The sequence below is a fragment of the Eretmochelys imbricata genome, chromosome 9, assembly GCF_965152235.1.
Source record: "Eretmochelys imbricata isolate rEreImb1 chromosome 9, rEreImb1.hap1, whole genome shotgun sequence".
Taxonomy (NCBI): Eukaryota; Metazoa; Chordata; order Testudines; family Cheloniidae; genus Eretmochelys; species Eretmochelys imbricata.
Window position 1 is genome coordinate 81,871,937 of NC_135580.1, and position 115,122 is coordinate 81,987,058.

The window sequence follows — 115,122 nt, forward strand, 5'->3', positions numbered from 1 at the left end:
GGCTTGAAGACCTACTTTAATACTGACACCTTTGTGTGTAATTATTTAATAAAGGATAGAAATGGGAGGTACTTTTAAAAATTAAATAAATGTAATGCCAAGCACATCCCCAGCAGGTTTTAATCAGCTGTATGAACATGTGGTTGCATGCTGTGACAAAGTGGGAATTCTCTGAAATATTTTTATTATTCCTAGGCATGCCTCAATTTCTCGCCATACTTTGCATTGCTACGCAGTGGGTGCAAAAGGGTGAAAAACCTGCTCTTGACACAGAGCAAGAAACATGATAGGTGTTGTGTCTGGGGTGCACTGAATGGGTTGTTAAAAGACCAGCAGAAGCCGACCTATATCAATGGAGGGTCTGCAAAGTCAATAGAAGCCCCAGTGGAAGCTACTGACACTTAACCCATGAATATCTCCAGCAGGTGGAATCTGTGAACTGAGCAAGGGACTGCAGGAGTTGGACATGGGATGGAAAGGTTTCAGTTGGCCAGGATAAGCGTTAGCTTTTCAAAGAGACTCAGCAGCTCTCACCTGGGACTGACAGAGAGATGGAGAGACAGAGCAAGAAATGGATTCCATGGTAGTTTGGCTAGGTGAAGCACTGGCTTGGCTGGAACGGACTATATCGCAACCTGTATGTCTCTATGCTAACCTAAGGACTTCCCGCTGCTGTGTCCCAGCTGAACAATAAATCCTACTCTGTATTGAAAGGCTGCCAGGTGTCACTGCAAATACTTGCTGAGGTGCATTGGTCCCTGAAGAGTGCAAAAGTCTCTGACCAAGAGTCTCCCACAGTTGGGCTTGCTGGGCAGAGCTCATGGAGTAGGAATGCTCATGAAATAGGAATGCTGGAGCCCAGAGGCCCAGTCTCAGAGGTGGTGAGACCCTGTGTATCCATGACACATGCATATGGCCATGGGAACACAGCACATTGTTTGTGCTTAACAAATAACAAGTTAATAATGTTAATAACTCAGGACTATAGGATCCCCAAAGCCCAAGCCCTTAAGACCAATACATAACTCCTTTAGCTCTGCTTAAGCATCAGGCTCTTAACCTTGCAAGGGGCCAGCCACTAGAGGGATACATGAACACATGCACTCAGCTCATTTATTACACAAGTTCACAAAACTTTTCCATTTTAAAAGACGCTGGCAAGTTAAAAATTATATTTTAAAAAACAACAGACAACTAAATCAACATCCTGTGTTACATTTTGCCCTCTGTTCTATTTCTTTACTTTCTGTTCTTCACTCATCTTGGACAGTGAAAATAGATGCAGAACTGCCACTTTTGTTTACAGTCAGTTTTGCTTTATGGCTCTCATCCATAGTCCAAGGCTGAAATGTTTTGGCTGCAAACACAGCAGGGGAATGCTTGAATCCAAACATAAATCTGTTTTCACTGATTTTTATTTGTTTGTATTCATTTCCTGGAAAATGTTTCTGGTAATATTATGTATCCTAAAACTTTTGCTTAACAAAACATGAGTGTTTGCCTGTGTCTTATGGTGTCTCACAAAGATACGGAAAATAATGTTATATCCTAAGGATACCCAGAACTATCTGTATTGATCGTGAATGCAAGTACCTCTTCACTTGGAAACTTAGTACCACATGGCTACTTTTCACTTAGGGTGGGGCTAGTTAGGCCCTGATCCTGCAAAGGGATATCCAATCCCATTGAAGCCAATGGGACTCTGTAAACGTCCATGTTTGGGGATCCCTTTAAAATACTGGGACTGTAGGCCCCAATCTTGCAAATGGCTCCATGAGAGTGGACCATGTGGTACTGGGATCTGCACCTTTAAGTGGTTTAGCTTCTCAGATAGGAAGTGCGTGGGATCAGTGCTTCAGAACCCCATCTTCAGTGATACAGAGGCAACTGGAACTGCATTATGGAATCCAGATGATCTCTTTCAGGCTCCTTGGGCCCAGAGTGATTGCTGGACACTACATGGTACCAGGAATAAACAGAAATTAAAGAAAATAACTGGAGTGGAAGAATGGAACTGCTAATGGCTACATCAGAGCTGAAACTCTGGAAATAGGGCAGACAACTGGAAGACAGTTAAATAGGGCTTCACTCTATATCTGCAAGCAATGGGTGCCCATGAAAAGGAAGCCAATCAGAAGGCAGCCTTATTTCTGACACAGCAGGTTCTGAGGCACTTGATGTGTTTAACTCAGTTAACTCAGGAACAAGAGGCTAACCACGAAAACTTGTGCAGTACTGCACTCCAAGCAAAAATGAAACCTATTCAGAGCTATGTTTTTGACAAAAAGGTACAAAAAGAAATTACGTGGTGCCAGAAACAGTGATATTGACACTGAAAGAAAAGTCACAGGTAGTGAAAGATAAATGGATAAAACTCAGGGCTTATAGTGGTGAGTTGATTCCCACTAAAGGAATATGTGAATTTGATGGAGGGGTAAATAACGAACTGGAACAGATACAATCTGTAATAGTATAAATGAAAAGAACATCCAGTATTAGGTTAAAAGCATGCCAAGTCCTTGCTCTCATCAAGAGAGTGCACTCACCGGTAGGGTAGGGGACCAAAGCAATTGAGGAAGAGTTTGAGGACATCTTCAAGGGGATACAGAACAGAGCTGAAAGAGCCCAACCGCCTCACCCTTCACGCTTGTGAGAAAGTTCCTTTCATCTTAATCCATTTATTCATGTCTGAATATTAGTGTCACTGTAGCTGAATTTTTGGAAGCCTTCATGATCCATCGCTAACTCTGAGCATTCAGCAGTGATCTGCAGCACACCATCCATTCATCTCCTTGCTGGTCATCTCCTACTACGAAGACTCTCCATTCCTTCCATAATAACTTTATCAAGGTTATTTCCATCTCTATGGCTAATGTCATTAAAGTACATAAGTTTGCAGCTGCTGATTTCCGACATTAGAGTCTGCTTCTCTCCAATAATATTTCTAATATAGACATTCATCTTTTTTTTCTGTCCAGAAAATATGCAAGAGTCTTTGCCAGCACCGTATTTCAAAAGCTTCAGTTTTCTTCTTGTCAGCAGCAATAATGTCCCACAATTCACATCCATAAATTGCTATGGAAAAAATTCGGTTTTTCACCAGGTGCACTTTCATGCATTTTGAGATGTTTCAGTTTTCCACACTTTCCTAAGGGAGGCCCCAGCTGAGCCAGCCATCCCTAAAAAAGAGGATGAAAAAGAGATGCCAGGTCATCTCATTACGCTGGGAATCATCGAACTGATAGAGTGGGTATACTTGTTGGGTCATGGTAAAAAAAAAATGGCCCCAAAAGAATTAACTAATTATGTAAAAATGGAACATTTCCACTCCCTACAAGGGGAGAAATTTAGGAGGAGATGGCTTCTGCCAAGTATTTTTCTATACTGGCTGTTTAAGCAGGGTTCTGGCTGGCACCCTTAGAAAAACAGCGGCCACGTCCATGCACAGCACTCACGTCAGCACTCCCTGTTTCCACAGACTTCCATTTCGGTTGCTTCACCAGAAAACACAACAAATTTCTGATAGTAGAGAGGATACTAAAGTCTACACAGCTGCTGTCTTGTTCTGGAGGAAAAAAAATACGAAGTGCCTTACCAGAAGGTCCAGGCAGCTCTGGAAAGAGCAATTGCTGCTGGGTTAAAGCTAAACAAACAAAAATGTAAATTCCACTCCACAAAAAAACATACATGGGCGAGAACCTAACACGGCACGGTATAAAGATGGAGAGCGGTAAGGCTGAGCCACCACCAACACGCCTGCCCCAACAGACAAGGAAGGGGTACAAAGATTCCTTGGCATGGTGAACTGTGTAGGGAAATTTGTGCCTAATCTAGCTGCTCAAACCAGCAACCTGAGAGCACTACGATGCAAAGACGTCCAATGAACATGGACTACAAATTTTAATAAAGGATTCGAGAAACTGAAGGACTTAATTAAAGAAGTCCCAGTCCTGAGGTACTATAATGGGAAGTGCAAAACTCAGTTGTCCACAGATGCCACCAAGGAGGTATTAGCACGGCCCTCTTACAAACAGCATGGTCAAAACAGGAGACCAATGGGTGATGAATGAGACCTGTTCGCTGAAACTGACCATCAGTTACTTATTGCCATTGTCAAAAGAACACAGAGGTTATTTTTTCAGCTATAAATGTATGTTTTCCAAATCAAATTAATATCTGGGAGAGATCGGGGCTGCAGATATACTCTCTAGAGCATTTGACAAAAGTGCAAGGGTGCAAAGTCCAGAGCTAGAATTTGTATGTGTCAATCTGATTAAAAAACCTGTCCAGTCTCAAACAAAATGTGGTCTGTGATTGCCAAAGCAACAGCTCAGCTTAAGACCCTGCATCAAGTGATTAAGGCTCTTATCATAGGGCAGCCCTATCACCAATTAAGGGGGGGAACTCTCAGGCCTACCTGGGATTTTGTTGACACCATCTTTGTTTAAAGATGGCGATCCCTACGGTGTTACAGAAAAGTACAATAAAAAGGATACATGGATGTCATTTAGGGATTGACAAATCTAGGAAAAAGGCTAGAAACATTTTATATTGCCCTCAAATAAACAGTGACACTGAGAAACCTGTCAAGGCTTCTTGCATATGCCAAAAATAAGGCCAAGTCAACCAAAAGAGCTCATTGTGGTAGCTCAGGAAAAACTGGCCCTCTGGGGAAAAGCAGATGTAGATTTGTTTACACTGATTGGAAAAAACTATGTACTTATTCTAGATTATTATTTTCACTTCTCTGAGATAGCTTTACTCAAAGACACTATAGCTAAATAGGTGATTGTGCATGTCAAGTCTATTTTTGTTAGACATGGTATACCTGACATAGTAACATCTGACAATGGGCTGCAATTCAGCGAGCATGAGTTTAAATAAGGGGTCCTCAAACTGGGGGGGTCAGGACCCCTCAGGGGGTTGCGAGGTTATTACATGGGGGGTTGTGAGCTGTCAGGCTCCACCCCAAACCCCGCTTTGCATCCAGCATTTATAATGGTGTTAAATATATAAAAAAGTGTTTTTAATTTATAAGGGGGGATCGCACTCAGAGGCTTGCTATGTGAAAGGGGTCACCGTACAAAGGTTTGAGAACCACTGGCTTAAGTAGTTTGCAATGAGGTTTGGGTTTAGACATGTAAGTGCTAGCACACTGTCCCGCATCTATTGGTTTGGTGGAAAGTGATGTTAAAATAATAAAGCAACTACTGAAAATGACTGCAGAGTTAGAATGTGAGCTGTACGTAGCATTGTGAAATGAAACATGGTTTGTCACCTGCAGACTTTTAACAGAAAACTGAGAATGGGAATACCTGTAATGATAGATGCAGTGTAGTTGTAGCCATATTGGTTCAGGATATTACAGAGACAAGGTGGGTGAGGTAATATCTTTTATTGGACCAACTTCTGTTGGTGAAAGAGAAGCATTCAAGTTCCAGAGAAGAGCTCTGTGTAAGCTTGTCTCTCTCACCAGCAGAAGCTGGTCCAATAACAGATATTATCTCACCCACCTGCTATCTGTAATGACAGACACTGATAAAACCAAACAAAAAAAGCAGCATGTTTTGAGATCCTGGGCGCTGCCACCACTTCATCAACAAGACAATATCCATGATGTTACATGAGGTTGCCCTGAAGTCTTATGATTGTCACCCCAGACAGCCATATGCTGAGGGGGAATGGGTAACACCTTCCCCTGCTTCCGGAAGGGAGGGAGAGAGGGGCCCTGAGTTTTCTGTTTTTGCCTGAAGGGCTCAGTTAGGCAACAATCAGGTCAGGACAACAAAGCTCCAGGACATAAAACAGCCTGAACAAATGGACTGGAATTTCAAAGGAGACCCACATGTCGAAGCAACAGTGCAAAGCACTTCAGAGATCAACTGAACTTCGTTAGTAAACTTAGTTAGTAGGTTACATATAAGTATTTGAAATTGTGTGTTACACAAAGGTTAAGTGTTACTATTATCAAGTTTTGGCTGGGAAAGGAAACTGTAATGTATTGGGGACTGTATCTTTAAGAGGTTTAGCTTCTCAGACAGGAAGTCCAGGGGAGGAGCACTGCAGAGGGCCATGTCTGTGATGAAAGGCAGCTGGAACTGTGTCTGTCACTGTATAAGGAAAAGGCTCTCACCCAAGCACTTTGGGCCCAGAGTGCTGAACACTAGAGACCCGCACACGTGCTCCGAGTCCAATGAAGTCAAGGGGCTCTGCGCTGGTTCACGGAGCACATAATCACTTGCAGGAGTGGGGGGCTTAGGTTGGTAAGCTCACTGGCTCAGCGGCCTGTCAGTTTTAGGGATTTCTATGTCTACATTTGCCGTACTATCTAGGCATGAGAACGAAGATAGGGTCTGATCCGTGAATCCTTATGCTGAAAAGTAACTTTCCTGATGTGAGTAGTGCTAATGGACATCATGTGTGTAGCTGTTTGCTGTATGAGGCCTACAGCATCTATGGTTGCCTCTATAGGCCATGAACACCCATGTGGCACCGTATGGAAAGTGGCAAAATAATAACAATCACTTGCTGTAAGTCCAGCAGCCAGTAACTTGTGCCTCAAACCCATCTGCTGGGCTGGCCCCTAACACAACTCACTTGCCCCTCGGTGCTGCAGCCTCTCCACCGCCCCCATGCACGGGGGGTAGGAACTGGGGCTCTCAGGGAGGATTCAGTTGCAGGTAGTGGCGAAGGCACAGTGCCCTGCCCTGGCAAGGCATAGGCCTCCTGTGGTGAGGTGAGGGTTTACCCAGCTGGCAGGGGCGGTGACTTATATGGGCCCGTGGTGCCCGTGCTCCAGGAATACTCAGGCCTCGACTCCACCAATGTTTGGGGCCGGGTCTCTCCCCCAGCCCCGCCTGCTGCCCCCACACAATTTAAAAGGGACCGGGGGCCCCCAGCCACCACCAGCAGCGCAGTGGGGCTAAGGTGGCTTCCAGCCCGCCCTCGCTCTGCGCCACTCCCTGAAGCAGCCGGCATGTCCCTGCAGCCCCGGGGCAGGGGTGTCTCCGCATGCTGCCTCCACCTTCAGCACCGACTCCCCAGCTCCCATTGGCCAGGAACTGTGGCCAATGGGAGCAGCGGGGCAGTGCCTGCGGTCAGCGGCACACGGAGACCCCCCCAGGCCCCGCCACCTAGGAGCTGCTGCCCGAGGAGTGTGCGGGTCGCTTTTGGGAGCCGCCCGAGGTAAGCGCCACGCCCCTCACCCTCCCTCACACCCCAACCCCTTGCCTCAGCCCAGAGCCTGCACCCAAACTCCCTCCCAGAGCCTGACCCCTCACCCCTCCCCCACCCAAACTCCCTCCCAGACCCTTAGGCAGGGGTGGGACTTGGACCCCTTTGGGGCACCACCAAACATTATACAAACCTGCCGCCCCTACCAGCTGGCTGCCCCGGGGGAGGGGAGCCTTGGCAGCCCCTGCGGTGGCTCGGGCCCTACGCCGTGCAGCTCTGCGCTCCACCAACAATGCCCTGATGGACTCCAAAGGGGGAGCCGCTGCCAATGAACTGCCCTAGGCAGGGCGCACGGTCGGAGGCGTTTGAGGGCCGGGGCAGCCGAATTACACCCGTGGGAAGGAAGGCGGGGGGGGGGTTGTTTTTAAAGCCCGTCTCTTCCCCCGCCCCCAGCAGCAGCGAAGGGGGTGGGCTAGGCGGACAGGCACAGCGCTGCTCTCTGCAGCCCGGGGGAGGGGGAGCTGGAGCTGGCCCCTCTGCTCTCTACGTGGGGATTCACCGGGCGCGCTGGGGAGCGGGAGCGAGCGGATCCCGGGGCTCCGCGCGCCTGGCTCGGACGCCGCCCGCCGATTCCTGCGTTGTTTACCGTGCGAGGGGAGGCAGGAAATCAGGGGCGGGGGAAGCTGGGCTAGGAGACCCCCGCCACGTGAATATCAAGGTCCAGGCACAGACTCGGATCCGCCCGGCGGGGCTGGGCGGCGGGGCGGGGGGGGCTGGCCTCGGTTGCCGGCTGAGCCCGACCCCTCTCTCCGCGCTGCGGGGGCGGGGAGCGCTGCCTCCGCGGGGGCGGAGGGTTTGTGTCCCGCGGCTTCCCCCGCCCCTCTCCAGGCCGGGCCCGGGCCCCCTCACGCGCTGACCGGCCCCGTCTCCCCGGCCTGCGGCAGCCGCCGCCGCTGAAGGGCGCTGCGCGGCGGCGCCCGGGAGATGGAGGAGGATACAGCGGGGGGCGGAGAGGCGGGGAGGAGGCAGCCGCCGGCGGCGGCGGGCGGAGGAGGAGCGGGCGAGCCGAGGGATGACAGGGGGAGCGGAGCGGGAGGAGGAGAGGGCATGTGGGACCAGCTGCTGGACGGGCTCCGCAGCCGGGATCCGACAGGCAGCGGCGGCGGCAGCAGCCCCTGCCCCAGCCCGGCCGAGATGGCGCTGCACAAGCAGGAGCAGGCGGTGTCCGAGGCGAAGGGGCCCAAGGCGGCGGAGGAGGATGGCGAGGCAGCCGGGGCCAGGGGGCTGCAGGGGGCCGGGCCGGGCTTCCAGCCTCCCGAAGGCGGCTTCGGCTGGATCGTGGTCTTCGCCGCCACCTGGTGCAACGGGTCCATCTTCGGCATCCAGAACTCCTTCGGGATCCTCTACGTGATGCTGCAGGGCGACCTGGGCGGCGGCGAGAAGGACCCCACGCTGGAGTTCAAAACAGGTGAGAGGGCGGCGGGGCCCCCCTCCCCGAGACCGGCCTCTCCCCGGCCCCGCGGGGCTGCGGGCGGCGTCCGGGGTGGCAGAGCCGGGGAGGGCGAGGTGGCAGACTGAGGGATAAGTGGCTTGCACAAAAATCACCCCGTAACCAGATCTAAGATCTTCCCGGGCCTGGCACCAGCAAAGGGAACTGTATGTAACTTCGTCTGGTGTCCGTGAGCCACACAGACCCCGGCGGGGGCAGGGGTGCCCCAGAAACGCCACTGTAAAAGTGTCTTGTTTAAATAGGAAACATCAGACTGTCTGCTGTAGGAGCAAGTTCCAGTCCAGGCTGTCACTCCTGCAGTGCTCCTGCCAGCATCGGTGCATTGGGAACTCCCCTTTCTGCTGCTTGGCTTTGGTTGGTTTATATCAGAACCTGCATGCTGTTTAAATCTAGGTGTCTCCTTGCAGCAGCTGTAACTTGGGGGAGAGGGAGGCAGCTTGGGTTATAATCTATATATTAAATGTCTTCCATTCCTGCAAAGATATGCCCAGGGAAAGAATCAGGAAAACCAAATCAAATAGGAAAGCTCCATTGCTGTCCACAGTGAAACAAACATTTCCAGAAAGAGGAAATCCTTGGAAATATTTTACTATGGGGCATAGGCAACGTATTAAGGTTGCATAAGTATTTTCATTCTGACCCTTTGTTTTTTCACTAGTTTAGAACTTCCACCTTTGGACTGAATTACCAGGCTTGTTCTGTGCCCAAAGGTGAATCTTTTTGGAAAGTTTCAGTTCTCCTCTCCCACCCACAAAAGCAAAACAAACAAACAAAAATCCCAAAAACAGTTTAGTTGTTTTTTGGGGGGGTTTTTGCGGGGTAGCAGAAATGTATATCATCTGCATTTATATTAAAAAATATTCTGACACTGTGCAGTCAAATAGTTCCGTGTTTCCTCAGGAACACAGGAATTGTTACTAGCTTTCTTCTTTCTTAAAAAGAAAAACCAAAACTAAAAACCCTGCCTAGGAAGTTTTATTAAAAAAAACCCTGTTGAGACTATAGGATTGCGCTGAAGCACAAAAAGATCAAAATGATAAAGTTAAGGTTGCACATGTAACATGCCTTGTGCATATCCACTATGTGACTGTAATTAAAGATGATTTCTCAAATATAACAGTATTTTACAATCTTATATGTAGAACAATGTGCATGCCACTGTTCTGCACATTAAAGCAATGGTCTACACAGACCATTAAAGCAATTTATATGAAGAGTGTACCATTAACTGTTCTTACACAACATACTACAGAATAAAAGGGAAACTTAGCTGACACATATAGGCCATCTGATTTTTTTTCCCCGCCAGCTAAACAAGCTTTTTAACTACCTCCTTTGAATTGCACCCCAGGAAGGCTGCTGACAAACTCCTTAGTCCTGTAAAAATGCCTGCTAGTAACTTTAGTCACCTAATTTCAATAGGGATATTGACCTAAGAAAAGTTAGTAGCAGGATGAAGTGTTTTCAGGATTGTGTTGTCTAAAGATAGAAAAGAGCCTGTACCTTAATTATTTATTTGTTTGTATTATGGTAGCAGCTACAGGCCCCAGCTGAGATTGTGGTTGTATTGTGCTAGGGACAGTCCCTGTCCCAAAGCTTATACTCAAATAGACAATACATACAAAGCGTGGGAGAGGAAACAGAGACTTAGAGAAGTGAAATGACTTGCGTGAAGTCTCCCAGCAGGTCAATAGCATAGCTGGGAATAGAAGCCAGATCTCCTGACTCTCAGTCCAGTGGCCTATCCTCTAGAACCAGTGTTTCTCAACCTTTTTGATACCAGGGACCCGCTGGTTGCCTTCCTAAACTGTGTCAAGGAGATCTGAGGGACAGGCACTTGTCCATGGACTGGTCGTTGAGAAACACTTCTCTAGACCACATTGCACTGATGTGCTAGATGATTGACAATGAATGTACAGGAATTAAAGAAACTACAAGATGCTACACCTCTTAGATTCTAGAATTAACAGCATGATATTGTTGAGAAATAATATCATCATGTAATTAAAGATCGTAACATAGTACATATCCACATGGCGGCAGAGTTAAAGATGTATGGACAATCTTCGCATTGTCACTTCTAAGCTATTAACAGAACAATGTTAACATGGGTTGTCTTCTAAATTGTAAGTGGTGGAATACACAAATGCATCTCCGTGTTTGTATTCTTCAGGAAATCAACACTTGGTTATCTCTTTCCTTCTTGTGATCCTACCAACAAAACCCGAGGCACAGTTTTAAAAAAGATCTAGCTAAAAATATTGAAAACTGAAGTTTTGGGGTCAAAGTGATTAAAAACTCTGCCATGGGCATGCAGGAGTAGGCCCCTGTTTCTTCTAACGTGTGTGTGTGTGAGTCAATCCAGTGCTTTGTAATTAAATTGCCTATATGACAAATGTGAATTTTGGTCTGTGTGCTTAGCGAAGAGACCGTTTATAATGCATATGCTTTGACCTGCTAGCCTAATGTTGCCTTTATATGTTTGTATGTCAGTTCTCACTTGCTTTCCGATCACTGGACGGGTACGTGGTTCGCTACGTACTAAACGTGTACAAAATTCTAACGTTCAGGGAGAAGGGAATGACTGCCCATGTGCAGTGGAGGATTATTTATTTATTTATTTAATCCTCTGTTTAAGTAAGTCTTGGTATTTTGGCATTTAAACGTATAGGCTCAGAGAGTCCATACACCTGCAATTCCAGCAGCCTGCTGAGGTCCCTCTGTGCTAAGACCTGAAGCTGGGACTCCATGGGTCATGGGGAGGCGCATCTGGATAGGAGTGGAGATGGACAGCTGCTACTCTTCTTGACATGTTCTACTCCATGCTTGGATTGCTTCGATGAATTCCACCTGCTATCTAATGCTGCTAGAAGCAGCACTGAGTCTGGCCCATAGCTTCACTCCCCATCCCTTCTGACAAGGGAGCTGTATGGGACTACCTGCATGCCACCCCTTCTCCCCAATTCTTGGTTTCACAGACCACCTCTGCCCCTCCCCACTTTCAATTACATACTATCCCTGTGGAAACATAATCAGGAAAGAATTTGTAGCTGCTTTCAGATTGCTAAGTGTTATGGCCTTCCTGAAAAGAATCACACTGTCTATTTATGCTCTGCATTTCATCTCCCTTCTCAGTTGGCATGGTGCTCTGAGCTGTAAACTGAGCCAAAAGTGTGCGACTTGACAGCTTTCCATAGACCACCAGCAAGTACTCCACAGACCACAGTGTGAGAACCCCCAATAGATTAAGTATAGGACTAAGAGTAACTCCTGCTCTCTAATCCAGCTCTGACACTGAGTCACTTTGTGGCCATGAGCAAGTCACTTAACCTCTCTTCCTCAGTTTCTCCATCTGTAAAAATGGGGGTTAATACATGCCTATCTTGTAGGTTTTTATGAGAATGATGTAATATTTGGAGAGAGCTTTTAAGGTGTAAAGGCAGAGTAGGATTCCAGCCAAGTTATACTCCTGAAAAATAGGGCTTATATTTATATTAAAAAGGTGCTAACTCAAACTAAGCAATAGCAGCACAGACACATGGCTGTAATTATCGAGGTTTATTTCTTGTTTGCATTGCATTCTCTTGTTTCTGATCTCATAAAATGTAGAATCCTTGGAGCTCAAATGTAGGGTCAGGCTGTAAAAACAACCTTCTTTCAACAACACACTGAATGCATAGCTCCTTTGTTTAAAGAAATATACTGTTGAGCATATCTAAACAAGCAATCCAGTGATGATCAGCATGCACCGCTGTGGATATCCAGCACACCCCTTGGCTATGTGTAGCAAGAGATGACTTTATAGTGAGACACATTTGGAGGTTTCGTTTTGTGGAGGGGGAGGAGTATTGTAGAGAAAAATTGAAGCTAGAGTAAAATCTTTACCTAAGGGAAGAGCAAAAATCAGTCACTTCTAGCAGCTGTGGCCTATAAGGACGCATGGAGCAATAGCGTACCTTTGGGATACTTGAAAAATGATAATGGTGATTAGATAATCTAGTAAAAAGAGCCCTGGTCCTTATTGGGTTTGTTAGACTCCCTAGCATGCATCATGGGAGCGACTGACTCCCATTGTGGCCTTGGGTGAGTCTCCTCTCATTGCCTCAGTTTCTTGTCCTGTAAAAAGGGAACAGTATTCCCATGTCTCATATGGGTATTTGTGAGAAGGATTAGTGAGTGGGTGAAATGGGGATTCCTTTCCCATGGAAATGGATGTTGGGGCAGTGTCTTAATGCACTAGCTTTTCCCCTCTGGGGAAGCAAACCTAACCAGAATAGCAGTTCTTCTAAAGGGTCAGTGTGCACTGGGTCTTCAGGACCCCTGACTGATCCATTTTAGATTGGAGGCCCTTAAACAAGAAGGGAGGTGCTGAGTTTTATTTAAATCTGTGACCCACTTTAAAATGTGACCGCTAAGGAAAATTAGGCTAGAAACCCAGGCCAGTTCTGGATTCTGCTGGTCAGACAGGGATGCCCCACCAGCATGGGCACAGTTGAGGCAGCCAAGAGTTCCCAGCTGGTGTCGCCCAAGCACAAGCAGTGTACCTGATACATGGGGCAGCAGGGTGCATTGGGCAGGAGAGGCACCTGTTTCCGTTGGGTTTAGTGAACACAGAATGTCAGTCATGCGCATTGCTTGTGGTTAACTTCAGTTCAAACATCCACTGAGGATCTGCTGTGAAATGGCAGGGAACCTGCCTGTCTGCCATTCGGAAAGTGTGTCTTGTTTCTATAAATCCACAGTAGGTGTTGCAGTTTCAGGGATTTAACAAGAGCTGGCAAGGCAGCTAGAAGGACTGCATTGATTTTTCCTCTTCCCTTTTTATTTATTACAATCATCTAGATATAGATTAACTTTATTTGCTTTACGTTTTATGTTTCATTTGCCTTGACATAGGAACTGCAAGCACTTTGATAAATGGACTGTAAAGTTTGTCTGGTTTCTCCATAGCTCTCCCATAAGTGCCTCTGTAGCCTATTCCTCACGGCAGTAGTTCCTCAGTGTGTTGTGCAGCAGTCCTTTGACTGCCTTTTTGCACAAGAGATGGGACTATTTTGCTGCTTTGTCCAGCAGTGAAAGAATATCCACTGTTACAGCTCTGTGCAGAGTCAGGCTTCTGATTCCAGGTTTCCTGGTCCTATAGAGACCAAATGGTGTCTCAGAGTAAAAATGGGATTAAATACTTAATCGTAGTGGTTCTTGCTCAGAATTAAATTGATCCCTACATTTGTGGCTGGCTTCGCCTAGGATACACTAGCAGGAAACTTTGGGGGGCTTTTCTGGTACATCACTGAGTAGGGATTGCCTCTTAAAATCAAGAGTGAACATTCTACACTGTATAATTTCTGTGATCATGTTGGAGGAATGTCCATCCTGTCTTCATCTTTTATGTTTAAGGCAGAATAGGAAACGAACCAGCCATGAACAACCCTGCTTTGATAACAAGATGGACAAGGTGTCCCAAAGGGCTTTTTTTGTCTGGAAGGCTATAGGGCTTGTCATTTAGATTTTTGTTGTTATTTTTAATCTGAATTCCCCATTGAGATCTATGGGAATTTCTGCTTAAAAATTGATGCTGTGTTATGTCCTCTAATTCCTAGGATAGGTAAACTAGTTTGTTTAATCTGTCCTGCTTTATCAAAACTGGTGTGTGGAAGGGACAAACAGCAGGTTCATGTTACTGATAAAAATGGATCAGGGCTTCATCAGAACAGAGAAACCAAGCTAAGATCCTAGTTCAGAGAAAAGTTTTAGTGAGAGGAGAAAACGTAGTTCTAACAGCCAAACTGTTTCTCTACTGAGAATAAAAGAACAAGGAGCAGAAAGTAGGAACTGACTCATTTAATACATACAGAAAAGCTTTGCATACCTCATTGTGGGGCCCTGCTGGCTCTGTGGGCTAGAAAGGGAAAACCCTAATGATACAGTGAATTCTGGGAGGTCATTTTTGAAAATGCACCCAAGTAAATTTTAGCAATATTTCATTGCACTGATGACTTCAAACCCTCTTTCAGATCCCTCACTGTACAGGGCTGTGTAAACTGCAGGGACGGTGTCAGAGTCAAAAATCTGTCATTATAGCACTCTTTATTTGTTGTGTAAATCTAAATTTAAAAAGAGGCTTCTATCCAAGACTCCAGGATTTAAATTCAGGATCTGTTTGGGGGTGGATTTTGTGGTAATGTTTTGTGGACTCTTCAGCCAAATAGGAAAAGCTAAAGACTATTTTCATGGAGTGTGTGTGTGTGTGTATTTCTCCATGAAAATGTTCTTTAGTTTTTCCTATTTGTATTTCATTCTCTCTCACTCACTCTCTCTCTCTCAATGTCTTCCTCTCTTTGCCTATAGCTTAGTCACCCATTAGGCTAGTAAACCTATGACTTACATTGAGTGACAAAGAAAATAGATCCATTTAGGGTATTTGCTAACATTGTAAGCAGGACATCATTGTTTCACTCCTACTTAATTCTTACATGAAAAAGTGATTTAAATTTCAAACATTTGAAGTGTCCCTGTGACAGATGATGAAAAGTAAACAGACTTTTAGAAAATTTGTTAACACAAGGAATTAAATATGATTTTAATATCTAGGACTTCTTATTTTTGTTGTTGATCATATATTTCAAATACATTATAGAACTTGGGCTTCAGGTTTTACATGTTGTTTCTTGAAAAGGTCTCATCTGTCCTCTCCTGAAGGTGGCACCGTAGCTGTTGATGTGGAACAGTTTTTCAGATAGGCTCATTTCAGATGGACTTGACATCTTATATTAATTGCTCTAAGGCGATTGTATAACTATTAGACTTCTGTCTGCTTTTCACCCAAGGGCCTCAGAGCACTGTACAGACTTGAACTGATTACATTTCCACATCCTACGCTATAAGGAAGTAGCATTAGTCCCATTTTACAGATGTGTAAACAGAGGGAAAGTCGCTACCCTTAAGTCCACACACTGAGTCAGTGGATAGAACCCAAGTATCCTGATTCCCAGGATCTTCTTCTAACCATCAGATTACATAGCATCTCCTAATGATTCTCCCTAGTAATCATATTGCCTTTCACAATTTTCCATATGTTTTTTGTCTTCTCCATCTTACTGATCTTTCCCAACCTCTTCATTTCACTCCCCCTGAATTTTTTTTAAACAACCTTCTCTTCTTCGCTCTCCCATCTTTATCCCCCATTCTTTAATTTCAGTTTTCCTGAGATCTGTCAGTGGTTCTGGATCAGGTTGTTAGTTCCCCTGCCGCAAAAACAGCAAAAATAATTAAGTAAACTAGATTTTTAAAGTTCAGTTTTTAGAATCAGAGTTTATTAGGAATGCATGAAGAGTTCTCATTAAAAATTATTTTTAACTACAGCTGTGAGTTCTTAGTTCTTTTGAGGGGCATGGTTTAGCCTTTGGCTGTGCCTTGCATTGATGCTCATCCTCTTGGTGTGTACATGGAATGAGTAGGCACAAGTCTTTTGAATTTGATCAGCATAATGGAGGATATTGCCCTGTAGTTCACAGGATCTTCAAATGAAGTGTAACCAGTCTCAGGTGTAACCTCATTGCAGCGATTGGAGTAAAGTGAAAAGCTTTAAAACTTCCCTCTTTATTTCACAATAGCTAAAAATGCAAATATAAAACTAAAAGAACAAGAAACAGGATTAATACAAGACTTTAATGATAACAAGCAACCTTGTATGTAATAATTTAATGCACTGCAGCATGAGAGAGTGGAGGAGAAGGTTGCATCTAGACAATTCTCAATTACTAGATTAACCATTCTAATAAAGAGCTGTTTACTCTCAAGTTACCTTCCTCAGATATAAAAAAAAAATCTTCAGTGCTGCTGAGAAACAGGCAAAGTGTTATTTAGAAATGCATACTGCAATGCTGCCAACTCTTCCGATCTTATTGTGAGGCTCAGAATATTTGGTGTTCTTCTTAAAGCCCCAGCCCTTGGAGTCAAGTGATTATGTGAAAATCTTATCTGTCATTTAAAAAAATAGTTCTTAGCCATCCTGGTTGTGGAGAAAAGCTTGAGAATGTGATCTGAGTGCACCCTAAAATCTTGAAATCATAAGGGGGACAAAAAGGACCTTGGTATTTATTTATTTTAAATCTCATGGGTTTTTTTATGTCTGACTCACAATTGTCAAACACTTGGCAGTGTTGGTGTTACTGGTTGGCAATACCAGTGTTCGTTCCAATCAACAAAATATAAGCACCTCCTGCTTTTTAGTAAATCTTGCATCCCCCATACCCTTCCCTTTTTATATAAACCAACTTAAAGCCTGATGAAATTATTAGACTCCAAAACCGGTGATGGCCCACCACTGGGAGCACCCTGCCTCTGGCTGTAATACTCTTCATTCCAGAGGTGAGACTGGAATATGGATAGGAACAGAGAACCCTATGCACAAAAGACCCTGTTTTGTTTTTTTTTTTTTTTTGGTCTTCCTCTGCAGCATGGAGCACAGATCACTTGCAGGTTTAAACTAGTGTAAATGGTGGATTCTCTGTAACATGAAGTCTTTAAATCATGATTTAAGGACTTCAGTAACTCAGCTGGAGGGTAGGTTTCTATTACAGGAGTGGGTGGGTGAGGTTCTGTGGCTGCCATGTGCAGAAGGTCAGACTAGGTCATCATGATGGTCCTATCTGGCCTTAAAGTCTACGAGTCTAAATGACCTTACTCTCAAAGAGCCAAGTGAAGTTAGTTAACTGTGTGGCGGTGTAGTGAGCTGGCTTTTTTTATGATGTTGCTTTCTGAGGGCAGAGAGAAGATAAGGAACCCGAACTCGGAGTATTCTCCTTTTAGATTCGGTGGTAGAAACCGGTGGGCCTGATTCTGGTCTCATTTATACCGGTTTGAATCCAGAGTAACTGTAGTGAAGTAAATGGGATTCACTCGGTGTAACTGAGAACACCGCCTGTCTCTTTTTTTCTTTTGGAGTTGGCTTCCTGAGAGTGATTGATGTAATTTTGTCTGCCTGCAGCCCATGGGTTTGTTCCATTGCTTTGTTCTGGATGCATCTTCCTGTTCAGTGACCAGGAGGATTTTGTAAGTCAACGCTTTCTCCATGTAACAACGGTGACCGTGCAAGACCAGAGTACTGGGCCTTGTTAACCTGATGGTGCATGGATGCAAACCGACTAGAGAGCCCTGTGCAGAAGGCTGTGATCATTGGAAAATGAGAGTTGCAAATCCCAGAAACTCCAGCCCTAAGACGACCTTAGAGCTACATAAAGGGAAAAAGAGAGCGTTTGAATTCTAAGTCAGCCAATCTTCAAGAAATAACACTTGGCACAGAATTGTTACTTGATTCTCTTGTGTGCGGGTGGTATAAATTACTAAAGGGTGTGTGGTTTGCCTGATTAATCTCTTGCTCAATACAAGCTCTGAACTGTATATCTAGTTTAAAAAGCCCAGGGATGTTGGAAGAATTCAAAATATCTGCTAAAAAATGTTGTCTGTCTTCAAGCTTTACCGACCCAGATAGCCCTGGCCTACCCATAAAATCCTGTAACTTTGTGTTCTAGTTCTGAGAAAGTTAGTTTCTTAGTATCCCAAACAGGATAGCACCAGCTGTTCTCTGTAACCATGGATATTGATAGAATCTGAAATTTTGATATTGGAAAATTGATTTATGTAGGGAATAAATAATTCTCTAAAGCCCTGACATGAATTCCTAAAGGGGCAGGATAACACCAAGCAAATTAGGCCTTGTGATGTTAAAGCTGCAGTGTTCCTTCCTTGGAGAAAAGGTGCAGGATAAGACAAAATGTTGTTGTTATAGCATCAAATGATCTAAGAAGGTTGAGTTAGTGCCCTAACGTAGCCTTGCCAACTGGTTTGGGGCTGAAGTGCGGATGTCCCTCTCTACCTGTAAGAGAAGGCAAAACCTATTTATCCCTATTGCAGGCCCCTGAGAGGAAAAAGGGTGGAGCTAATTCCAATCAAGTGAAGATGTTCACATTACCACAAGGGTGTTGTCATGTTCATGGTGATTCATAATTGTTCGTTTGTTAGGGGGCAGCATTTCTAATGGCGACTGGCAGATTGTATTTTTGTTTGTTCCTCTTGCTTTTGATTAATACATGATTTGTAACTGCACCTGTGCTAGCAATCACTTTGTGTGTTATACAATGTCCGCTTTGGGAGACTATTGCCATGCTGAGGGCAGGAGAACAATATGAGCCAGTTTGTACACAAGTTAGGGGGCTGCTACTTCAGACCCTTACTTACATGGATAGACCTGCTGAAATAACTGAGACTTCTTGAGAAGCTAAAGGTTTTCAGGATCAGATCCTTGGGCACTAGGCCTCATAACATGCCTGTAGGGGATCGGGAAATATCCATCTTTTACATACTGGGAAACTGAGGCTCAAACCAAAGTGACTTGCCCAAGGTCAAACAGTGGGAGAACCAGGAGTAAACCATAGGAATTGCAACTCCCACTCTTGTGCTCGGTGTGAGACCACGCTTCCTGCAGATGAGTAGTTAAATGTTCCGTATCCAAGCACTTACAGCTTAGGTCTTTTAGCACTGAGGCCCATCTGTTGTCATCAGTTGGAAGTGGGAGCCTGCAGCTGGGGGAAGAGAGAAAAGTGCGTTGCTAATCAGAGGTTACAAGCATTGCTACTCTATCCTGAAAGCGTGTTTCAGGTTAAAGGCCTAGTAGGGAAATGATGAACGTGGTTTACCAGTGAAAATGTCCAGTACTACAGTGTGTTTAAATATCTGCTCAGCTAATCCTACAATGGAATAATAAATTACTGTAGTGTCCTTTAAGCAAGGCCTGTGCCCTATGCTCTTTATTAGTCCTAAATGTTGTGCCAAGAATCCTAAATCTGTGTGCTTGGTTCTGGGGTGGTGGGGGAGACTTGTAATTGGAGGCTTATACCTAGCAGAGCTCTGATGTTTACTAGGCAGGTGCCTTCTCCAATAGGTGTTGGGCATACGAGAAGTGGGGTGGACTGTGAGTGGCTAGAGTGGGGGTGAATATGTGGGCAGTGGACCACGTTCTAGTGTGTCATTTCCATCTTGGAAAAATTATCTGGTTTAATTTTAATGGCTTTTGACAGCCAAGCCAGTTTAGATGATCATGTTCTGCATCTCTCTCACACAGACCAGTTCAGGCCATCCCCAGGGTCTCTTCCTCCCTGTCTGTTAAAGACAATGCAGGTCACCCAGAGCTGCTTGCATATTCTTCAGTCCCTCAAACCTGCCTCCCTCCTCTACTGCCTTCTGTCCTGTTGTGCTCTGCAAGGAGCAGGAAACTCTTCAGCACAGAAGCATTGACTGCAGAATGGAGCCATCCTGTGGCACAATCCTGGAATTATGCAGCACCCGAACAAAGAGGAAACTTGCTTAGAATTTGGTTGCATAATCAAGTAGGGTGTAGGGCCTTGCCTCTGAGTGATGCTCATCCCAGCAGGTGTTTTCTTACCTATCCCCAATTTTTCATGTAGTTATCAATGACTTGATTAACCCAGGGCAGCAGTACTGTCCAAAGGTGTGCCAGGAGCTCCTAGTGTTCACCAAGTGCATATTCTGCTGGGGCTGCCTTTTATGGTACACGTTACCCCATGTGTCCTCCAACTTTGGCTATGATTTTGTTGTGAACAGGCTGGCAGGCTTGCACTAGAAACTGACATTTTCATGGCAACTTAATAAGATCCCCTTATCCATTGTGTGTGTGTTTTTAAAAAAAAAAAAAAAAAAAAAAAAAATCAAAACACCAAAACCCCACCCTAAGAAACTCAGTGTAGATGAGCATCAGCACTGAGTTTTTTTTCTTTTCCATGGGGGTGCTCCACCCCTGGTCTGTTCCGAAGCCCCGCCCTCTCCCCGCCTCTTCCTGTCCCTGCCCCAGGGCCCTGCCCTTGCTCCACCTCTTCCTGCTCCCCTCCCTGAGGCCCCCGCCTGCTTGCTCCTCTCCGCCCGCCCCAAAGCCCTTCCCCCAGCTGCCAATCAGCTGTCTGGCAGTGCCTCCAATCAGCTGATCGGGGTGCTGCCAAACAGCTGTGGCGGGTGGGTGCTGAGCACCCACTATTTTATTTTATTTTTTTTCCCTGTGGTTGCTCCAGCCCGAAGTGCCCACAGAGTCGGTGGCTATGTGGATGAGGGCAAGCTCTAGCTCAGTGGACTTTTAACCGCTTCCTGGCCTTATGGGGATGTGATGGGCTGTAGGCAGAGGGAAATCATTGCTTGTGACGTGAATGGCAGTAAACAAACTATGATGTTACAGAGCTAATGGGGAGCTAATCCCAATGGGTGATTCTTGCTGCTAGCTGGTGTATCCTGGAGAATTTTGAATGTAGCATTGCGCCAGTACCCTTTTTATCAGCAGACTCTAAATTTAGTCACCTGGGAACTTTTTTTTTTTTAATCCTAGTGACTGTCTTATATATTGTTGCTCGGTAAAGATCCAAATGTCAATGGCTAGAATGACAAGGTGAGGTGCTGTCTTTTACTGGACCAACAGTGCACTTTTTTCATAGGATCCATGTGTGTTTTATAACATAGTACGTATGTTATAATAAAATCTATATCGTTTATACAGAACAAATCTGATGCTTAGGAACCTCAAAGTTGGAAAACTCATCTTAATTAATTGCAGATACCGTTGCTTCCTTCAATCTAAGTGAGTTATCGCTTATTTTGTTGTTTGTTTTTTCTTTTGTGAATGCCTGATTTCATTACTCTTGTATTGTGGTAGCACCTCGGGGCTGCAGCTCCATTGTGCTGGGTGCTGTACAAAACATACCAAAAAAGAGTCTCTGACCCAAGGAGTTTGCAGTTATAGTTATGTCCCTTGGAAACCTTCGTGAACTTGAAGTTATCTACCTGTGTTCATAAATGTATAGCTGCATTTTGGGTGTGTATGTGGATATACTATATATGCAGACACATGCTATTATTTTATGGAAGGGTTCAGCACCCAAAGTTCCAGTTGAAGTACATGGAATCTCTAGGTGCTCAGTACTTCTGAAAATTAAGCTATGCATGCGCCATATAGAGTGTGTGTGTGTAAATGTTGTGCACATTTTCCCTCATCCCAGGTTTTTCTTAGAGCAATCTCAGACAAACTACAGTGTGTACAGTCAATAGAAGTAGTTTGTTAGTAGACTTGAGGGGTGACTTGCTTTGCTGGGGGTTCATTTCTGTTCATCCACCCTGAGTCGGTTGGGGATGTTGCAAACCCCACATTAAGTATGTTCTGAATTGCTGTAACACGCTTTCAACTGTAAGCGTTTCAAATATCAGACAGTTACCTGGTATAACAGGTCTTGCCAGGTGCTGTAAACAAGCAGCTCGTTAAAGAGATAGCAGCACTATTTTCCAGCGATGTAGCAGGGAGTCTTCCTGCATGAAACCTGTGTAGATATGAACAGAGCAGTGGATCTCATTTCACTTATTTATTCTTCCTTCTTGTAAGGTCCCCTGCAGCAGAGGTGCTGTCCTGGGATTGGTAAGAATCCCTTCCCTTTTTACAATCCTCCCCCTCAAGGCCCAGTCTCCAGCAGCCCCTTTCAGAACCTGTCTGTGCCTTTCCCATTTTATTTGCTGTTCAAATGTGTATAGGATGCTGCAATCCCTGCCCCGATCAGCTTACTCATCTTTCAGTAGTGGTCATCCAACTCATGTCACTCAGCAGTGATCTCCCCATCCTGACAGGCTGGTGGTAGACCATGTTGGTGGTAGACAGGCTGGTGGTAGACCACAGTGTGCTCAGCATGGGAGAAAGAGCCAGGTCCATGAATCAAACTTGTGTGTGCTGCTTATGTGGCAGTGCACAGCACTGGTACCTCTAGGCCAAGCTATTTCATTGCATTTAAATGAACTGGTGTACTGGATCAAAGCCCTTTCCTTGGGGAAAGGGGAAGGAAGGAGCATTTTGCTGAGAAGCCGGTTCCAGGTGGTAATTTATTAAACATGACACAGTGTTGCAAAAAGCTGCCTGCACTGCAGGGCACGGGGAAAGGAGGAATGTGGCATATAACCCCTATAGCTGTTAGCTAGGCTTATGCAACTGAGTGAGCACCTGGATTGTGTTTGCATTCAGCTGCCTCGCTCCCTTATGGTAAAGTTCTATGGAATTTTAACATGACTGAAACAAACAGGTTTCTATAGAAATCCCTGTAAAATCCCATGCAATGAAATCTGGAGTGAGAGCCTTACTGTGGAAGGGATTTTTGTCTCTTACAGTCACCCAGTGGAAGCCAAGAACAAGGAACTTGTTCGCCACTGGATTCAACTGGACTGTTCCATAAAGCGGTGAAGGATCAGATTTGGTGCACTCAAGTCTACAAGGGCAACCTCTGCCATATGTCCCCTACAAGCCATCATGCCATGGAATTCCCTCCTATTTTAGGTGGGTCCCGTGGCTTGTTGTAGATCCTGAGAGGGAAGGAGGCTCACCAGGCTCTGGATGTGGGGAATGCTTCCACCTAGGTTGCCTGAGGGTTATGAATGTCTTAACCCAAGGCTCAGTTCGAGCGGGTGTGAGACTGCTGGGTGTGAGGTGGGGGTGGCTGCTGGGCCAGCCTAAAGTGCTTGTCAGAGGGTCAGGTACCTCGCTCTTGGGGCTGGGAGCTTTCAGATGGTGGAGCAAGGAAGAACATGTGTTGCTATTGAGCAGCCTCCCTTCCTACCCTGCCAAAGTTCAATGCTTCCAAGCGTAGTTGGCCGAAAGGAGGGTCACTGCAGCAGGCAATGGTTCTTGGGGAAACAAAGGAGGGGAAACCTTCTAGGAAAGGAATTATACATCTTCCGCCGAATAACAGCTATCACGTAGCCATGTTACCAGCACATTCTGTCAGTAACTCAAGTCGGTATCCTAAGAGTAACAGGGAACTATTACTTTTTTTAACCTTTAAGAAACTGACATCCCGACTCTGAGCACCTTGCTCTGGGCCCGCAAGGCCCTGCTTCCAGGAATGCTTGGCCAGTCCATTCTTTAGTGTCAGGTAGTTTGGTGTTCAAATAGTATGTACTGGGTGTTCTCCACATGGCATAGCTTGCTGGTGCTTATTTGACATTTCCTGCATCTGGGACAGTGCCTCAAACTGAGAAAAAGAAACAATAACACCCACACAGTACCTGCAATGAAATTAACTTTTCCAAATGCCTGTATAATACCCAGCCCAATGCCTATATAGTTGTGTGCTATATAAATCATACTCTGGTGATATATGCAATGGAAACAGAACCCTCTTTTGGGGAAGCCATTTCCCCTTGTCCCAGCTCCCCATAAAATTGGTTGCACAGGCAACCTTAACCCTGGCATTTCCTTACTATTGAGTGCTTGACTTTGCAACATAAGTAATGCTCTTTTAACATAGTTTTTTTTTTTTTTGGTGTGTAATTATTTATATTACAGTAACACCTACGGTCTGACCTGAAATTGAACTGTAATGTGCTAAACCTGCAAATTACACAAAAGACATTCCATGCTCCCCAAAGTTACAATCTAAATAGACAAGACAGACTGAGAAAGTAATAGTATCCCTTTTATAGATGGAGAATTGTGGAACAGAGAGATTGAATGATTTGGCCAAGGTCAAGGAAAAAGCCTATAGCAGAGCTAGGAACCGGGCTTAGATCTTCTGATTCCCAGTCCAGAGCCTTAACTGCAAGATACTAATAAAGCACAGCATTAGTTAACTAAAATTTTTATTTGCTATTGTTGATAGCTACACACCAATTGTTTCTTATAAGGGACACCTAGTCTAACAAGCCTGTGTTTTGTTTTGTTTTTTCAGTCTGTTACACCCCCAAGACCTCGTCCTATCTCTTGGGTTGTTGAGCTGAGTGAATGGAGCAATAGATTGGTTGTGTAGAGGAGAATTCTCTTATGCACCCCCCAGTATAACATCATTTGTGAATTATAAAGTGACCGTGAGTTGTTGCATAAGGAGCAATACAAACTCTTACTATTTGTTTGGCTCCAGATGAAGAGGGAACATCAGCAGTCACAATGTTTCTGATCACTGACCAACTAGTAATCCATGTATTTTAGTAAAAGCACGTTTATTTCTTAAGCTTTATGTAAACAATGGAAGCTGTGAGCAATAGGGGGTGGGGAGAAACTGGTCTAGGGACTAAGCTTACTTTAAAGCGAAACACGCCAAGCTGCTGAGCCTGGGGAGAGCTTAATTAAAATTGAAGGAGAAAAACTTCCAAAAAAATAGTAGGTACTTAAATGGGACATTTTTGTTCTGGGTTCAGAATGTTTCTTGTTTCTGTTGGTATCGGCTTTAATAAAACCAAATAATCTCCAAGAAAAGCACATTGGAACTCTTAAAGAGGCACTTTCCAGATGAAAATTTGTAACACTATTATTATTGAAACCGAATTTTAACACTCTAATTTATATTCATCCTTTCACGCTGTTTCTTTGCTTGGACCTTGACCTTGCAATAAGTGGCACACAGCTAAGAGCCCTGTACCAATCCGCGTAGATTTCAGTGGGTCTCCACATGGGGGTAGGGTTCACCTGCATACCTCTCATTGCAGGATTGGGGCCTTGGACAGGTAAGTAACACCAAACTTGAAGAATTTCACTTCCTGGTTCTCTTACACTAGCCCAACATTCTTGGATTTGGGTTTCCTTCAATGTTGGAAAATGTTCAATGGTCTTTTGTTCTGCAAGTGATTTTTAGTGATTATTTAAATATAACTAATGAAAGCATTTCTATTAGGTAGTGTAAATTTAACACGCACCAAAAAAACCTTTCATTTTGATCTGGACTATAGTGGTAGTAACTGTTTAATGTGTTCGCTACCTTTGAAATATCCAAGGAAAGAATTTGGGAGGCTTTTAAAAAAACAAAAGGCGGAGAAGGGATCCCATAAAATCCTTACACCCCGAAATACTTTGTTTCCAGCCTACCTTTGAGTGGAAATCAGCTACAAAATCATTTTTATGTTGAAATTCAATTTGAAGATGCTCTTAAACTAATTGGATGCCATCGAAAAATAACACTGTCCATGTACAAGTAAAGAAAAGAGCCTTATTTCTCCTCCTTATAGTTGGAGCTGTGGTTTCTCTGGAGCACACTTCCTATAGCCTGCATAGAAGGCTGTCATGATGGCAGCCCTTTATAGGCCTGTTTGCCTCTTCTGTGTGTTAAGGTGCGTACTTTAGCTACGGATCACTTAATTTCTGGGCTCCAGTGGGTCTTAATGTTTTAACTAGTCATCATTGATTTGTCTTAATTAGTGTGTGTAAATTGCCAGGCTACTTACCACAATGCCCTGGTACCATCTGTGCAGATGGGGAGTTGCAGGGGTTTTTTGGAGCTACAGAAGGGGGTCCCCAGTGTCTCAGGTAGGATTATCAAATCTAGCTAGATTTTTATATCCCAGCTAATTCTGTGATCTTTGAAATGGGACTTCAGGGTTAAGGTTTGCAGTGCCTTGTTTGGGAAAATTGCCAGGAAGCGTTGTTGGGGGTGAGATGAGGGTTGCAATTGGATTCAGTGTACTTGTCTCAGGGGCTCATTAACTATGCTCATTACAGCATGTGAATGGGGGAAATGACTATGCTCTACCAGAGCCAGCTCCTCTTAATGTAATTTATGTGAGAGCTCAGTTAATCCAGGCAGTCACTTGGAATGTACAATGGAATGAATATCTTATTTTAAAAAAATATACTTTGTGTATATATAGGTTTTCCTTAGGAGATTCTTCTCCTTTAAGAGGTATGGATGGCCCAGATTTCCATTGCAGCAAGGAGATATAATTTATCTTGGTGGGAGGGAGATTGTACAGTTACTGGATTATGGGTAAAGTTGGGTATTAGAAGATCGCCTGGTCAGAGCCATCCCACCACCCATAGGGAAGGTTGCTGTGAACTCCACCATCCCTGGAACCAACAACCAACTGCAACCGGACATCGTCATCACCAATGAGGACCGGAAGAAGATCGTCATTGTGGACGTCACAGTGCTCTTTGAAAACAGGATCCCCGACTTTCCATGACTCCCGATCTCGAAAGCTGGAGAAATATGCCCCTCTGGCCGACACCCTGAGAGCTAGGGGCTACGAGGTTCAAACTCACGTGCTGATCGTCAGAGCCCTGGGCAGCTGAGACCCCAGTAACGAGCAAGTGCTGAGAGAATGTGGAGTCAGTCAACGCTACGCTCGACAACCAATCCTAAATTCTCAATTACTGAGGGACGATCTGCACTCATTGCTATATTTTGCTTTCCGCCACAAACTCTCTGTATAACTTTTTTCATGAGTAATGTACCTGAATACTTGGATGCTAAATATCTAAAGTATTTAAAGTATCTAAATATCTAAAGTATTTAAAGTATCTAAATATCTAAAGTAAATAAGAGTATTCTTAAATTCATTCACCTAAATTTAGGTTACTGCTGATTATGCACTATATGTATCTTATGAGTTTAAAAACAAACTTGTTATTTGTGGATAATCTTGTACACTATACCCAGATGTACAAACACTCTTTTCTCAGCCTGTATATTATATAATTTTAACATTGGTTTTAATACAAATTTTAAATTTGTTTGTATCAACAGTTGTGCTCAGAGGTTCAATTTGGGACCCTGTTATGCTGGGCAGCGCAAGGACGTGCTCAGAGTCAGTCCCTCTCCTGGAGAGCTTACAATCCAAGGCTTTGATTCAGGAAAACATCCCTCTGCAGCAGAGTGCTTAAGTCTCACTGAAGTCAGTGCAACTTAAACACATACTTAACTTTAAGCATGTGCATAAGTGCTTTCCCGAATCAGAACCTAAATATAGGCAATACGTGACAGATGGGTGTAGACAAGAGAGAGAAGACCAAGGTGACAGTCATAGAAATGCAAGTCTGCATACGTTGTACACAAAGGTAATTTGGAGCCCTGATAGTACTTATATTTAAAAATAGAATAAGCCAACGAGATAAATGACTTGCTAGTGAGCCCACTTGCCTGCTACATCTTGTACTGGATACACACCCCACTCAGAGTATAGTTTATGGGAGTTTGCAGTGATTCTAGGACCTTTCCTATCCCACAGTGCCAGTTTTGATTTTGGTGAGAAGACTTAATTGCATATTAGTTCCCACCTTAATGTAGTTCTGGCTCATTCAATCACCCCAGTAAAATGACTTTTTTAATTGACTTTTAGATGGCTGGTGATTTTTTTCTTTTAAAGTCTCCTGGCACTGAACAGGTTTCTACGTTCTACTCTGTTCCTGATTTACTTTCTGAAGTTAATTTTTCCATTCCTCAGGGAGATGTTTATAGGATTTTGGAGGGTGTTTTTTTTTTTTAATAGTTCTGCAGTTCTCGTGCACAGCGCGCTTGCAGGTTCAGGCTGTGAACAGAGGCAAGTTACAGCAGGATCTATTGTAGCCAGGGCAGAGCTATGCTGTCTGTCATTGTCTGCAGTAGAGATGTAAAATATTAAGTGGTTAAATGATAAGTATTAGTCTTACTGTTAATACATTGCAGTTAACGTTTAAAACAGATTGGTAAAATAGTTCCATGACATTGTAATACCTAATGTGCCTGTTAAAAACACCACAGCAATACCAGAAATATGTAGCAATTGTGCTGTGAGAATTGGGTTTTAAGTGTCCTTATTTTATGTGGGCCTTATTTTCTTGCCTGTGTATTTTTTCTACATTTCATAGTGTATGTGAAACTACGTTCCGCATTGTTAGAACCATTTCTATGGAACTGATGTCACACTTTGATAGCGTTAACCTACTTGATGTTGTTTGAAGGTTTATTGTGATTTTTGGTAACTACTTTTCCAGAGCAGTAAGCGCACCCATAGTTTGAAGATGAAGCGATTGAAAAGAAGTAATGCTTGGAATCATTTCACAAAGATAACAGAAGACACCGTTAAATGTAACCTGTGTAATACAGAGCTGAGGTATGCAAACAGTTCTGGAGCAATGCTGAACCATTTGAAGCTGAAACATCCCTGTTTCATGTGAAAAAGAATGCAAAAATCAAACAACACTGACTGTTTTTGTTTCTGGCAGTTCAAAAAAATGCAACACACAATGTGCCAAAAAACTAGCGGAGTTGTTGTATACCATGATCACTACAGATATGTTGCCTGTAAGTGTGGTTGAAGGTACAGGTTTTTGTGCATTGATGAGTTTTGTAGACCCTGAATAGGTGTGCCTGTGAGACAGACTGTAACCCCATGACAAGAGAAGTGCTATGAAGACTGAAATCTCTCTGGGAAAAATTGGAAAACACCGTTAAAGTAGCTTTCACCACTAACTGCTGGACAGTATTAACTACAGAAAACTACATGACTGTCACTTGCCATTCTATTGAAAATCGGGAGCTTAGATCCGCAGTTCTACAAACTGATATACAGTGGAAAACCTTGCTGAAAAATTAAACACTACAGTAGAAAGATGGGGTGTGGCAGGCAGTGTCTTGGTGTGAGTACACAATAATGCAAGCAACATTGTGCTCGCAAACACACCGAGGTATGTTACATGGGAATCTGTCAATTGTTTTGCCCATACTTTGCAGCTAGCCATAAATGATGGGTTTTCTTCAAGTAGTGTGGATCGTGCTGTTGCAGCTGCAAGTAGGCTAGTTGCACACTTCCACCCCAGCACCGTGGCTGCAAAAGCACTTGAAAGAAAACAAACACAGCTTCAGGTTAAGTGACACCGTCTGATCCAGTTTTGTAAAACTTGCTTGAATTCGGTATATGATATGTTCGAAAGACTCAATGAGCAAAGGTGGCCTATAACAGCTGTGCTTTCAGATAGCTCTGTAACAAAACAATCTGCTGCCCGAATGTTTCAGCTGCAAGATGAGCACTGGCAATCATACCTCACCAATCTATTAGAATTCTTTGAGGGGTCAACAAATGTGTGGACATGAATGATCCCATGCATATAATGTTCTTGGATTTTCAGAAAGCCTTTGACAAGGTCCCTCACCAAAGGATCTTAAGCAAAGTAGGTAGTCATGCGATAAGAGGGAAAGCTTGGAGTGTAAACATAACTTCGGAGAATGAACAGACAACTAGAGGTTGTAAAAATTCATCATATAGCTAAGTAGTCTGAGCATGGACTAAGCTTGAATATATTACATAGGAGATACTTAATGTCCACCAAAGACTTCTCCAATGCATTATTCTAGGTGTAAATCTGAAAGTGGTTCCTTGCTTGGTATAGTGTGTTCTTAATTGAAGCTGACCTTCTCTTGGTCTGAGGTTAGTAGAACTCTGCAAAAAGTCCCCAGTGTCCAAATCCCTTTTGTAATTTGTGTTCCACAGCCTTCACGTGTGTGAGAACTTTGCTGTTGGCAAGTAATGGGCCAAGTCTATTGGTGGGAATGTTTTATATTGTGAATCTATGTACAATGAATCCAAGTAGTAGTAGTTTTCCACATCAATGGCAGAAGACTGTTTAGTTTCCCACTTCTCTCTTGGCAATCAGAACTAATACCCGAATACCTGTTTGGAAAAGATCCCTCCAAGAAAACAAAACATAAGACTTTGTGTTCATTTGAGAATCTTATATAGGTCTCCCACATTTGATTGGCCTGAGATCCTCCAGTCCCATGGTGTAAATGAGGCAGAAGGGAGTCAGCATAAACTGAAGTGTATTGATTTTTATTTTGACAACGGCTCAGTGAAAGTTAAGGAAGCACGCATGATGCAGAAAGAAGGTTCAGAGCTGCCAGTGCCACTAAAGGAGGATCAGAGCTAACCAGCCCAGCCTTGAAAGTGGATGAAGCGAACCCAGCCGGGATATGGGCTGAGTCACAGTGTTTCCAAGGCAGTCTCCTGTGGAACGCTGACCGGATTTTAAAGCTGCTCGCCTGTACTGGAAACCATAAGAAACAGCTATGACAGTTCCACTACTTACGCGTGCCTAGGGGTGAATTCCCCCTTGCGTCACAGCTGCTGCCCAAGGTGAATGTGGGTGGATTATTTAATTGCGAGATGATTTCACTTGTGCCATGATATATGGAAACAAAGCTGCATCATTAATTTCTTTCTGTCTACTTGTCCTTGTGGTAAATTCCAAAAATTCAGTGAAAAGGAATTTTTTGGGGTGGCGGGAAGAATGGAATGGGGCAGTCCCCTCCTTTCATTTTAAAAACAAAATCCCACAACCAACAACAAAAAAAACTTACTTACTAGACAAATATAGTGGCCAAGTTCTGCCTTCATTTGCTCCCCTTCTGATCACTCGGGTTGCACAGGATGTAATTCAGGCAAAATTTCCCCCTATATTAGTAACTTTCTATAGAGAGGGGTGAATAAGTTGTGTTCCCCCCCCCCCCAATAAAACAAATCTGCACTAAAGGGCAATCAGGATGTTTGTATTAACTGTCTAGCGAGCACCCTTCATGCTGCTTCTGCTGCCTCAAACTGCATAAGATAATTACATCGTTATCATTTAATCCTTGAGTAGAATAAAAAAATAAAGTAATTGGGATAGAACATTGCCAGGGGATAAATCCATCCAGCCTTTTAAAAATAAACTTGGCTGGGCCTTCACTTTTCCGAGTCTGTTATCCCATGGCAGTGTTCTTCCCATTGCATTCAGGCTCAGGCATGCAATGAGTGCTCGCTCTCTCTTAAGGCCTCTCTGTCCTTATCATTGCAGCCGAGTAGCTCACAGAAAAACGAGACACGTGCAACCTGCTCTTGGACCGGATAGATTTTTCAGAAGCACCATCAACAAAACAGGAAACTTCTCCTTGCGGTCAAACAAAGTTGATCAGAAACCTGCTGAAATGAGAGGAGCTAGGAGTCAAAGGGACTGCTGACCCCTTTCTTTATTGCTTTTTAATTTGTTTACTTGGTTCTCCATTGTCTATAATACCATCTGAGTAGCTTGAAAATACAGTTTCCTTCCCCTCCAGTTTTTCCTGTTCCACTTGGCATGCATTGTTGGGTTTCTCCCTCTCCCGTTTGTGTGTGCGCATGTGAAGTTAGTGCTGGTACAAAGACAACCCTGGAGAATTTGTCCACAGTACGAGGTTTCCCAATCCTCACATTACCCTGAGAGCGCACCTCCTTCCTGACCTGCGGAGTCTCCAGTGCCCATTCAACCCTGGTCCCTGGGACAGTTCAAATAAAACAGCACAAACTGAAAGGTATTTTACCTGCCAGCACAAAGTTTAGGATTCTGGGTGTCTCCTGCCATGGTTGATCCCACTACTATCTTACTGCCGAGCAGGGGGCTGCTGCGTTCCTCGGACTGCTTCAGCTGATATAGATTCTGTGGAGGCTGTAGGGGGGAAAGACAAAACTCAGAACTCTGGTCATGGCAGATAGGTAAAGGAAAAGTTATTCTTGAACTAGGTCTTGTTTAAGACCTGACCCGAAACCCTGAGTCTGAACATTCCTTAGCTCGAGGAGACCTCACACTGAATTGACACATACACACATTATTCAATTCAAATTTAAAATCTATTATTTTAAAATAGCATCCTTATTTCCTTGAAAGTTGAGAATTTTTTTTCCCTGAGTATTCTGGCTGTGTGGCTGGTAGAGAAGCCTGTGGCATGGCCAGTGTGGTTGTTTGCGAACGCAGCCCTCTGTGTTTAAGGTTCAAGGTATCATTTTAAAGAATAACAAAATTGGCCGGCAGCAGAGACCACACTGAAGCAGCATGACTGCCATGGTGAGAAAGTGCTGGAGGGGAGAAAAAACACCCGCTTATGCAAGGATGCATTTTTGTGAGTTTAACAAGAGGTGAACAGTCTGCTATCTCTCTCTTCCCAGCTTTTCATGTAAAAGAGTTGTGGTCAACTTTGTGGAGTGAAATGGAGGTGAAACCACCCACAAATGTCTGTCAATATACTTCTGCTTACTGGTAAATGACTACGAGTCATCCACTTCCCTGCTCTCAAAGCATGCACAGGGCACTCCACTGAGCCTAGGTCAGTGGTCTCCAACCTTTTTTACACCCAAGATCACGTTTTCAATCTAAGGGCAACCCAGGATCTGTCCTGCCCTGCTCACTCCATCTCTTCTTCTCCCCCCCCTCCACACTTCTCTCTGTCACTCACTGTCCCGCACCCTCACTCACTTTTGCCAGCTGGGGCTGAGGGTTGGCATTCAGGGTGTGTGTGTGCAGGCTCTGGGCTGGGGCCCAGGGGTTTGCAGTGTGGGAGGGGGCTCTGGGCTGAGCCCAGGGTTGGGGTGTAAGAGGGGGTGAGGGGTGCAAGCTCTAGGAGGGAGTTGTTTGGGTGCAGGAGGGGGCTCCAGGCTGGGGCAGAGTGTTGGGGTGCAGGAGGGGGTACAGGGTGCTGGCTCTGGGAGGGGGATCAGGGCTGGGGCAGAGTTTTGGGGTGCAGGAAGGGGTTCAGGGTGCAGAAGGCAATATGGGGTACTGTCTGGGAGGGGGCTGTGGGTTGGGGTGCAGGAGAGGGGTTGGGGTGCTGGCTCTGAGTGGGGGCTCAGGGTGGGCTTCAGGTACAGGAGGGGGTTTGGAGTGCAAGAGGGGGTATGGGGTGCCGGCTCCAGGAGGGGCTCAGGGATGAGGGTTGAAGTGCGGCCTCTTGTCAGGAAGCACTTACCTCCGGTGGCTCCCCGTCGACTGCAGGTGCAGTGAGACTAAGGCAAGCTCCCTGTCTACCCTGGCCCCACACTACTCCTAGAAGGGGCCAACAAACCCCTGTGGCCCCTTGGGAGTGGGCATATGGCTCCACGCGCTGCCCGTCTCTGCAAGCACTGCCCCCTCAGCTCTCCCGTTCAATGGGAGCTGCGGGGACACTGCTTGCAGGCAGGAGTAGCTCACAGAAGACCCCTGCCTCCTCCCTCTCCCTCCGCGCCCCCCCCGGGGCCGTTGAGCTGTGCTGGCTGCTCCCGGGAGCAGTGTGAGCCAAGGTAGGCAGGGAGATCACAATCAGCTGGGAGATCCTCTAGGATGGATGACCACTGGCCTGGATGATGTTAATATCGAATGGCTACTGAAGTTGTAAAGGAAGCGAATAGGGGCAGTGGGGGAATAGATGAGCAGAGGTGCTGCCAGTCAGGAGTGTGGTGCATTTGACATTGGTGGTTGGGGGATTGGAACAACAGGGGTGCCTGTTGGGACAGCATTGAGATTCATCTGCAAAGCCCGGGTGGGGAGCTGAGGACCGGAAGAGCAGATCAGGACTGTGGTGCACTGGCTGAGCTGTACTTAGGGAAACTTACGCAGCACCTGTCTGTGCTGTGTCTGGCTCAAGCTAATCGCTGGTACTGTTAGCCCCTTGCACCCTTAAGACTTAATTCACTCCTAAATTAAATTTAAACCTATGGACGTTTTGGTTGTTGTCTCTGTCTAATCATTAGCATCAGACCCAATCAGCTTTCTTCGTACAAGCAGATTAGGTACATACCATGCTATGGCACACAGGAATTTCAGCTATAACCAGGGTTTGTGAGCTGTGTGCGTTCTCCACGTGGATGTGTTGCTAAACCCTCCATAGGGGGTGTGCAGACAGCTGGCAATCGCAAGAGTCTGTGCAGAGACGTTTCCCGAGCTGCATATAAACCTCTTTGCCTAAGCAAATACTCCCTCAGACAAAGGGCTCCATTCTCCCCTACCTGTGCACATGGCTGTTACCAGGAACCCACGTGTGTATGCAGGAGGAGAGGTCTCTCCTAAGCCCTCCTGCGAACAGTCACCTGTGTGCTTGCTTTCCACCAGAAACCTTTGCGCAGTCAGCAGGGGATCTGCGAATACCAGCCTATGCCTTGGAGCAGTAAATGTCCCTCACAAATGAAATATCTCCTGTCAAGTACCTGCAGTGCAATAGGAATTGAGACTAAGAGAAGATCCAGGTGGCAAAATATCAGCTGCTCGTGTCTTTTTTTTTTTTTTTTAAACCAATGCATGTTCATTCTCTCACATACACACAGACTCTGCATTTGTGTATAGCTCTTCCCCACCCACCAGGCGCTAGAAAACACCAGAGTCAGAGGCACTCAACTAGCATACAGTGCATTCCTTCATTCTCTGGCTGTTGGTAGGTGTCTGCATATTCCTCTTGCCACAGTTCAGCAACTTGCAGTGAAAGAGGATGCCCTGTTAACATTTTACCACAACTCCAGTTTCTGGTTTATTCACAGAAAGGTAGCCTGATCTACTGGGCTGTGTGCTGGTCTGGAAGCCAGGATCTCCAAGTTCTTAGCACTGACCTTGATTCCTCTGTGGCCTGGTGTCTCCTAGGTGTCCACCTCCCAATCCATTCCCTGTGAGAACAGAAAGCAGTCAGCAGATTTGGAAGCAGGAGAATAGTGGATGGCAGTCTTGCCATACAGATCACTCAGGGTTGGGCATCTGACATCTTGCACTTTGAAGCATCCCAGGGACTGCCAGCCAGCCTAGAACGTTAGAGGTATGAGCCAGTGTCTGGAAAGATCAGCATGCGGGTGCCTGTTCACATATGGTGGTGTTCCGTTACCAAGCTGGCTGAACATTGATATTGTTAATAATCCCATTTAATGGCTCGGGGACCTAATGCACCCATCTGGTCAATCATCCGCTTCTGGGGCTCCTGCTTCCCGCTCAGAAAGAAGAAAATAATCTGTTTTGCAATTTGTTTTTCCAGGCTATGTAGCCAGCTGGTGTTTGTTTCCGAAAGATGGGTTGAGGTAGAAAGAACATTGGCCTTAAATTTCAGGGTACAATTCATCTTGCACAATTCTGACCCTCGCTACTTTAGTAACTGTCTCCATCCCCAGATCCCCTTGTGACCATCAGAATCCGCTGATTTGTATACTTACTGGCATTCTCCAGATTTGAACATCTGAGGGTTGCTGGCAGGATGTCTTCATTGGAGGGCCCTCGGCTCTAAAGCTCACTTCCCTGCCTGGTCTGATGGCAAAGCCAGAATCTTTTGACCTCAAGGCATCTTCTATTTACTCAGGCCTTTGTCTGGAGGCTTGATTTTTGAGGGTTAAGTCATTTGTTTTGACATTGGACCATTAATGTTCCATTGATAAAGATTCCCAAGCCCCAGGGCTAAGTGTGATTCTTGCATTATAAACACATTGTTCATTAAAGAGAGTCCAAAGCCTTTGACATTGTAAGGGCATTCTCCGTGAAAGCCCTTTAATATTCCAGATCCAGCTCTTTTTTTTGTTTCTAGCTATTGTTATACCCTTTCCAAAAACAATCTTTGCAGAAGCCATAAGTTTGTTTAGGGTTTATTTAATTAAAATAAATCAAACCAATATTGCTTTATTCTGTGGCACACGATTGGTATTTGTTCTAGAAATGAAATTAAATGGTCACTTCGATCTTATGGATTGTGAAGAAGATGGTGAGTCTCAATTTTTTTAAGGGCTATTAAACTCTGCCCTGCTTCGGACCAGCAATCTGTCCAAAACTTGATTCCAATTCAAACAGCCCTACATTTGGGAGAGCCGAGATCCTGATCTCAGCTTTGTTGCTAGGCCCAGTATGTAAAGTTAAAAACAAGACAAGCTCTTGGATCTGAACATCCATAAATTTTGATTTAAGTCCAGAACTGAATTTTATGGCTTTGGTTTATCTCTGCTTTGGATTACATTGCTCTATCTGCTTCTCTCCTCCACTTTAACAGCTGATTCTTATTTATTATTTTGTATTGCAATAGCACCTAAATTCCCCAGTCCCATAGTGCTTTGCATTGTACAAACACACAACAAAAAATTATTCCTGCCCCAAGGAGCTTATTGTCTAAGTATAAGAAGATGGACAACAGGTGGTTACAATAAATAGATGGGAGGGCACACAAGGTAACCCTGTGACAGATTTAAAATGCTCTGGCTCTTGCATATGTGATTATCTATTGGAAATAGCCATGTCCCAGTAAATTGAGTGTTTCCAGGTGTTTGTTTAAAACAAACTCCATTTCATTAAGTTCCTGATTTCCCCGTGCAGTGATTAATGAAGATTGAAATGGGTGGGGGAAGCTCATAATACACCAGTCAAGGAGAAGGGAAGCACTCGTTTGTTTGGGGTTTTTTTTTCATAAGTTTTAAGGTCAGAAGGGGCCACTATGATCACCTAGTCTGACCTCCTGTGTAACAGACGCCTTGGAATTTCACCCAATAATTCCTGCATCAAGCCCTTAACTTGCGGTTGAGCTTGAGTGTATTTCTAAACATCCATTCTAAAGGATTCAGTTAATGGAGAATCTGCCATCTCCCTGGATATGTTGTTGCAAGGGTTAATACACAGACGGTTAAAAAGGTGTCTGTCTTTATTTCTAGTCCAAAATTTGTCTAGTTTCAGCTTCCAGCCATGCCAGCTGTTTACCAAGGAGGGGAAGATCTCCTGTGCTCTAGGCAGAGGACAGGAGCTGTTCTCTTTACTTGCCCATATGTCTCCCTTGTTTTCTCCCTCCTTTGGCTTTTCATAGCTTGGTGTCTCTGCAGTCTTTACACAGCCCAGGTTTTCATATTTTCATCCCTCTCTATTGCCAAGAGATGCACCAGAGATGCAATTCCACTGCCTCAAATGACTTCTGCATCATAAATAGTTGGTGCACAGGTGTTGGTGCTCTCAGATTTCATACTTCTGCAAAGAACCATTTAAAATAAAATATGGTTGAAAGCTGCCTACTACTTCTAGTTGTCAGCTTTGTTTCAAAGTACTCTACCTTATTGAGGTTGCAGGGACAAACCATCCCAATGTTTAGAAAGAATAGTAAATATGGCAGGCGACCAACTTGGCTTCACAGTGAAATCCTTGCTGATCTTAAACACAAAAAAGAAGCTTACAAGAAGTGGAAGATTGGACAAATGACCAGGGAAGAGTATAAAAATATTGCTCGGGCATGCAGGAGTGAAATCAGAAAGGCCAAATCACACCTGGAGTTGCAGCTAGCAAGAGATGTTAAGAGTAACAAGAAGGGTTTCTTCAGGTATGTTAGCAACAAAAAGAAAGTCAAGGAAGTGTGGGCCCCTTACTGAATGAGAGAGGCCAACCTAGTGACAGAGGATGTGGAAAAAGCTAATGTACGCAATGCTTTTTTTTGCCTCTGTCTTCACAAACAAGATCAGCTCCCAGACTACTGTGCTGGGCAGCACAGCATGGGGAGGAGGTGACCAGCCCTCTGTGGAGAAAGAAGTGGTTCGGGGCTATTTAGAAAAGCTGGACATGCACAAGTCCATGGGGCCGGATGCGCTGCATCCGAGAGTTGACGCTAAAGGAGTTGACGGATGTTATTGCAGAGCCATTGGCCATTATCTTTGAAAACTCATGGCAATTGGGGGAAGTCCCGGGCGGCTGGAAAAAGGTTAATGTAGTGCCCATCTTTAAAAAAGGGAAGAAGGAGGATCCTGGGAACTACAGGCCAGTCAGCCTCACCTCAGTCCCTGGAAAAATCATGGAGCACGTCCTCAACGAATCAATTCTGAAGCACGTAGAGGAGAGGAAAGTGATCAGGAACAGTCAGCATGGATTCACCAAGGGCAAGTCATGCCTGACTAATCTAGTTGCCTTCTATGACGAGATAACTGGCTCTGTGGATGAGGGGAAAGCAGTGGACGTGTTGTTCCTTAACTTTAGCAAAGTTTTTGACACGTTTTCCCACAGTATTCTTGCCAGCAAGTTAAAGAAGTATGGGCTGGATGAATGGACTATAAGGTGGATAGAAAGTTGGCTAGATTGTCGGGCTCAACGGGTAGTGATCAATGGCTCCATGTCTAGTTGGCAGCCGGTATCAAGTGGAGTGCCCCAAGGGTCGGTCCTCGGGCTGGTTTTGTTCAATATTTTCATAAATGATCTGGAGGATGGTGTGGATTGCACCCTCGGCAAGTTTGCAGATGACACTAAACTGGGAGGAGAGGTAGATACGCTGGAGGGTAGGGATAGGATACAGAGGGACCTAGACAAATTAGAGGATTGGGCCAAAAGAAATCTGATGAGGTTCAACAAGGACAAGTGCAGAGTCCTGGACTTAGGACAGAAGAATCCCATGCACCGCTACAGACTAGGGACCGAATGGCTAGGCAGCAGTTGTGCAGAAAAGGACCTAGGGGTTACAGTGGACAAGAAGCTGGATATGAGTCAACAGTGTAGCGTTGTTGCCAAGAAGGCCAATGGCATTTTGGAATGTATAAATAGGGGCATAGCCAGCAGATCGAGGGACGTGATCATTCCCTTCTATTCAACATTGGTGAGGCCTCATCTGGAGTACTGTGTCCAGTTTTGGGCCCCACACTACAAGAAGGATGTGGAAAAATTGGAAAATGTCCAGCGGAGGGCAACAAAAATGATTAGGGGACTGGAACACATGACTTATGAGGAGAGGCTGAGGGAACTGGGATTGTTTAGTCTGTGGAAGAGAAGAATGAGGGGGGATTCGATAGCTGCTTTCAGCTACCTGAAAGGGGGTTCCAAAGAGGATGGATCTAGACTGTTCTCAGTGGTAGCAGATGACAGAACAAGGAGTAATGGTCTCAAATTGCAGTGGGGGAGGTTTAGGTTGGATATTAGGAAAAACTTTTTCACTAGGAGAGTGGTGAAACACTGGAATGCGTTACCTAGGGAGGTGGTGGAATCTCCTTCCTTAAAAGTTTTTAAGGTCAGGCTTGACAAAGCCCTTGCTGGGATGATTTAGCTGGGGATTGGCCCTGCTTTGAGCAGGGGGTTGGACTAGATGACCTCCTGAGGTCCCTTCTAACCCTGATATTCTATGATACCTCATTTGGTTTTTTTAGGACTAACTACAATGAAAATGTCCCTTTAGCTTGAGAAGTTGAAAGCTGCTGAGGTAGAATTTTCAAGGCAGTGCCCGAGGAGGGAGTTCTGTTTGGAATCTCTCTTCTATTTGGATCCAGGTCCTGGTTCCCGAGAGCCTTTTCAGGTTCCAGTGCTGCTGATATGTACATCTTGGATCTTTTTCTTTCTTTCAGAAGGCATGAAATCCTGTCCCCATTGAAGTCAGTGGCAAAATTCCCATCAACTTCACTGGAGCCAGGATTTACCCAATGACTCTTCCTCCCCCTGCTGGGGATGCTAGCTGTAACAGAAATGGAGGAGTTCTTGGGGCTGAAAACTCACTGCATTCCAAAATTCCAGTTTACTCTTTGCCATTTATGCTGTCTCATTTCTTGCATTTCTCTCAACTTGGAGTCAAATAGACTAACCAAATTCACTTTCAGGTTCTCATGTACTGGCATAGTGAAATTTTGGAGAAGTTTTGTCTTAAAGAACACACATTAAGGAAATACTTGTACTGAACTCAGATTTGGTAAATTTAGGTTTTGTAAAAAGAAATTTTGGGGGCCAGATTTGATCTACCACTGACCATTAGCCAAAAAAAATGGTTTTGTGTTTGTAAAATCAATCTGGACAGCTGTAGAAGGAAGATGAAGAAGCTCTAAGTGTAGACCAGTCAACCCAGGGTTTGCAGCTGTTGAATGGATTAGGCTTTACCCCAATTACAAGAAGGGGTAAACCTCAATTAGTCCAGTCAGGATCAGTGCTGGTGTAGCTATACTGAGGACCGATAGAGCTATTCCTCAATGTAGACACAGTCTAATTCCAAATTGCACTCAAAGCACAGCCTCTCTCTCTGACTCCCTTGGGTAGCTCAGCAGTTAAATATGGAAATACAGTACTTAGAGTGCTGTTCACTATATGTATTCCACTGTGGGTACAGATGTGCTCCAGGCACTCCTGGTTGGAGAATTCTTGATAGCAGTGTCCATTGGTCCACACATGCGCCCTTGCTCCCTGATGACAGTAGCCAAGGAGATAAAGGGTAGAACGAATGAACTGCCTCTCCAGTTCCTTCTTACTGCCACTTGGCCTGGGTCAGAACCGCCAGTGTCTGGAGCTTTGTCTTCCTTTATTCTTTGATCTATACATCTATTTTGTGAATTATTTTAGAATTGTATCTGTTAGTTTTTAGCTAAGTTTGATAGCGAGGTACCCTGTCACGGGTACTGGACTGTGCACAGGAATCCGGGCTTCAAAATCTGTGCCTTTTGTCCAAGCTCCTTCTCAGTCAGTGACGACCATCAACATTGCCTGTACTGCCTTGGAAGCTCACATCTCGGCAAGCTGCAGTGTCTGCTGCTCTTTCCCCAGTCAGACCCATGAGGGGTGGGAGCTTCACCTGAAGAAGCACTTAATGGAGAAGGCCATGAGACCACAGTCAGACCCAGGCTGAGGGACGCCTCCCCGCCACCCCCCCCCATATATTGGCCTGACTCAGCAAGGAGTGCACCTCCTGCCACGAGGTCTGACTTACAAGTGAAGGAATCTACTCCCACAGATCCCCCGTCGGGGCCTTGTCAGGAGGGCAGGGAGCATTCTCATAAACATGAGAGCAAACCCTCCTCTAAAGCCACTTCAAAGAAGTCTGATACAACCCTGCCTGAGTTGAGCAAGTCTTCCTACTCAGCCTATGAGTACCTAGGATGTTCTAAGTGTCAGGATCATGACAAGAAAGCCCACATCAGTACAAGACTGCACTCCAGCAGCAAAGGTGCCTCTGGTACCAACTAAGCCTAAACTCCGGGAACTGATGTCATTGATAAAAGGCAACCATCAAGAGCCACAATTGCCAACGGTACCAGCTCTACATTGTCCAGCTGTGGCACAAACTGTAACTACTCTGGCTCTGTCAGATTGCGTGGGCAGGACTTCTTGAACTCCAAGGAGAGCAGAGTTTTATGTCCCACCTGACAAGATTTTGTTTTCCCAGATCTCCAGCATCATCAGGTCCTTCCCTCATGAGGGGGGGTCCTGATTCCATCAGGTGATGCAGCTTATGGGAGGATTCTTTTTCCCATTCCATTGTCCAGCCATGGTTTCCCTCCAGCAGAACCATTGGTACAGCTGATGAATCCAGAATTGGCGTTTTCTTTCTTGAGAGACTCTGAACCATCCAGTGAACCAATGTCCAGGCAGGCATGCCTAGGAGGAGGGGACTACCTTGGGAACTACAGAGCAACTTTCTGGCAAGCTGCAGACACTAGTTTTCTCAATCTCCTACTCTCCCATGCAGGCCCTGTAGAAGTCAATCTGATTCTTCTCTCCATGCACTGCCATAGGACATTCCTCAGGAGGGTTGTGACCTTTGTGTTGGATTGACAGCATTGTCAACCCTGGGGTTGCTCCATTAGCTCAAGTGTGAGAGGCGTGCATTTTTGGAACTAGAAGGCCAGAATTCTGGACCTCTCCCCCTGTGTCTGCGTAATTCCATGTATCTGCTGACTTGGATTGATTACAGGACAACATCTAGGGTCAAGCAAGGGTTTGATTGCTCTGTCTGTGGCCAGTGCTGAGTCTATGGCCCATGTGCTGAGACTGCCAACAAACTGGCTGCTTTGTAGCAATTGTGAAGGCATTTTTCTTTCATAATGTGGCCACCTACCCATCCCCTTAGGAACTGGACTGAGGCTTAGGCTATACTGAGGTTTTTAGCCACAACTGCAGCTTCACCCATGCACCCCAAGTGTAGACGAATTGCACCAGTGCAAGTTGCCACTTATGCCAGTGCAGCATATCTATGCTTGGGGTTTGCACGAGTGCAGCTCTATCAATGTATAAAAATCCCAGCATAGGGGAATCCCTGAGAGACACCCGCCCCTGCCAGCCCATTCACTACGTGCATAGACCAGCAGCCAGCCATGTAAAATGTTAGAAAGTTCCCCAACCTCTCTTTCTGGCTAACCTCGTGTACACAAATGCAATTTCTCCCGCCTAATTCTGTGCAGTGCAGTTGGGGCTGTCGTGACCAGGCTCTGGAGTGAGTGTTACAAGGTAACCGTTTCCTTTCTCTGGCTTTGTGGAGTATGTGCGCATCGCTGCTGCAGCTGCACAAACTGGCCATCTGGAGCCCCGTGCAAACGGAGCTGCATCTCTTGATTTTGGTGACTCAATATTGTTCCCTGCTCTCCTGCCCCCCCCCCCGCCCCTTGTTGGACCCTCATGTGTCTCTGTTGCTCGCCCCCGCTTCCTCTGCGGTGAGGGGGGCAGCCGATTTGCTCTCTTCTGGATGGGTTTTGGTTTCCTAACCGTCTCTTTCCTCGATATTGTAGTTCCCTCATTTCCATCGCACATTGCTCAGCTCCCAAGAATGTAGTTGGTAAATAACTCTGCTAGTGTGTGTGTGCGTGTCTTCTCTTGATTTTACACAGTGCTGCCCAAAATACAGTCAGCAGTGTCGCCCATACAAACCCTTTTAAATGAAAAGTGCTCCATAAAAATGTGGAAAGGGGTGACTTTTATGAGAAGTATTTATTAGATTTTTCCAGGCCTGTGGGAGGGAGGTTGAGGGGGCTGGTGGAGAAGGAGAACCTCTCTGAAAAGATGTTAAAGTCAGGAAAATAGGACAGAAAATAATGAAATGTTGTAAGCATTTTCAGTGTTTCCTTTAAACTTTTTAAAAATCCATCACTTATTGCATTGCTGCCAACTGAAATGACATCATCAGGGTAGCTCTGAAAATCTCAGAATGAGGTTTATCCTCTGAGTTAACATTTTAACAATTAGGGTCCCAGTTCTGCAAAGCACTTAAAGAATTCAGCTTTGCTGAGTTGGAGATTAAGTGGATTTGGTGGGTTTCTTGCCTTCCTCTAAAGTAACCAGCACTGGACACATTTCTTGGATTAGGTGGAACTTTTATCAGCTCCAGTAGGGCAGGGAGGTTGGATGGTATATTGGGTGGACTGATGATCTCCTCTGGTATGACTGGAGAAGGGAGGTGGGGCAAAATGGGTCATTGATCTATTGTGGTGCAATACATTGTGGGGTGGGCATTGGGGAGCAAGAGAGACTCTCACTTCACAGCAGAATCCACTGTGATCCTGCTGGGCATTGTTTTTATCATGACTGAAGCATGTTTATGGTCTCTGCTTCCTAAATGCAACTCTTTTGTGTCTGCAATGGAAAGAGGGAGCTGGAATGGCCATAGACTCTCTGGCTGTAATTGTGTTTAATGGGCTTGTAAGATCCAGCCCATGAGGAACTCTCTCAGCATCCATCAAGGAAATGAAAGAAAAGCCAAAATCAGAACTATTTATCCCACTTCCTTCTCTTCCCCTGCCGTCCCTCCCACCCCGCCTGAACACTGGGGACTGATAAAATGGGACCCAGATCTGAGCATGTGTTGGGTTTTGAATCCCAAGTCTGTGCACTTAGGATTGTATTTTACAATTGTTCTGTGATAGACGTGCTCTCAGAAACCTTGCATCCAGCCCTGTTTTTCTGTTCTGAATGCCCTGGGCACCCTTGTGAACACTGAATTCAAAGGAAGGAAAGGCTGTGTAGCTTGTTGGTAGTTCCTCTGTGGCTGGGCTTATTTCACGGTTGATCATTTTTTCTTTTGAAATAAGCTCCATTTTGAGGCAAGATAATTCCAGGGCAATTTGGTACAGAAGAAAGGAGCTAGCCTGTCTGACAGCCCTGGAGATGAAATCCTCTCTCCAGCTGCAGAACTGAGACAGCTCAAGCAGGGGTACTGGCAGAGTAATCTACATCCACGCACCTGTGCTGCTCCAGCGCCATGATACTTTAGCCATTTGCTTTCAGGCTTCCCTGTTAACTGATTCCTTCATGTTTTGGTGTCCGTCTTCGTTCCCAGAGGCACTTCAGTCTTGTGGCCTGTGTTTATCTCAGTCACATTCTGCATGTGAGGCTGCAGGAACGTTATAAATGAAGGGTTTGGGCCACATCTGTCTGAAGGTCACTGACTCTCCCCCATCCCACCTGTTCTAGTCCTTCTAGCCCTTTTGCAGCACAGCACTTCCAATAGTTTTGCTTAGGACTTGGCCCATCTCCTGCTGTCATTCCTATTTTCCTGCAGCAGTGAGAGATGCAGCTGAAAGCTGATTTCTGAGCCCTGGGCTTCTGTCCATGGGTTAGCTGCTATGCAGGGGGCTACCTTTATTACAGTGATCTAAGGGGTCTGCTGCATTAAGAATACTTGGCTTTGGGTCTGCCTTAAAAACTGGGACCTCAGTTAGGATCATGTGTGGCTGATAGACCACATTTTACCTACCTCTTTATCTTTCTTGGAGTCAGAGACAGGGAAATCTTGTGCAAGCCCACTATAGTATAGACCCTAGGGAACTCTGTGATTGGTCCCTGGCCCTTGCATTGCTCTCCTGAGCTACCTAGCATTTAAAAAAAAAACCCGACAACCAGGAGTTTGGATAAATACTCTGTGCTGCAGTGAGAATCAAAGTAAGCACCAGGCCTTGGAATGCACCCGTGTGGGGTATTCCTGGTACATGTGTGTTGAGGAGTGTCAGAGGAAAGGTACGTAAGAGCACCCGTAAGAGTGATCTTAGAAATACGAGTAATTAATAATGGCGCCGTCAATTGAGCACTTTGGAAAATTTGGTGATGGCCCTGCTGATGGTGTGATCCCAATGCACAAAAGGCTGGGGAGTTAGAACTGGAGACGGTGTGTGCAGGGTCAGTGGAGTGGAAGCTTGTTCTCTGAATTTTTCTCCTGCTCCATGAGCAGTGCTAGGCAACAAACCCGCTGACCCACTTTGGAAGGAGGATATTTCTGAGCTCTTGTGCTGTCGCTGCTGTTTAGATTTCTGCTCCGCCTGGGAGCGCACTGCTCATGGAGGTGTAAACATCCTGCAGATGGGCTTCGGAGTATCATTGTTTGGTACGATTTGCTGGTGCCTCTTCTATTTTGATTTTGTTGTTTAAAATGATCAGCTTGCTACTTCCGACTGGGGTTCTGGCGGTAACTTGGAGTGAGGGCTCCATTGTAAAAGTCATGGATTTCAAGGCCCAGGACTAGCAAGGCTGAGTCAGTTGGCTGAGCATCTCTGGGCCCTAAAATGTTCTCTGCTTCCTCTCCTATATCTGTAGCCTGTTCAGTGTGTGCGCCATGGGGATCAAAGGGTTGGTGTGCTCTGGAGTCAATGGAAAGACTCCCACTGACTTCCGTGGGCTTTGGATCAGGCCCATTGTACATGGCAGCCCTTTTCACAGAGACAGCCAGCTTCCTCTCCTCAGATTCACTGCTGGTCCTTCCTCTGGCACATCACTGCTCTTCTGTGCAAGCCTAGCCTGCAGCTATACCGTCTCAGCTAGGCCAGACAGCAGAGCCACTAAAACCAGGCCCAGAGGTTGATTGTTCCTTGGGCCTAGCTCCCCTCTCATCCCCTTGTCTCTCCCAAAGCAGCACCGTTATGAAACACATTCATGTGTTGCACACACCAGACAGTGACTGTAGAAATCACATGCATATGGTGAGCCAGGGTTAGATGGTGGTCTTGAACACTGGTAAATGCAGCCTTGTTCCGAGGATGATGTTCAGCAAAATTGAATCAATGACTCCACGTTGCTTATGCTAATTCAGAGTTCTGCTGACACTATGCGAGCTTCTGAACTACCAAAGGAGAAGCTGGAATTCCAGAGTTGATTGAGTCCTTCCTGGGAGTCCCGTAAGACTGTGTCTCTAGTCTTTCTTTTTATTCACAAGTATGTCTGAACTTGAGCATAGATAGCAAGAGCAATAGGAAATGCAACAGCAATAATTCCATGTTCAGAACTCCAGCTAATCAGCCAGGCCATGACTTCAGCTTCAGCCAGCAGTAGTGTCTCCCTCTGTCCTCTTCCCCAGTTCTATATCTATTGCCGGTCTTAACCCCACCCAAAATGCACACTAAAAAGTTATTTTGTGTTTGGCCAGTCATCCTAGGTACGTTCTACCGAAGGAAGGGGCTAGGTCTAACACAAGGAAACTATTTGAAAGACACTTCGGCTTCTTAGCAACCAAAATGCTCTGCTGCATGGATTGTTGCCATAGTTGTTCCTTGCTTCTTCCAGAAGGATGAGGGAGTTGGCACGCATGTGCACACACAAGCCAATGGTTGAATAAACCCCCTTAATCTCTGGAGATGAGCCTCATCTATGTGGAGACCTCCTGCCTCTGCACTGACTTCAAATGACCCTGCTGGTTTTGCAGGAGCTATGCTGCCAGGAACTCCCCCTACCACAGCTACTCATTCACCACTCACTCCCCAGAGGTTTTTCTGTGTCCCAGAAAAGAAAGTGGAAAAAGTCATTGTAGACTCCATTGTAATTTAGACTAGCTTCCTCTGCATCCAGGTTGAGGGATGGGAGACAAATGTAGTTGAGCTTGACTGGGCCACCTGCCCTGGCCTCACCTCATCTGTGGAGATGGAACCATGCAGAGAGGTTTCTATGGCTTTGCTGGGGAAAAGTGGAAGCATTCAGCTGAAGTGGCATTGCCTCTCTCCTTCCCTTGCAGCCTAGATGCAGGGACACAGGTTCCCTTCCACATGAGGAAGTTGAGGGGAGCCTGCAAACCAAAGAGCATATCTGGTATTTTTATTTCAATTAGTTGTTAGCTTTTATTTTTTACCTCTGGTACAACAATGCAATATGTTTATTGGGCCCTCCAGTTACCCAGACAGAATGTCTGGTCTTTATTGGCCTAAAGAAAACTTTCTTCTTGGTGTTTTACTCCTTGCAATTTGGGAAGAAGAAGAAGAAAAAAAAAAGCTGTTTTGTACAGTGGGAGGCAAATAAGTTTCTTCCAGGGAAGCACATTAACATTTGACACAAAACAAAACACTTCAGAGTGTAATGACTTTCAATCTGCCCTTAACTCACCTCACTGGGTTTAGATATTGCATGGGTCTGGGAAAGTAACTTTGTGTGAGCCCTACATTTACTCCGGAGGCTGCAATCCTTGGGCATTGTAGGGGTTGGCCAAGAACCTTGATTTTGATATATTTGATTTTATTGGAAAGGCATGGAGAACTTTCTTCTGATCCAGTACCATGTCCATTTTATTCCTCTCATGCATTGTCACTATAATCTCCCAGAACAACTCTAGAGATCATTATGTAGAAAGAATATGCTATAAACTACATACTGTGGAAATGTTCTGTTACACTGATGATACATACAGGGCCCAGCTAAATCAATGGCTTTATAGATGGCTGTCAGTGGAAATAATCAGCCATTTTCAATTGTTCTATGGATGACCAGCATCCAAGGTCCATCTGCAGCAACTTAGATGTCTGATGACAGAGTGTGCCAAAAAGCCTTCAGTGATGCTTTAACCACCAGCCAAAATGCAGGATCCACTGCTGAAAAATTAAACTTTAGATTTCATCAGGCTAGAAAAACAGAATCCTCTCAAATGAAATTTCTCATCTTGTATCAGGTTTTAAAATGAAAGGTGGGTGGTTTCTAACACATAGAGGAATAAGGTCAATTACTTCAGAATTCAGCTTCCCCATTCTAATTCATTTATAGTTCTTCTGTCATGAACACATGGCATCAAAGGGGCATAACCTGTTTTCTTGTTTCAGGAAATATCTTCTTTAGTTTCAGTATATTCTTTAGTTACTGGGCTTTGCTTAACAGAATGGGTCACTTTCCCAGGAACCACGTTCTAAGACAGTGGTTCTCAAACTGTGGGTCAGGACCCCAAAGTGGGTCGCAACCCCATTTTAATGGGGTCACCAGGGCTGGCTTAGACTTGGTGGGGCCCAGGGCCAAAGCCAAAGCCTGAGGGTTTCAGCCCTGCATGTTGGTACTCATGTTATGGCCCCCTGGCTGGGGGTTTCAGCTTTGTACACTGTCCCCCTACCGGGTCAGTGGGGCTCAGGTGGGCTCAGACCTTCAGTCCGCTATCCTGGGGTTGTGTAGTAATTTTTATTGTCAGAAGGGGGTCATGGTGCAATGAAGTTTGAGAACCTGTTTTAAGATCTGCATCTTAACTAATGGAACAACAGGAGATTAAAAATCAAAGGATTATTTTGATATCCCTGTGTTTTCCCTTCTGGATACAAACTTTATGAATAATACCTAGGTCTTGTAAAATGATTTTCATTAGTAAATCTCAATGTGCTTTACAAAGGAATATCATTATCTCTAATTTATAGATGCATGGAGGTGAAGTGATTTATCCAAGGTTACCCAGCAGGCCAATGAACAGAGCCAAGAATAAAAACCAGGTCTCTTTAAATATTTGATTATATATTGCTCCATACATACAGCAGCAATCAGATTTGTTTGGTGTATGCTCCACTTCTTAATGCCAACAGATGTCAGACTTTGAGTGGACTTGTGCAGCTTGAATTCCCAGAGTTTGGTCACCATTATGTGTTGACTGCAGCAACTTGGAGCATTTTAAAAACCTTTCCCCCCTATCTGCCCCTCTTTCTAAAATGGTTTTGGTTGCCTATGATCAGAGTTCAGTTGTATCATTGTAGCAGAGCTGAGGTAGAATACCACTTCCTGTTCCAGGGAATCAACACAAGCCCATCAGCCCCCCAGGCTTCCCTCCAGTTGCAACCAGATTCATCTCCAAGGGTTTGTCTACACTGCATTTGGAAGGTGTAATTTCCAGTACACCCATGCTAGCTCTGATCAAGCTACTGTGCTAAAAATAGAAGTGTTGTCATAGCAGTGCAAGCAGTGGGAGGGGATAGCTGTTCTAAAGATAATCCCTTCCCAAATGTTAGGTATGTGCTTGGGTGGCTAGCTCCTCCCCCTTCTATTTTTAGTGCCCTAGCTCAATCAGATTTAGCAGATGTCTACTCAAACTGGAAATTACACCTTCTAGCTCCAGTGTAGACTCACCTTGTTTGAATCTCTTCCTTTTCAAGCCTAAGGCTCCATGAACCTAGTTCTTGCACGAAGACAGAGCAGCCTCCTCTCCAAGTGAACTCAAAAGCCTTTGCCCAGGCCTAGGGAGCATTCCTCAGCCAGCCGCAATGCATGCGCTGCTGGTGTTGCAGACAGAGCCAAGAGCCTGCACTCAACGTATTGATGCGTGCAAGTTAATGGACGGCTGTCTTGTTTGTGAAGCTGTCTTGTTTGCTCAGAGGCAAAGGAACTTTAAAGATAACTGGCAAAGTTTGAGAAAGGTCTCCTTTGAAAGCAGGCTAAGGCAGCTGCTATTGCTATGTTTCAGAGTAACAGCCGTGTTAGTCTGTATTCGCAAAAAGAAAAGGATGCATCCGATGAAGTGAGCTGTAGCTCACGAAAGCTTATGCTCAAATAAATTGGTTAGTCTCTAAGGTGCCACAAGTACTCCTTTTCTTTTTGCTATTGCTATGTAGATTTTTCCTTTCATTATATTTTCTATGTAATGGATTGTATCTTGAGAATTGGGGGCTCATTAGTCTTAAGCAAATAATTTCCATCAAAATCTTTTAATTAAGTTATGTTGGGGGGAGGAGTTGTATCTGCTTCAGAGTTTATTAGGAGGGGAGGGAAGGAAACCGAGACCACTGTGTGTCTAACCCCTTAGCGCTGGACCTTTGACTGCCAGAACCTGGGACTTAGACGACAGGATGGATCACTTGTTAAATGCCCTGTTCTGTTCATTCCCTCTGAAGCGTCTGCCACTGGCAACTGTCAGCAGCCAGGATACTGAGCTAGATGGACTATTGGTCTGACCCTATATGGCCATTCTTCTATTCTGTACCTAATTCTGCCATTCAATCCCTCAGTACCTCAGTTTCCCATCTGTAAAATGAGGGTGGTAATAACAATTTCCTAATTGACAAGACTGTTGCAAGGCTTAATTTAATGTTTGTAACACACTTTTTAAGATCTTCAGGCAAAAGGTGCTAGAAGTGTTAAGTATGTCAAAGGTAATTTAACTCCTGTCTTTAAAAAAAAAAAAAAAAAGAGCGAAAGTGAGGGGATGGAGAAAGACAGAAACAAAACAGAAATGCCTAAAGTGCCCAGCAGTGACTGCTGTGGAGATCATTATTTATAAATATGTCCTGTTGCTTCATTTTTGTTTTTCAATCAAAGGGAACGGTCGTTAGAAGGAGAATCCTCAAGCTGTTGTGTACCTTAGCTTTGCTTTCAGTAGGTTTTTCCAACTTCGGCCGCTGTTGGGCTGTCCCTGCTTTACCATAATGTCTGCCTCCACCTCGCCGCCTTTTACATCTTCAGCAGATACTACTTCAGTCTAACTGCCAGAAATACCCCTCCCCCACCTGTCCACCCCAGTAGTCTTACTGCTGGGGCTCCCAGTCCTGTCTTGCTGTTCAGTTTAATGGAGAGTTTCCTGTTGGTTCTTATCTGGCACAAGCAGTCGGTCTCCTATTGCTTCTTAGTGCTCAGGGTTATTACCCTGGATTCCTCTAATGATCCTTTCCAGCGCTCTGTCGTAGTGCACCCAGCATCTCCAGCATTTGGTGGTATGTCACAGAACTATGGGTACTTAATGTTCTATCGAACGAAGGAAGCACTAAGGTCCTGCTCAGAACAATACGTGGCCCTAATCTCCTGGGAGCCGGTGACCCAGAGCTCCAAAACAGGAAATGATATTTTCGATTCAAATGTGACCATTCGGAGGGGCGGATGTTTGGATGGAGAACGGATGTTGTTTTGGGGGCAGCCCCCGCTGACGAGGGCAAAGCATGTCAGTTCAGCTGAGACAGAATTCATAAATCCTTAAAGGTATTTTCTGTAGACCCAGATGGTTTCAGGGGAGCTACTATCAGAGTTACAGAGAGAAATAATCTTGGAACAATTTTCCATAGGTCACACCATGGCCATAGTGACAGCAGTGGTGGAATTTAGATCCACTGGATCCAGAAGGAGAGGTTATTTGAGCCAAAGGAGGATTTTTTTTTTAGCTGTTAACAGCATAGGGTGTATGTCATACAGTGACAGTCCTAGTTCCCTGTAGTAGATGGCCATGGTGCATATACACACTAACATTTATATAGCTTTTAATCCAAGGATCCCAGAGCACCTTGCAAAGGGGAAGTAATTCTGTGGCCATTTTGAAGAAAGGATGTTGAGAAACAGAAGTTAAGTGACTTAGCCAAGGGCAGTCAGTGGTATTGATGGTAGTAATCTAGCTGCCCTATAACAGTCCCAAGCTGTAACCACTAGACTCACTGCCTTATAACAGAGAAATAAGCACTAAATGTTGTTTTTCTGTATGTGGCAGCATACACGCTCTTATTGGGGATCAAGACTGTTGAGCTGGGTGCTATACATGCATGATAAAAGTAAAGACATTTTCTGCCCCAAGGATTTTACGGTCTTTGCACAAGATAATAAGTGGATACAACAAACAAATGGGCAGGAGCTGGTGAGAACAAGGGAACAGTGAAAGGATGATGATGAGTATAATAAATACAATAATTTGCAACAGAGATGCTTCTGTCCTCTTCCTCCCATCTCAGAAACAAAAGCTTCTCTGTCGCTGGAAGAATACAGATGTTTTCAACTGGATCTAAAGAGTCTCCCAGCTCCTCCTCCTCCCCAAGCGAGTGATGCTCTGGCACATTTGCTCAGCTGAGCAATCTGGGCTCCAGCCTGGCAGATACTGGGTTGTTAGCTAGGTGAATATTAATAGTTCAGCAACAGGAGCTAATCTGCTGGTCCTCTAGGAAAGAGAGAAAATTAGGTTTGGAGAGGATTAGTGAAGCTCACATTTACTATTTGAGGCTTGAAGTACAAGTAACTTTAAAACATGTTCCCTTCTTGCAGAGCTACAGGACACCAGGAGGGTAAAGTGTTTTCTGGCAGTGCAGAAGAACGTTGTTTGCCAGCTAGACTGCTAATGTTGTCCCCCATCTGTCTTCTGCAGTACTGATGTCCCCTTCCCACTGCTTGATGCTATGCCCTTTGCAACCAGGTACAGACTCTTGCTTAGTGATCTGCTTACTCTGCATGGAAAAAGTTAGATTTTGGTTTCTTTGCCCACTCAGTCATACACCAGTGTACCTGTTCAGCTTCAGAGAACTGCTGGAAACTGCTATGAATCTGCTGGACTCTTTAGCTTCCCAGACCGTTCTCGAAGTGCAAAACTGATTGGTCAAAATTATGCTGATGAAGTGCTTGTCATGGGGTGTGTATCTAAGCAGGCAGATCAACTCCCGAACAAAATCTGTTTGACATCATTAAGGAAAAAAATGCATAAGGGCTTTTCTTGTTTCAGGGCCAGTGAAGCTGCACTGTTGTCAAACCGAATTTAGATTGACAGTCTCCGCATCTCCTTCTACAGAATCCACACAGTACAGACAATTCCAGCTTCCCCATGCAGCTCCATCAGTTTGGCTGCACCATGTCCTAGAAAGAGCTGCCTCTGAACAACCCTTCTCACCCCACGCTCTCCAAGTTTGTCAGTGGAATATTGATACATCCTCCTGGCAGTTCCAGGAAATGCTGAATGCCAGTAAAGGGGTTGATTACCACAGAAATTCAGAGACATTCACATTGTGTAAGAAAGAAGCAGTCATGGGAGGGTACAGGGAAGGGCTTGTTTCAATGGTGGCAGGAAGGAGTGATATTTTGTTTTAATTGTGCTTTCCATTGAAATCACGTCTCTAATCTCTTCCTACTGTCCTGTGGACACTTGCTGTTTTCTTAGGCTCTGACTTAACTGTCTTAAGAGAGCCTCTTGAGATGGAGGAGAGGCATTTCTCTCTGTGCAGTCCAACTGTCCAGAGCTGCAGCTCTTCTGTATGCAAGTTTGGATTGGCACAGGATCTCTTTTGGTGTTTCCATTAATGGTTTCTCTCCTCTTCCTATACCTGATCCTTCCACGTGCTCCTCCCCTTGGAGAGGAATCGCAACTTGTTGGTGATGAAATGTCAAGTCAGGTCATGCAATATTTGGCCAATATGCTTAATAGACCTAAGAGACCTGTTCTTCTTTTACTCTCTACCCAACAATAATACAATTTGGAGATGGAAGGTGGTTTATTTTTAAGCCATCTCAACATCATACATTAATTCCTTGGTTTTCTCATTTTGGGAAGGGTCAAGTTGCTATTAGGAGCTAGCTACTAGAGCAGATCTAACTCATGAGCACAAAAACGACCCCATTTTATCGGCATCCTAATGTACACATTACCGGGGCTGGGTCCACAGGTGGCTGCTCTGTTAGACGAGCTGGAAGGCAGCTTCTCCCGAAGCTAGTGAGGCACCTCCTACCTGCACGTCATTCATCAGAGGCTTTTTGAAGTGCTTTTTTCAACAGTGCATGTATTGGAGATTAGCACAAAATAAACATATCCCTCTATTTCTTTTTCTTGCCTTCAGTGCTGCTGAGAAGAGTGCTCTAGTGAGAGGAAAATAGAAAAGTTGAGAATCACATTGTTTTGGATTGCATGCTATAATAATTTTTTGAAAAGCCAGACCAGGTAGATTATTACAGAAGTGTGACATTTTTTACCCTGGTCACACAGCATTTGTCTCCTTAGCCAAATACTTCAGTAGCACATTACTGTAGTCTTCGTATTAGCTTATTCGTTCTGTTTTGGGTAACTTTTTTTTTTTTTTAAATATTTCTTAAAATATTAGTTATTTGAAAGAGAGAGAAATAGTCCGTGGAATGATTTGGAATAAACCTGAGTTACATTAAGAGAGGAAAATTCTGCAATTTTTTTGTTGTTGTCCTGACCTCTCTTGAGATGAGCCAGTGCACTCTTTGTTCTACCACCATCAAAATGGTTGGTCTGCTTGATGCATCATTGCACATGTTTGGTGACGGGTTGGCTGATGTTAGGAGAGTGGATGCACTTGGATGCAGTTGGGGTTGCCGTGGATGCCAAGTTTCCAAAGAGCTTTTGTTCAAGACTAGGGTGGACGATCAGCATGCATGAGGCTATTTTAACTTGAAAAGGCTAGTTTGTAATTACCAGTTACCAAGACACATCCTGCATGGTCCTATTCCTCTGAAATAGGCAACTCTTGAAACAAGGAGTGTTTGTGCATCAATCCGGAGTCTGCCCTGCAGAGTTTGATAATCCTGTTTTCTCTTTGTGATTGTCCATTCTCAGTGGCCTCAAGCTAGAGCTGGTCAGGAATTTTTTGACTAAATATTTTTAACAGAAAATGTTGATTTTGTTGAAACCCAAACTTTCCCCAATAATGATTAGTTTGACAGGAAGGTTTCTCGGGACCAGGATGGAATTCCTCATCCAAATAAGAGATCCAGTCCAGAATAGCCAATAGCCCCTCTTCACCTGGATTTGGGAGATCCAGGTTCAAGCCCTTGTTTCTGAATCAGGCTGAAAAGAGACTTGAACCAGGGTCTCCCACATGCCAAGTGAACACCCTAAACACTGAGCTATTGGCTATTCTGGAGTGACTGTTTTTATGCAAAAAACTTCCAGAGGCCTAGTTCTCATTCTGATGCAGACTGAAAGCTAATATCTCATTTTCTGACCAATCCTATTCAAGGCATTTATGGTCCAGGTCACTTTAATTCCACCAGTGCATTCTGGTTTCACACCCATCCACTCGGTACTGACCTCTAACTAAAACTCCTGTCCCATTGCATTATGGATCTCGTGGAAAATTTTTCAATGGATTATTAGGGGGGATCTCTGCTTTAGCTACTCCAGAGCCCTGATTAGAAACTAGGAGAAGATCTTCTCAGGGCATTGCTGCATTCATGACTCTGGAAACACAATAAAAATATATGGGTCTGGTCTGGGCCAGCAAGCTGCCAGGTTGACAATCAACTGGGTGAACTACATGTTCCTAGTCTACACTTAAACATTTCACTGGCATAGCTGTGTCGGTTAGGAGAGGTGATTTGTTTTTAATTGAAAGAGCTATGTTGATAAACACCTTGTTGTAGAAGTAATGATCTGTAATTAACTGTGCTTATTCCAGTATAGCACTTGTCAGTCAGGGGAACCAGAATAATCTATACCAGCATAAGCACTTTTATACCTATGTGACTCTGCTTTCCTAAGGGGATTTGCTGGTGTAGCAATACCAGCAAAACCTTCCTAGATTAGATAAGGCCATGATCTGAAGGAAGGCTTTCACCTTCCAAGGGTCCCATTATATGTCTCTGTGAAAGGGAGGATTGGCCAGTATCTGAGCCTTGGAAGAATTGTCTTCAGAAGACTCTGACCTAGATGTGATTCCTTTCTTCTGTTCTGTCTGATTTTTCTCCCCTCCCTGTGGGAGAAGGGTTTTTCTCTCCCTCTCCCACCTCAAAATTTATTGTTGGCATATGACAGGCATAATTTATGAGTGTGAGGAGAGTTTAATGAAAACCAAGGGCTCGCTCTTCAGTGCCCTAGACCAGAAGAGCCACCTTTCCCTATCCTGTTCAGCATGCATTCCACTGTGCGATAGAGAGGCAGGTTGTTTGGGTTTTGTGTCCCTCTTAGATTAATTTGAGTTGACGAGAACTACAATAGCTGTGGTGCAAAAGAATGTGGGACCTAGATGAAGGGTCTGTTCTCTCTCTTAATAGCAATAGTTTGGCAGGGAGTGAACTCTCCTGTCTCTTCCAATTTGGAAAAGTGTATCAGTTTGCACTCTGGCCTCTATCTGGCCTAGTTAGCACCACCAGCTAAGGCCAAGTGTCTGTTGTGCTGCTGGATTCTGTGATGGGGACAGTTGTCTGTTAAGAACTACGCAGAGGCTGTTGGTTCATTTCACATTGGCCACCAGACATCTGTAGTGTCACTACTGACCTGCACTGGATTTGAACCATTGACCTAGAAGTAACAAGGCTCCATTTTTCTCATTGGCCTGAGAAACACATCTTTGATTTTCCCTGACGTGCTTCTGGAAGGAAGCCATGACTTTGCTTTTCTGGCAGACTGTCACAAAGGAAAAGAGATTATTATGCATCCAGAGAAATGCGAAGTGGCTGATTGAGGTGAGCCCTCATTCAGTAAATGGAAGGGGGAAAGTAAGTTCTGCTGTTTTCCGGGTTTACATCTACTGTGTGTAAATGCAGGTCCTAGAATGGGAGGAAAGGCACAATGTAAAAATCAATAGGAAGGATTATTCCCTGTGCTTTACATCTGAAGGTATCAAAGTGCTTCACAACGGGAGTAGCTATAATTTTGTCCCATTTTACAGATGGGAAAACTGAGCCATTAGGAGGTTAAAGGTCTTATCCAAGTTCACACTGTGAATCAGTGGCTGAGCTGAGATTATGGCCTGGTCCTAGGCTTTAACTACTACACCAGACTGTCTTCTTGCAGGGTTTGTCATGTGTTCTAGGTGGGGTCAGCCAGAAACCACCAAGGCTGGGAGATTCAGTTCCAAAACCAATAAAGATATCAAGCTGCTTTTTAAAGATTAATTCCGCCTCCACCTCGCTCTTTCTATCTCTCTGTCTCTTGTCCCACTATCCCTGTCCTGCCCTTCCTACCATCTTCCCTTTGTTTTTGCAAATATGTAGCTCTGCCCCACTGCAATAGCTTTTGGGGCCCAATGGTACTTTCTTAGTAAGTGGGTTATGGAAGGGGGGAATTAAGCATTATTATTATTATTTATTATTATTATTTATTTTATTAGCATATTTCATCTGAGGATTTCAAAATGTCTTGCAAACCTTAACTAAGCTTTGCAGTGTCATTTCATTGAAATGCAGCCACCTTTGGGGAGGAACGCTAACCGCTTAAACAGTGCACAGCAACACTACACCACACTTCAGGACAACAACTGAAGAGGGATAGGATAGTACATCCAGCTTGAAATTGCTAAACAATGTAGGTAAACAGGAATATGTGGGCAATCAGTTCTACACAATTGCACTTTGGACATGGCTGTTTACTTTTGTTTAAAGAAACAACAAAATATCAGATGCTGGAGAACAGTTAAAAGATGTGGCCAGGACTGAAGACAGATCGGGTGTTGCCCTGTTGTTTCTACGCACCATCATTCCTGTTTTTCCGGGTCACCTCTCCTCCCTGTATTGAAGAGGCAATCTAAGGGGTCTTGCTATTTCGTTGCTCAATAACACCTACTTTTTTAAGAGCTAAATGGTGCTAAGGAAGGAGCTGTAAAATAGTGGAACTTGTTCCAGAATTCCCCAGTTGTTCAGTGCTTCCTGCTTGTCTGTCTCACAGCTGTCCTTGCTCACATGCAGTCAGAACTCGATCTTTTCAAGCCAGCCAATGGCTTTGCTATTCAGTTTCCACGGCTAGTGCTCGATCTATATAGGCTAGCCTGGGCTGGGACTGCTGAGAGACAGCGGATTCAGTTGCTGCAGAGAGGGTACTCATGTAGCTCAACACTGCCCCCTCTTGCCTCTTCGTTAGCAGTGGGGGGCGGGGGGGAGGTCGTTCTCCAAGGCTGGTGGTGAGCCTAGAATGTAACACTGGGATTAACTAGAGTTTAATGCATTAACCCATGGAGTTGCCCGGGAACAATTATTTGCAGCAAAGAAGGGCAATCCTGCCATCCATTTGGCATGCAAACAAAAAGCAACCATAGGAGCATCTCCGAGCTCAAATTGGGAGATGGAGGACTCCCATGGAGAGGAGGGTGAATGGCAATACTCAGACATAAGTGCCAAGCTAAACCATGTCCAGCTGAACAAAGTTTATACAGAGCTTTTAGATTACAGTTAACCTGTTATCCCCGGGCTTAGTCAAAGGGCGATGAAGTCTGTGCAGGTCATCACTTTTTAAAGGCTGTACCTTTACATAAGCAATCTGCCATCACCAGGGGTTATTGCTGCCTTAGACAGTTCTGTAAGGATAGGGTCAGACAGCAGAGTTAATTATTACTGAGGCATGGTTGGCTCTAAGTCCTGTCTGACTTTGTCAGTGGGGCAGCTACTCCAAAGGGCACATGCTGCTGTTGAGCAAGCACACTGGCCCCTGAGGGGGACAGGTACAATCCTAAAGCTTCAAAGGGGACGTCTGCACAGCAGAAAGACCCCACGGCAGCGAGTCTCCGAGTGTGGGTCAGCTGACTTGGGCCTGCGGTATGGGGCTAAAAATAACAGTGTAGCTGTTCGGGCTTGGGCTGAACCCTGGCCTCTGAGGCCCTACCCCCTCGCCACATTTCAGACCCTGGGCTCCAGCAGGAGCCTGAATGTCTACACTGCTCTTTTTAGCCCCATAGCACAAGCCCCTTCAGACTGAATCAGCTGACCCAGGCTCTGAGACTCACTGTTGCGGGCCTTTTTTTGCTGTCCACGTATCCTAAAATTCTAGCTGAACTCCAGGACCCTGCCTGCTCTCAAGGCACATTCCGTTGAATTCCTGTAAAATACCATTCCCTTCCTGCAGGACAGGTTGGCATCAGCCACAAGGCTCCATGCCTACAGGTACCATGGTTGGATATGCTAGATTTGGCAGTCCTGCTGTGTGATGAGTCAGTGTCTGACTCTCACCCTGCCAGTATGCACAGCTGCCACCGTAGGATTCTAGAATGAGTTTGTCAGGTGGGGTCAAACCTTTTTAAGCAGGTGGGTTTTGCAGTCACAACACACATGGGTTGTATCTGTCTAGGAGCATGTGCTGCTCTTTAGCTTCTTCTTTAAACTCTTCTCATCTAGTTCTCCTGGTGTTGGATGCCAGCTCCATTCCACAGAGAGACCTTCAGAGAGGCTATGTTACTAGGATCCTGGTGAATCTGGGTACTTTGATCGCAGTTGCTACAAAAATCATTCTTCCACAGTGGAAGCAGTCCTTCTAATTCATTGTTCATCGTTGGCTCCATTCCATCCTTGGGGCATTCCTACTGGAAATGTGTGTTTCCAAAAGGAAGAGGTTGGAAACATTTTGGGGAAAACATGAAACCCTGCTGATGACTTTGAGAACTGGAGTTGGTGAGAACACTGATGATTTGTGAAATAGGGCAGTTATGTTTTACTGTGCTGTAGAAATGTGCTTAGCACCACTCAGGACACAAATGAAATCAGGTCCTGTCCTACCCCCAAAATGTTACAGTATACAAGGCAGAGCCAGAGTAGATGACAGACCTAGGGGCTCCGATAACTGACAGCAATAAATATTTTTTCAGTTTTCAACACCATCCTATAACGGTGGAGAATTTTTCATGTTCACAGAAACTTGGGCCCATAAAATTGCAATGGAGAATTTAGCGGCTGCTCTCGGAAAATCTGGCTTCAGAAGTTCCTCCCTTTTCATCTGCCTCATTCTCTTGCTTGATTCATTCTGCAGTGTTTCAGTTCAATTCAGTGCTCCTGATATTGTCAGTCCATCACTGTGCAAGTGAATGATGATGATGCCAAAGTGCAGAGAGAGGAAGTAACTGAGTGAGTGAATCTCCTTGGGGGAGCAGTCTGCTTAGACTGGAGATGTCTACTGACTGGGTGATCAGATATAATGGAAAAAGGAAATAGTGGTAAAGAGCATGTGATTAAAGCACAGGACCAGGAACCTGGACTGTCGAGTTCTGTTCCTGGTTCTGCCACTGACATGAGAGAAACTCCGCTGCCCAAACTTGTGTGTCTCTGGTCCCCATCTGCTTCACACAGGTACAGAAAGGCTGGTAAAGCTCTTTGGGATCTCAGGTTAGCAGGAGCATCAGAAATTCCCCATATTATAATACATAGTATATAACTCTTCACTCAGTGTCTTGCAAAAGACAATATTCCTGTCACTGTTCTTGACTTGGGCAGTGGTTCTTGTACTTTATTGTCTCTGGGGGTATATTTTGAAAAGGGATTTTGGGAACAGTGGGAAATAACATGTGAACAAGGAGGCTTTGCTCTGTAGAGGAATCATGTTGCTCTTCACTGATTTTGGTCAATTTCAGGGGGATTCAGTCTCCGCATGTCTTCAGGGTTTTTTTGAGTCTACTAAAGCTCAGAGAGAATCCCATCACCCAAAGCTACCAAACCTAGCTTGGTGCAAGATTACAGTACCTCAGGTTTCCCCACCAAGCCATAATTCAGCTCAGGCTTGAGCCTGAATAGTATTTTGAACTAATTTGGGATGATTTATAGTTTTGGGTGAAAACCATATGAACTGTGGTTTGGGCTGAATTTCTCTTTGGGGCTTTGGTCAAACCTAAAACTCAGAGAAAAATTCAGTGTGTGTGAACCTCATGTGAAAAGACCTCTGCACCAGCCTCTGGCCAAATGAAACAGCTGAGTTGTCTACATCTCTAGTTAAAGAGACCACAGCCTTGCTAATATTGGGGCTTATTTCTCACATACACTGATATCCCTTACTTAGTGGTTAACGTAGGCTGAAACAGGAGGGGGAGCTTGTACTAGAGCCAAGGAAAGAGGGAGTTGAGAGGGAACATTGCTTGTCCAAGCCAAGAAAAGGGAGGGAGCGCCCCCTTATTTTAATCTCTTTGGTAGCTGGGCTTCACCTCAAATTCCAGATCTGGGCTGTTCAAATGCCTGGAAGTGCAGGGATTTTCACATCTGTAGGGTTGATTTTGGGTTAACTCTAATTATTTCCTGAATCCTTGGGGTGGCAGAGATCAAGGGAGGAGGCAATTTGATTTCTAGAAATATAACTGAAACTAATATAGGCTTCTCGGTTCCAAATCCATAGGCTTTTGCAGCAGTTAAATATAGACAAACAATCCTGTACTTGGAGGATATGTGATGCACACTTGATATTTCAGTTTCTGGGAAGCAGTTTAATAATTCTTATTTGTCATAGGACCATGTAGTGGTGGTGATGGCTAAAGTCTTTAGTGCGGTAACACCCCTTCTATGGCTTTCACATTCTTCCTTAATCTGCTGTAATTCCTCCAAGAATGGGAGGTTGAAAATAGTTCTTTAGTCCTTCTTGGTCTCATGCTGACTTTCAGCAGGGTGGGTTTGTTTGTTTGTTTGTTTTGCTAAGGAACAAACTAACAAGCTACAAACTAACATGGATGTTTGTAGATTTGAGTCAAAGATGCAAGAAAAAATCCAGTTGAATCCATGATTAGTAAACTGGCCGTAATATTAATTGTCTGTACTACAGTAGTGCTTAGAGGCACTATAAATGGCTTCCAGGAGTTTCTGAAAACTGGTCACCCCAATTTTGATCCATATTTTCTCATTGAGACCTCTGGTTTTAAGGTAGGGGAGTCATGATTTCAGGGCACCTGAACTTTGCTGTTGTTGAAACTATGTTGAAACAGTTTCCTTCCTGTACTTATGAGGCCTCATCAGTGTGTGACAGTGACATGCTGAGATGCCCCAGCATATTGTGGGCTGGTATCTTTTTTATGGGACATGAGTGGATTAGATCTAATGAATAAAAGAGATGTTGATGAATTACTTAGACCCAAAATGTGGGGTGTTTATAAGCTCTGTGTGCATGCCTGTCTGCTGAACTCCAAACACGACTGTATTGTACATGGGAATCAAAAAGTGAAGCTGACCAGATCATTTTCACTGGCCAAGTGGAGTGCTGTGTAAAAAGTAATCAGCCAGCAGCAAGAACACAGAGTAAATGTTCATTCCAATGTCTCAGTTTTAAATGGCAGATATTACCAATGACACATGCAAGGGCATTTCTGTTTGTTAAATAGGATTATTTATCTTGTCAGTTTCCCTTGGAGACAGAGACTGTGCCTTCCTCTTTGTCCAGTGACACACACTAAGCAGTGAATCAATGGCTGCCTTTAAGCAGCCACCTGTGGCACGTTGTCAGAACCAGATGGACTGTGTGTTGCCTCTTGCGGGTTTGCCATCCCCTTCTCATGTCCGAGAGTATCAGTATGCCTCTCTTCGAGGAAGACCATGCAATGGGACCTTCTCTGCTTACTATGCTTGGGGAAGCCAGGTCTCTAGCTTCAGTTGAGAGCTAAGCAAATTAACATCCCCTTTGGGCATTAAATAACTATGGGAACTTCCCCCAGGGTGGGACTTTGGGCTTCCCTTACCAATATGAATGCTCCCCCTAAAGAGCCTGGATCAGCTCCCACTGCAGCAGACTTTGCATTGAGCCCTAAGTGCTCTTCATGTTTTGCTTCCTGGGAAGGCAGATGATGTGCTGAAGAACATCACAGCACAGACTTCATCATGTGCACTGTGCGATTGCAATAACCTTGCTATTTTTTTAAAGGGGAACAAGATGAAATAACTATTAAAGTCTAATGCTGATGATGAAAGCATAATCCCAACTATGCATATAAAATGATGGCATCTAAATTAGCTGTTACCACTCAAGAAAGAGATTTTGGAGTCACTGGATAGTTCTCTGAAATCATCCACTCAATGTGCAGCAGCAGTCAAAAAAGTGAACGGAATGCAGGGAATAATTAAGAAAGGGATAGATAATAGGACAGAAAATATCATGTTGCCTGTATATAAATCCATGGTACACCCACATCTTGAATACTGTGTGCAGATGTGGTCGCCCCATCTCAAAAAAAGATATATTGGAATTGGCAAAGTTCAGAAAAGGGCAACAAAAATTATTAGGGGTATGGAATGGCTTCCGTATGAGGAGAGATTAATAAGACTGGGACTTTTCAGCTTGCAAAAGAGACGGCTAAGGGGAGATGTGATTTGAGGTCTATAAAATCATGACTGGTGTAGAGAAAGTAAATAAGGAAGTGTTGTTTACTACTTCTCATAACACAAGAACTAGGGACCACCAAATGAAATTAATAGGCAGCAGGTTTAAAACAAACAAAAGGAAGTATTTCTTCACACAACGCACAGTCAACCTGTGGAACTCCTTGCCAGAAGATGTTGTGAAAGTCAAGACCATAACAGGGTTCAAAAAAGAACTAGATAAATTCATGGAGGATAGGTCCATCAATGGCTATTAGCCAGGTTGGGCAGAAATGATGTCCCTAGCCTCTGTTTGCCAGAAGCTGGGAACGGGAGACAAAGGATGGATCACTTGGTGATTACCTGTTCTGTTCATTCCCTCTGGGGCACCTGGCACTGGCCACTGTCGGAAGACAGAATACTGGGCTAGATGGACCTTTGGTCTGACCCAGTAGGGCCATTCTCATGTTCTTATGTTTAGTTTGACAGTTGTTAGCTAAACAAAGGCATTTTATGGTTGGTGAATTTTGATGCCTCATTCTCCAGTCCAGAAGTTCCAAGTTATATGAGATCCCAGGCCCACTTTGTGCCCTGATCTCTATAACGATATAATTAATAAGTTGTTGGAGTTCCATCTTTCTTCCTTAGAGTTCTCTGTGTTTAAACACCAGCATAAGAGCTGGCTAATATCTCCAGAGGAAAAGTACATGGCTTAGGTAAGTGCAGGAACGAACTAGTGGTTAGACTTCATCATGTGCACTGTGCAATTGCTGGGAGATACAGTTTTTAATGGTATTCAAGCAGAGCTGTGGGGGAGGGTCATGGGAGAGCCAGGCAAAAACATCAGTTTTGAAAGCTAAGCAAGTTTGGCTGGAATGTGATTAGAAATGCAATGGGTTCTTTTGAAGATCCACTTTTCAGCCATATGTGTAGCTGCTGAGCTGGCGTTGATGAAGGCTGCTCTTTCCTCCCAGAACACTGGGATGGGACAGGAATACGCAAGTAGGAGAGGAGGGATGGGCTTATGGTTGGGGTTCTAGGCTGGGACTTCGGAGACTGAAGTTCAGTTCCAAGCTCTGCTACAGACTTTGGCTATGTCTACCCTACTGCGGTAAGTCAACCCACGCTACGCAACTCCAGATACATAAATAACATAGCTGGAGTCGACGTACCTTAGGTTGAATTACCACGGGGGGTCGACGGGAGAAAATCTCCCATCGACTTACCTTACTCTTCTCGTCGGGGGTAGAGTACAGGGGTCGACTGGAGAGCAATCTGCCGTCGATTTGGCAGGTCTTTACTAGACCCGCTAAGTCAACCGCCGGTAGATCGATCTCAGAGCGTGGATCCCTGCCATAGTGTAGACTTGCCCGCACTGTGTAACTTGGGGCAGGTCACTTGGTTTCTCTGTGCCTCAGATAATAGCACTGCCCTACCTCACATGAGGATGAACGCATTAAAGACTGTGCTTAGATACTCTAGTAATGGGGCCACTTTAGATAGGTGAGACCCTCTGTTGAGGGGATACATTCAGACTCTAGTTATAATGGGGCCACTTGTTGTGTCTCACTGTGTTTGCTGATCCAGGAATAAAATAGTCTCTGTGTCTGCCGCCTTCTTGACTTCCATGGAGAAGTAATTTTAAAAGGGCCCAAGTATGGGAGGCCTATTTATCCACCTTTAACCCTTAAAAGTGCACAGGGAATATTTGGTAGGAAGCGGGGGAAATGCATGAGAAATTAGAGTTGCAAATGGTATACAGCTGTTCCACCACCCGTGCCCAGTAAATACAGAAGCCCTTCACTATGCAACAAGGGAGAGGATGATCCACTGTTGTACAAAGAAGGGGATTTTAACAGCTGCAGAAGTATCACAACGCTCACTGCTGAAATGCAGAGGTCAACTGAATAAAAATGTGTGATGGGCACACAAGTGTTGAGCTCAGTAGATGACCATCATTACTAGCTGGGAGGTGATGATACAATGCAGTCTCCTATGATAGCATAGGATGACCAGATGGGCATTGCACCCAGGAAATCATGTAGCCATCCTCATTGTTTGCCAGATATATGTGTAGTTGCAGTGCTGATCACTGGTTCGGTGGTCATGTGCACATGGCCAGTATAACATCATCTTGAGTTTTTGTAGCTTGCACATTTTTTCCCCTGACCATATTGTCCAAGTTGTTTCTTTATTGCACTTGCAATTTGTGCCATAGGTAAGGCTTTCAGGTGTAGAATACCAGCAGTCCTTCATTTCCTCCCTTTTCCTACTGGTTCTTCAGATTTGATTGTATCCATCTGTTCCAGCAAGGCCGCGAGCTACCATACAGTGGTAGCATTAAGTACCAGCAAGGATTCTGGTAATTCTCCAGCAGAGTCTCAGTGTGTGTGTCTGTCTGTCTGTCTCTCTCTCCTCCCCTCCCCTCGCCCCCACCCACTATGAGGAGAGAAACAGATGTGGTTAGTCACACTGAGTTAAAAAATGGATGCACTCCTGAACTTGGAAGAAGTTTGAATGCAGACCCAAGCTTTGCACATCAGGTCCAAATAGAAAACACACAAGAACAGCAATACTGGGTCAGTGGTCCATCTAGCCCAGTATCCTGTCTTTCGACAGTGGCTAGTGCCAGATGCTTCAGAGGGAATGAGCAGAACAGGCAGTTATCAAATGATTGGTTCCCTGCCGTCCAGTCCCAGCTTCTGGCAGTTGGAGATTGAGGGACACTCAGAGCATAGGGTTGCATCTCTGACCATCTTGGCTAATAGCCATTGATGGACCTATCCACCATGAACTTATCTGTTTCTTTTCAAACCCAGTTATGCTTTTGGTCTTCACAACATCCCCTGGCAATGAGTTCCGCAGGTTGACTGTCCATTGTGTGATGAAGTACTTCCTTATATTTGTTTTAACCCTGCTGGCTATTAATTTCAGTGAGTGCCCCCGAGTTCATGTGTTATGTGAAGGGCTGAATAATACTTCCGTATTCACTTTCTCGACAGGATTCAGGATTTTATAGACCTCTATCACATCCCCCTATAGTTGTCTCTTTTCTTAGATGAACGTTCCCAGTCTTTTTAATCTCGCCTCGTACCGAAGCTATTCCATGTCCTTAATCATTTTTGTTGCCCTTCTTGGTATTTTTTCCAGTTTAATATATCACTGTTAAGATGGGGCAATCAGAACTGCATGCAATATTCAAGATGTGGGCGTAACAGGGAGTTACATAGTGGCATTATGATATTCTTTGTCTTGTTATCTCATACATGCTGGGCCTTGTTACCATGGGGTGCAAAGAGATCAGTCTAAGCTTTCAGGATCCTTTCGGACCCAGGCTTTGTACGTCAGGTCCATCTCTGCATTGAGAATGTCCTGAAAGGAAAAGCCCACTCTAGTCAAGACACGGTGCTGCTGTTTCAAACTGCAGCTTCTGATTAGGGCTATGTTTGGAGCCCTGTTAAATGGTTTTAGTGATTTCTAGTGCTAGAACCAGATTGACAGCTCTAGAGATGGAAGCCACATAACATGTACTGCATAGGCAGCAGGGGCAGGAGGGAGGCCTCTAGGACTGAGAGTTCACTCTTCATTGCCCGATTTGGTCCTTCACCCACCTACTGAGACTGCCAACCCATATGGCCAGTTAGTGCCAAAGGGTGGGGTTGGATTTGACGATGTCTGCTAGAAACTGGACTGAGTTCCTCCAATTCAGTGGTTCACAACCCACAGGCTGCTTGCGGCCCAATCAGCACACAGCTGCAGCACATGTGACATCCTCAGGGCAATTCAAGTAGTATGTATATCATGTGGATGCAGCCCGCATAACACACACAGTGCTGCATATGTGGCCCACAATGGTAAATGGGTTGAGAACCGCGGCTCTATTTCATTTCATAGAGGCCACCAAGCAGCCAGCAGAGTGCTGCTACTTTGGGTTATGACTTCTTGGGGCTGGCTACAGGTGAAAAGGTCTGTCCAGATCTCATTACCAGTGCCTTGAACTGCCAGCTTTCCTTCATAAATTAAAGTACAGATAACCTCATATATTGAAACCTGTGTCTACAAGAGTTTCTTTTCCCTGATATTTGTTGCTGTTGCTGTCACCAGTTTGATTACATCAGGAGCAGCAATGATGAGAGCACCAGTGTAGGCATAATTCCAAGTGATTGTTGGCCTTCAGCACCGTGTCCTCCTCTTACTCTGCAGAGAGCAGGTCTACATGACACAGCACCTAAAACATTGACAGCTGCCAGCATCTTCTGAACGCTAGCCTTCCCACCCTGTCTACCCATGGTGGTTCTGCACTGATGGAGGTAAAAGTGGGAAATTTTAGGACAAGCTTTTCAAGCTTGGGACAAGCTTTCAAGCTTTCAAGCTGAAGTCACCTACCAATTCTTGAGCAGTCTCCCATGCTATGGTCAGAAAAGGAGGTCTCTTCCCTTTGTTTTTCTGGAGATTCATTTATAATGAATAAAAAGACTAGATTTAGTGTACCCCATGGTTAGTATTAATGATGTTTTTCTGAAAGCTTTGTGAACAATGAGCTCAATACCAGAGGGAATTTGGATCGTTGTCTGTAAATGACTGCAATATTTTTCCTTTGTTTCCTGTCCTGGAAAAATCATTTAAGACTAATTTTCTGTTGTGCAACTTACTAGTCTTGCCTGTGCCTGTTGCAGTTCCATTCCTGGAAGCAAGAGCTGTTACATTATTGAAAGCCTGATTCAATTAAGTCAGAAAATGGGGGGACGTGCACCTTTTTAAAAAGTGGTTTTCCCTTTTGGAATAGATAGTTAGAAAGAAATGGAGAAGAAACTACGTGCCCTCCCTATCATGTGATTTAGAAATCCCCTGCAGATTTAACCTGCGGAGCAAGCTTTGCCTTTTGCTGTAGCAGATTTCTCTTGACCGTTAGCTCCCTGTCTCCTGGAGAAGAATGGATTTTGTGATTCCTGTTAGCAAACGTTTCAAACACAAACATTCAGATCCTGTTGGAAACCACCTTCTTGATCATCAGTCCCAGGAATGGTTGGACCCTGGAGACTGAGCTCACCTCTCACGTTGAGGGGTGTTTACCTCAGGTCAGGATTGAGTCATGTAGGCATGTGGGGTGGGGGGGGGAAGCTTTCATGTGCACTGCTTGTCCTGTACCTTGCCTGCTGCCGTGCACCCCATTCAATTGCTCACTGCAGATTTTCTGCGTTCCCCTGGGCTCTGATGATGATGCTCTGTTGTTTGCACCCTGCACTGGGTCCATTTCCCACTCCATTCCTATTAGCGTCGACATGGGGAGGAGCTTTTTGGAAGCTGTTGATGCCCTGTTGGCTGCTGCATTGCCATTCTGTGGTTTGACATGCAAGAGGGCCACTGGTGGGACTGTTTCCATTGCAGTGTTCTGTATTATGCTGCCCTCTTTCCGGATTGTTGGAGGATATCCCCACGTGTTCCTTCTCCAGCTCCATATTCGGGAGAGATCTCATCTGGGCGCGCTGTGATTTACCCACCAAACACCCTGAGCATCAATCTAAGACCATCCCACCTGCTGTGGAGAAAGTTTTGTGCTGTGATTTGCCCTCATGGGCAGCCCCAACCAGCTATCCACATTCTCTTGCTGCTGTTCGCTTTCCCCCTGTAGGTGATTTTTGCCAATCATTAACCTGGACAAAGCAGCAGGCATCTTTAGCAAGGTAACTTTTCAAAGAATTCAGACTTTGGTACTCTTTTTTAATGAAAGTCACCCCCCACATGGCTGCTGGTTTATTATCCTCCAGTGGAAACTATTGTGGCTGTTGAGTAAGAACGTACAGCCGCAATTTGCTTTGCATGTAATTTGATACCAGAGGCATCGACACATAGCCAGCAATTAGAACATGACAATATGTTGGTTGCTGACTCTACCAGCTGCAGTGTTGCCAAGCCCACATGTTAAAAATGTGAGTTGGTCCCCAAAAGATCATTTGATTGGCTTAATTTTTTTGTGTGAGAATTTTTGTATTGGTTGCAAAGGCATCTTTTTGTCTGGGGAAGAGGCAGATTTTGACCGAAAATCTTCATCAGGAAAACACATGCTAGGCCTCGTTCTCAATCAGTGTTGGGGATCAGACTAGAAACCATCAGGATACTTTGTTTAATGAACTTGCATCCACGTGCAACGAACACTCCGTTTCAGCTCTTTTGTATCTATTCCATTGCATCTGAAAGGCCAAGGGACACAAATGAAAACGTCTTAATATATTGAAATTACCTTTGTATTCTCATAAAGCGTGTCCCGTGTCACACAGGGGGCTTTGCAAGGACACGACAGCTTACAAGGTTCTGCCTGTCAGTAGAGCATTGTTCTCTCCACTGCCTTCATGCGCACACTTTGGTAATATTAGTCTTGTTTTCAGAATCGCACAGGGTGTCTGTTGGACTTGGAAGATTCTGAATGCCTACCAGTCAAGCCTTTCTTCTCTCCAAAGGCTGACTCCAAAATAAACCCATTTACCATTTATTCCAGTAAATGTTTGAGCCTGAAAGGCCTTGAGACTGATCCAGTCTTAACCCAATTCCTGTCCAGATTTTGCACAATACTTAAATAAATTCCAATCTAGCTTTAAATTGGGTTTTGTCCAATTTTTGTACAACATACTTTATGCTCCACTGGAACATGCTATGTTGATAAGATTCCATTAGGGTCCTGAGGATTGTGTTTATTTTACATATATTACCTGATGGATTTTGGGGGTGGAGTAGGAACTAGAGGCCTAATCCAAAACTCACTGAAGTCAAAAGCAAGACTCCTATTGACTTGGGGGGGGGGGGGGGCGGCGGGGGTCTGGATCACGTTCTAAATTCACTAAGATTCTTGAGAGCTGCCAAGTGAAATCCTGGCCCATGCAGCGGACTAATAGATCCCAGTCTAGTGCCCACTGAAGTGCAGGATGAATTTCCTGTTAATGGTGCTACATGGGTCCCACAGAGATCAGCATTTCTAGGCTATGATGACCCAGAGGACCAGAACAGCTAAGACTCCGTGAGAAGCTTAATTCCATTGTGGAGAGTTTAAGATGGATTTCCAACAGTCAGTTCTGCTTTAGCTCGTACAGTAATGATAATGGACAGATACAAACACAGCACAAGAGCTGGTTTAGTGACATTCTGACAGTTGTGTTACTAAACAATGTGCTGGACACTTTTTTTTTTAACTAATTTTTTTCATCATCTTTGACCTTTCACTGTGACTATCCTCTGACCTCTTGCTGAAATTAATAAGGCAAAACCGCCTCAGTTGTTGGACCCAATAGCCATCTTCAATTCAGTTGTTGCCTATCACAATGAAGGGCTCAGCTCTACTTCTCCGCTCCTGTGCATACCAGTCCTGTGACTCTAAAATATAAGACCGGTTTCAGAGTAGCAGCCGTGTTAGTCTGTATTCGCAAAAAGAAAAGGAGTACTTGTGGCACCTTAGAGACTAACCAATTTATTTGAGCATAAGCTGAGTGAGCTGTAGCTCACGAAAGCTTATGCTCAAATAAATTTGTTAGTCTCTAAGGTGCCACAGGTACTCCTTTTCTTTTTGTAAAATACAAGAGTTAACTATTCATCCACTTGTCCCTATCCTCATTTGGTGTTAAACACAAACCAGCATTAAATAGGCCTCAGGATTGGGAGCCAGCAACTTCTCGTGTTCTACTCCCAGCGGTGTCTTTATGATCTTGGACAAGGCACTTAACCAGTCTCTCCCTCACATTCCATGTCTGTGGAACTGAGATAGCAACAACACTTCCCTGCTTCACAGGGACGTCGTAAGCATTACCTAGTTAATATTTGTAAAGCACTTCGAAAACAAAAAGCACCCTGGACGTGTTAATTATTATTATTACCTATTTTATCTCACTGTTATGTCAGAACACTATTTTTTTCCACTGCATATGGTAAGCAGTTTCTCTAAGGTGGAGTAATAGAGTAGGGGAATTTTTTGTTACAAATCTAGTATAAATTTTAGTTAATGCCTCCCTTCACAAGTTACAATTTTTAGAAGTTCAAAGCTGAAGCTGCTGATTCTCCTGGTTGAGGTTTGTTTTGAGCTGGCCATGTGAGTCTGAATTTTGAGCAGGATTTTTATACCAGTTACGCATGTATAAATCTGGAGTAATTGAGATCAGAATCTGGCCTATTTAAATGTAATACCTGGTTTTCTGCTTGCATTTCCATGTTTCTCAGATTAATTTCCCATAATAACCACATCTCTCAGCAAACTTCAAACATGATGGGGCTGTCAAATGTTTTACTGGCTTGGCTTAAATAGAGGGAACATTTCCTGAAATATATTCTCCAATTTAATGAGTCTTTTTCATTCTGGCTCTTCCCCTCTGGCCCTCCCACCCTTTTCGTGGTTGTTTTGGATAGCTCTTTGGAATGATGCCGTCTAATCCTATTAGAAGTACATTCGTTACACTGTGCACCTTGTTTATAGCCAAGAGTATTGGCTATAGAGGGAGATCTCTCCTTCACTCTCTCTCTCTCTCTCTCTCTCTCTCTTTAATTTTGTTTTGTTCCAGTGCCAGATGGGAGTATTTTCAGGCTGAAGTGAGTCCTAGAGAATTCCTGCTGTGCCTCAGTTATTCTTCCCTTAAAGGATTTTTCCTCTATCTCAATTTATTGTCAGAACACTTTTTTGAATAAAATGGTTGTTAAAAACTTATCATTTGAAAAGGCCAGCTGTTCTCAGGTCCCGAGAGTGCCTCTTTGTGTCGAGCTTTTTAGGAAAGAGGAAGAGGATTGTTTGGGGGGGGGAGTCTGGGAGGGGCGGCGCTATCTTTAACTTTCTTTTTGTAGGGACCTGGTTATTTTCGGAAGCTTTCTCAGCTATAGAAGGACCAGTTGTATTGTACTTCTTTGGGTTCAGTTGTATGCCGGGATGAAAAGATTTGCAGAGCCCTCACTGCAGGTGCAAGCAAATCCTTACCTGCTGAATACTTGCTGAAGTTTGGCTTGGAGTGTAACTGGGACCACTTGTGTAGGGGAAGTTTCTTGTTTAGTGTCACAGTCTTAAAAGTTGCACTGTGGAGTCTGGTGCCCAGAAGTACATGACTCTGGAAGCTGCAATAAAGAAGCTTATTTCCACCAGTGCAAACCACGGTGATTTATAAGAGAGATCTTTCAGTAGTTTTAAGACCTATATTGCTGCATGCTATCATGATAATGGACACTACCCTGCATTCAGATATGGATATATGGAAGGTACTCAAAACTGTGCACTTACTGAGTTTCTGTGGTACTCAGGAAAGATCATTCTACGGCTGTTGATCAAATACTACAGTTCAGCATTGTGGAAATTCTTTATTTTCTCTTAAGAACACTTAAGAAATTCCATTTAAAAATATTAACAATACAAAGTTAAGCACTCAGAAGTCCGAAAATGGCAGTGTTGTGCGCACAACCTTAAGTTTGCCCCTTTGTGCAGCTACTAGATCTCCTTAGCTGGTGTCAACTGGTGTCAGTACATTGAAGGAAATTGAGCTACACCAATTTATACCAGCTGAAGATCTGGCCTGTTGTCTCTAATTACATAATTGCACATTGTATTGTCTCTCTTCTTTGGCAGGACCCCTGCCTCATTCATTATACAGGTTGGCCAATGAATGAGGTAGGGGTCGGTGCAGAGACTACTGGAAAGGAGACCACACGGTCAGCAATTAAAACTGTAATTTCTTATGTCTGTTTTGAACAGCTGTTTAGCTCATTGCACACCATCTGACCTGAACGTCGAACCAGGCAGAGGTGCTGCAGAAAGAGTGGCATGTGATTATGTAAATAAAGACTGTCATAATTCACAGCCATAAGGTGTCCTAAATTAAAACTAATTTGCTCTTTTGAGTGCTTTATTTCACAGCCTTGTTGTTGTTTTATGGAATAAGGCATATAATATCAACCTGATTTCTGACTAATTTTGTATCCCATAATACTTCTTTTGATAGGTAATTCTATAAATAAGAGCAGCCATCTGCGTTTACACTACCTAGAATAAAATACCAACGGTTTTCAATCCTTATGCATAAGCTAGTCATCAGCTGAGGTCCAAAAGAAACTCCCCTCTCCTGACCAAGGAGTGCAAATATTATACAGTTATGTGCATTATGGAGGGGACTTGCATCTCCCGCTACATCATCCTGCATTTTCCAGTGGCCACTGATCTGTGCCAGAGTGGCAGTTTCTATATTCTCTTCCTTCTATCCTCAGAAAGAACTCTGTGCTCCAGACAGGAGACCTCCTCATACAAGGGTTAATGTATTCTGCAGTGCATCTCTTGTTTGGTTCTCCTCACCATTTATGGATGGAGGTTTTTTTAATAGGTAGCCTTTCTATATCTTCTCTTTTAAAGAAAGGATGGGTTTAAAGAGACCTTTAAAGACATCAAACCTGACAGGCCCAAAATCTTTTTTCAGCAGCAAAACCTTTTTTTAAAAAAAAATTGTAATTTCCTCCAGATTTGTGTAAAGAAAGATGGAAAATAAAAGGCCTTCCAACAGGGCATGTGAGGCAGTGTTAAATCCTAGGTCATCATGGTCCTGGTCCAAAGTGTACTGAAGTCACTGGAAAAATGCCCATTGATGCCAGTGGGCTTTGGATCATACCCCTGACTAAAGTCTTTCCTATGTAATCAGGGGCGTTGGATTTGTTTTGTGATAATGGTCTTGTTCACACATCTTATATGGCTTTGTGCAGGTACTGTACATCGCCTTGTCTAAAACAAGGTGCATTCCTTGGAAGAAAACACTGGCAAAAGATTTGTCAGTGAGCACAGCCCCAGACCATATGTATGTGTGGTCTGTTTATTACTCTTGGACCAAGCCAACATCTCTTGGTGGGGCTCAGACCTTTTTCTCTTAAGTTTTGCCATTTTTCTGTTTTTTTGTATCTGGTTGATGTGTCATTTGAGTATCATTAATTATTTACTAGCTTATGTTGTTTAGAAAATTGATGTTTGCTGTAATTAATATCTCTCAGTTGTTCTATGTAGGGTACATATTGTTGCTGGAGTAGGAAAGAACATTGCAATTAAAAGCCATCTGCAGTGACTTCAGAAAACCCTTATGTCCAGGAGGGAAGTTTAGAAATCTCTGGCCCTTTAGGAAAATGAGTATTGATGGATAGTAACTGTAGCTAAAATATAGGGCTGAAAGCCCTCTGCCTTCAAGAAGGTTCCTAGGAGTTGAGGGTGCTTAGTACCTCAGGATACCAAGCCTGTAAGTGTCAGAGACTAGGAAGATCTGATGTTCTCTCCTGGGTCTACGTGGTTTTTCTTACCAGTCCAGAATATTTTACGGACAGAAGTCATAGCAGTGGAGACATCAGTATAGTGACTACAAGACAGGCTAGATAAATGGAGAGGAATCTGGGTTGCCTTACTAGAATACATAAACCCAGCAGAGGTGGATACAGCGTAAACCTAGGCACACCTCCCTCACACAAACACCTACTTGTTCTATCCACACAACAGGTACAATGAGGTCAATGACAGTGCAAAGCTCTGTACATGCCAGGCTAGCATGCCTCAGCTATGGCCAAAAGAGACCATGTCTCTTGAGAGAGCAGTGCAAGGATTGGCTGGCTGTGCAATGGAGATAGGCCACTCTACTGAGACTATCAACAAAATCCCCCTCCCCCCCTCCACTGCCATCTGCATTGGTCTCTCTTTCATTGGCATATTGTTTCCAAAGCAGTTGCTGATCTTCACCTCCCTTTGTTTCTCTTCCTAGCGCTGGTTGGAGCTCTGGCCATGGGGATGATTTTCTTCTGCTCGCCTATTGTGAGTATCTTCACCGACCGGATTGGCTGCAGGACGACAGCAGCCTCGGGGGCAGCCATCGCTTTTATTGGACTCCTTTCCAGCTCTTTTACGAAGTAAGGCTGAAACTTGCTTTAGGTGGCATGTAACTTTCTGGCAAGCTTTTGTTGTTGACAAATCCGGTGCTAGTTTATTGCTGCCTTTTGGCAAGGATCAGGTGTAGTGGAAGAGGGTGCTCTCCCTGCGCTTGCCACAGCCTGCCTGCACACAGGGAGTTACTGTCCAAATTTAATCCCCCTTCCTGAAGTTTTTCTTTCTTTGTCTTAATGAGACACAAACCTTAGCCTGAATGTCTTTGGAACTTGGCTGTGCCCAGGATTTCTCCCTGCAGGTCTGCTCCTACGTCTCTCCTCTATCACAGGTTCTCAGCCTTTTATGCTCCTGAATTGGAATGTGAGACCTTCTGGTCTGACTTGCAGAATGTCAGCAGAACAGCTTTGCACCTCCACGCGTGGTGCTAGAACCTGAGGTACTGTCACAATCAGTTTAAAGGGGGACACTGTCAGATTCAAAATCGTATTTCAAAAAAATTGACCTTGGATACTAAAAGTGAATTAATGTTTAAAATCAAACCTGACCCCAAGTATGGCTGAAAGTGACTGGCTTCCACTGGAGCATAAAAAAATGGAGATGTCCAGAGACTGAAGCCTGTCTTTTTATCACCAGTCACAATGGACTCACAAACTGAATTTGCCTGGGGTTTTGGCTATATGCAGTAGAAGGAAAATCAGGAATGTAAATGTGTTCTGAAGCAGAACATATTAGTCCATTGGAATGTCTTTGTGTCTGCAACATGCTGCTTTAAAAAACACAGTATTATTCATTTTTTCAGTGCTTGTAAACTTCTGTGGATTTCTGTTAGGGCTTGATTTCATTAACATAAAAATGTTAACAAGCTTTGATGGTACATTATACTGCTTCAGCATCACAGATTTTCAGTTTGTTTGTGTGTGAGAGGGTGATTGATTATATATTAACAATTTTTGCATGGGTTTGTTTTCAGTTTTAATTAAAACACTCCCTGTAACTGTTTAAAACCATACTGATGTGAAAGGAGGTGACTTGTCTGCAGCATTCCACTTCACCACTCCCTTAGTGGGAACCCTTGACAGGAGGGGGCAATGAAGATAGTTGAGGCTCAGAGCAGCTGCTTTTGTGCCCAACTCTTCAATCTCCTTTCTGTTTTGGCATGGGAAAGGACCCCAGTGGTCTCCCCAAGGAGACCCTTGAAACAGACATTTTAATAAGAGGGGAGAGATCTCAATGGGAAATTATGTCACGCAATCTAAGTACATCAGGGGGCCATGTGCAGTTCAGGCATTGAATGTACAAGTGGAGGCATACACTGCTGGCTTCCTAAACAGCACCAGACAGTGGAGTCCAGGCAGCACATGTTGCCAGAAGTTCAGTGGCTGTTTGGTCCTAGATCAGTGCATGGAGTAATTTTGGCCTGAATTTTATCCATTTGTTGATATTCCCCAAATCCTGCCCATAACTTGGTTTTCTACTAGCATGCTCCTGTTATGTGCATGTACGTTTTACTGTGTGGAATCGGAACTGCTTCATAGTGTGTCATAGAGCCTGTTAATCACTGAATAATAGAGGCCTTGTCTACACTGGCAAGTTTCTGTGCAGTAAAGCAGCTTTCTGCGGTGTAACTCTGGAGGTGTACACACTGCCAAGCCACTTAGTGTGCAGAAACTGCACGGTTTCAGTGCTATAAAAAAACCAACACCTCAACAAGAGGCACACAGCTTTCTGCGCTGGGGCTACAGCACCGTGGAGCCAGTATAGACACCTTCGTCAATTATAGCGCTGCAACTGGCCTCTGGGAAGGGTCCCACAATGCCTGTTCTTGCCTCTCTGGTCATCGGTTTGAATTCTACTGCTCTGCCCCCAGGTGACCAATCGTGAGCCCCACCCCTTAAATTCTTTGGGAATTTTGAAAGTCCCCTTCCTGTTTGCTCGGTGATGGGTGCAGTGGTCTCAGCGCATCTTTCCAGGTGGCCAGGCCTGCTCCACGCACCAGGCGATCCCCCGCTTGGAGCAGTGCTGAGCTGCTAGACCTCATCGGCATTTGGGGAGAGGAGGCTGTCCAGTCCCAGCTGCACTCCAGCCGTAGGAATGATACCACCTACGGACAGATTTCATGATGCATGACAGAAAGGGGCCATGACCGGGACACACTGCAGTGCAGCGTCAAAGTGAAGGAGCTGCGGAACACCCACCACAAGGCACGGGAGGCAAACCACCCATCCGGTGCTGCGCCCATAAGCTGCCAGCTCTACCAAGAGCTGGACACAATACTCGGTGGCGACCCCATCTCCACTGTGAAGGCCCCTGTGGATACTTCAGTGGCTCACGTGCCAGTCAAGAGTGGACCAACCCAGGAGGAGGAAATCTTGGACGAGGATGTGGAGGGGGACCCAGAGGCAGATAACGACTTGGAGGTCAGAGAGGCATGCAGCCAGGAGCTCTTCCCTACCCTGGAGGAGGCTAGCCAGTCACAGCAGTTGGAGCTTGGCAAAGCGCAAACAAAAGAGGAGGCCCCTGGTAAGTGGCTTTGATTTTAGGAATTGCTGAAGCTTTGATTTTGGGAATTGTTGGGGGCAGGAGGGTTGCAGAAAGCAGGCTTGTGTCTGTATGATGCGTGTACCACCACATGCCTAGTCTCAGCGGCAGAACAGGGTGTTGATTGACTCCCTCACTTCATGGCAATCTGCCTTGGAGATCTCCACGAAACTCTCATGGAAATACTGGGCAATCCGCTGCTGCACGTTCTTTGGCAGAGCTGCCTTGTTTCTTACCCCATCAAGGGTATCTTTCCCACACTACTTTGCCGTCACTGGGGGGGACCATTGTTGCATGCAGGCGAGCCACATAAGGGCCAGGTCGGAAGTCGCAGTCTTGGAGAAGACCTTCCCTTGATTCCCTGCTCACCCTCCACAGCGAGAGATCTTCCATAACGAACACAGCCTGTGGAAAATGTGGGAACAGGAATGATTATAAGCCCCCCCCGTAAAGTGCTGGCTCTCCCCAAGAGCCATGTGCCCAGTGTACAGTACGGTCCTAGAGTACTGGTTTCCCCTGTGACAGGTATGTGAATAGCGGCTGTGTTTTAAATCACTGAATCAGTGGTCTGTGTTGCAAACAATACTGCTTCTGTAAAACGTTGCATTTTGGCTTCAGAGATATGACCTAGGGAGCCCAGCTCCCTCTTTGTTATCGCCGGCTGAATGGCTGCACAGAGTTAGAAAGCGGCCACGAAAAACATGATGACTCTGCAGCTTAAAAACAAGAATTGAAGGAGTGGCGGGACAGCGAGAAGAGGGACCGAAAGGAGAACACGGCGCGCCAGAACAAAGCCACAGAGCGGCTCTTAAACATTATGGATTGCCAAACGGACACACTCCAGGTGCTACTAGCACTGCAAACCGAGCAGTTCTGCATCAGCCCTCCCCTGCAGCCGCTGTTGCAAAACTCTTTCCCATGCGCCCCCCAGACACCGCCAACACACTTATCAACCTCCTGGCTCCAGTCTGTACCCCCTGCATTCCACTCCTGCCCCGTCGCAGTCCAGCCCTGGGGACTCCCAGCACCCACTGCACTCAGCACCCGTCCCTCTGCAGTTTAGCCTTGCTGAAGAACAGTACCCATTTCACTGTACTCCAGAGGACAAGATTGCGTATGATACCTGGACATACACAAATCTTTAACCATCCTGGGACCCCACCTCCTCCTAGGACCTTCTCTTCCCCCACAGTGCTGATGTGTTTTTTCTGTTTGTGTCTCTCCTGTGGTGGTTGTTTTTTAATAAAATAATGGTTTTGGTTTGAAAGCAATCTTTATTCCATTAATTGAAAGCAAACAGAACCCTGCAAAGCAACAGGCAATTTTCTTAAACCTTCACAGTGCCTTGTCTGCACCAATCACAGTCACCTCCTAGCATTACAAGCACCTCACTCCCGAGCATAGCAACAGTTAGTGGTTTTCAGCTTCAAATTGCTGCCTCAAGGAATCCCTAATCAGTATGGCCCCATGTTGCGACCCTCTAATAGCCCTGGTCTCTGGCTGTTCAAATTCAGCCTCCAGGCACTAAACCTTAGCAGTCCAGCCCTACGTGAAGCTTTCACCCTTTCCTTCACAAATATTATGGAGCGTACAGCACATATAAGCTATATAGGCTATAAGCATAGGAATATTGTCATTGGCCAAGTCCAGCCTCCCATATAGGCAGCGCCAGCAGGCCTCTAAATGGCCAGAAGCACAGTCAACAGTCATTCTGCACCTGCTCAGTCTGTTGTTGAACCGCTCTTTGCTGCTGTCAAGGTGCCCGGTGTACGGCTTCATAAGCCATGGCTTTAAGGGGTAGGCAGGGTCTCCCAGGATCACAATGGGCATTTTGACTTCCCCTACAGTGATCTTCTGGTCCAGGAAGAAAGTTCCTGCTTCCAGCTTCCTGAACAGGCCAGTGTTCCGAAAGATGAGTGCCTCATGCACCTTTCTGGACCAGCCTTCGTTAATGTCCGTGAAACGCCTACAGTGATCCACAAGCTCCTGGAGAACCATTGAGAAATACCCCTTCCGATTAATTTACTCAGTGGCTAGGTGGTCTGGTGCCAGAATTGGAATGTGCATGCCATCTATCGCCCCTCCACAGTTAGGGAAGCCCAACTGTGCAAAGCCATCCACAATGTCACACACCTTTCCCAGAGTCACAGTCTTTCGGAGCAGCATGCGATTTAATGGCCCTGTATGCTTCCGTCAACACGAGTCCAATGGTCCACTTTCCCACTCTGAACTGGTTAGCAACCGATGCTAACCAGCTTCCACAGTGCAATCGCCATGTGCTTCTCCAGTGACAGAGCAGCTCTCGTTCTCGTGTCCTTGCACTGCAGGGCTGGGGGAAGCTCATCACACAGTCCCATAAATGTGGCTTTCCTCATCCAAAAGTTCTGCAGCCACGACTTGTCATCCCAGACGTACATGACAGTGTGATCCCACCACTAAGTATGTTTCCCAAGCCCAAAAACGGCATGCCACTGTAGTCAGCACCTCCATGAATGCCACAAGCAATCTCGTGTTGCACCGACTACATGTAGCAATATCAATGTCAAACTCCTCTTGCCTTTGTAGTTTAAGAAATAACTCCACTACCACTCATGACATGACATGCAGCATATTGGTCAGCAGTGCAGGATCTATTCCTGCAGACCAAAGACGACGAGCACGCAGTACACAAACCATTGAAAGATGGCGCCAAATGCGGATGGAAGGGGATTACTGGGATGCGAAGCAATGCATCACAGGGCATTGGGACAGGACCCAGGATGTCCTGCGACCCCCTCTGCCTTCCCACAACTCTTAGCGGCAGAAGAGGAAGAGATGCTCTGTGGGATAGCTGCCCAGAGTGCACCGCTCTGAATGTAAGTGCTGCAAATGTGAACACGCTATTGCGCAGGCAGCTGACAGTGTGAACACACAACAGCGGTTTCCCTTCAGCGCTCTCTGAGCAGCAATGTAACTCCGCCAGTGTAGACCTACCCAGAAATTCTCTCTGGGAGCATAAGCACCTTTGCTACCCAAAACTACCTTGTGACACTAAGGCTAGAACTTGGATCTGCCTGCTCTAGAAGGATGAGCTGCTGCCTCTTGATATGGAAAACACCGAAAGACCAGTCTACTGGAAACATTGTGTGTGTGTGTGTGTGTGTGTATTTTATTTATTTATATTCTGGTGTGCGTATGTGTACGTACGTGTACACACACACACACATTACAAGAGCCTGATAAATCCTATGGGGAATGCTGTATATAAATTCATGGCAGTGGAATAAATAGAACTGAAGTGCAGTTGTGGATAGCTTCAGAGAGATACAGCATTTTACCCCATCATCTCTTTTCCTCCCAAGTACTTCTACAAAAGTTTCAGACTTTTTTCCCTTCGCCGATAAAATGTTCGTACAAAGCAAAGCAACTCTTCAGAGTAGGCTGTTTTTAGTTTGGGGTTTTTAAAAGAAAAACAAAGAGGTTCTTTCCGTTAGGAGCACTTCAAAGGTGAAATGCATATTTCCTGCTTTCTCACTGGTGGTTTAAATTCCTTCAGATATCTTGTAAGGATAAAATTAAAGCCTTCTATAGCTGTGTCGCAGGGAGGGGGCCCTTTTTGTTGGACTGCCTTAGGCAATGTCGAACAGAAGTCAGGGGAAGAGTGGTGCAGTTTAGCAGTTTCCATGTGCTCCATCAGGATTGTAAAGTCCAGTTCTGAAATTTGGAACTACCAGCTTCCACTCTCCCCTAACAAGGGATTTTTTAATATAGCCACACCGCACAGTTTCAGGTGACACATGTTGTAGATTATACGCACATACTGCAGTTACTACACTGAAACAGACCAATGGTCAGTCTGCTGTAGAATCACAGAAACTGGAAACAGTGAAGAGCTGCTAGACCATCTGCCTTTCAATGCAGAATTGTTCCCTATAGTGCTTCATTCAGGCTGGTTTTAAATGCCCCAAATAATGGGGGTGGCAGGGGGCTTCCATCACTATGGCAATGTCTTTGACTGTGGGCAGTGTCCTATGTTAGTTCAGAGGAAGGTGTTTAAAAACTCTGTAATGCATAAAACTGTGCAATACTAGGGTGGTTTTCACTTTGTTTTGGTACTCAAAGCAGAGAGGAGAATCAGGATTGAGCTGATTTCATAAATCAGACCCAAACCTCCCCTTTTTGCAGATCTTAGTTTTCTGCATGGAAAGAGACCCACTCCTCTTCCCCTTAGCAGCCCTAGGGAATGAATGTACCAGTCACTTGCTATCACACCTCCTTGCTGAGCAAGCCGAAACGTTACTGGGATGAGTTTTAATTCTGTGATCTGTTTCTCAGGCTGTACAAGAGGGAAGGAGGGAGGACAGTCCTCACAATCAGATGGTAAAGAGGGACAGGCAGAGGGATAGGATCAAAAAGGAATTGACTCAAACCTTGGTTCATCCCTCAAGCCAGAACTTATTAACATTTAGGGAACATCGTGTTCCCTTCCCCCCCACCCCCCATTTCCATGGGCCTCTGCATTTCCTGGTTCCCTCTAATGAAAAATCAGTGCTGGGATAAGAGTTTCAACATTAGGGATGGGCCTGAACTAGCATGCCAATTCTGAACACCTATGAACATGGGTGGTGGTTCAGCATCTGGATCCAAATTTTTCTTGTGCCCCTACCTGGGCTAATCTAAAATGCCAGATCCAAACATCCCTGAATTTTAAAGTGTTTGAAATCCTAGTCCCTAATTTTGCAGTTTGAGTCTATTTCTGTCTGGGGCCACATACTTGGGAGTTCTACATGAAAACTGTTAAATAAACCGTGATTTCAAAGAAAAGCTTTGGGAGGTTGCTTTAATTGTCAGGGTTTTCTTCCCTGTTCCATCCCAGTAGCTGGCATACATCGTGGCAGTAATAGTAGTGGAGACTTTCAATTATGTCTTTCAACCAGCATTGTTACACTATTAATTAGCGGGAGGCTGCTGCGGCTCTAATGGGCTCTCAAGATGAGATAAACATCGGCTGTGTTTAATCTTCTTTTTATTCAATCTTAGCTGGATTTTGTTAAGCAAAGGCAGGAAACAATAGAATCAGAAACATTTAATATTTCAGTGGGCTTTCCCCTTCCATAGATCAGGCCTCACCCAGAGCCCTTCTCTCCCTAATTTCTGCCCTTCTGTGGGCTGTTCGGTTTGGAGGTGTTCTGGAAGGGACAGATTTCCCTAGAGAGAGAGAGACACCCTTTTTCTACCCAGCTTGTACCCCTTCTCTTCCCCTTAGGCCTCTACATTTCAGTGATCTCCTCTGAACAGAGGATGGGTTATCAACATTGCTCCTATCTCAGCCAGCAGGATCTCTGCTGCTGGGCCAGGTGACCAGCTCTTTCCTCACAGCTGAGCAGCCTATGCAATACCACTGCATTGCTGTGAGCCCAGGGAATGAGAGATCAACCTTTGAATCAGACCGGGGTGGGTTAGCGTGGGAGCACTTTATTCCCACCAGGGTCACCAATCTCTCCCTTCTCATCCTCTCCCTCCGCTGCCCGGTATGTGCATGGTGAAATAATCATGCGATGTCTGCAGCAAAGTCTTTCATGTCAAATGGTTTCTCCACTAGTGTGTTTTAGAAATGGAATTTTTGCCCTGTGCTGTTACTGTTTCCTTTCATCATAAATATTGATAATCCAGTGAGGGATTAAATCATGGTTGACGGTTTTTATTTTAGAGGATGGCTTTTTGGTGGGTTTTTTGTTGTTGTTTGTTTTTTTTACTGTTGCTATGGTAACTCCAGAGCATTTTCTTTAGTGCTTCCCATTTTTTTGTCAAGAAATCTTCTTCTCTCTTGCTTTCTGTGGCTGCTGCTCTTCCTTCTAAAATGTTTTCTTGTTGAGCAGTTAGGCAGGTTTCTGATAAAGGGTGAATGCAAGTGTCACATGTTGTCATTGAGCGGATTCTCCTTGTAATGTCATTTTGCCTTGAGTGCCTTCCATCCCAAAGGACCCCAGAAGCACAGACTGTCTGTACCTGCCAAGAACTACCTGCAGAGCCAGACACTTCTCTGTAGGAATAGAAACACAGTCTTTGGTACCAAAATCCCAGGCCTCTACCACATGGGCTAAAGGAGAGCTCTTTCAGTTGGGAGTTGTAAGTCTGGGGCAGCCACTAGAGAGAGAGAAATTATTGTAAATACTAAGCTGGTGAAATATACCCCACTTCTAAAATGCAACCCGTCTGAGGAGGACAGCAGCCAGCTCACAGCAAGGAGTTGGAAAGAAAAGTCCTGGACAAGGATCCAGAGGCAAGCCCCTGTTCCGACAAATCATTCTAGAGGATATTTTAACACCTTTGCAGAGCAGACAGGATCTGTGGTTTTAACATCTCCACTCCTTCCAAACATGAAACTTGCTCCAGAGCTAGAAACCATTTTATCTCAGCTAAGACTGCCAGCAGTGGATAATTTTGGATTATGAGAGTGGTAGGGAAACCAGATGTCCTTCTAATGTCTGTATTCCACTTTAAATGGCTCAATCCCAGACTGCAGCGGCATTTGTGTGTTTTGTCAGAGCTTTGTCCCTGAAGCAGTTGTGTGAAGGGTAAGGGAATGGCTATGAAATTATTACTCATCAGTGCACCCTACTTCTGAGGTTTCTCTGATGTGGTTTGGCTTTGGAGGAGCTTGAAATTTGGCTTTCGTGAACGGTGGTTTGTCTTTGAGTAAGTTAGTGTAGCAATCACGGTCTGCTGCACAAGATGAGGAGACAGACTTGTAATAGAATTAATGATATACTTGTAAATATTCTCTGACTTCCTGTTGCTCTGTTTCTTCTGAGCTGGAATCTCCTCACCTGCTTTATTACTAGCAATTGGAGTTTTTAAAAATTTAATAAACTTTTATCCCAAGGGATCCCCAAGGACTTGACACATGGTCTGTAGGGCAATCATTTCACTCCCTACTAACATGCAGCCACCTCTGGAGTGGGTTACAGCAGCTGCGTAATAGCTCACAATAAAACTTCAGGGCAGAATTGAAGAAAACAATATCCAGTTGAAATTACCAGAGGATTTTAGAGTGTAGAACTGGAATTTGGGCAGCAATGCTCATGTTCTGTTCTTGAAGCAAGTGCTAGAGGCTCTTTAACCATTAGAGGTCAGGGCCTCCTTTTTTTAAATTGGAGCTGGTTGAAAATTTTCAGCTGGAACTGGGTCTTTTTATGGAAAACCGAATCTTTGTCTCAATGAAATTTTTTGCAAAAAGTTTCTTCTTTCCATGGAAAATTATTTGTTTTTTTAAAAAAACAGATGTCTGGAAATTACAATATTCCAATTCAGATATGCTGCCACGGTGCCTCATGGGAGTTGCACCAAATATCAGAGGGTTGTATCATGTTGATTCTGAAGAAGTGAGTTTTTTACCCACAAAAGCTTATGCCCAAATAAATCTGTTAGTCCTTAAGATGCCACCAGACTCCTCATTGTTTTTATGGGACTTGTAGTTCAGTTGGTACATGGGACCATTCTCCTCCAAAGCCAGACTTCATCTCCCTGAGATGTAATGGGCCATCTGTAAAATGGGGATAAACCTTGCTTTGTCTGTCTAGATTATGAACTCTTCAGGGCAGCAACTGTCTGTTCCTATGTATCTGTACAGTGCCCAGGACAAAATAGGACCTGATCTTGACTAGAGACTCTAGGCTCTACTGGAAGATAAATAATACACAGTAATATCTGTTACTCTTTGCAATTTTAACCAAGGTGTTTTTTGGTTTTTTTTTGCCAATAGGTCCCTTGAAGTCCGCTATTTCACCTATGGAATCCTCTTTGGATGCGGCAGTTCCTTTGCTTTCCAGCCCTCCCTGGTCATCCTCGGCCACTACTTCAAACGCCGTCTAGGCTTGGCAAACGGCGTCGTGGCTGGAGGGAGCTGCCTCTTCTCAATATTCCTTCCCTTCTTTTTGAAAACAATCGGGAGCACCATCGGGCTAGCTCACACTTTCCAAGTCCTCAGCGCCTTTATGTTCATCCAGATTCTCTTGTCTCTGACTTTCCGGCCCATCTTGCCACCATCTTGTGACTCTTGCCATGATAGACAAGATAAACTGGCCAGCCGGAACATGAAACAGCAGTGCGGGTCTCAGATGCGGAAGTATTTCAACATGAGGGTTTTCCGGAGACAGACGTACCGAATTTGGGCTTTTGGGATTGCGACAGCTGTCCTGGGATACTTTGTACCTTACGTGCATCTGGTGAGAACATTCTAGGGGTGATAGAGGTGACCGCATGTGTGGGAGGGGAGAATTATTTGTATCTCTATCTTTTTCTAGCAGGTCTCCTCCTCAAGTGTAGGCCCTTGCCCCACCCCACATCTTGGCTGTGCTCTGAGTGCTGTTGATGGGCTCCAGTAGGAGCCTCATCTCCAGTACTCAGCAGGAGGGAGCATCACCACAATGTGTGGGAGATGCAAGGGGATGAGGGGAGAGACTAAGAATATTGCTCCTTCCTAGAGATTCTAAGGTGGTGGGTGCCATGCTGAAGGACCATTCCATAGCTCAGACAGGTGGCTTGATAGCCCCCTGAGCTATGAACAATCACACCCAAGCATGTTTCCAGCTAAAAAGTCCCATTGATTAAAGTGCTGTAATTGCATGTAGTGCTTCACAAAGCCTCTGACGGTACATGGCCCTTGCTCCAAAGAGCTTCCACTCCACCACAGGGAAGTCCAATAGAGGCTCAAAATGGAGGGAGCTATGGGGAGGCATTATGGGTGAGAAGGTCAGGACAGGGAGGCTTCAGGTAAGAAATGGGTTTTGCGGAGGAGTGGGAGGACGCTTGGCACATGTGAAGTGGGATGATTTTTGAAAAACATGAGAGGGATGGGCCACGCTGACAACTGAGGAGCAAAGAGAGCAGGGAAGTGAGAGGTGAAGGAGGACACAGGATGAGAGGAAAACAGGAATGGATGGAGCTGCGGATAGTCTTGATGATAAGAGGGTGGAGTGCGATGCAGAAGCTTCTCTTTGAACAGAAATAGTGAGAGGCAGGAGCTAGCTTTGGAGTGTTTCACAAATAGAGCATTCTGATTGGCTGAGCCTCCCCATGGACTTCATCTGTGTAGTAAGTCGTGGCAGGTAGGACAATTACCGCATGCCATTGAAGTGGACTTTGGAGGCGTGAGGCTGAGGGACTTTAAGCCCTTGAGTGCTGAGGTTAGAGCACTTGCTGCAGTTTATGAGAATAGGTTACCAAACTGACCCATTTGGCTCAAGCAGAGAACCACCTAGGAAATGTAAGAGCCACCACGTAATACATAACTTAGGGCCGTGCTGTTACCTTTGTGGAATTGAAGCCATAAGAAGCCGTGAGGGAAATAGGTCTGTGCAGTTACTGGACATCACTGATAAGGTGGGCGATGCTGGTAGCCTGTTACGTAAGGGCTGCCATTATGTTTGGTGCCCTACAGTGGATCTAGCATTATGCAGCCATTCTCTCATACCAATTAATCCCTTGAGGGGAATTCTATACATGGTTATAATTAGTACACAGAAATAGACCTTCCTCTTAGAGATTCCTGTTTTAATGTTTGACAGTCCCAGCAAGTCCATTTTTGGTGTGTGCAATTAATAGGTTTGTTGAGGATTAATGTCCTTATTTTCCTCCCTGCCCCCTAGATAAAGTATGTGGAGGAGGAGTTTAAGGAAAACAAAAAAGAATGGATTCTCTTGGTTTGCCTTGGAGCCACGTCAGGGCTTGGGCGCTTGGTTTCTGGCCGGATTGGTGACTGTATTCCTGGACTGAAAAAGATTTTCTTGCAGGTATGCTATGCCTAATCCTCATAAAAGTGCATGCTAAGAATGATCGTTTTACTACCATGGGATGATTTGTCCATACAAATATCAGTACTCTGCACTTAGCACCTTTCATCCGGGGATCTCAGAGTGATTTACAAACAATTAACCCTCCCAACCCCTCGAGAGGTAGAGAAATATTATTAAATCCATTTTACAGAAGGGTCAGTTGAGGCATAGAGAAGTTAAGTGATTTACCCAGGATCTTGCAGCACCTCTTTGACAGAGCTAGGACTAGAACTCAGGGAGTCCTGACTCCTAGCATCTTTCCCTGACCACTAGACACACTGCCTTCCTCTCTGGATTTTGTGAGCAGACCGTTGAAATCAAGTGGCTGATCCATCAGATAGCCCTTCTCAAGGCTTCTTAGAAGGTCCTTCTCAAGGTTTTGGGTGTAGTGGCTCTCCAAGGAAAAACAGAGGATCCCAGGGCACCATTGGGTTGACAGTAGGGGGTAACACTGGTGTCCTGCTCTGTATTCCTTATCATAATTAAAAAAAAAAACAAAAACAAAAAAAAAACCTGGTTCTGATCGCAAAGGGCTTGTCTACGCCATGTGGCAATGTGCACTACGGGGGTGTGATTTCTAAAGCACACTAACGTGTTGAGCACTAATTGGTCTGTGTAGCCCCTGCTGGTGCTCACTCAAGGTCCTTCCTGCTCTTTAAAGTGGTACTGTCAGCAGGGTCTCCATAGATCCAATTAGTGCACAACACATTCATGCGCTTTAGAAATCACACCCCATAGAGTGCATTACCACACCGTGTAGGCAAGCCCCGTGACTGACTGTGAGCTGTTGCTACGTTTGCCTTCACGGTACCTGTTCCTTTGGGATAACTAGAGTACGAGAGGTCTTCTACAGAACTATATTCTCGTCTCTCTTTCAGTGTCAAATTCAGTCCTGCTATAAGAGGAGCAACTTCCCTTGCTTCAAAGGAATTACCAGCAGGACAGTGGGGTGGGAGGAGGTATTGTTTCATATTCTCTGTGTATATATAAAGTCTGCTGCAGTTTCCACGGTATGCATCTGATGAAGTGAGCTGTAGCTCACGAAAGCTCATGCTCAAATAAATTGGTTAGTCTCTAAGGTGCCACAAGTACTCCTTTTCTTTTCACTTATACTAGGACAGAATTGAGCCCTTCTAAGCAGCATGGGCTAGAGTCACAAAAGGAGTTAGGTGCCTAAATCCCAGAAACAGGCCCAAATGGGAATCACAAAACCCCCGTTCAGGTGCTGCTGAACCCTGTAGGCACCTAAACTCGCTTGGCATCTCAAATTTTGCAGTAAAAGTGCCCTGAGCGCTTATATTTCTGCCTCTATATATGCGTGTTGCAGCCCTAAGTCCCAGAGCAATGCAAGACTGGGGGGAAATAGGCATTCCTCCACCTACTTCACCTGCAGAGCCCACCTACCAGATCGGGCCCATATAGGCAAGTTTGCACAAAACAGCTGGAAAGATGGGGGAAGAGGAGAGGGACCTCCCTCTTAACTTCTGTTCCCAGTGGTTAAAGTACTCACCTGGGACATGGGAAATCCTGGTTCAAGTCACCCCTCTGTGTAAACGGAGGAAGGACTTCGAACAGGGATCTTCCATCTCTCAGGTGAGTACCCTAACACCCCCCCACCCCCCGGGTGCAGTTTCTTGCAAAAACAGAGTAGGCCAAAAAAAAAAAAATGGTTTGCAGCTGAGAATCCCAAGTAGAGGGAGGTGCCTCCCTGTAGCCTGAATTTCGGAACTAACTCCCTGAGGGGGGCGGGGTTTAAGACCCATCCTTTGCCTTGGCACCTGTCATTGGCTCGCTTAGGCAGAGAGCCACCTAGCTGACTGGCTTTTGAGAATCCCATTCTAGGAGCCTAACTCAGGCTTTGTGAATCCGAGTGATTTTCTAGGCACCTGAAAGTTAGGCAGGTCGATGCTGAGCGTAAAACCGCATACACTCCTTTGTGAATCTAGCCTCACGTGTAAAGTCAGGTAGATCTGCAATGTGGGGCTAAAACACTTACGGTCTTTATTGCCCTTGTATAGGTGTGTTGCCTCATTTCTATTAGGGTTGTAGCTTCTGGAGAAAGAAAATCTGAGTAGCATTCCTGCCTTTTCTTTCTATAGTTTAGGCAGGAAAGGAAATACTAGTGTTATCTTTCAAACTAGATAGCTTTACCAAGACTAGAGGCTTGCATGCAGTTCCAAGAACCAGGAGGTCTAAATATTTATTCTTGCAGCTCTGGCAAAGATCCTACAGGCTGTAAAAAGGTAACCAAATACAATGGGCAGTAATTGCACCCTTTTAAAATCACCTTAATGAGGGCCTTTGTATTGCGTGATGTTAAACACTTAATAGGTTTGCTAATATGCTGGGCTTTTCTTCCCCTGCAAGTTTTTCCTCTTCGTTATTTCTACAAACTCTTCATTCTCTGTAGTTAAGTGTTCTCTTTAGGGTTCTGGGCCATGTTACCTCAAGCATGTGTCATAGGGGAGGCAAAGTCAGAGCTTGATAAGCAGAGTTTGCATTGCTGCTGTTTAGAATGGCTGGGCTAACCCTTACAGCATGGAGCACTTTTTACTTAGGGCCAGACTCCTACTGGCATTTTCAAAAGAGCCTAAGTGAGTCAGGCAACTTACATAGATTTCAATGAAGTTAGGTGCTGAATCTGCTCAGGTGCTTTTGCAAATGCTGTGAGGTGCCTTCCTGCATTTTTAAGTGCCTAAATGCCTTTGGAAATCTGGCCCTGTTGGATAAGTAGTGAGTGTTCCAAGGCAGAGGGCAGGTGGGATGCCCGGAAGCAACGTGTCAAGGTTAGGAGAGTGCCAAGCAATTAAGCAGTTCAGTTGGAAGCAAATATCGGGGGCAGTGAAGAAGGTGTGGCCATTCTGGAGAGTATGTGGGGTCTGGAAAAGAGACTGGTTGCTTAATGGATGTCGTACTTGGCAAGGTCAGTCCAGACACTTGTAGCCAGAAGGCTAGGGAGCTGGCAGTGGGTTCCTAAATTATTTGCATAACTTCTCCAGAAAGCTCTCTTCTCTTAAAATGAAATGCTCTCGAGTCACCAGAAGAAAACTACAGACTGGGACTATGGGGAATAATAATCTGTCTCTAATGCCCCTGCTGCTCTTGGATTTGTATTAGGAAGTCATGATTTTGTCTTCTGTCACAGTTATCTTAGTGATGTCTATACTTTGCCTCTTCAGGTTGCCTCTTTCATGCTTCTGGGCCTCATGTGCATGATGATCCCTCAGTGCCAAGCATTTGAGGGGGTCATTGTCGTCTGCCTCTTTCTGGGACTTTGTGATGGATTCTTTATAACCATCATGGCCCCCATAGCCTTTGAACTGGTTGGACCCATGCAAGCTTCTCAAGCCATTGGCTATCTCCTGGGACTTATGGCCATTCCAATGACAGCTGGCCCACCAATAGCAGGTCAGTAACCATCAGAACATAGGGCCCCAATATTTAGTTAGAATTCTGTCTTGATTTTTTTGCATTAAATTATTGGAGGGATGATGTGTTGTTAGAGGAGTAGGATTGTGACCTTCACCTGTTCTCATATTATGTGATGCAGTTTCTTACGTTTATTTGATCCTGTATCCGCTTTGACGTTGGCTGAAATACGTCTACAGTTAGCCCTTTTTTTTGTTATTTAATTGCCAGCAGTTTTCCCTTCTGGCAGCTGAGTAATAGAAAAAATGAGCAGAGGATGATTCATTTTCAAGGCAATTTAATCAACAGATTTTTTTAGCACAATTAATACCAAAATTGCCCAGAGTTAGTGAACATTCCAGTAACCTGGCAGAGATCTGGACTTAAAGTTATGTAGGTGCCACTTATGCTCTGCTCTCATATGAAATTTAGGATTGGAGTTTTGCCTGATCGGCAAAGGATAAGGCCCTAAATTGAGTCAAATCTAAAGACTATATGCTTAGGCCCTGATCCTAGAAAGACCGGATACATATTTAAGCATGGGAGTTGTCTCAAAGTTTTTTAAATTGAATGTGTGTGTAAACCCTCTGCAGGACAGGCCCTTGAACAAGAAGAGCATCTGCAGTTGCACTAGCTAAGCTAAAAAATTAATTAAGGTTGTCAATCCATAGATAACTGGGCATAAACTGATAACCAGCTGTTTTCAGCAAGAAACTCTGGCTGTTGCAGAATTATAAGCTTTATAGCACTATTCATCAGAAGTGGGTTATCAAACACAGGATAAGGTGTCTTTCATTTATACAATTCCTATGTAGGAAAATTCCCAGCAGACCCTTCCTAGTGAGTTTACAACAGCCCTAGAATTATGATGGCAGTAAACGCATCAATCTCAGAAGCCTGGCCATCTCTGAACTCACTGAACTAATAGAAGTGCAGAGTCATGATTGGGTTTGGAGGGATTCATTTATAATTGGTACATGTCAGTAGCTGTTCATTTCTTCCCCAACCAAAAAATTAACTAAAATATGCATCAGCAAACCAAATATTACAAAGGAAGGAAATTAAGAATGAACCAATTGCACTTATAGATTGTCCTTACCCTCTTTACTTGTCATATTTGTTTGGCAATCAAGTATTTAAGAAATTTATCTGAAATGTCTGATTATTAAATACCTTGATTTTATTTTTGTGGTGAATCTGAGATTCTACTTTCAGCTCTGATTTAAATAACAATTAGCATTTGAGATTCTGATTCTTAAATTTCTTAAATTTCTAAGTGTGAAAATGCCATTCTGATACAATTTTTTAAATACCAGAAGATTCCTCTCTGTGGAACTAAACTTCAATATTATTCCATGCTTTAAATATCAAATCCCTCCAAGTCTAATTTATGATGGAGTTGGAGAGAGACTAAGTTGTCTCCTCTTTTGATTTAGGAAGCTTAGATTAGCCATCAGACGGAAGCAACAACCATTTTCCTTCTGTTTTTCAGGATACCTCCATGATTATTTTGGGAATTACTACTTAGCCTTTTACTTAGCTGGAGTTCCCCCAATTATTGGGGGCTTGGTCCTGTCTGTTGTTCCTCTGATCCATCAAAGAATGCTCAAGAAGCAGCAGATGGATTCTGGCAAAGACAAGATGTTGGTTTCAGAGACTGTCATGAATGGTGAGCTTCTTCCAGGCTGTCCTGCCACTGAGGCACACGGATAAAGCCTTTCCTCATGCAGCCATCCACACCCAGACACACACATACACGCGTTATCACCACCAGCATCTTCTCGTTTGACTGAGCACAGGCCCCTTCCTAAAAGGAGCAGGACATTCCCAGATTGCAGATGAGCGGCACCAAATACATAAAGAAAAGAGTTCTCCTCGTTCAAGCATTAGCTAGCGGAGTCATTTTTCAGGATGTTTTGATTTGAAAGTTGTGTCTTTCACCAGCACTTTTCTAAAGAGAATTCTCACTAGAGCTCTAACTCCATTTCCCCTCCACGCCCCCAATTTTCTGTTTGTCACAGCAATGGTTTACAGTTAATTAAACGCCTTTAAAACAGGCTGTACATGGAGCTTGTTAACCCTTTTGATTTTAGTTTCAGATCTATCCCATCACACAGCAGCGTCAGTGCTGCTTAGATGATGACTTGGAGTGGGATTCCATTCCATGCCACCTCAGTTTAATCCGCAGTTAATAAATTCTGACTGTTTTTTGATCCCATGTGAAGGCAAAAGAATTCCAGTGGGGGTAATCTTTGTATCTTTTATGAGAGTGCTCTGTCTCTCCCTGTCCTTCAAAGAATCTATCTTTGAAGCTGTCAGCATGCTTTTATGGACCATCAGTGAACCTCGGTAGTATGGTCTGTCAGCAGACTCAAATTCCTGCCATTCGCCCCTTGATGTCCCATATTAATGTACACCAAGAAGGGAACAGCCGCTTACTATCTAATCTTATCCTAATTGGCTGTAGATAGTGAAGGTAAGTTAACACATTGGCTACTTCAGATGTGAGTTTCACTGGTCTCAACACTCCTGTCTTTCCATCTGTTCTTGGAGTATGCTGCATTACAGTGGAAGAATGCTTATGACCACTTGCTGTGACTCACGGTGTGTTACTGGTCCCCACCAAAGATTTAGGGCTTTGGGTCACTGCACGAAAAAGAGAGGGTGCTGACAAAACAGAAGGGAAGAAAAGGAAGTAAAAAAAGCATGATTGGCTTTGTGCAGCTACTATGGATGGCTAGTTCCATCCATTCGAATTTACTGCTCTGAAAGCCAGGAATCTGTACCATTTCCCAGTGGCTCAGTCATTCGTCTCCGTTTTCTTGACCAGTAACTAAATTAGTAGGCTTCCAAGCCATCCATTGCAAGGGGAATTAACAGTGGCTAACTTAGGATGCTGTAATCATTAAAATACTAAATTTGCAAGGCAACGAAATTACTAGCATTGAATCCTCCAAGAGGAACAGTTATTTGGAGCTGAGTCCTCATGTTGACACAAGTCAGCATTGGCCTGAGCCATTCCAGTTGGTTAACTCCTCATTTAGTATTATTTTTGTAACTACGTTGCAGTGTGTGGGTTAGTTTTCACTCAGAATTCTGAATCCCCTAACGTACCTGTAGGGCTGTCAAAACGTGTGCTGTGTGAGCAGAGGGGTAATGCACAGCCGTGCAGATGAACTCACATGTGTCTGTTCTGTGTTACTCAACAATAATCAACATGTCAGTGTTACAGGAGCTGTGGGAAAAGACCAAACATTTTTTAAAAACAAAAATTGGTCTGCTGCAGTATTCAACTCTGTGCCCATGCAGGAGCCCTGCAGTGGGCCAGAGTGAGAGGTCGGTTTGGGAGGGGTGGGGATTGTGCAGAGGCCGATAGATGAGCTGGCTGGGTGTCCTTCTAAGTGATTTGCATTGTGAGAGAGGAGCGTTTTCTCTTAGTGCCACTGATGCAATATGTGGCTTTTAATCTCTGACTGTGCATTTGTGTGCTGTGAACGGCTCTGTGCTTGATGTAGGAAGAGTAGTGTCAGCTATCCAGCGGGATCGTTGCAAATCAAAATCGCCCGTAAGGCCTTGGTGCTCTCTGCCCTCCTATGAGCTAGCAGAGAGAAAGCCAGTTCTGTAGAACTTGCTAACTCTGGGGTTGCACTGCATCTAGTTCATAGAATCAAAGACTTCAGTACATCTTGATTGTGGAGAGAACGCGCAATAAAAATAAATTCAGCAGAAGCAAATTCACAGCATGGAATGAAGGCAAAACTCAGCACTGCACAGAAGCTAGTTATCACCAGGGCAGGGGTGGCAAATACAATATAGGGCTGAAGAGAAAGGGAGCTTCCCTAACTCCACGGTTATGAAACCAGTAAGCTGCTTGTTAACCAAGAGAAATGAGGTTCCCTGCGGATCTACCTCCAGTGGGAGCCCTGAATATCTGATGGGAAATCTGAGTCACAGATGGTTTTTCTAGGTTTCTATATTGTAGATAAGTCAGTGGGGGGGTGGGGATATTGTTGGCCAAAAATGGAGAAATTGTGTTCTACGTGTGAAGTGATCATACATCTACAAACATTTTTTTACAAGCCATGAACTTTAAAAAAAAAAATTGCTACCATTAAAAATGTTAGAGCAAAAATTAACAGATGGACGTACTATGGTAGCCTTTCTTTGTTCTCATTATGAGTGAAGAAGTCTGTAAGCTTAAAGACAAAACACTGAGCCATAGACTTATCCCCAGTCCATGCCTACAAGTCCTGTTGACGTTTGCATTGGTGGGAGTTTGGCATATGGATTGAGGGCTCAATATGCCCCTTTTGCTTTTACCAGCATTGCCTGTATAAGCTAAGGTCTTGTCTTCTGATCTTTTGTAAATTTCAGGCCCTGTAATATCTGGAGAACTAAATGGTATTTTCTAGCACTTATAACTTAACCCAAACAAGATGTGTCTTTTTTTCCCCTGTCCTCAAAGGATATGCATGCTTTTCTGTGACCTTATTTACTGTTATTCAATTGACGCAGTCTAACATATGAAGCAAATTTGCTAAACCGGTTTCTTATTTTGTGGCATCTATGCCAGGAAGCGGGCGACCCAGCAAGATTGGGCACATATCAGAGCCTGGGGAGATTGCGTCACCTGGATAGATGCTTGTTGAACAGGCTTGTACTTCTTATCAGTGCCTTGATATGGGCCAGACTGTGATGCCTTTGTTCTACTAATAGTCCATCGACTTAAGTGGGATTTCACACTGGGGATTTCTTTATTACATTGAAGTCAAAGGGACCATTGGCAGAGTAAGAGCATCACAGTCTGACCATAAATCTCTGTATTTAGGAGAAGAGGCGAAGATGACTTTGCATTTCAAATCCCTTCATGTCCTGCGGGGGGGGGGGTATGCCCTGTGGGGGGGTGTTATGGGTGTGTGCGCGCGCGTGATGTCTGCGTTAGCTGAGGGTTTTTTAGCTTATTCTCAATTTTGAGGCTTTGCTATGGAGAGGTAGAAGGGGGGTTAATGTAAAAAAGAGGGTATAAGTGACTTGTAATAGTACAAGCAGTGCTGTCTCAACACCAGCTCTGAAACAGTAAACAGATGCATGTCAGGGTTCCTATCAAACAACAGGGCACTCTGTGTTGTCTACAGATTAATTCTAAATAGTAATACTTTTCTAACTCCTAGGAGACCAATTACAGATAAGTCCAGAATTGTCTCAGAGTTGCATGCCCCAATACTCTCCTTACCTGTGAAGATCTCCCATTGAGCAATAATCTACTTTCTGAAAACTCTCAAAGCACGTGGATTCTTATGTGCTAGAATGTAACAGCACCATGAAATTATGATCCACTTCTTTAAGAAGATTTTAGCTTTCTGTATCATCATTTTAGCTTTCTGTATCAAAGCTAGCATTCTCTGCAGGGTAGATGGGGAGTGCCATAGTAAAGATAAACAAACTTAGTTTATCTAGATTTGGGAGGAAAGGGTGGGGGCTAGCAAACAGTAGTCTAACCTCAACTGCTTTTCTGATTGTAGGCGTACCCTTAATCAACAATTAAGGGACCACATTCTTCTACAAGAGAGATGTTTATTTGAAGAATTAGGGCAAAATTCTCCTCTCTCATGATCCATACATTGAAGTTAGACTCTGATATTTGGTGCTCTGAACAAAAACAGATGAGGATAAGGAAGGCCAAACATTGGAGCAGTCTTAAGCCAGATAGATGCAGGAAGAGAATTTTGCCTTTAACTGTAAAATAAGCTCCTCGCTTATAGTTCAGTAAATTGCTTATGTAAGTAATAAGGAATGTCAGGAAGCCTCTATAAATTATTGCACACTATTGGTATGCAGTAGAGATGAGGCTGAACGTCTGAGTGTTGTTAACCTTGTAGCAATTGCACTAAATTCCCAGAAATTCCCTGCCCTTGCTTTGTGCCCATTGGAGTCCACTGTTGCAAAGCCAAACTATGACTGCAAGCAGCTTCTCCAGTGTAGCCAAAATGAAGTGAGATGCATGGGCTACTCTTCCCAGTGCATTGTCTGGGGAGCTAATATGCTTATGGTTCCTGCTAAGGACTAGGTTCTGAAATTCCTACTAGGACAGAATTCCTGTTTGAAGTCAAACTTGCCAGAGTAAAAACTATAGGATCATCCCCTGGAGTGCAGCATCACTTGATCCTCTCGTTCAGGGTGAAGTCTTACTCCAGCTGACAGCGAAGACTTGATCCTTGCCTGCCCGTTGCTCTGCAAAGTGTGGCAGCCCTGTTTGGTTTTTTTTTTTTTTTTCTCCTCAGTAGATACTTTTATTAAATAATCATCTTTCTGAATCAAATCAAGTCTAGGAATCATGTCATGTCTGTGTGACAGCAGAGGCCATCGCCATGACAGCTTGAAATGTCTGTTTCCTGTTCTGTTTTGTTTGGGGTGAGGAGTTTGCTAGTTGAAGCCTCTCTAGCACCTAAGCAGTATTGACCTTGGAGTATTAAGTGATAGTGCACAGGCTGCAGTTAATGAAATTATCTTCTCTTTCAGCGATAAGACCATGGGAAAATCAAGCAGGGAGGGGTAGGCTGAACTGTGTGTCACAATAGAGTTAGCAGTGGATACAGAGAGCTGAAGACAAATGCATAATCCTGTATTACAGTATATCAGAATAGGAAATGTTGTATGGACACACCAGTTAAGGATATATTGGAGTTTCCATTCTAAACCCTTACCTGCAAGATGCTCAGTGGTTGCTGCTAAAACTTGGTATATGAGATTTAACTCCTGCCACTCTGGGAGAAGACGGAACATGCTAGCAGGGATCAAAGGATCATGTTTTCTTTTAAAAATCTGTTTAAGTTTATATGAAAGTGGGGAAACTGAGGGGTTACCATTTGTCAGTGGTCTGGCTGTCCTGGATATTTGCTGCATTCCATCATTCAAAATTAATTATTCGAGATACATCAATTCTAAAAATAAGATTGAGACTTTCTATATAAAAGAAACCGTTTCAGCATCAATGACATTGAGGTTTTATGTTCAGCTTTGTTTACCCTAAATACATATTAAGAAATAAAATTCAATAATCCACTTTCTTAAAACTGCCTGTTGGTGAAATCTACCCATTACAGGAGCTGTGAAAAACCCTTCAGGCCATTTACATCCCATATAAGAGCTTCAGAGCATATGGAGTCTTTCAGAAGCCTTCTGTGCTGGGATGAATTTCATCTTCAATACACACTGGTGGGCTAGAATGTCACTAACCAGTGATGGCCCATTTCTTCAAGAAGTTTTTAGACCCATCCGTATTTCAGAGGTGGCATGAACACAGACTCAATGAAGGAGTCAAATTCTGCTCTCAATTACTATTGTTGTGTTACCAATGTAAAAGTGAGTCACTGGGGTTGCATCATAATAACAGAGCAGAAAAGGACCTGATCTGTCTATCTAGGTGAGCACCTAGCACATAGTTGTGTGGAGGGCTGTCTGATTTGGGCATCAGTAGCTTATACAAACCTGTCAAGCTGCCTGGGTTGTTGCTGCTCTGCATTATGCCTGACTTGGTCAGAATGGGCGTTGCCACTGAAGCCCCTCAGAATAACCATGTGCTGAGCCAAAACCTCTGAACTAGGAGATCGGAACTTCAATTCTGGTTTATAATTTCTCTTGGGCGAAACCATAATGCTAATTTCGGCAAAGTTATTAACAAACTAATTATTTGTATTGCATTGCTTGATTCTACGCTGCACTAGTTTTCAGTGGGGCAGAATAACCTTTCCTCATCTAACTGGAAATGGAAAATATGAATGAGCTTAAAAGAGCTGAGGACATTCCCCAAACAAAGCAGTGCCTCATGTCTTTTGCCCCATCCCCTCAGCATTCATTCACTAGAGCTGATGGCCAATATATCTCCCTAGAGAAAAACAAGCTTTCAGAAATGTCAAATTCTGTAATTTTAGGGAAAACCCTTCTAATTTCCAGCTGTCCTTTAACCTGCTGGAGGATTTAGAAATATGCACTATACAAGTCATCCTTAAACACTCATCTGGCTGACAAGTCTGGGTAATACCAACATTCTAAAGTTAAACTGTGGCACTAATGCCTGCTTGGTTCCTTTTTAATTTTTTTACATAGTTCCTTGTTTTTGATCCATTGATTTGGTAAAATTGCTTATTGAGTCCCTAAGCCAACAGATCAGACAGAACTGGTTCATAACAATTAAACCATATGAGGCAGTTTCACACATTATTTCCAGGGCAACCCTCTCAGAACTTGCTTACAGGGAAACTTCATTCATAAAGGAGAAAAATGGCAATCCCAAATTGTTCCAGTGCATAACAGTGCAAACCTCCCTCTATAGTGACATTTTTATGCAGTGGTGAAATGATTTGAGTATCAGAAGGTTCCACTCTCGTCAGCCAGAGCCTATAACATGGTTTGCATTCTGGCTTGGAAGTTACTTCATACATGGACATCCCAGCTCATCTTTGAGAGCAGAACATAGTTCCATATTTATTGAATTCCTAGATTTGCCTCCCATTAATCATCATCACTGGCATGATTTCCTGATGGCATTAGTGCATTTCAGACAGCAGGTGTCATTCTCCAGTGTGTTGCATCTTGTGGGGTCACATCTGTGCCAAGTTGGTGTCCGATGCTGCTGTTTTCACTGTGTGGCATTTGTGCAAATGGCATCATGAGTTGCAAAACAGTGGCCCCGGTGACTTTTGTTCTAGTGACATTGAGATCGCCTCTGCACTTACTTTAGCAGAATGATCCCACATGACCGTCTCATTGTTGTAAATAATGTTGAAATCTCTCTACCGTTGCCATCATGTACTCTTAGTCTCCAAACAGCTGGAATACCGGGGACGCTAACCACACTCTGTCCTGTTGTGTTGCAGATTTTGCAGGCTTCTAGTCAGGCTTATGAAACTGAATCATTTCTGAAATAAATGTTTTAAAAACGAAACTCTGTGCTGTTTGTTTACCGTTCAGTAACCTAATAGTAGCCTGCCAGCTCCATTTACCTCTTACACACATAGTTTTCTGATTCAAAGTGCTTTTCCCTTCAAGGGTACACATCTGTCGACAAAACATCTGCATTACTGATTGCAAATGCAGGACCTAATGAACAGAGAGCATGTTCAGTGTATTCACTCTAGTCCTTGTCAAATGCAAGAGGTGCATATCAAACAAACAAAAAAACCATGGTTGTAGTATGCGAAAAATTTGCCTTTGAATTATGTTTTCTATATCTAAAGATTTTTTTCATTTTATAATGTACTTTCCAAAGTTCATTCTCTTAGCTACTTTCAATTCCAACTGCCAAGACAATCGTAAATGTAAAGCATTAAGCGTATTGTTAGTCTCTAGAATTAGCCATTCTGTTTAGTAAGGAATGAAACTTTGTATACAGTTTTTTTGGGGGGAGAGGGGTTGTTTTTATAGTAGAAGTGCAGGCTGATTGTTTACTCGAGTCAGATTTCTGCTTGGATTTGACATACTCTGCTTTTCATTGATCACAGACAGACTTCAAACTGTCCTTTTTGGTAGGATTTCTAGCCTTCCCTCAATCTGTGCATGAACTTTTGATCCTGAAATGGCTTTGTGCTTTCCAGAATGGTCTTTCTAGAGTTTAAATGCATTTGGGTTTGTTGTTTTGTTGCCTCTTGAGCACATCAAATCAAATTTCCCTGTACTTTCCCAGCATATCCTATTTCACCAGACCCAGGAATTTCATGTAATGGAATTCATCAAAGCTGGAGGAGGGACTTTGCTTGGGAGATGTTGGGCAATTTGGAAACAATCCATTTTCCCCTCTTGAAATCCAGCCACCTAAAAGCAACTCTGTGCGTGAACACCAGAGGCTGAGGTTTGAATGTATGCTGTTGGGTAACAGATGGGACTGGTAATTTTTAAAGCTGAGTTTCTGAACCCATTGTGAAGATCTTCATAATCCTATAACAATTGGTCCCCTGTGCCCTCTCTGTAGGAGTGTCTGTTTGTTTAAAGGAGGATTTGGGTTATGTGCACAGGATGTCTTTCAAGCCCCAATGAGGTGGTGGAAGATGACCCCTTCAGCATCCCTGTAAGGCATTTTGGAGGCTGAGATTCATTGCTTTAGCCAGCTTTCCATGCTGATTTGCTGGTAAAACTTGCTTTGAGGGTGATGACCAACAGTCCCCAGCAGAAAGAGAGTGGATAAAATGCTTATTTGTCCTAGGTAGGCTTTACAAATCCTCCCATTTGTCCTCTGCTTGGAGATCCAGCTCATCACCTGAAGGGTGCAGCCTGCCAGGTGCTGAGCACCCTCAGCACCCATTGAAATTGCTTCAGGTCAATGGAAGCAGAGGGCATTTCAGCACTTAGACCCCAATTTGGCAAAGTACTTAAGCATGTACTTAAGTCCATCCCTATTTAGCAGAGTTCTTATGTATGTTCTTAACTTAACATTGAAGTCAATTCTGTCCAGTATAGATGTGTTCCTGAATTAGTGCTAAGAACTTCTGCTGAATGGAGCTGTATTTTAACCATGTGCTTAACATAAAGCAAGTACTTAAGTGCTTTGTTGAATCAGAGCCATATAGTGGGTGATTCGTACTTGACAGAATCAGGCCCTTATGAGATCATAAGATTCAGATAAAGAAATCTAATTTACAAAAGCTAAAGGCCAGAGTTTGATGTCTCCTCCAGATAAATGTTTTATATTCCCTAAAGTTTTGTACTTGGAAGTGAAATATTTGGATGTGTTTAAAATACAACTGTCCTTTTCAGATGAGAACTTCTGATTGTTGATATAAAAAAACCACATTTTTGTAAATGTTTGTTAATGTTTTAAGGAAGTATAGAATTAAAAGAGAAAAAACGGACTGGGCTTTTGCTTTTTTTCTCTTTGCTGTATTTCCCTTTCCCTCCTGATTTGCGCACACAGCCTTTTTCTGCCTTTCCATAGATCCAGTATGTAAACTCTGAATCAAGTGAGCTTCTCTCCCTGAGACAGATAAATTGATCTCAAAACACGCCTACGTTCAGTTGTGGAATTTTCAAAGATAAGGAACTTCAGAGATAACAATATAAGACAGCATTTATTTTCTAGACTCTTTCATATAAACTGAAACAACCCAAGACACTTTGCAGACGTAATTTAAAAAAAAATCCTGCGGGAAACTTTTCAATCCCCCATTAAATTTTCTAGGCTTTTAGAATGTCTATGGAACTCCACAGTGGTTTCATCTGTATTAAATTCTGTAGAAGTTTTCTGGAGGGGCAGACTCATTAACAGCATGTTTTTGGAGGTTGTTTTTAACTTAGTCAGTTACTGGGTTCTGCTTTTGGCAGATTTCACACTGCAGCTGTCAAATACTGACTCAACCACCCACACCAAAAAGAGGGTGGGGGTTGGGGGAACAGCGATTCATGGGTTCTGGCTACTGGCCTTTCTGAATTTCTGGCTAAAGCATCCAACAATTGTGATCTGTTTTCCTCTGTCAGTTGCCAGTGTTTCCTTGATTGCACATATTATTTCCTTGATCTGTATCCGTCCAGTCCTGTAGAGCAGTGCTTCTCAAGCTATCTGATGTGGGGGACCGGCAAATTCTTTTTCCAGTGTGCGCGCAGACCGGCAGCCAATGTCTCAGTCCGCGGACCACCACTTTGATTAGCACTGCCGTAGAGCACAGAACTGAAGCTTTGCTCCTACACTACCTCTCTCAGCATACCGATTGCCGTACCCTGAAAGCTCCCTACCCAGGGAAGGTGTGGGCTGCTTCCACTCCCTTTTGCACAGGCTGAGTGATTTTTGTTGCAGGTTCTCCAAACCCTTTACAAAGCATTTGCTGATTTAAGCCTTGCAATAGCCCTGTTTAGTAAATAATTCAGCTGCAGAGAGATTGAAGTGTACATGTTGAAAAGGGTCCCCTCACTGTCAGTGCTAACATTCCTGAATACTCAACTTGAGCACATATATACTCAGATGCCTACTATGAATGGATTCTTTTAAAAATGTAGGCCCGTAACTATGTGACACACCAAGTCCATGGCAGAGCTGACAGGCTCCAGGCATCCTGCACTAATGGCTAAAAATTCTGCTTCATGATTTACCTGCTAAATCATTGATGAAAAATGGAGAGAGAACCTTTTAGTGAGAGACAGTGGGAAGAGGAGCGAGAATTGTTGCAAAAGTCAAGCTGAGTAGGAGCCACTATTCTGGCCATTACTTCTATGTACCCTGTCACTTCTACTGATGATCAGGTGGGTAAGATATGAGAATTCCCTCCCCCAACTCTACCCATGCCATACCACCAGCTCCCCCTGCTGGCACAACTGCAAGTCTGCTTGCATGACCCCTGTGGAAAATTCCAATGTGGTGGAGACACAAGGCCAAGGTAATAGAGCAATGTACATAACATTGTGTCCACACTAGCGTTTCCTCTTTCCACAACTTTAATTTTGTGACAACTAAACATCTGTCAACAGAATGACCCAGAGTAGAGCAAGTCTGACCAGAGTGGGGGAGGAATCCTTGTAGAAGCCAAAATTATAAGTAAGAAAGATATTACCAGTTAGGTTTCAGAGTAGCAGCTGTGTTAGTCTGTATTCGCAAAAAGAAAAGGAGTCCTTGTGGCACCTTAGAGACTAACCAATTTATTTGAGCATGAGCTTTTGTGAGCTACAGCTCACTTCCACGGTATGCATCCGATGAAGTGAGCTGTAGCTCACAAAAGCTCATGCTCAAATAAATTGGTTAGTCTCTAGAGTGCCACTAGTACTCCTTTTCTTATTACCAGTTAGAGCTGCGTGGAAATGCTGTAACAACATACCCACTGTGTTTCTGGAGTGGGTTGAAGAATTAAGGTAATGCAAGCGGCCTATGTCCAAAAGCCATTCCTGTCATTTAAGAACACCACGTAGTGAACGTGTCCCATCTCGCTATATGTGGGGTAGTGCTTTTTTTCTTTCCTGTTGGCATTAACTTGACATATGGTAATGCCTCCCAAGGGCAAGCATCATTGTGTTGGGTGGGGTCAGAGAGTGTGTCTGAATTACCTCTTGCCACAAACCAGATTATAGAATTTTTCCTAGAGATTGGGTGATTAAACCTAGGAGAAGCTGTAGTGGACTGTTAGAGCAACAGCAGAACATTAAATTTGTATGATGCCTGAAGTTAATCTTGAAAAGAAATATAGTAACATGGCAATTATTCTGCTGTCTTGTGTTTTAATTGGCAGCAGGTGAGAGCTGGTACTAACAGAAATCTTCATCAGAGAGATCAGACCAGTCATTTTTTAATCTTGCTCCCAGGAAAACCCACTAATGTGGAATTAGTTTTTGCATATCCATAGATCAAAAGAAGTTGCAGGAGGAGGGAGTGGTAAATGTAGTTTCAAAGGGAATCTCATAGATAAGACAATCAAAACTAGTCTTTACCTAGGACTTTATGTTGTGAAGGTTCTGGGGGGGAAACAAGATGCCCTAACTGGTTCATTTTGTTTTCAATTTCTATGAATGGAAACACTGTGAATGCACTGTCATTTCATTTAATAAGCACAGTCCTCTTCTTTTGGCTATCAGGAGGCTGCAGGGAAAGAAGAGTTAGCCACAAGTTGGGCACTTGTATGTTTTACTCCCTGTTTTTTGCACACAGTTAACAGCTCTGGAGGAGACAACTATGACGGGTTTTTTTCTGGGTGCAGTATGTGCACACGCATTTTTGTGGATGTAACTTCTATCTTGTCCTGAAAATTTATCCCCCTGCATACATCTACAGAGTTGCTTTGGTGACTTTTTTTTTAGTATCCCCATACATCCATTGATCTACTGGGTCCTTTTTTACAGATATATACATAGAGAAATGGCTGCCCATACCCCTTGAAGGGATTACACATCTCACCATTAGGCAACAGTTTGCCCCGTTAATGCCCAGCAGTGAGCAGGCATAGGGCACTGAAGAAATAAAGAAATAAAGGCCAGGTGAGAATTCTGTGGAAGTGTAATGATTTCGATCATCAAAGCTAGCACCTGGAGAGGTGTTAGCCGCAGGGCATAGTACCAGTGATTTAGTTTACAATCCTTTCAGCTCAGCTCTGAACATAACCTGGATCACGGTCCCTGCACAATGCAGATCGTATTAATTAAGCATTTTGAGTTTGTGCCACCATTTAGTCTGTATGGCACTGATCCCCAAACTTTTCAGGGTCATGCCTTCCCCCATTCCTCCCCAGGGGTCGGGAGCGGGTCCGTGGCTCCAAGGAGGAGCGAGGCAAGGGTAAGGGGCTGGGGGGGCCTGGGGCTGCAGCTGGCGGGGTGGGGCCGAGAATGGCGCTGCAGACAGGGACCAGGAGCCAGGGCTGCAGCTGGGGACAAGGCTGGAGTAGAGCTAGGGTGACCAGATCGCAAGAGTGAAATATCAGGACACATTGGGCGAGCGGTTGGGGGGCGGGGGGGAGGAGAAACAGACACAGGTGCACAGCCCTGACCAGAGCCAGAGGCACACTGGTCCACCTGGCCCTGTGCTACCAACATGCCCCTTCCTGTTGGGGGTGGGCCCGTGCTGCGCTACACAGCTCCCCTGTCCGGAGTCCCCCTGCAACCCTTCCACCACAAATGCACAGAGCTGTGCACACACCCCAGCCCACAGCCCCACCACAGCTGCCCAGCACCCCACACACAACTCCCCACTTGCTAGTTTCCCAATACACACCCATTTCCCCTTCCTCCCTCCCAGTGCCCTTCCCCACAGCCCCACCACCACAACTGCACAATGCCCCATACAGACCCCCCATCCCCTGACACACACAGATCTCCCCCACTTCCCAGCACCCCCCACAACAGGCCCCCCCAAACACACAAACCTCCCCTACTGCCCAGCACAACCTCCCAGCCACTCACCATCACACCCTGCCCCCTTCCCTGGCCGCACGCATCAGCCCTGCTGGGAAGTCTCTGGCTCCTAGGGTGAGAGCGGCGAGCGGAGTCTCCAGACCCACCACGTGCTGCGCCCGCCACAAGCGCGAGCTCCGTGGCTCTCATTGGCCGGGAAAAGCGCCAGTGGGAGCTGCCGGAGCCACGGAGCCCGAGGGGCCCCGCCACAGGGCAAGGTGGGGAGTCCTGGCGGTGCTTACCTGGGGCGGTATCCGGCAGGCAGGACCCTCTGGCTCCTGGGGTCGGGGCGCGGCTCTCTGCCCGCTGCCAGCACCTGCAAGCCCCACCCCTGCAGCATGCGACAGAGACCGCCTCGCCGCCTCTGTGCCTGGGGCTGCACTGCAGGCTCCTGCTGGCTGGCGGGCGGGCGGGCAGGCGCCGGGAGCTGCCCCAGGAAGACGCGGAGAGCAGCGCCGGCGGTCCTTCTCCACCAGACGGTCCCAATAGCTGGAGAAAGCGTGTCCCGACCGATGTAAGGTCAGGACGCGGGACAAGGCCCCTAAAATCGGGACTGTCCCAATAATAGTGGGACGTCTGGTCACCCTACTTGCACCCCAGTGCAGGGGCTCAGGGCGTTGTCCCAGGGGGGCCAGCCTCCATCGCTGGGTGCTCAGACAAGACCCTGGTCTCTAAGGTGTCGCCAGGTGAACGACACGGGTCGGCTGGGCTCCTTGACAAGGGGGATGGGCCACGGTGAACCTATGGCTGCAGGTCGGCTGATCCCAAATAGGGTAGAGCTGAGAGCAGAACAGGGCTGGGTGGCACGCTCTACCCCTCCCCCCACTCCACCCCGTGGGGGCTGGCCTAGGCCTCGCTGTGCCCCCGCCCCACCATTCCTCCCCACCCCATCCCGCTGGGGCGTGCACCACAGTTTGGGGTCCTTAGCGGTATGGCCTTTGAATTATGGGTTATTTAATGCCTGAACAGAATCTTTGTATAATGCCCCGTTGCTTTTATTTGTGATGCTTTAATGATTGGCAGCCTTTGCTGAACCAATGGGCCTGCTTGGTCCAGGTGCCTTAGAGGCGCTTGTCCCACAGGACAGGACTCTGCTTTTTGCTGCTGCTGTTGTGCAGCTGCTTCAGTGCCAGGGGACGCAGCAGGCTGAGCTAATAGTCCACTTAGGACAATGCAGAACTGCGTTCATGAGAGAGCGCGCACAACTGCTGGACAATGGCGCTGGCAACGGGCAAGTTTGCTGCTACTACCAAAGCCAGAGAAAGCCCAAGGCCCTAGTGTGTAAAGGTGGTGGGTGTAGAGAAGGAGGGCCCACAACCTGTAATGGCCTAGCAGCACACAAAAGTAGTGCCAAGGCCCTCGTGCACCGTTAGGGCCTTGGTTATCACAGTATAAGATGCTAAAGAGAACTGCCAAGAGCCAGTTCATAGGCCAACACCTCGACCGGGGACTTTGAGCTGGTGGTTCTAGTCTCCCCTGCTCGATGTGCTGGAAAGTCCAGGGCTCTAGCCGCAGGGGCAGCAGCCGTGCTGCTTTCCAGCAACAAGCTGTGCTCTGACCTGGCCGGGCCACCTCTATGGCTAAGGGGAAAGGTGGTCCCACTTCGAGCCTCTTGGCTGAGGTCACCAATAAGGAGGCCAGTTAGTACCTGCTATGGGGGTTGGTTTTGTAATGCATGGAACTGGGTACAGTCTTGTGTCTCCCCTGCCCCTAAACTACAACAGGGTTTTTTCATGAGTAAGGTAAAGAGTTTTGTCATGGTTACTTTTAGTAAAAGTTACAGACAGGTCAAAGGTCTGGTTAATTTTTGTTTATTGCCTCTCACCTGTGACTTTAACTCACGTAGGGTCAGGACTGACAGCTGGAGCCCCACCATGGTGGGACTGACAGCTCGAGCCCCACTGTAATGAGGGACGGGGCACATCCCCAACCTGTCCTGGTCCTAGCCGGGCCGGGGGCACACAGCCCCGACCCCAGCTACAGCCGCTGACAACTGAGGCCAAAGAAGTCATGGAGGTCTGATAAAGTCACAGAATCCCTAAGTGTACCTAAATCATATCCTTATTCATGAGCCAAAAAACATTTTCATCTTTGAGGAAAGGCCAGAATTCAACCTTACCTAGTAAATTGCCAGGTAGGTCAAGCTAGCCAAAAAGCCCATTGCTGTCTTCCAGATTATGACTGTGCTGCACATTATTCATTTAGGCATGTCACTGAGTATCATTTGTTTTGGCCAGTCAGGAGCTTATACTGCCCTCAAGGCATATTGGCCAATAGGCATTGTACAGGCATTGTACAGGCACAGGGCGATGACACATTTAGTAGCAGTGAACACTTGTATTATTGTACACAAATGACTCACTTTCAGCATATTCCCAGTGCATCTGGTTGGTATGAGGAAGCCAGAACCACAGTGCATGATAGCATTTGTTCAGGAATTTCATGGTAGTTGGAGCTAGATAATCCCTTCCTAGTAAACTCATGGTTCTTCATGCACTGTTCTTGGAAGGGGAGCAAAGGGTGCACTTAAATCACTGACTTTGGGCTATTGCTAAGATTGGACTAGCTCCAGGTGTTTGACTCATAGATTTTAAGGTGAGCAGGGACCCGCATGATCATCTAGTCTGATCATCTGCACATTACAGGCCACAGAACCTCACCCACCCACTCCTGTAATAGACCCCCTAACGTCTGGCTGCATTACTGAAGTCCTCAAATCATGGTTTAAAGACTTCAAATTACAGAGAATCCACCATTTACACTAGTTTAAACCCAAAAGAGATGCAAGCTCCATGCTGCAGAGGAAGGCGAAAAAGACCCAGCGTCTCTGCAATCTGACCTGGAGGAAAATTCCTGCCCGACCACAATTATAGCAATCAATTAGATCCTGAGCATGTGGGCAAGACCCACCAGCCAGACCCCTGGGGGAAAAAAAAAATCTGTAGTAACACAGAGCCCTTCCCCATCTACAGGTCCATCACTGGCCTTTAGAGATTTTTGCTGTTAGCAGTTGCAGATTGGCTACCTGCCATTGTAGGCAGTCTCATCATACCATTGCCCCCATAAACTTATCAAGCTCAGTCTTGAAACCAGTTATGGTTTTTTGCCTTCCACTGCTCCCCTTGGAAGGCTGTTCCACAACTTCACTCCTCTAATTATTAGAAACATTGACCTAATTTCAAGCCTAAACTGGTTGATGGCCAGTTTATATCCATTTGCTCTTGTGGCCATATTAGTGCTTAATTTACATAACTCCTTACTCTTCATTAGCCTCATTAAACACTGAGGCGAAGTATTTGTTTAGATGTTGAGCCATGCCTCATTTATCTTTAATCTCCACCCCATCCTCATTGGTTAGCAGTCCCACTTCTTTCCTTGTTTTCTTATTTATATGGCAATAGAATCTTTTACTAGTGGTTTTAATTCCCTTTGCAAGGTCCAACTCTGGTTGGCTTTGGCAGTTCTCACTTTATTCCCACACTTTCTGACCTTCAGGAGGTAGCCTTCCTCCCTCTCAGTGTTACATGCTCCCAACCATCCCCATGAGAAGCTAAAAGCATCCTAGTTTGTCTAAAATGTGGACAGAGGCAAAAATACAGGCCATTTTTATACAAAATACAATGTGTTGGAGAGGTGCATTCTGGGGAGTAAGGGGAAAAACAGATTTCCTGGGGAGGAGGGCGATTGAGCGGAAGGTCTATAGTGGTAAGCTGCATGTCCACAAAAGCCTGTGTTTGGCAGCATGTCATCTTGGCCTGTGACCCAACCACTCCATGCCTTGGCTCTCCTGCCCCCCCATGAATAGAGGCATAGCTGTCATTACTTCACACCCCAGGGAGGTTATTTGCAGGTAAAACATGCAGATATTGAAGCCAGGAGTCCATCCCTCCTTGTTACATGCATCCTTTTCAGAACTGCTCCTGCTAATGCAAAGAACATGTGTGATAACAAACCTTTTAAGTGGCACTGAACACATTAAAGCTCTCTGCAAAGTTGCCCTGGTATTTTAGCTTTCAGTAAACCCATATGTAACATTAAATATTTAAAGAAAGACGCCCTTTAATGGGACTCAGTCAAGGACCAGGCTCCACGTTTAACCTCTCTTTTCCTTCCCATGATGCACACCTCTACATAGAGGCACACAGCTTCCAAAAAGCCGCTTGTATGGTGAGTTGGTTAACCCAAAAAATGCCTTGTACTGTTAAATGCTCTCCTGAAAGTGAAAGATGTATTATGGCCCACCTCGAAGCAAGGACTAAGCGGATGCCATCAGGGCCGGTGATTGGCTAGCCCAGAAGGCAAGGAATTCCTTCAGCATCGGTGTCCTTCTGTACTGCCACTCTGCTTCGGGTCTTGAGAGTCACGAGGGGATTGAGCTGGATTGTGTAGGAACCCTTCTCCCCAAAGTACCAGCTCGCTGGAGTATAAGCAGATGGGCACAGCACTGGCACAGGCAAGGCCCCCTGAGTATATTACAACTCGACACAGTCATGCCAGCTACAGACCACAGTACTTCTTTGCATGTTCATACCAGCTGCAGCCTGCAAGTGAAATACAACTGGTGACTAATTATTACCCACCGAACTTGACTCTCACCCTTTGGTGAGCATAGTGAGCTCTTGCAGACATAGCATCATACAGTTTTAATGTCCTTTGATGTCTCATCTAAAGGATGGACCTCCACCAGCCTCCCCCTGCAATGTGCTGGGGTATCTACTGCGCCACCTATTTGCTCCCCAACACACACCCCTGCAATGCCAGGGTCTTTGAGGTCTGCCATCTATACACTAGGGTGACCAGCTGTCCCAATTTTATAGGGACAGTCCCAATATTTGGGGCCTTGTCTTATATAGGGTCCTATTACCCCCCCGCCCCAATTTTTCACACTTGCTGTCTGGTCATCCTACTATACACTGATCCGGTCTGATGGTGCCTTGCTTGGAAGGAGAGTTACAATAGCATCCAAATCCCTTCCAGATATGAGTTAAGTGATGTGGCTAGCATTTGATACATCAGATGCTCGCTTTAGCCCATCTTGCCTCAAGGGGAAACAACAGGAGGTTTTTATTTATATTTGTCTGCTGCATTCTGTTGCTTTAATGCAGGCAAAGTCAACAAACTACACCTTGCATTAGAACAGAAAGCTGTGCACTGCTACTCACTGTAGCCATCATAGTAATCTCAATGTTACCTTGTGCTCCCTGCCCCACACTGATTTATTGTATCCAGGTGTTGGCTCTCAGCTTATACCTTGATTGTTGGCTCTTTGGGGTAGGGGGTTGCCTTTCTGATGTACTTTTAAAACAACTCTCCACCACTTTGTACAGGTTAAAAATGACAACACATGTGCAATGCAGTGAAGGATTAGGCCCCTGGAGTTCAAAGAGGTCCACTGAAAATGCAGCGATAGCAGGATAACAGGGTCTCAGCTGCTGCCTTCATGGTCAGAGGCAAGTAGGATGTGTTTTGACTTCAAAGATGCTGCTTCAAACAGGTGATGGGTTGGTTGGTCACCTAGCATTGGTGCAGACAATGAGGCACAGACAAGAGGAATAGATGCACACTTAGGACAGATGCTGGCCCCACTCAGTCAGAGAAAAGAAAGTTGAGGACCAGCCTCAGACTGCTCCAGAGAACAACGACCATTCTGGCTGGACTGCCTCTCTTAGCAAGAAAATCAAGAACTCGGTCACGGAGAGTGACCCTGGGCAATGCAGTGAGAGTTGGGAAGGCTGATCATTCATGAGTCTTTGGGAAGAAGACAAGCATCTCACATGGGACAGGAAGCCCTGAGGAAGAGCCCAGACTGGGGGCTAGGATAGTATAAAGAACCTGTCTGAAAAGTAGGGGTGATAGGAGAAGTTTGTTGAGGGGGAGAGGGCTCCCTCAAAATTTTTAGTTTGGAGAGTGCTGAAATTTTGATTGATTTTGGATCTAGTTAGTTTTAATTTACATTTGTGTGTTTTGTAGTGAATTAGGCCTCAGGACATTAGCTTTTCATTCAAAAGACAACATTGAGTCCATCTAATCAGTCACAGTCCTGTTTGCGCCCACATTCATAGTGACACACTCATTTTTGCCTCATAAACTTCCCCTCCTCCCGATACAAAGGGTATTCTCTGCCATCACATTCATACTCACCATTCATTTAGTCACTGTAAGCTTAAAATGCTGTTCTAACATGCTTCTTTTACATCATCCACATGGGAGCATCAGATGTGCCAGCTCTCCTAGCCACTAATCTGATATAAACAAATCCCTATGTAAAGATTAGCTGCTGCAGGAGTAGCAAAGGTTGCCATAGCAGCATATACTATCTTAATTCATTGTTCTGGAGTGAACAGAGGTTTCTTAGTTTAGTGCCTTGGCTTTATCACCACCTTGGCTAGACATGTTGCTATGGGCTGTCTCTTCTCAGCTGTCACAGACATCACCAGCCCTGCAGAATCCCAACCTTGCTTCCAACCACTGTGGAGTCTGTTGTGCCTAAGAGTCAATTTGCCTCTGGACCTGGCACACTTCCCCTGCAAGCTCTCAAAAAATTGCAAAGCTTAGCATATCTTCATTGCTGTCGGCATTCTGGCTGTATGTGGTTCTTGTGTAAGGGTTTCAGTCAAATAAATATAGTTTAAAAGATTGAAATAGGTGTTATTCTGCTTTCCCTCAAACTCTCGCTATATCCCAGTCAAAGCCTCAAGGAAGTACCTCTTCCCCTCTACACTGCTCATCATCCTACAAAGGAACTGCCATGTCATCTAAGACCCTTGGTCCATCTAGTCCAGTATCTTGTTTTTTACAGCGGCCATTGCCAAATGCTTCAGACACAAAATGTGCATCCTTACCTTAGGATTTATGCCCTCTACATCATCTCTCCTCTCTGCTCCTGTCCTCTACTTTTATCTCTTCTCGCCACCCACTGTGCTTGGAACAGATTCTTGTCCTTTAGGTCAAATCGGAATAGCCATTCTGGATTTAAACCAGTCAGCCTTCTAATCCAGGAGCAGCTGCTTCAGAAGACAGAACAAAAACTTTGCAAAAGGCTGTTATAGAACCCTGAAACACAAGGATTTCCGTCCCTTCTAAAACTCTTATTACTCATAATCTTTACTATTGTAACTGTAGCTCCTATCATTCTCCATGTAAATGCCCAATTATTGCTGGAGCCATGTTAAACTCTTGGCCTCTGCAACGTAGACTAATTGTGGTTTATGTCAAAAAGTATTTCCGTGTGGCCAAAATGGAGCACTAGGTTGCAGCTCAGGAGACTCAGTCTATTCCCTGCCCTTCCGTGGGCCTATTGGGCGAGATTGAGCAAGTCACTTCTCTGACCCTTCCCCATCCGAAAAATGCAGATAATGATACTGACCTCTTTTGTAAAGTGCTATATAAAAGAGTTAAGTATGTTGATCAGTTTTAAATGTTCTAACTTTTCATTGCATTGGCTGTTCCCTTGCTCTTGGGTTATGAGTGTGGAAACTGCTGTTTACCGCAGCTGCATTCTGCACTATTGGGCACACCTTTATTCTCATCTCCCTTCTTATTCATCTCCTCCTTAAAATAAACAGTCCTACTCTTTTCAGCCTCTCTGTTCCCATGGAAGTTGCCGTATGCCTCCCTTTATTTTCATCATTTATCTCCAGCCCCCTTTCTCTTTTTGCTCTATTTTTAGGAAGGTGGGGTGAACATGTCAGTTGAGGGGGTACAATCAACTCGTAATATATTTTCAGTAGTATTTTCTATTCCATTCTTAGTATTTTGTTTACATCTTCCACTGGCATTGCAAATTGAGCAGAGATCACCAGGGAGCTGTCAGCCATACAGACCAAGTTTATTTAAAACCCAACCACATCTACACAAAAAGGTCAAATTATTCCAATGGACATTCATTCCCTTACATTTGTCAACACAATTTCATTTGCCATTGTGTTGCCATTCATCCAGCTTTGTTAGGTGGCAATTATTTTCAGTAGCAGGAGTACAGAGTCACTACAGTGTTCCTAAAACACTCAGATCTCCCATTGGCACTAAGAGGGATATAACGCTTGGCTTACATCCTTGCTTGGGGTCAGGAGGTAGAAACTTGTACACCTTCAATTGCTTGAGTTTCAACAGGACTTTGACACAACTGGGTTAGGTGCCTCTGAGAATGCCACTCAGTCTCATAGGAGATGTTTTGGTTTGTAGACAGATCAAATATGAATTTTTTCACGTAAATACTACAGTGCATCTTGCTGTCTATCCAGAACTCTGCATCTGAGATGGTGTTGGTTTTGTTAAGGTCCAGATTTTGTTGCTTTAAGGAGAGAATGAGAAACAGAAGGCTTCCATAAGCAGACAATAAACCACAAGAATTAATCCTGCTCTGGGGTCCAAATATCAACTCAAACAAGAGCACTTTTTTCTTTTCAACATTTCATGTAGCACACTACCGAAGCCAAAATATTTGGGTGCAGATTGCCAAACAACACAAAGACCATGCATCTACTCATTAAACTAACTAAAAGCAGGATGTTTGTGCTGGAAACGCTTGCTTGTTTAGAGGTTCCACACTATAGCCTCTTTGCTCCATTTAGTTCATATTTGACAATCTGGAATCATTTTTAAAATTCAGGTAAGCATTTATAAAGTGCTTATGCTGCTATGGGACATTAGAAGGATCCAAGCTTGGCTATTTGAGATCTGAAAATGCTGCCCTGAAAAACAGTTTCTGAAAACTTGTCCTAAGGTAATGAAGCAAAAATCTTCATGTCAAAATCGGTGGGTTTTCAACATCAGTAATAAACTATGGTGACCTCTCTTTTACAGTTGCACAAGACATCCCCCTAATGGCTGACATTTGCAATAACGCTTGTTATACGATTAACAATCATTACTTCAATATCACTGTAAAATTGCTTCACACACTACTGCGTTGCCAACTCTTAAAACCTTATCATGAATCTCGTATTTGATATTTTTCTTAAACCCCAGCTCCTTGATGCATGTGCTTATGTGAGACATTCGAACCTTTTAAAAATCATCAAAGCTAAGTTCCTAGTCCTCCCGGCTCTTGAGAAAAGTTTGAAACCATAATCCAACTGCACCTAAAAGAAACAAAACAAAAATGCCCCAATTTTATGATTTTTAAGCAAGTCTCATGGTTTTTCTACAGCATGACTCATGATTTTTTGCATGCCAAAGGTGTCAATATTGCACATATTTAATGCAACAATGTTTTTAATATTGGAATGCCATTAACCTTGAAACAATGCTTCCTCCACTTTAAGTCTTGTAGGAGTCTGAAGTGTTTTCACTCTAGAATTTCATGTATGGAAGGTAGCAGTTTTGCTTCTAAATTAGATTCCTATAAGTTAGATGGAAGAGAGCTGCTCGGATAACTTATCTAACCCCCTATGTATGATTGTGCGTGATGGTACGTTCAGTGTCTTCTCCTGGAGGTGGTAAAGTATGGATTCTCCCTCAAGATAGATTGGAAAGCAAAGTGGTAGGAAGCTGTTGTAATTAAAAGCCATGTCTGTCCTTTTTCCAAGGACTGCTCTGCTATACTGAGTGCCCACCTACCCCATGGCAAGTCCACCCTGAGTTTAGAGGTTCCTACCTGCGGTCCAGAGTCCTTGCAACTAGTTGAGTGAGAGCTTGCTAGTGACAGAGTGTCTGTTTCCAAATAATAAATGGCATTAAAAGCCAAAAGTATATTAAATATTTTCCTCCTATGACCTTTCTATGTGCTTGTGGACTTGTCAAAGGCATTTTATATGATTTGCAAGGGGAGACAGGCAGAGAAAAATAGCATTCATACTTTCCCCTGTGCCTATCCCCATCCCACAAGGAAGTCTTG

The 115,122-nt window shown here is 44.7% G+C and overlaps 1 protein-coding gene across 1 annotated transcript; it reads left to right on the forward strand.

The window, feature by feature from the left end:
- Positions 1-8,157: 8,157 nt before the first annotated feature.
- SLC16A2 (solute carrier family 16 member 2) lies at positions 8,158-92,415 on the forward strand. Its single transcript, XM_077826673.1, has 7 exons — positions 8,158-8,641; positions 52,204-52,251; positions 74,549-74,693; positions 84,953-85,415; positions 86,838-86,981; positions 90,203-90,431; positions 91,924-92,415. Exons 1-7 carry the CDS (start codon positions 8,158-8,160, stop codon positions 92,142-92,144), a joined length of 1,734 nt encoding a protein of 577 aa, XP_077682799.1. The 3' UTR covers positions 92,145-92,415.
- Positions 92,416-115,122: the final 22,707 nt, after the last annotated feature.

Excerpts from the sequence above, each read along its gene's own strand:
- SLC16A2 (XM_077826673.1), top strand. The coding sequence starts at position 8,158 with ATGGAGGAGGATACAGCGGGGGGCGGAGAGGCGGGGAGGAGGCAGCCG. Across the intron at positions 52,252-74,548 it reads GCTATGCCCTTTGCAACCAG|CGCTGGTTGGAGCTCTGGCC; the intron begins GTACAGACTCTT and ends TTCTCTTCCTAG. Across the intron at positions 90,432-91,923 it reads AGCTGGCCCACCAATAGCAG|GATACCTCCATGATTATTTT; the intron begins GTCAGTAACCAT and ends TCTGTTTTTCAG.